A 144,179-nucleotide genomic window follows, 5' to 3' on the forward strand; every position below is an offset into this window, starting at 1 on the left:
GCTCAATGAAAACATAACAATGAGCAAAAGTTTTTTCCAAGCCTGCATGGGGATTCTGTTCGGGACCTTCACTTAGAGCTATTCTATTTTTTCACACCCTTTCTCAGAGTCAGGTGATGCATTAACACATTAAACCAGGTGCGTCAAACTCATTTTAGTTCAGGGGCCAAATACAGACCCTTTTGATCTTAAGTGGGCCACAGATTTAAGGGTAACATTAATGTGCCTTGGTTTGCACATCCACATATACAGTAAATGATTAATTGTCTAAGTATATCAGTCCCTGCAGAATCTTCACTTAAACTTACTTGATTTTGGGAATTTGGTGAAATTTCATTAAATAATTTGAGGAATTTTTTTTCAGAGTTTGGAAAAATTGTTGTTGTTTTGTATGTTTTTGTTGTGTTTTTGTAAAGTATTTTACATTTAGTGTATTTTCAATGTTGTTTTCTTCTTTTCTAACATCATTTTGTGAATTTGTCTATCATTTTTAAATAAAAATTTGCCACATTTTGGAAAAATTTAGTTCTTTCAACAATTGGACATTAAAAAACGACTGCCATCATGTGATATAGGAACTGGAAAAATGAGCTCTGCAAATATTGTGAAATCTAATTGAAATGTTGTATTTGGTCTGGCTGAGATATCTACAACTGAATTAGTTGGTAATTTATAAAATATTTCATGTTTTTTTCTGTCATTTTTACTGTCTCGAGAGGCCCATATTTGATGCTCTAAAGTGCTGGATTTGGCCCCTGGGCCATGAGTTTGACACACGTGCATTAAACAGTCAAATATTACTGCAGACTTCTGTTCTAATGAAACCATAGTGTGAGACTCTGCAGTGCTAATAGAGTCTGTTTACTAGTAGCTTCCAGTTGTGCAGGAATGCAGTGACTGAAGCATGAGCCGAAAATATAGTTGGAGTGATGTCCTTCCCCAGCTCCATGTTAAAAATATAGGTTTGCTCCAGCAATATTTGGGGTTGTGTTTACAGCAGGGGACAGGCGTTCTGAGAGGCAGGGGTGTGAATTATCCCTGACCCACTATTTCTTGTTACAATGGCTCTCCTGGTGTGTTGGAGGTGTGTGACATATTGGATTTAGTAACACAGAGGGACACTTTAGTGGCACACAATATTTGATCCACACATTGTAGGATGTCATGGTCTACTAAAGGTACAAGTCACTATTCATTATGATCTACACTAAGCAATGCTGCTTTTATTGTATGATGAATGTTTTCACTGAACTAAAGAAGGTGCTTTATGGATTTTTGACGATCATTTACTGATTAACCATGCTGCTTTGGGAGACACTACATGTACATGTATTGGGCAGAATATTATACTTTAAATATATTGTATCAAGACAGGAAAAGATTAGGCATGTAAATGTGTAAATTGATTTAAGCTTGTGTGATGCTGCTACATTGTAATGGCAGCTGAGGGTGGGTTTTAATACAAAAGACAGCGCAAAAGGTGAATTTGGATATGATAATATCACTGTTTATCACATAAGTATAATTGTGGAATGAAACTTTGTAGATTTTGCTTTTGTTGCTAAAGGTCATAGTTTAATTTTGAAAAAGTACTTGTGTCAAAAATGTAACCAAAGATATATATATAAGAATAAATGCATGGCAAATCCCTGTAACTCACTGGAGTTCCACGTCTATTTTTTTGTGTCCCGACCCAACAGTTGAGCACCTCTGATATACGTACATGCCATATTCAAGGCTCGTCCAACTCATGTGGAAAACCTTAAAGGAAAACACTTTGTAAAATGTGTCATGATTGAATATTATCATATTTCAGATAGGCAGTGGCTATCTGTACGGTTGCCTTATCAATATACCAACATTCTATCCATACACAGCGCCCCTATTTGTCCAGTTTAGGTCACGTGATAGGTCAGTTATTGGCCAGTTGAGGTTGGGTGACTAAGACTAACCCTAACCCTATTCCTAAACCTAACCCTGACCTAATCCTAAAAATTGTTGCGATATTGGGTTATAATCTAAACCTTACCCTAAGACTTATACGTACGTGTACTTTGGTAACCGTACCAATAGCACTGGGGGTTGTCCGTACGGCAACCGTACAAATAGACACTTTCTTCCATTTTACTTGCTTTCATTTACCTCTAAAGGAAAAAAAATACTTTCACAAAAGATTCTGGCTTGGCCTCATTGAATCATAATCCCATCGAGTCACCCACTTCAATTTCTCTACACTTGTCACCAGACTGGATTAACTGATTACACAACACAATGTGGACAACTATAACATCACATTACACTCCCACCTTAAAATACTTGACTCTTCAACATCCCTTCCATCGCCCCACCCCAACTCCCTCTTCCCTGTTCCATTTCCCCCTCACCAGGTGTAACTGCCCTCTCTTTTTATATTTTCCCTCTAATATTTTTTTTTCTTCTTACCATTCCTTATAGGGAGGGCTGGTGATGGTCACAATTATGCAATAAAATACATTTATTTATTTATGTATTTGAAATAACGAAATAATAAAGCAAACCGTTAAAGCTCGTGAAATGAAGTCCAAATTTAAAGCATTTGCAATATTAGGCAGACAATATAATGCTATAACTTTCTATTTATGTATTTATTTATTTAAATAATTGAAAAAAAACAAACAAAAAAAAAACTGTTGAGTCTCTTCTCGTCCGTGAGCGACCCACAGTAAAGATCCACTAAAAACCAGCAGGGTGCAGACATGAGCTTCCTGTAAAATTAATCTCCATCAAAAATAATCCATCTGATATTGAGTTTTAAAGGCTGAACTTTCCAAAGCGTGAATGCAAACAGCTCCCACTCATCCTGGAAGCACAGACCTCACCTCTCATCTGCAGGAGAAGAAGAAGAAGAAGAAAGAAAGAAAAAACCCGGAGCCACCAAACAAGATCACATCAGGGGGAATCCGCCGAGCAAAGACGCGCTTGTGCCCAGATATTTGGGGTACAGTGCGTGTACGCGCACTAGTTGTGGGTGAGTGTCTACTCTCCGGGCACAGGAACAGATGCTCACATCGTACACGACTATCAGAGTGAGAAAGGGAAGGACGGAGAGCTGGAGAACCACAGAGAAGTGTGTGTGTGAACGTGGAGAGAGAGAGTGTGTCTGTGCCTGTATGCGCAAAGCTGCCACTTTCTGCCACACAAAGTAAACAGAGAAGCGTAAAGGATTGTCCGCCCGCTGGAGAAATCCAATGGATCTATTTGTTGTGTGAATGGACGGGGATACTTATCAGTGACGGACTGAACTGGACTTCGGGTGTGTGAAGGATGGGACTTTGAACAGTGTGCAGTTCATTGTATTTTCTTTTTCTTTTCTTTTTTCTTTTCTTTTTTAATATATATATAAAATGCCAGGATTTCGCCCATCATACACTGTCCGATTGAATCCAGGCTGTCCCTTTGGAAGGACGCCAGACCTCCAGGCTCTCAAATCTGCAAGTTCAGTCCAATAAATTGTGACATTGTCTGTCAAGCCTCGGAATAAGAAATCGATATTGAAGAAAGGGGGACGCGATATTCTGTCGGAATTTTAACGATCTTGCTTCCTCACCGTCCTTATAAATATGCGATTTGCTTGGATTGCGGTGGTTTAGATTTTTTTTTTTTTTTTTTTTTTTTTTCTAAAGCTGGAGCAGCGCTCATATAGTGACTGATCATTGCTGTTGATTTTTTTGTCCATGCAAGACTCGGGGTGGAAACATGTCTGGCCACTTCTTTGAGGGGATCACTGCTGTCAGAAATGGCATTTTGGTCCAGCACTTCGGTTTTTACCTCTAAAGTGCCCCGGAAAATCTTATTCATGTTCACCCTCTCCCTCTCTGTCACCTACTTGTTCTACAGCTTGATGAGCTGCTACAACTCGCTGCAGTTTCCCCTGCAAGACAATTATGTGTACCAAGGCAGGCTGGGGACGGAGGAGACAACTTTTGTGACATTGAGGGGGAAACTTTATTCCTCCTCTCAGGGCTTCACGGAAATCTCCGAAGTAGAGAGAAGCACCTCGGTTACCTTTGTGAAGGATGATGCCGAGGCCGAGCAGAGGACAGTGGAGTGGATTAGAACCCAGGCGTCTCCCACTAAAGCCTATCAGAGCAGCGCAGCTGAGAAAAGCCGCCTGGACTTCAGCACCACGGACAGCGAACTCAGGGTGAACTGCACCTCGGATTACGGAGTGAAGAAACTCCCTCAAGCCATCATCATCGGGGTGAAAAAAGGAGGCACCAGAGCCCTGCTGGAGGCTCTCCGGGTGCACCCAGACGTCAGAGCTGTAGGAAATGAGCCTCACTTCTTTGATAGGAACTATGAGAAGGGGATGGACTGGTACAGGTGAGTTTATCACTCCTAATCCCACAGTTCCCAGTCCATGCACTGCTGGTGGAGCAATGAGGGATGTTTTTTGAAATTCAGAAATCTCAGTTCAAGTGACAGATAGATGGAATTTATTACAATACTCAAGATCCCTATTTTCACCATGACTGTATAAATTCCTTTTTTTAATTTATTTTTATTTCAATGCTTTATTATTATTATTATTAACCAGTATTATCTATACAATCACAGACAGCACAATAAACAGTTGTATCAACAGCTCAAGAGGATTGAATAAAATCATTATAATAATAATAATAATAATAATAATAATAATAATAATAATAATAATAATAATAATAATAATAATAATAATAATAACAACTATCCTATCAATTATTTCCATCCAGGCTCTTTTGAACCCTTTTTTTAATGATGTCAAAAATATCAAACTGGATCAGATCATTCAGTCATTATTCTACATTTGTTTGACTTTAATGACACTCAAGGAAAATTAATATCGAGAAGCTGTTCCTGCTGTAGACTTCCTCTCAATGAAGGACAGTGTAAATAGACACACATGGACCAGAGTGTACCAATCATCAGCCTGTCTTTCCAAAGCAGGTGTACCAAACACAGTGGATACAGCGTCAAGATTGCGCTAAATGTAAGACTGCATGACAGAAAGAGTCAAAAAAGTGCAAGCGCAAAATAATGCATACGCCCCAAACACCTCTATGATCAACACGAGGAAAAAATAGCACAGTAGCACAGTGACATTGATAAGTTGTCACAACTAAAGTCAACATTAAGCTAGAAACTTGATAAAACAGTGCTAACCTGAGACTTCCATCAGTTTGTTTTTATTTTTATTTTTATTTATTGAAACCAAATTTAAATCATCCTAATTTTATGTGCAACATATTGTGGTTTAGTTGCATTATTTTCAGCTCCGTCCACATCATTTTTCTGCATTACGTGTTGGCAACACATAACAAACCCTGTTCGCAGTCCGATGTCGGTCTTAAACGTGCCTCATTTCAGAAAGAAGCGTTACATCACACCTGAGATCTAACACATGAGTGATCATCCATCATCCAGATCATCACTCATCTGCTAAACACATGTTTTTCAGTAACTGAATATTCCAAGCTGTTAAACCATGCAGAATACATTTTTTTTAAAAAGCATTTTTATATTGTTTGAATCAACTCAGCTCTTATTTATTTAGTTATTATTGTGTTTATTCATTTATTTATTTTAGCAAGCATGTTTAATTGTATAGTTGTTTTGTGCTTCAGTTAAGATCCTGCACCTACTGTAAAGAAAATACTGAACAAATACACAAGAGTAGAAGTAACTCCTAATCAGAGCAAAGTAAAGCGTTCTCATCATTTATATATATATATATATATATATATATATATATATATATATATATATATATATATATATCAACAGTAAGCATATATGTGCCAAAAAACAAAACACATATCCCAGTAAAATAGTCATAATGCAACATTTTTTTCATTGTTATCAATTATTGAAAAACAATTAAAAACAATCCTCCAATGCTAAATGGATATATGCTTTTTTACAGTATGTATTTTGATATTGGTGAAAATGTCATCAAGTATAATTTTCTTGCCATGCATTATTTCTAATGTGACTTTTACTTTATATATATATATATATATTAAAATGCGTAGTCATCCCATTGTTCACCAGGAGTTTTCCAAATTACATTTTAACATGTTTTTATTTTATTTATTTTTTATGTATGGCCACTTCTTTACAGTATTATGTGTGCAATAGTTGGACATTCTCAGTCGCAAACCTGTTCATCACTGAAAAATCAATTGGATGGGTTATTCCTGGTCAGGCGGTCATGGCTCAGTCAGGTGTTGTCACATAATAATGTTTGACCGAGGGAATTTTCGAGTGGAGTCAATGAGCTGATGAGAATGACGCTGACTCAAAGCGCCGTCTGTTCCTCTGTAGGACGGAGCGTGTTACGCTGGTGTTTGGGTTGTGGAACATCTGCTTTCATCTCGCTGCATAGACATGGGAGCTCTCTGCTGTTCATTTAGCCTGTGTTGATGCAAGCTGTTCCATTATGCTGACGGTGAAAGGCTCATTAGACAAGATGGTGACATGCTTAAATAAATAATAATAAATGTGCTTGTGAGATTTAGGACCCTAAGTTAAATCCTTCTTGAAAGAGAATTCATTTTCTTTTGGTAGCATTGAGCCGTTTACATGATTTACTCCACAGCAGTGCTTTGAAAGAGAAAATAAAGCATGCACACAACATTTCACATAAATGGAGCGGATGCATCAGGTCTATTAGCGTTTTTTGGTTAGTTCTAATGGTCAAAGTGAATCATTATACAATTAAAAACGATCATGAGTGGAGCCATTATTTCTCAGCAATATAAAAAAATCATTTAGGCAAAGTTTGTTTGTTTCAAGCGATGCATTACACTGCCTCCCTCCCTTTTGCTGTTGATGCTTGGGCTAATGCGCTCTTAATGGAAGTGAAATTATGATCAGTTACAGATGTTTGCAACCATTTGACAATGGTAAGTTGGTAATCTCGTAAAACATGAGTCATAAATTTGAGTCCGTCCCAGTTCCACCTGCTTCATAGTTTGATGGATGTGATTAGGAAAATGGAACTGAAAGCAAAACCCAAAGACAACATGTAAGATCCTGATAAGCACTGTGTGAATAAAAGATTGTGGCAGATTATGACTCACTACTGTATATTCAGCTTCACTTGCATTTCAGCTTATTGTGCTTTAATTAAATCCTTGATCTTTGGAAATAAGCTTTGTCCAGTACAGGGTGACACCAGGCTGTCAAGAGGCCAAACAGACACTCTTTCACTCACCCTCTGTGTGTCGTGCTTATGTTTATCACTGCAGTGCCTGCAGAGGTTTTCATCATGGCTCCTCCCAAAGTCACACAAACATGTAGCTCATGTTAGGCTTGGTTTGGTTGGCTGTGCAGAGTATCAGTGAATAAATAGATGATTACATGATTTATGATTAATTGTGCTGTTACGCTATATTTTAGATAGCATAACCCCCCCAAAAAACCATAAAAACTAACAATAATACTAATTACAATTGTTAAAACAACAACAAAGGTAAATACAGAAAATACAGAACAACCATAAGTTAAAAACATGTTTAAAAAGGTGAGTTTTGATGAGTGATTTGAAAGTTGGAGGGTCGGTGCAGTATTGAATGTTCCAGAGGGAGGGGGGGCAGCTATGGCGAAGGCTCTGTCACCCAAGTTATAATAAAACCATCATAGCCACAAATGAGCCATGACGTGCGGAGGAAAACATTACTTTAAGGCCACAAAGTAAGTATAATGTGCGCTCGAAAGAGTCATTTGTGGTCCCAAAATGGTCATCACTGGTACTAGAAGTATATTTGCTATGCACGCATTATGTTGGACACTTTCTCTTTTGGTTGAGTGGTTCATGCAGTACATTCAATCATTTTTTTCTTTCTTCTTCTTCTTCTTCTTCTTCTTCTTCTTCTTCTTCTTCTTCTTCTTCTTCTTCTTCTTCTTCTTCTTCTTCTTCTTCTTCTTCTTCTTCTTCTTCTTCTTCTTCTTCTTCTTCTTCTTCTTCTTCTTCTTCTTCTTCTTCTTCTTCTTCTCATTGTAATAGGATCGATACCTGTTGAAGTGACTCAAAGTGTTTCTTATTTTACTGAGACATATTGTACATGTGTTTCCTTGTTTTGTCACAATTCTAAATTTTAAAATACAATATTAACACATAAGATTGAAAACACATAAATTCCTGTTCACAACACCCACTTTGAGTCCACTTTGCCCCAAAAAGTCTGATGTTGTGCATGCAACGCATACATGCACACAAAGCTCCACACACACTCACAAATTAACACTTTTTACGTATATATAACAATGTATTGATGCAACAAGGCATCAACGAGGGCAGTTCATCCCCCTGGTCCTCTTTGACATCATGTGCAGTTGTTGCAGCAATTAGCCACGCTAACCACCAGGAATTATATTAATATTATTAATACGTGCGTTACTTACTTTGTGGCCACAAGATAGTGATTTGTGCAATTTTATTCTTATTATTAATTTTTTTTTGTTTATATATCATGTCATGTCTGCGGCTCTTTATTTTTACTTTTACTCTGCATGATAAGTCCGCCTGTGTGTGATTGTTCCTCAAATATCTCCGCAAATCAGGCTCAGATTGGCCTGAGACTTTCAACATGGCTGCTGCTTGGTTCCCATTCAACGTTCTTGAAGTCGATGCTTCCATCTTGCAAATTTGACATCATTTGGAGCCAGAGTCTGCGCAGTAGGGTACGGCGGGAGGAGCCCTGGTAACACGCCTTGCCCATTTAGCGTACTGCCCTGTTACTTTCCCACTGGAAATTTGACCAACGTCTTGTTCAGATGATCAGATCATAGAGGTTAGTACTAGTATTCATAGCTCAAAAAAGATGGAAAAACTGAAAGTTTAATGGCGTCTCCACTTTCCTTCATGACGTAACTGCTTATGCTATTCGCAAGGAGAACTATGAAAGATCCGAGGCTGTCAATCATTGTCATATATGACGTCAAATCCCATTTTTCAATCTCAAATAACTTATTTAAAACAAACTTCAAAGAAAATTGAGCACTTGAACACAATGTAGGGTAATAATAACTAATGATCACAGCAGAGTTTAGGGTTGGGAAAAAATTATGTGACGAGTATTTTAACAGTTTGACCCACATCCCATTCATTATCATTGGGGAGGCGGAGCTTATGACCTGTGCTGCAGCCAGTCAGCAGAGGGAGCTTTAAAAGAAAAGCTTCACTTCCTCGTGAGCGTACGTCATCTTTTCTCTTTACAGTCTATGGGTTCAAGGGTGTGCAACGTTGGATTTGTGTGAACCGTAATGATACCGTTCATGAATTATTTCACAACATTGCTTTGAATGCAGCTTTGTAGTACATTGACAGGTAGTCATGGTAACTCAGGATATGTTGAAATCTGCGTAGAAACTACAGGAGTGACTGCACAAAGGGCTTTTAAAAACTACTAAGGTGGTTCTAATATCCTAAAAAAAAACACCCCGTTAATATTGACCAGCAGGTGTCCTCAGTGAGCAACATTTGTAACTTCTGTAAAATCTGTGTGTGTGTGTGTGTGTGTGTGTGTGTGTGTGTGTGTGTGTGTGTGTGTGTGTGATTCAGAATTAAATTTGCATTAGGAATTGAGTGGTTACAAAGTCTGTTTAAAGAGGATTTAACTTTTATTGTGAATTAAAAAGGAATTAAAGCTCCCATGTAAACCAACCATGAAAAAGCTACTTAACCTCCCACTTTTTTATAGCAATACATACTCTCTACGGGTACTGCACTAGTTAATAATATTAATAATATTTAGGGGCACGTCTTTAAAAAAAAAAAAAAAAAAAGCCTTATTTTTCTCCCTTATTTGGTCAAACCCAACAAAATGATTCCCCCGCCCCCTTTCCCCTATTGGTTATGGTTGCATGAAGTATTGACCCTTTGACTATGAACATGCTTAAGTTATGTTTGACTATAAATGGAGTTTATTCAATAAGTTGTGCAACCTTTTTTTTTTTTACACTGATTTAGGTAAATCTATATGCTTTTTTTTCTTAATAGAAAAAAAGCCATAATGTACCATTCCTATCAGGCTAAATGGAGACTAGTTTTTCTTTGATAACAAATAATAAGCTTCATATTTATGTGGCTGCACAGATCCATTTAAAATCACACAAAGATGATGTGATGGTGGTGGGTTTGTACTTTCTTAAATGTCCAGTATGCTGATTGGTGCTGGAGGCTTGTTTATTTGTACTCCTTAGTATCTTAACACGTAGGTTTTAGCACTACTTAGACAGGCTATCTGTTAAAAAACGCCATAATTACTGCACACACAACAACTTTCATCAATTAATTGGCTGCAGTATAACGTTGCCTCTAAGTGAAGAGGATGAGGCATCTTCACAAAGACTTGTTTTTACTGTTAACCCCAGCTTTGTGCCAGCGTTCATATGTGCTTTGATGGAGTGATAATGTGCCTCATAAATTGTGCTATTACATAGCCATTGATTTTCAGTCATCCATTTGGTTTTCTGTCTGCTGTATGGGAGCTTTCACTGCCCGGAATTTGCTAATGCTCAATCAGGAACTAGTCGTGAGTTCGACTATTTGGTGATTCCATCCTTTTTTTTTTTTTTTTTTTAAAAAAAAAAAAAGAACTGCAACGGCAATAAAATGTAAAGTTTTTTTTTTTTTTTCTCTCTGACTTCAGCAGCCGAGTTGACTGAGTGGTTAAGGTAGTGTCTCTCCACCCCAGTGTGCTAAAAAACGACTAATTTCAAGAGTGTCCGTTCGTGAATTCATTCTAGCTGAAGAGTGTGTGTGGCCGGATCAAATAATACAGCGGGGAGCATGAGGCTTCTCATCTTTGCTCGGCATTAATGTGTGCTCTAGACAGTTAGCGAAGTGGGAGCCAATATATTACTCCTTTCACACCACGTTTGAATAGCCTCTCCACGCTGAAAAAGCAGGCCATGGAGCTATTGTGTCGAGAAATCCAGTGCTCAGTAATAAAATTATAAAATACATTTCTAATTAACTGTGATTGAATGTTGAAGTGTGAATACCATTTCTGAGAAAAGGTATAATTAAAGGTAATAAAAGTCGTTTTTGCTCCATGTATTGATATTTCAGCTTCACACTTTGCTGCACTCACTGGCTTTTTGGGGGTTTAAATCTGTACTGATCCATGACCAAAACTCAATGTATCATTTCCAGATACTGTATGTCTACTATGAAACAGAAGTAAAGCTGCAAACGGAATTGTGTGAAATTCACCAAAAATCAATATGACTATAGGACACCAATGCTGGGAATAATTCATGTAATGTTTCTATGTTTTTGTTGCTCTGCTGCATGTTGTTTGTATATTCTACATTTATTTCCTTAAATAAGCCCATTACCAAAGAAAAAAAAACAAAGCCCCTCTACAAACAATAAGTCAATTACAAGTGGGTAAGAATTCAGATTGTTGTACATAATGGTACATTACATTAAAGCTGCTAGAAATGATTATTAAATTATATGTTTTTTTATCAGACAAACACAGAGGCTTCATACAATGATAAATCAGAGATTATTTACTTGGAAAAAAAATGTAAATGATTAAAATTACAACTTGAAAGTTTGCTTTAATGTGGAGTCTCTCAGATGGAAACATAAAAGTGTTTTTACTTCATTACTACTGTGTTTCCCCCCCCCCCCAAAAAAAAAAAAATATATGTATATATATATAAATAGAACATCATGGAAAAAGTTGATTTATTACAGTAATTCCATTCAAAAAGTAAAACTTGTATATTATATTCATTCATTACACACAGACTGAAAAATATAACTTATATATATATATATATATATATATATATATATATATATATATATATATATATATATATATATATATACAGTATATATATACCAGTAAATATATTTTTTGTTATATTCTGTGTTATTTTAGAGTTCAATCTTTCATCTTTCCTATATACTGTATGTTTAAAATTTGCCTTCATGGTTTATTACTTTTTTAGATGCTATACTGGTCCATGGCAGCTAATTGTAAAGGGTAGCTCATTATTATACTTTCTGCAGAGTCAGCTCTGCACAATGACACAGACAATATAGTTTCAGGTTTCTTGGAGCAGGTAGAGGTCTAAAGCATGCAGGACAGGTGCTCTCCAGGAATGGACATGTACACCCCTGGGGTGATGATGTATTTTAGTCACGCTAAAAAAAGATGAGAGCTGCTGCTTTAAGAGGATTAAATACTGTTTTACTTTCCTTTTTAATTCATAGTAAGAGATCACTATTTTGTTTTATGGATGTCAGCAGGACTTTCATGGTTTCACACTCACCCCTTCCAGTATGAAAAAAAGAAATCTATAAATTATATGTCACTCATAAATTTGCTGAGTAAAACTTAATAGGTTATAAAATCAATGTATATCCAGGAGTTCAAACACGTGGTCCCAAGAGAGGTACTAAATGTTCAGCCCATGCACATAAAATTAAATCCTACAGAAAGGACTACCAAACAGATGCTAAACACTCTTAACCAACTGCATTTAATTTTGACTCTAGGAATTGATTTACCTTAACTGAAAACATGTGAAAATAACCTGAACTTACTAATGTTTTCCTGATTTGTGGAAACTCTAACATCTCTTTAATAAATCCTGTCCGGTTAATAAAAACGCTTCCATAACCTGAAGTGCAATAAAAGCTGAGAAGACGTGACCATAAATCTTAGGAAAAGATATTCCTCTGCTCGTAAAGCCAAGTAACAATAGTGTTAAATTGCATGTAATAAAAATCCAGTTGGCACTCATTATATTCTGGAATGCAACCACATCTTTTTTATTTTTCATTTTTTTTAATATTTATTTTTTCAAACACACAAATACAGTCTTTAAAATGGAGAAGAATGATTCTGATCACTTCCAATGTCTTTTCTTTTCTATGAGCTGTGATGTGCTCAATATGACCCTACAGCTATAAAGTTTTATCTGAACCAAGGCCACTCTAAGAGTCTCATTTCTCTTTACATCACCTTATCAATGTAACACATCCTTGGTTTGCACCGTATTGTGGGCGGGTGTCATTTATTTTTCAAAAAACTAAAGTTCATCTATAAGGGCTGTTCTAGTGTAATATGTCTGAGTTAGCCTCTCGTAGACTTTGAATGTACACCGTGTAATAAAATAGAATGCTTTTATTGTCATTATACACAAGGTACGATGAAATTAAGAGAGATACGGAGAAAATAAAAAGAAAGATAGATACGTGTATTTACAAGAGGATCCACGTAGACGATAAATCAACAAATAAATAAACAGTGAGAAAAACGTTGCTTTGTGCACTGGTCGCTCTCCATCATGACAAAACTCAGTAACAGGAGGCAGGGTTGGGGTCAGTTATAATAGTAATTGCATAATTGATAAATAATTACAATTGTGGCATAATTATAACTGTAACTGTGATTTAAAAAAATCTATTGCTGTCGTACTGTAATTAAATAGGAATTGAGTTTAAATAATTGACTATGTAATTGTAATTGCCATGAAAATTCTATAAAAAATGTCAGTCATAATTTAACGCAGAACTGGGCAACCATGTTAGATTTCTATGTACAGTTCTACACATATGTAGTAAACTATTAAAATATGTTTCATATCAAGCTTTCCCACGTTTTACCATTAAAGAAACAATAAAATTGAGGCAAATACTGACACAAAAAAGGCACCCACACCAAAAATAATAAAACCAATATTTTCATTGATTAGGAAGCCTAACAAGGTAACCAATAGAAAGGAAAGAAATTAGATGATAATTGTTTTTTTAGTGTATTTTACAGTTGATTTAGGACCCGTTATCATCAGAGATGCTAACAGAAAGCTAACACAAGAGGAAGGTTAACGTTTATTATGTTGTTTATTTCAGGCCCAGTAATTGTGATTGATTGTAATTGAACTTTAGTAGAGGCGTATTTTACTGTACTTGAGTTTCTTTTATGGCTACTTGTGCTTTTTTGAGTATATTTTCTAAATAGTAGTACTTAAGTTTAAAAAGAAGTAAAGTCATTTGTTACATTTCTACACCTAACCGTTACTCAGTAATTTTTTTTATTTAATTTATTTTTTAAATGATCAACAGGCATTTTGAAACTACAAAAAAAACAATGAAATACATCACATCATAGCCGACCAACCAGATTAAACATAATGCACCGCGCCAAAACTAAATGTATTTATACTAAGAGCCTGATGATTTTATTATTTTGAATTTAATTTATTGGTGTTATTTTATTTTTAAGAAAAATTGTACATTTTGACAAACCTTTTACTTTATACAGATACCTTTGTGGAAAATAAATTAAGTTCCAATTGTGCAACATTTGGTGTCTTTCTTTTTAAGTTTATACATGAGATGTTTAGCATATGCAAGGCATAAAGAATAAACGTGGGGTGAAGGGGTGAAAGTAACTAATAACTTTTACTAGTACTATTTAATTGAGCTACATTTTACTGGTACTTGAGTATTTTTAGTAGTACTGTCTTGTACTTGAATACGATTTCAGACGAGTAACAATTCTTTTGCTTGAGTAGCATATACAGTATCAGTACTCTTTACACCTCTGAACTTTAATAATTGAGAACATAATTGTAATTGACTTTCTGAGGATGAAAATAATTATAATTTAATCGTAATTGACTTGTAATTTAACAAGGATATCTTAAACCATAATTGTAACTGAAAAATGCACTTGACTACAACTCTGACATGAGGCGTGTAATGGAGATGTGGCTCCATGGCCAAACGCAGAAGAAAAAAAAAAGTCTAAATCCAGTGGATATCCCTTGTTTAGCCCTGCTTTAGCTCTCCCAGCAGCTCCACAGACAGCTTAACCCTTGACTTCTGCCACCTGACCTGAAGCCCATCACTCCACTCATTGGGGAGATGGGGAAGAGTTCGATGGGCCAGATTCTGGGGCAGGCAGGATGCCATCCTATCCAGCTGAGCCTGCATGCTGCTGCAGTGCCTCCCTGTCTTACGCCTTCCCAACCTGGCACAATCTGCCTACGCCTGATAAGACAGTGCCAAGACTCACAAGGACGCACCGAGCTCTCCGATGCCAGCGCTGCAGTTGTGGAATTAAAGTTTTTAATTAGCAGCTATCAAGAGACTGGACCAGTTCGCCCGGGTTTTTCTTGGTCCTCGTCCTGTTTCTAATTGATGAAACTCCAAGAGGAAAAGAAAAAACCAGAGCTCCGAGGATTCAGGTACCACAGGAGCATACTGTTTATTTCCTGTCAGATAATCTCCTCAGACACAACACAGGGAGGAAAAACGACTGTGCAGATAAAAAGGTCAGACGTGCAGCAACTTCCTAATACTACGCCTTGCCTTGGCATGGCCGGTGTGTTTCATGGGTTTTCTGCTCTACTTTGTTGAATGAACAACTTGATGAAGTCATCTGCTCCATGACTAAGAGCTGACTTGTGTGACAAAAGAGCTCTCCTTTGTGATTATCAAACATGCTGCTGATTATCAAGTGTAGTGATGGAGTACCAGTGCGTGCCCGTGCAATCCAAATATTTAGAATTCATCAATTTTCCACTTCATCATACTCTCATTACACTGTTAGTGTGGAAGTGTTCATCTGTTTGGAAGTCAGATGAATTATTAAGACTTGTAAACATGAAGGGTTTTTTTTCTGTAATAAATCAGGTAACATGGACATTTCTGTAATATTAAGCAATGGATTTTATGAATAAATGGTCAAAATTCATATTTTATGTCAAAGCGCTTAATCTGGTTATTTGCCACTTGCCCTCATTCAAGGCCTACATTGCAAGAAACTTTGGGGATCTGATAGAAATTGTAAGACACCAATCTGAGCCGAATACTCCCACAGTACACTGATTTTTCCTTATTTTATTGTGATGCACTTTACTAATTAGAGAAATTCATTATGAAAAATAAATTACAATAATAAAACATATTATTATGTATAGGTTTAAAGCCTTTCTAATAAAAGATAAATACAAAAAAAATACATATTCTCTTAAAATTAGAACAAAATAGAATAGAATACACTTTTTTCCTTGCAGGAAATGAAATTCTTACAGCAGCAACAAATACATAAGCTCAACCTCGCAATCACACACTGTAGATTTATATTTATAATAGAACTATTAAAAAAAATCTGAATATATAGATTAACTTACATAATAACGCATACATATTTGCATCTATACTTATACACACATATTTATACATTATTGCACAATTAAGAGTCAATTGTTCTGCAATTAAAAATTGTGTTTATTGAAATTTTCCCCAACTCAATTTAAATTGCATTTCACAGATTAGGCTTTAAAACAACAACAGATGAACACAAACCGTACCCATAATTATACAATGTCCTCCGCGAAAGAGCTGATCTGTTTAGTTCATTTATTTCAATGTTAATGTTGATGTTGAATGTTATGATTGATGTTTTCCTTACCATCTACTGTTCTACATGAGATTCTCGGAAAAAGTGCCTTTGCTATTTCCTCTTTGCAGGGTTAAGCCAATGTTTTATTGCCTTTGCATGGTGCTCAAAATCTGCACATTCTCTCGTCTTGCTGTATCCACACTCCATTGCTTTAAAGTAGAAGTCTGTTTTACTTATGATTTGAATTTAATTCACAGTTCTTTTTTGTTTTGTTTTTTTCTCCTTTCTGTGCAACGAAGTGGCTTTGGGTTACGGTTCACAATCAAGGCTCCTATCGGCTTTTTTGTCTCCATCAAGAGAAGCTCTCTAAAACTTAGCTCAGCCAGCTTCTCTGTTGTTTCTGGGATAGAAGGAACAACTCAGACTCGTGTTTTTCTGTTCTTCAACATAAGACAGCTTGTTTGAAAATGAATGCCATAGCTTCATCTGTTAAATTATTTATGTTGGACCTAAAATAAAGTAAAAGCTGAAGTCATTTTTATGCTCAAAGGAATTCATTCCCTCCCCAAAGATTTCTTTTTCATCCAACAGAATTGCAGTGATGTGTTTTTTTTTTTTTTTTTTTTTAGTGGGAGAGAACAATCGGGATGTTTGCTAGAATGTTGGTAAAAGGCGTTTTTTGAATCTCTGCAAATAAGACTACCCTGGGACAAACACGCATGTCAATCATACTTGTCAGGATTCCAATTTCCCTTTCGACATCACCTGCAGCACTTGTGTCGCTCGCCGTCGTCATTGGCTGCGAGGGACGCAGTTTGATGACACACGCCGAGGCATTTGTTCAGTCAAAGGGAAAACCCCTGACAGCAATGGTCATGTTGCCAACATACAAGGACTCCTGGGAGTAGATTTCTAATGAGTGTCCAGGAGCTGATAGGTGTTCAGGTAATACGTTGTGCTAAAGGGTGGGGATGATGGGATGGTGCCTTTATCTCTGGCTAACCAGCACATGCAGTTTCACACTGTTTTTTCTCTTATGATTCCCTCTAACTGAATTGATTTTCTCTTACAAATTTAAATTTGAAAGAAAAATAAATGAAACAAAAGCATTTCTTGTGTAAATGTATCGTGTTTGGAGCATAATGCATCATGCTCCGCATACTTTATATTTCAGAAAAGAACCTGGAAGACGTAATTCAATTAAAGCTATGTGATAAGATGAGACTCCAGAGGTGTGAGCTAATTCCTCTGTTTACACCCGAGTCACAGTCACAAACAAAGACTAACACATTTATTGGCTCCCCGGATGTTGTTTGCTGTGATTGTCCCATCCGACACCTTTGAAGTTCATCTTTGGCTTTATGTTGTTTATTTATTCATGTTCTTTCTTTCCTGCAAATCACCATGGGGTAATCCGTTGGAATAATTTTAGCACAGTGTGAGACAATGTATGAGCTGAGTGTTAGATGAGTAAACTCAACCCAACACACTTCATACATATAGTAGCAATTATGCCTTTGAAAAAGATAATCTGTTCATAGCAAGAAGGTGAAGAAATATACTGTGGGTGTCTTTTTTTTTTTCCGTCACCAGTTTAGTCATGAACACAAGATGTTGATTTCACCAAACTCCTGTGAGACTTGGATTAAGCCAACAAAATGCAAAAGTAGGGATTATGTTAATCGGTAATTGCTGTAGAGAGGGTGATTGTCTTTCCCGGGTAATTTGGATTATTGCCATCAGAGTTTTATAAAAGAGTTGGCGTGTTCTGCTCTTTATTAATCAGGTTGTTACAGACTCGAACTCATGAAGTAAACTCTACCCTTGTGGGAACTTTGTTTTGTAATTGATTATATAATAATTTATACACATATGTACAAACACAAAAAAATAACAATACAAGATGTATACATACAGATTTGTCTTGGTTTTCTTTGTGAACAATTGGCAACGTGTTCAGTGATAGAGAGTAGAGCTGTAAATATTTAAACCTATTCTTTTTTTGGCGTTGCATGGGGGCGGTAATGTCAGGGTTAGTTAATGATGCATTGTTATAAAGGACCCAATTACAGAGGGAAAAAGAGTTCCAAAATTTTTCACAAACGAAAATCTAAATCCAAAACAAAGATGATCAAAAGGTGCAAACCAAAAAACAGAGATACTAACTAACCGACAACAGGAACAAATGAACACAAACAGGAAAAGGTAGGGCAACAACAACCCTTCTGTGTTCAAGCACAACTTAGATAGTGAGGGAAGATAATCAAGAGACAAAGTCAGTGACGTGCAGTCAGGGTAGGCAAGGTAGGCAGTGCCTACCCAAGGGTGAATTGATATTTTGATTATTTGTTTTAATTATAATATAATTATAAATTATTTGTTTTTCAATTTCGGATAGCCTACAGTAACTATTGAAAGTGTCTACATTTTGTGCTTTTCATAGCCCAAATTACTAAACATCGCTATTTCCTGGTACGGCAGAGACGCTGCGCAGTCTCACTCTGCTGTAAGGCAGGAGGAGGCCACACCCCCTCCCAAAAGCACATTGCTGCTCTGCTTCTGGCCCCACAGCGTGTTTTGATGTGTTTGCGCATGCGCAGTCAGTTCCCCAAGATGAAAACTGTTAACGTAAAAAGGCAGCTCTTTACCCTGCCTTTTGACATAACCGTGCTATGCTAAATACTATACGTACATTCGCAGTGCATTAGTGAATTGATGAAGAGACGATAAAGAAGCTTTCGTTTGAGAAAAAATTACAGCTTTTAAAAGATGGGAGGCCAACACCTGAGCTACCAGAGCTTCAGCAAAGGTAAGGTCTGAACATTGTTGGTACTTTCCACAGTGAATGGTACAAAAGGAAGGATTGGCTTTGTGGATGAGCCTCACTGAAGCTGTTCCGAGTTGTTGTTGTTGTCATTTTCTCCGTGTTTCTGTGTTTCCAACACAAACAACAAATGCGCTGTCGTGTCATGAGATACATCATGTTGGGAGAGTATGGAGGCTGCTATTGAATATTTGTTTATGTTTTTTAATGGTGTTTTACAATGTTGATTTTGTTAGATTAACACTTCCCAGCATAAACATATGGAATTGTCATTGGTGTTGACATTTGTGGTCTCGAGTTACAACGCCCTGCCGACCCAACCCTAGTGCTCACAGCACGTCACTGGACAAAGCCCACCTTTATGGAGACAAGATGGATAAGGCTGTTCTTCTCATTCTCTCTGCATTTACAAATAAACAAGATGGTTGGGTGTTGTAAACAAGAAGGGACGAGGACCCACAAACAGACACAGAGACAGATAAAGAATGAACATGTACGGCCCAAAATATAACTTAAATCTAAAACAAGACAAAGACGCAGCAAGAAAAAACCTTGACTGAAATCAAACCAAATCCACTCACCAAGTGATGATAGACCTGAGAAGAAAAAAGGAAACTCAGCCAATTCATTTGTGACAGGCAATTTGAGACGTTTTTTGTAGTTTTTTTTCACCAAGGTTATTTCTAGCAAATATTTATTATATATAATATAAATTTTGCTACATTCGTTGCACTGAAATTATTTGAAATGCAACTTGATTTAACAAATTGGGCACTTGACCACTTGCTGAGCTGATGTGACTTTGAGTTAAGATGAATCATGCAATCAGTTGAATTGCCTCTTTTTAAATATTCATACTATTTCAATATTTCCTATTTTACAATGATAGACTGTCTGTTCCATTTTGAGGGGGGATTCAGGTTCTGAATCAGGATCCAACAAAGCTTGAACCTAAATGAATTTGTATTATTTTTTAACAGAAAATTGCAAAAATGTTGGCTCCTTATTTTGTTGCAATATAATCTGTGAATACAATCACTTTTTTTCTTTCTTTTTACATTAATTTTGCTCTTGGTTATTCATTCTATGCATTTCAAGTCAACCATAATAAATCTCCCTACAGTTGCTTTCCACTCTGATCGACCAGTTACTTTCATGTCTACAAAACGGGAGGAGGCAGAACCTTAAGTATAAATTGATTTTGAATGAGCATACATTTAATATCAAACACCTGCAGGACACACTGGGTCTGCACTGTATAGCATATACACTATCCTAATTGATTTGAGTAATGAACAGGGACATGCTCTCTGTCATTTGACCCAAGGTCACACAGTCATCACAGTCTTTAGCTGTGTCCTCCTGTGTTTAAAAAGACCAACTTACCATGAAAGTGTATCTGGGCCGAGGTGAAAAGGTAGCTGCTGTAACTAATGGGTTTATTTAATTTAATTTATTACCCCGGCTGGTGCATCATGTGAAATGTGGCGGTCAGTGTAAGATTGAGGTTTCCTCATGAAAGAAAAGTGAGATTAACCTCCTTTTCCAAAGGACAGAATATGCTCTCACGTCATGCTGTATTTCTGAGCCGAGATGGCTGCATGTATAAATCTGCAGAACTAAATGAATATAGGTTTGTTGTAAATTGGTGCTCTCAAGCTTATTTTGTTCAAGCCTTCTAATCAACGTCACACTGGGGCTTTGCTCGCCGAGCTGGGAATCTGAAATAAATGAGGGCTTTGTCAACATGTCCACCATTAGCTGCTGGGAAGCAGTGCCTTTTGATACCAGCGTGTCAGCTGACAGACACTCTAGCATATTTCTCTGTGTAAACGTTTAGCATTCACCGCTATCTTCCTCATCTATTATGTATTTCTATGGATTGAAGATGGCATTCTATTTTGTTTTTTTCTCTTCCTTTTGCATATTGCAATAATTGCTTTACCCTTAATGCTATTATCCTAGCTACGTGTCCGACCATATCTGCTTCCTAACACATTGTCTCTAATTAACATTTTCCTAAATTCTGATGTAAGCAGTTGAATACAAATGAAGACACCACAGCAGCTGCTGGCCCCGTGTTTTCTTTGCTGAGAGCAAATAGCTCCTTCATGAATTAGTTTTGTTACACACCTTATTTTCTAAAAAAAACAAACATGTTTGCTTTTACTTCAGGGTTCAGGAAACTGATACGCTTTGATAATTAAGAAAGCAATATGGAGGAAATTTTACACCTTGAGTTTAAGAGTTGTCATGTTATTCCATAGTCGGTTCATGATCCTTAGTGTGACTGTGACTACGGGGACATTTTCAGTCTGACTGGACTTCTCCTCTTGTTTTACAAGTAAATTCTAACTACAACTCCTTTTTTTGAAGCAATTTGTAAAATTGAATACGTGGTAACACCTTTTACACCTGATCAAATTTATGTTTCTTCAAATCCACATTCTCCATGCTCCAATGTCTGGCTTCCTTGCCCGTTGATAATGCTAAATTAAAGTAGCTTTGTGATCTAAACACAGGCTTAAACAAGACTAATGTTCAACTGCAGGAGAAGGGTGCATCCTTGCAACAAGTTAACAGTTTGTAACAATTTGAACAACAACATATAGCTGCATTTCCATTACCCTTGGAAAATAGCGCAGTAAAAATGCGTAATGGAAAGACCAGAATTTTGAAATAACACTCAAATATTGCTAAACAATTTTTATGCTTTCATGAGGAGAAATTTAAGATGTTTCGATATTTAAATTTGTCGCAAAAGCACGATGGAAACACTTTTTCCGTAAATACACGTCACAGAAAGTGACGTACATGGTCACATGACCACAAAACATCGCACGGTACATGTAAACAAAAGAGGAGACCGTGTCATTTCTTAGCATTACACTTAAAAATGATTACTGCCACATTGGACATGAAAGAACAAAGGAATGCAGAGTGTTATAAGGAGGTTCAGAGCATCCGTCTTCCTGCACGGGATGAGATTTGACGGGGGTTATGAAGCTCCTGCCCAAAAACAAGCTTCAATGGAAACACGTCCAAAGCGCAATTATACTTTGTCGACATTTAGAAATATTGCTTTTATTTTGCAAAAATCTGTAATGGAAACCCAGCTTATGATTGGAAGGCAGTGCTTCTTGACGAGGAATAGGAAAGTAATGCTTGTGAAGTGAATGTGTGTCTCTACATTAACAGTAGGAATTCATATGTGTAAGCCTGGGATGTTCTCTGTGTGCTACTTGTGTGATGAATTTTGTAGAGTCTACATTGGCCTGTGTAATGGGCAACGCTCAGATAGCATTTGCATTCCTGATCGAGAGACGTGGCTGTAGAAGACGGATGGATGGAAATCAGAGAAACCAAAGCTCAGCTGCCCGAAACTTACCTGGTGTTTCAGGACCAACCCCCTTCCTAATTACATTAAAAAGAACAGCAGGGCCTAGAAAAATGGAATTGAAATATTTAAAACTAGTCATTTTCTTTGTTTGCTTTGTTTGCTCCTGTTAAAAACACAGCACAAAATGACACTTACTTCAGAGTACAAAATCTGAAAAATGTCAGTTGTAAAAGAAGCCTTTATTTAAAAGAAAAAAAAGGAAGAAAAAAAACAAAAAAACAAAAAAAAAAACGTTTGATTCTTGTCATTATTTTCTCAAGCAAAGCTGTGCCTGTAGAGGTGCAAGGGTAATTTATTCTAATGAACAATGAGATGGTGGGTTGCACAGACACTTTGACATCAAATAGGCAGTGCCCCCTGCTCTGTGTAAGTGCTAACCCACAGAGTCAGGCATGGCAATTCTTCTTCATGAGTTCATTGTTTTTGCCTCTTAAGGCCATTTCAAACTTTTAAAGCGTTATGTCTGAAACCGTAAGACAATGTCCACTGCATGTTCCGTCAGTTTTAAAAGCCATGACAAAAATCGTGCAGGGAAAATTAGTGGAATCATTCAACCTCCCATTGTTTTGACACTATTACAAAAGACAGGAAAAAAGTCAGGCTTTAATTTCAAACCAGTGTTTTTTTTACAAGAAATGTTACTGGAAATTTAGATGAATATATATATATATATATATTTATATGAATACTGTAGATGTATATATATATATATATTTATATGAATACTGTAGATGTTTATTTATAACGTTAACTCAAAAAAAGCAAGTTTGTTCTTTCCAAAACCCCAATCAGGATAAGCAGGTATGGATTGATAAAAAACGACGTTGAAGGAAGACTGAGAGTGCCGAATTTCTCATTGTAGAAAAGCTTAGCGTAAATGGAGAAAAATATCTTCGAATTCATTTAGCCTCGAGTCTGTGTAAATTCAATGATAATGACTGAAATATTTCTTTAGCACACACACGGCGCATTGTATTGTTTAAAATAAACATTTAAGAAATTATTATGAAAGAAGACATGACGAACACACTTGATTTAAATTCAATGAGGGTGTGTTCAAAGCGAGGCAGCAATACTTTTTTTTGAAATTATTGCTAAAAACATCAACAACTCTCACACATTGTTTTTTTGTAATTGAAAAGCTCACAATACCGTCAAATTTTTTCAATACTGTTATAATGTCAATTATGACAGATTTGTGTCAGATAATGAACTGCTCATTCCGTGCCAAAATCCCTGAAAGTAGCTGCTGTAAAACTTCTGTTTAAAAAAAGTGAACACTGGAAGCCTCTATAGTGGCTGACTTAAGACCAGTCAGCAACCTTTCTTTCATAGCCAAGATCATGGAGAAGGTGGTCTTCAACCAACTGAGTAAATTCGTAACCTTCAACAGAATATTTGATCAATTTCAGTCACGCTTTCGTTCTCATCACAGCACAGAAACTGCTCTTATCAAACTGATCAATGACATAAGGTTGAACACTGAATCTCATTCTATTGGATCTACAGTAAGTGCTGAGTTTGACACTGTGGACCTGTCATATTGTTGCACAGATTGCAACGTGGGTTGAACTAAATAGGAAAGTATTGCAATGGTTTAAGTCCTACTTGGAGAAACTCACAGATGAACAATGTCCCGTGGGGTTCCTCAGGGCTCTGTTCTTGGACCCCTTCTGTTCAGCCTTTATATGCTTCCTTTAGGTGAAATTCTACAAAGCTGTAAGGTTTATTATCAGAACTACACTATATTTATCACTGAACCTAGATGACTATATTAGCATAGAGACTTTGTTGCTGCTGCTGAGTTGAGATTCACTCTGAAGCAGATCAAAAACCCGATGTTGTGTGCAAATGTCTGCATATTGGTAGCACTTCCTCCATTTGATGAAACATCCACTTTTGTCATCCTTTCTCGTGAAGTTAACTAAACGTTTTAAGTGTTTGTGCTGCTTGGGCACCATGTTTCCTGCTGGATGCACTGATGAATGACGTTGCCACGCACATTGCGTAACTTACATCAGTTAATCACCGTTCGGTGTGACGTTATTTGAGCACACTAGAATCAATCAGGGAATTGTTTGCAAATAGTTGTGACCATGAAGCTTTAGAAAAATACATGAAATGTTGAGCTGTTAATGGGTGTCTTATAACCCATTCATAAATTTTGCGACCACTCACACTCCCATTCACCCCTATGAGCATCTAGAGACTCCAATATACATAATAGTCATGTTTTTGGATGGTGGGAGGAAACTGGAGTACCTGGAGAAAACCCAAGCAAGCACAGGGAAAACACGCAAACTCCACACAGAAAGAACCCAAGTGTCTACCCCAGGGCTTAAACTCATACCTTCTTGCTCTGAGGCGGATGCGCTAACCGCCATCCGCTTTGCGCCCTCTTGTAGCCAATAATCATCTAATATGGAGGAGGTGTTACCAAGAGGAAAAGTGAAGCCAATAAATATATATAAATACGACTTTGGCACAATGTCTGAATCTGAATGTGTATTCTGTGAAGGCTTGTGTAATCATTATGAATTACCAGACAGATCAAGTAGATGTGAGTAGGAGTGAGGCAAACGTGTGGAGGCTGCTTCGAAGGATCAGTGTTTGTGTATAGTGACAACTCGGGAGAGGTACACTACTGAGATGATGTGTTGTTTTCCTTCATGGTAAATAGTAAAAGTGTGTGTGGAAAACGTGTGAAGCAGATGGCGACTGCGTGTATAAAGTAAACGTCAAAAGTGAATGTGTCAAGTGTTCCAGTTTTTTAGAAGTAATGTTTGCATGCAAAAACACAGTTTTGAAGGGTATAAGTAGCTTCTTCTGCTTTTTGCTACTTCAATTTAAATCGAGTGTCAGCTGTTCCACTGGTATAGTTTGTTGTGTCAGCTCTAAACATTTTGGTCCCAATTTATAATCTGTTTTTTTCTCTTCCTACATGCTCTCTTTGTGCTTAAATACCCACTACTCCATCCACCCGTGTCCCTTAGTCACCATACGACTGCCAAGCACTTCAGCTGTTTTCTACTAGCTAAAGACAAGATCACTTAACTGGGTAATTTAAAGTGAACATTAGCAGTGCACGTGTTGTTGTGTGTGTTCACCATAGTGTTTTCCTACTATGTGTCAGCACTGTGATGGACTGGTAACCCTGCCCTTAGAGCAATGTTAGCTGATGGAGGTTAAAGGCCCCTGCAGCCTTTGTAAGGATAACGAGTTGATGGATTGATGGTTGAAGTCTCTGCTGATTTGTTGCAAACCTGTTTTTTTCTTTTTCATTACCTGCACAAGTGCATTATTATATGAACTCCCTTCTGTATTGATTTGATTTATCAGATGCTGTAGAGCAGGGGTGTCAAAACTAATTTTAGTTCAAGGGCCACATATGTCCCAGTTTGAAATCAAGTGGGCCAGACCAAAGAAAAAAGTATGTTTTTTTGTGAAAGAAAAAGTACAAATTCAATCAAAATAGTGAATGTTAAGCAATTGGTCAAAATTCCTTGACTTTGCAACAGATTTTCTAGAAATTTGCAAGAAACCTGTCGGATAATTTGTGAGAATTTTCCACGTTTTTGAAAATAATTGTGATTAAAATGACTGTAAATAATGTAGTTTTGCAACCTCCATCATATTTTATCTACAACTTATGATAATTTACAAAAAGTCCTATTTTGTTGTATTTTTCACTTTAAAGAAAATCTTCCTGTAGATGCTCTGATGAGCCAAATTTAACCCCCGGGCCTTGAGTTTGACATATTTGCTGTAGAGGCTTTTTATTTCAACAAATGTTGGCTAAGCTAATAATACTGCACGATGATTTAACATAAACACTGTGAAACATAAGGTTTTATTTTTTGTGCTGTAAAGGTATAGCATTAAACCAAACATATGAAGTCATCGCTAAATTGAAAACAGCAAGGGGCAGTTTTCATGTTAGCTGCAACATGTGGTCATGTCTTACATCATTTGGGGAAGAAAAAAAGGACTAGACAAGAGTTTCAATGTTTGAACCTTTTTCCCCTACATGATATAAGCCTCCGGGTGTCATTTCAGTCTCATCTAAACTAGTCTTGCGGTTTCTGTCTTCCCATTTTATTTTTTAGAGTGAGTTCATTGCTCTGCTCGGCCTCTTTATTATTGCATCCCCTAATGCCTCGATTTAATGCACTCTCAGAGGTCAGATATTATGCCAGAAACCACAGACCCTTTCTCTCAACACTGTCTCATTAATAACAGCAAATAAACCAGGCCACACAGTCATCACCTTCAATTGCATATTAGAGATGGTGGAATGTGCTCTGGAAATATATTTAGGACGCAGGTAAACATGCAAAACTTGTGTAGTTCGCATCATAATCTGAAGTCCAATGTGTGTTTGGTCTTTGTCCCCATAATAAAAAGTTGCCAAAAAGACAGGTAGACATTTGTAATGTTATTTGTCAGACTATGAAAGCCTTATTTCCATAGTTGTTGCCAACAAACACCTTTTAATTATTCATTGTATGGGGATTTCCACCCTTGTTGTCTTGAAAAGCAGATAACCTTCCTTGTGCTAGCTCTGCATTGAGCACACAGTGTCCTCTGTTGCACAGCCCGATCCTTTGCATATTTATAGGCATTTAGTTTTAAAGGGTGTTAAAGTTGTGTGTATTGTTAGTTTAACAGTCCTATTGCAGATATGTTAGGAAAGACCATGCCAAATATATAGTGAAACTAAACACTTGTGTCGGTTACAACCTGTATAATTTCGCACTACATGTCGCATTCATGTCTTATTTTCTCAAAATGCTAAGCTAACGTGCACTATATACAGTTTGCATCGACACCGCCCCATGTTGATTCTGAGCTTTATTCTGTCTGTTGTCTGTGGAGACAGGGAGGATGTTGATGTGTAGAAAAGATTGTGGTATGTTTTTTGTGTGCACAAAAATTGAAAGAAGAGGTAAATACTTCCATTTCATTGCATTATCATCAAAAGTTAAAGTGATGGAGATAAATATTCAGGTGGTCTCACACACATGCAAAGTACGACTTACACTGCTCAAACATGATCATAATGTAAAGTCTTGGTAATGTTAAACTATTATAAAGAAAAGCATCTAATAAAACAATTAGCCCAAATCCCAATCACACACACACACACACGGACACAGTTTAAATGATCAGACTCTATACACTGTTCTAAAAGCCTCTCCACATATCACAAGCATCCATTTACACTTAGATTAATGTATAAAAAGTAAAGCCTATAGCTACAGCAAAGCAGAACAACATTTATTCATCCAGAAATTGAACTTATCTTACCTTAACTTCCTACAGGCTTGCTTTCTTCTCCCTTTCATCCTTCATTTTCAAATCTCTTTCTGAACCTCCAGGTTTTATCATCCAGGTTGGTCTTCCCCCTAATACTTTTCAATTAAATCTACCATTATTTGTTCTCTTGGACTTTAGTCCTCCATCTCTCTGCCTTGTGTGTGCCAATTTTGTCAAACAAAGCGGTATCTTTAAGAATTCCATCATGTGTGAGTCGATACTGGCCTAAAAGAGCAACTCCTTAGCTTTCAGAAACTGGTAAACTGGTGGCATTTCTTCAATAGAGCAAATGCTAGTGGAGTTAAGGTCTTTTTAATTAACATGTTCCAGAGATGCATCCAGGGTCCAATTCTGGACGTTTCCATGAATTTTTCAAATACACCCAGACGGCTTGGACAGCACGTGAAAAGTAGACATGTCCGGTTAAACCTGGACGTATGGTCATCACCTATAGGTAAGTGAAGTCTGGTGAATGATGGTGTGATAATGGGGGTCTGCCACTGCGCTCCATCCTCCTTCTGATGTGAGCAAAGCGAAAAGAAATGGGAGTGCAGGAGAAAAGTGGCACGACTTACTCAGCAGAAGAACCCATCAGCAGAGACGCACACAGTAATAGCCCTTCAGTCTACTCCTTAGTGGATTCCTACTGCATGTGGCCTACCTGTTGTGAAAGTTACTCTTTAACTGAGCTAGCAGTGACTCTGTGCATTACTTAGGAGAGAAGGAGAGCAGAAAGGGGGAAAAGCGGCTAAGTGGTGCACCTTAGTGTGAGCAGTGTTTACCCATAAGCCTCAACTCAGTGACACGCGCTTTCACTCTGATTAATAAATCATTGAAGGTCTGATGTGCATCGATGGGAGAGCAGTGTCAGTTTTGATAGTTGATTAGCATTTCTGTCACTTTGCCTTACGTTTAACATAACTCCAGCTGTGCAGCTCGGTTCAAACTGCCCATAGGCCCGATGACGACAAGGCACTGCTCAAACTGACAGCTGGTCACTGCAATTCGTCGTCAAACGAGTCATTTTGACTGATATGAATATTTTAACTAGTGTTACCAAGGAAGATTTTCTGCTGCGTCATATAAAGATCATGTTTATTTAAAACAATGCATTTACTCTTCATGCACTTTTAGGAAATGAACTATTTTTGGTACATTTCAAATGTATATAAAATCAAACAGGATAGTTATAACTGCTCAGTATAAAAGTTTGTTACCATTGTACCTATCTCGAACACTGGTCACTACATTATGAGATGGTAACAGTTAAACCTTCCTTAAAGGTCCCATGTCATGCTATTTTGGGCGCCCCCATATAAAAAATAATAATAAATGTGATAAAATGTCCAATACAGATTCGATCTGGATGAAACTTGATAGTAATTCAGCAACCAACCCGGCATAACTGAGTCTAATTTCATAAAGATCGGTCAATTATGAACCAAATATAATTTTTTTTAAATTTAACCAATGATAGAGAATTGTTTTAAGCTGATACAGAATCAGTAGGCTGATGTTTCATACTCGTATCATGTCGTGGCACTAGAAACTGAATTTGAATAGTTGGTAATGAATTTGAAAGGAACAACTTGAAATTGAATTTGCTGTTTTGAAACTGAATTAATAACTTGAAATTGTATTTATCCTGTTTCATTCATATTAATGCATTCCAAAAATGCAATATTCAACATTCAGATTCACTGCACGCAATTCAATTTCACTACACGAAGACACACTTCCGGTGTGCGAGGTTGAGCAATCAATCACTGTTTCTCGGAACTCCTGTGTATGTTTATTACTATTATATTACTATAATATTTGTAATTTGCAGATTATTCGAGGACACAAAGTCATATTTTAGAACTTCAGGAACTCCACGAAGCAACTTAAGGAAGTACATGTTTTTGTCTTCAAAGCCTGCATTTGTTCAGCAGTAATGCTCGAGGTGGTGTTCGTACTAGAGAGCTTGACGTGTGTGTTTAAAAAAAAAAATAACATTCTCTGCACCATTTCATCTATCACACTTCCCTGACTGCATGTTTATTTTAGTTTATCTCGCTATGGGCTAAATGTGCCAAAATCCCTGAAGATCAGCTGTTTGTGCGAGATTCTGGTAGCAACAGTCATGACACAATAAAAGTTGCAGTCGCACGTCCTACCAGTTTTCTACTGTTTCCACGAACATGAGCTGAACCTTTTAACCCTGCCTGCATGTTTTACACTCATGCTTTATTTATATACAATATGACTCACTGATTAAAGTGAGCTGTTTGCATATCCAGTAATGTGGAAATTATGAAGTGTATATTAGGTAGCATACAGCGTGCGATTCACCTCTCCTTCTCTGGAGTATTATGCAAACAGTATGCATCTGCACTGATATGGGACTTTGCATCCTGCCTCAGCGTATGTTAACCTACACCGAACACGGTTCTCCCCATCTGTCAAACAGTACGGTTTAAAATAGAGCAGAGGACAAACACGTGTGACAACACAAATGTTAAAACATCAATATATGACATATATTATATGTCAAGGCAAACCAAATTTTGTACACAAGGCATTTCAATGTGCTTTACATGAATAAAAAGTGCAACAGAAAACATTCAAGTTATACCAAACTTTCAAAACTTTAATCCATATACCCTTCATTCTTTGGTTATTCTGTTTTAAAACCAAAAGAAAATAACAAATAAACAGTGTAGTTATTTTGTTTTAGAATTTTAAAAAAAAGTGTGATATTTAGATATTTATGGGTAAACTATGGATGAGAGCTTCATGTTTTAATCTCACCACACAGAGGGGACCCACAGATGGGGGCGGACTTTGACTCCTGGACAAATTAAGGCACATTGCTGATGAAATGGTGAATTGAAACATTATTAATACATAAAACAAAAAAAGGAACCAGAGGTGGTGTAATAGCTCTACTGGTGCTCCTCGTTTCTTGTGATCAACTTCCGTCGGTATTGACGGCTGCTGTTAGAAGCTAGCGGTATTATAACGTGAAAAAAATATTCTTTACTGCCCTCAAAAAAAGCTTTAACTGTTTTTCCAAAAGTGTCTCACAGTAGGTAGTCAGTCACCAGTTTATTTGGATACTATTTGGACCGTAACACTGTTTGGTAAAGTTGGCACGATATTCACAGATTTGGACTTCCAGCATCAATAACTTCATTAACAAAATGCCAACGACACACAAATTATGCATCTTTTTTCTGTAATTCTGTTTTGATTTTAAGTCAGTAAAACAAAATAACCACAGTTTATTTGTTATTTTGAGTTGGTTTTAAAACGGGATAACCAAAGAACGAACGGTACACAGATCAAACGCAAACAGTCACGCTTCTTGTAATGTTTTCTCCAGAGTTTTGATGACTCGTCAAATAATTCCCAATACAACTTCCTGAAATGTTTAATCCTCTTCATATATTTTACACATTGTGCTTAAACTAATTATTTAACAATTTTTACAAGAATATATAGTACAACGCTAACCTTGGAATTCAGCTATAATTTAATTGAGCTAAGGGCTCAGGTGCCCCCTTTGCATGCACACGGTTAATATGGTAATGAGACGATATGTTAATATCCACCTTTCCTCTTGTCCTCATTCATCCTGGCTGTAGTGATACCTGTCTGTGCTAATACCCGCCGCCTGCTGATAGATGCTGTCCTGCTCCGTCATTCCTAGCAGAGACACTGTCAGGTCAGAGCCAGAGGCAGGATGCACTTAACCCTTTTATGGATCTGACCTAACAAAACAGAGCCATGGGAAGCCTTTTCATTCTTTCATGTGTCGTCAGTCGTAGCACAAAACTCAAGCATGCATGTGCATATTGCCCTATTTATTCAGACAACACAGCACAGCTGTAGATAAAGCTTTGTACATATAAATGTATTCTAAGCAGAAATTAGAAGTCATTTTTTATGGCATTTCACACAAGTGGTTATAAACAATTTTATTTTATTGAGATTTTGTTGTTTTTTTTAAATCATGGATGCCCAATGCCCTCCAGTTTCTAAAGTCCATATATATGTGCCACAATGAATAATTGAATGAAAATTATATGAAACTTTGTGTTGAAGGATTCCTTTCATGTTAGAAATTGATAAATTGCCTTGTAATTTACTAGTGTTTCCCCTTGAGTTACAAATCACTCTTCTACAATGTAAATTTTTGCATTCATGTTTTCATCATAGAGTGTCATATTCCTTTGAGATTTCCCATAGGTTTTAATAGCGTGTTTACAGAGAGCAGAGGTGTAGAAACACCTTGGCTATTTGGATCCAATATCCAAAGTGTTAAAACACACTGATGTTTTATGCTAACCTCAGATGAAAATATAAGACACCTAAGACAATATAAGCACCTCTAGCGCTGATTTTCTGTTAGACAAACATAAATACCTCCACACCTTTACTGTGCTAAAAACAAATTACTTCTCTCAAATTACCGAAGCATACCTTACAAAGCTGCACTGTTGACAGTCTTTCAAAATAGTTGATGGACTGTTTTACAAGCTTGTTCACTACCTTATATTTTGTTGGATGAGTAACTCCAGAAACAAAGGCAGGCAAAACCTGTCATTCCTTCTTTAGAGAGGCCATCTGCTCTATCATTGCTAATGCATGTACTGTATTTAGATTTCTTAAAAGTTGTTTGATGCAACTAATTTCTCTTTTTAAAGGCAAGATGATTAATTCACTATTTTCCATGGCAACTAAAGAAACAAGGTCTTTGCTCAGCTATAGCCAGCTAATCAAAATCAGCTCTTGACTCTGCACACCAGATTAGAAAAAGGACAACACTCAAATCAAGGAAAGTAATGAGTCTCTCAGCTTGCAGCATTATTCAGCTCAAAAACATTCATGTAATTTACCGCAGTGTGATGCGTGGTAAATAGCATTGCATTAGGAAGGGTAAAACAGCCCTGGAATCGGTTGTATTGTTTTCCTAACTGACTTCATGCTGTCAAGTGTAAATTACTATGCCTGAATATGATTTTCACATAATTGTATGAAAAATGATGATAGGATGGCCTCTGTCAGCACAGGGATTTATGCAGATACTCAATTTTGAATATGCTTCATCTTAATGCCTGAATTGAATATGTGGTCTTAAGTCTTTAGTATTCATAGTCACTCAATATTCCTGAGTAATTTGAATATGTGCCCTTAGTTAAAGAGAAAATATTTGCTGATGCCTCACTACAAAGCCAAGATGGTTCACTTCCTTTGATACAATGGAAACTCTAGAAAATAGCTGATAACTTAAAAAAGGAGAACAAAGGTGCATGTGTGTGCACCTTTCTAATGAAGTCCTGCAATACATTATAATTTGACGCCGAGTGAAAAAACATGCAGCACTGGTTTGACTGCTCAATTTTAGTATGAGACGTACAGAGTATGCCCTAAAAACAATTTTTTATAACCGACAGGCACTAGTTTCAACCCTTAAGGTATGTGTGTGTCGCCTGCAACCACTTCTTGTACAATTCTTTTGATTTTGACGCACCGACTCTAATCGATACGCCTGTTGGTACCACAGTTTTTCTTGGTTTATTTTCTACAGTCTAACAAGTGGTACAACACCTTTTTGTTGTGGGTGGTGAAAGTATTTTCTGTTAAGTAACAACATGGCAGAACATTTCCAGCTGAGACAATAACACAAGATTAAAGCTGTGATCACTGTGGGGCCAGTTAACAAAGCTCTACTACAATTACTTGTTTTATATAGAGGAATTCCATTAAACAATACCATGAATTAAGTGGGAAAAGTAGCAGAAAAGGCATACAATTAAATTTAAATATCTTTGGCAGTGTAATCAAGATTTTGATTCAGGGACGCACAATGGTATAGTGGTTAGTGCATCCACCCCACAGCAAGATTGTGCTGGTTTCATTTCCTGGGAGAGACACGGGTCCTTTCTGTGTGGAGTTTGCAGGTTCTCTCCAAGTGAATGTAAGTGTGAATAGTTGTCGGTCTGTTTGTGTGTGTGTGTGTTGCCCTGCAATGAACTGGCATCCTGTCCAGGTTCTACCACTGCCTTGCGCCCAATGACAGCTGGATATAGGCACCGGCAGACTCCCGCGACCCTCAAATGGAGATAGTGGATCACAAAATTGATAGATTATGCATGGATTGATGGGTGGCAATTTTCTGTTTTCTTTTTATTGATAAAACAAGATCACTCAGAGAGCGCAAACCATCGCCAAGCACCAAATATCCTCTTAGCCGATATCGGCAGTTATCTGATCAGTGATCCTGATCATGGGATAACCATGAAGTTGGTCAAAATATATTGGCACCCCCCTTTTTTTTGGAAAAATCGTGATAAAATGCGCAATCAAGATAAAACTCAGTAATGTAATTGAGGGAGTAACCCATCATAAATGAGTCAATAAGACAACGTGATGATAAAGTTTAAGGGTTTGGTAAAATGGACAGGATGCTTTACTTTATATTGTCATCCATTCAGATACTTCATCTACAAAAAAACAACTATACTTTATACTTTTTCAAAAGGCTTCCCATAGGCTGTCATTGGCCATTTAGCAAACAACAGTTCTTGGCGAGTTAGGTTAAAAAATTCACCTCATGTCCCACTCATTCCTGCATTCTCACTGTGGAGCCCATTACCCGTGACGCGAGGAGCCTGGTTGTCTGTGTGTTTGGCCCCTTGGGCAAGCTGACTATCATCTTAGGATTGTTGCTTTTCATATTTTTTTTCAGATCTCATTCGATATTAAGAGCTTTCTGGGGCATGACCTTTGCTTTAAGGCCTTTGCTTTGCATTACATTGGACAGAGTAAATCTTCTTTGTCTTCCATCAAAAGGACACTGAATCAAATTATAACGGCTACTTAAAGAACTGGTGGTGGGATGAAAAAAAAAAAAAAAATGCTCTTGGGTATGTCCTCTTGGTGTAGCTTCTGTCTGCATGATAATTATATCTTCTGTCCTTGCCTTAGACAGGGAGATGGATCTATACAATACAAACACCTAAATTGCTGCTGTATTCATGGAGACCGGTCTGTGAAGTCAGTCAGCCGGAGATGAAAGACCCAAGCTTTCAAATCTTGTCATCTTTACAACAAAGACACATCACACAGCAACACACAAGCCCAGAGTAGGTGGCAAACCTGACAGCCATTCTGTGTAACGAAAACTCTTCAGATATTGAGCACACAATGATCCCTTTATTACTTTTAGTGGTGGTGAAGCTCTACATCCTTGCTGGATTGGTATTAAACATATTTGGCACAGATTTACAGAGCGTATGTGTGGTTTATTCAGCTATTATAGGGTACCTGTATTGAATTGTAATTGTAAGATTTATTGAAAGATCATTTAAAACAGTAGAGGTTTAGAAAAGTTATTTTCTTAAAAAGTCCTTGTAGAGCAGCCAGGAGGGGAAAAAAAAAAAAAAAAACAGGTGATCAGGGAGACACGTAATTTCCGTTTAGGGATGAGAATTTATTCCATTATCGATACTGCTTATTGTTTCGATTCCTTATCGATTTTCTTATCGATTTTCATTGGGTGAGGGAATAAAATAATACAAATTGATTTGTTTGCTTCAGCTCTTTATTATCTTATCTTTGTCTCTTTAATTTCCTGCAGGGATATCAGCTCTCTTTTAATCCACCAGGTAAGGCAGTTATAGATTGTTTTCACTGGATAATAATCAGTATTAGGAACTTTACTTTAAATAAGTAATTAGTTATAGTTACTCACTACTTGTTCCAAAAAGTAACCGAGTTAGTAATTGAATTACTCTATCATAAAAGTAACTCATTACCAAGGTAAGTAACTATTTGCGTTACTGTTAAAAAAGAAGTTGCTCTATGTCAAATAATTCAGATTTTTTAGATGCGTGTGTCGTTGTGAGGTGCTTCATTAAATTTGAGTTGCTTACAACGAATGTCGACAAAGTCTTCTCTCCTGGATATAATGAACACTTCACAATCACGTTCTTGCCTTTGACCACAATTAATTTAAAGTAGTGTTTGTAGTAGTCACCTTAAAAATGCCAACTTTTCATCGGACTGCTCCACGCTCGCCATCTCTGCTGCTTCATCCAATCTGTAGTAATTGTGTGTAGCGCGTGTACTGGCACATGTGTAAAAACACTGGCTCTGATTGGCTACCATGAAACATGACTCCGCCTTAGTCGATCATAATCGCTCACCTTGTTTTTAACCTACTTCTTCACTACAGCTATGTATGAAGCCAGGGGTGCTTTGGATAACAGTTTATTCAATCAACGCATGTAACGCACCGCATTTAACATTCAGTAACGTCAACGGCGTTGTAATGGCGTAAAAAGTAATTCGTTAGATTACCCCGTTACTGAAAAAAAAAAACGCTGTAACCTAACGGCTTTATTTTAAATGCTGTTATTCCAAACACTGATAATAATATATACATTATATGACACTTTGGCTACAAACATTTGAGGATATTTACAGTGCTCCTTTTCAAGTTGAACAACTTGATCCAAAACTAATTCAGACATAAAACAGATAATTCTTCTGTGAAAAAAAAAGAACATATAAACCAAAAGTACAATTGCACTTATCAACTGTGGTAGATTAACAATTTTTGTTCAGACAAATAAGTATGTTTGCCTTGTCAGGAGGGATACGAGATCGTTCTGGACTTAGGGTGTCTCCAGCTGTGGAGAACACCCATCCAGATGGTGTCGAGGATTCTTGGACACAGAGATATTTCTCAGATAAAGCTGACACCATTGGCAATGTGTCCCTCTTCATTCACTACCAGAGGGTGGCGCTGTCTTTGGTTGGGATGGGAGGAATGCTTCTGTATAGTTTAACTTCTTCATCCACTCTTTGGACTATGTAGGGCCACATAAAATCCACATTAACAAAATCGACCAATGAAAACGGAATTCACTGTTGAACGCGGAAATGGACAGAATTGGCATGAAGCGCTGTCAACGGAACGTTTTTTTTTAATGAGAAAAAGTTTCCGGGGGGACTGCTCATCAGGTGCACCGCCCGCCCCCTCCCGTCCTGGCCGCTTCAAAGAGGCTTTAAACACCGCCTAAACTGCTAAAAAACTATGCAAATCACTGACTCCTAAATACGGAGCCTAATTCTGTGGCTTAAACAACACGCTACTTGCGTGTGACGTCATCACGTATTTGTGGCATAAGAGGAAGCTATACGTGTAATTGACAGGCAAGCAAACAAACGATTCCTAGGAATTGGATTACTGGGAACCGGTTCTCAGAAAGAGCCGGTTTTCAATTCCCATCCCTAGACACCAGTAGTTATGTCAAAGCCATTTCAATTAGCGCTGCAGGTGGCTCTGCTGACACACACTTCTCTTTGTTGATTTTACTGCTCTAAATTGATTAAATTTTCTCCCAGACACGTTCCTTGGTAAGTCTACTCTCCCATATTTCTGGTGATGTGTAGCGTGATCTCTGTTGTGTCTCTTATGTAAATTGTGCAGCCGACTGCCGGCTGTGGCTGCTCTCTATAGCTCATAATAACACGTCAAAAGTACCTCCAACACACATCCTTCTGTTGTCCTTAGTAATAAATAAAATTGTATTAAAAATGTGAATAAAAGCACTAAAAAAACATAAACAAAGAGGCAAAACAAAGAAATCAAGTGGGACCTAATGTAAACACTGCACTGGAATCAATGACTTTACATCATTTCCGGCCGAACATGGCTGCTACCCATTGATTGTATGTTAAGGTATAAAACTGTTATTTTACAAAAAAAAAAAAAAAATCACATTTAATGTGTAGATACTGTGTTTATTAGTAACACTTGAGTAGTACTAGCAACCCGTTTACTCACCAATGTTCTTTAAGATAGCTTTTATAGTTTTGATCGCTCATGATTACTTTATCTGAACATCAATGTGTAGAAATGGGTTGCAATGACACTGAATAAGAAGACAAAATTAAATTAAAACCTGTCATAAAAACATATCAGCTCAGCAAAAACAGAAAAAAATAAAAAATCTTGATAAGATTGGAAGGTGTTCCCCATCAATGAATAAATAATTAATGAGGGTAAAGAGAAGAACAAATACAAATGACTGTTTTTTAATGTTTTTTTCTTAAAGGGATCCGCCACTATTTATTTATTTTTTTTTACAAATGTGGCCTTAAACCTTTGATATGTCTGTATTAGAAGATTTATGCCATTTCAAAGGTTTTAGGCCACATTTGTAAAAACAGTGGAGGATCCCTTTAAAGGTGGGCATTAGAGACCGACCAAACCAAGCAGGCTGCATAACTATGTTGCACAATTGCCTGTAAAAAGGTTGTAGTTTTAGTTTTTAAGGGGCAAATACCCACACCAGCATCGCAAAAAGATGAAATCAGTCAGATCAAAGCCTGATAAAACAATGCCAGCATGGGTCTGAAATTGTAAAAGGATGGTTTTCTCAACGATTAGTAGGTTTCCGCTTTTTACACTGAACTTTCAGTTGTGGATGTTTTGTAGCGTTGACTGGCACTGTGTCACACTAGCAATATAATGTTAGGGCCAGCAGCTGTTTGTGTTTCAGTCTACAACAGGTGTACAAGCACTACTCTACTGCATTAATCCATCAATGTGGGAAAAAGCTACATTTAGCAATTTATGGCACCATTTTAAAGAGCTAATCTCACATTGGACACTTTGATAAGTCTGTTTGGTTACGCCACAATGTTGTAGTCGAGGGTTTAAGTGCACAGTTTAGTTTTTTGTCCAAAATATTGTGTACATTTACCCCATTGGTTTGTGACCTTGAATTCAATTAATCAGTCAATTTAGTTCAATAAATTAAAACAAACCATTTTTCTTTTTTTTTTTTTTTTTTTTTTTTAGAAATTAAAAGAATATTTCTAAAGTCATTACGATCATCACCACCATTACCTTTCCCATACAAGTAATGGTCTGCACTTGTCATGCTGGTAGGACATGAGAAAAGACAATACTGGTTATTTGCACTCCCCCATCCAGAGGTTATGTCTGGCAGAACTGATTAAATACCACTGGAGCTTTGGTCCAAGTGGCTTGATGGTGCAGTACTGTATGTGGGTGAACATGGTCCCATGGTATTCACACCTGCCTTTAGTGAATAATGAAATTAGCAACACATCCCACGTTTGCAATCTTTTCTTCCTCTCCAGTTTCCTTTGTCAGTGAGTGTGCAGCTGAAATTTCTAATCAGACTGGGAAGTTTGTCACTTGAGATTCAGCTTTTTTGATTCTGACATTTTGGGCTAAGATGCTGCATAACAGAACATTTCTTTTATATACAGAACAATGGAGGATGAGAAGGGAAGTGCAATGATTAAAATGTTTGCAATGAAAGGCAAACTGAAGAATTGAAATGATCAGTCAATGTAATTGAGGGCTAAGTGTTTTTTGTCTGTCTAGCAGTGTTGAATTACTGTGTTAGATTATGTTAGACTCAGAAAATCATTATCACGATTAACTTAGCTCAGAATAACAAAAAAGGGTTTTATTATTCTTTGAAAAATGCGAGCATTGTTTGTCCTAAACATGTAATTAGAGGAAACAAAGCAATTGGCATTGTATTCCATTAAAATCATCATACAACATATTGCATTCCAGTTATTGAACAATAGAATGCTCAAGCCTGATTATTTGTTTTACAATGTCCAAGTCTGCCAAATGTCTGCACAACAATTACTGTACATATAGGGTGTAATGATAGTGATGATCATGAATTCCAGGTAGTAGCGATGTTGGACAAAGTTCATATAAAGCAAACACAATATGTTGCTAGTTGAAACTGACATAAGAGAACAATGCTCCAATCGTTGATACATGGAAAAAAACAACTTGTTGCCTGAAGGTAATAAAATTGGCAAAATCATTTCCATCCAAAGTAAATATGTCACTTTACCTGGAAAAAAAAAAAAATTAAAAAAATTGTTGTCAAATTACATCAACATGATATATTATGATTATGGTTCAGGCCAACTAGATTTGTGAGTATTATTGAACTTGTATATTAGAATTCCATAGGGTAGTTAGAACTAAAAAAAATAATGTATTAATATTGAAACACTTATTATTATTATTATTATTATTATTATTATTATTATTATTATTATTATTATTATTATTATTTTTTTTTTTTTTTTTTTTTTTTTACACTTTTCCTATTTCTTTACAGTTAAATTCTTCACTTCACATACATTTCTCCTCTTAGATTTGTTACCTTGACAGGATTCCTCTTAAAGCAGAACTAAGTAACTTGCGCTTCGCGCTCCCCCTAAAGGTCCCTTTGGTTAAGTCACTGTCGTAAACACTCCGCACCCTCAAGATGGTAGTAACCGATCACTGAAAAATCCTAATACAACAGTGACACTAAGGGTGCTTTCACACATATTGTCCCATGTGACCATGTGAACAGTATGAGGAAGAGAGACAAGTAAAATAAATGAATGATGTGGGAGTAATACGGGAGGGAGTGTGGAAATGTGTGATGTGTTTGTGTGCTGGATGAATAGAGAGCTAGATGGATGGATATTTGTGTGTGTGCTGCCTGATAGAGCACTGGGTTGCAGGTGTGTGTGCGAGCCTGTTGCCACGACAACTGTGTGTGTGATTGCTGTCTGCTGCTGCTGAGCTGTCACTGCATTGAGTTGCTCCGTTTCTCGGACAAATGTCTTCTCTGCCTTTTTTTTTGCTGGCTCCGCCATGATATAAGTTTGAGAAAAGTGAATTTGTATACAACCGTGTGCAGCCACAGGGCTGGTCATAATCTAGCATTAGTTTGTATTGGGCTGCCATAAAGCAGTACGTCTTGCCATCGGTTCCGCGGCAGGGAAAGTTGCAAGTGCAGTTTTCTGGCCAAATAGAGTATTACCTTCACAGGAACTATGAGAAGGATTTATTAAGATAAAAAAGTGACTTAGTTCTGCTTTAAGGAAATTGGACGAATGGTGCCACCTAAGGTATATGCAGTCTTCTGTTCACTGGTCTACTCGTTTAACTACTACCCAACTGGTCCATTGCTTTCACTGCTAACTCACTAACAAGCAAGATATATGGGACGATTTGAAAAAAAAAAAAAAAAAAAGAATAGATAAGAACATTTATAGAGAGCAAACCTCTGCCAAGCAAATTTTCTGACTATTCACAGTTATTAAATAATTAGAATTAATTAGGTCTCAGTAAATTAAAAAAAAAAAAAAAAAACACTATTTTTGTAAATGTTAAATTGTTGATAATGTTCATGTTAAAAACAGTTTACCTTCCAAACAAAACATAAAGCGCTACTACCTAAACAATGGCTGATGTAACAGACAGCTTGGTTGTTGTTGTTTTGTTTTCTTTGAGTGTGTGTTTGGACTATGGGAGAAAACCAGAACAAACCACTGGGTTTGAATCCAGAACTGTTTAGCTTTGTGGTAAATGTGCTAACCACCCTGCTGTGTTTTTAATTTGTAATTTAAAACCTATTTTTCAGACAGAAGACACTGTATATAAATACATACAGTACTTTATATGGTATTCTATAATAAAAAAGCAATGTTCTGCACACTAATTAAAAAGGTTATCTTCCTTAAGGGGCTGCTGCAAGTAGTTTCTTCCAAACCAGCACTATTAAAGTCCATCCCATTTACAGGAAGGTACAGTGGGGGTGGGGGCTTTGCCTAGTTTCAGCCTCTCTACGTTTGCACAGCCTCAGAGCCCCTGGGGTTTCCCAAAGATGCCACACTGTGCTTAGTCCATGACTCTATAGCCAGAGTAAGAAAGGCACAGCAGATTCTCTCTCATTTCGGGCACTCAGCACATCGGGATCATAATGCCTTGAGTGCTTGCCTGTGCAACATGACATCACTCAGCACAGCAACTCTCCATTTCTACTTTTCCCACCAATAACCAAGCTAACAAGAATAGACTGACTGAGAGAATACGGTGAAAGAGGGGCTTTGATGGTGGCGGGGGAGGAAAAAGAAAGAAAAAAGCTGGCCTGGAGCAAAGCGCGCCAGAAAGCTTTCTGTGGTACACACTAATCTGGCCACCCACTAGTTCTGACCCATGTATAGTCAGTGCATGAGCAGCACGCTCCAGGACAGGCCCACCCTTCCATCACTGTCACATCCTGTACTAATGAGTGTCAGAAGCCACAAGGTCAATGACAACGCTGAATTGCCTGTTGATAACATGGCCAGTAGGGATTGTAGCGGAGGACCTGAATAGAAAGCCTCTGATCTAGGACAGATCTTCTTATCATAAATAACTCTTTATTTCCTCTAAACTAATATCAAAAACACAATATTCACTAGGTACAGGGAGGAAAATTGGTTGTATTGATAATAGATGAACATTTGATTTGATTTGATTTGATTTATTTATTTTGATCATGTAAATGTAAAATAAAATAAAATAAATAAACATCAATATATTTTTTTTCTAGATGTACTAACTTAAACTTTAACAAAATCTCATTTACTAACACTTTGAAAGCTATAATGTGGCTAAAAAAAAATCCAAGTAATATTATACTTACACAGAAACCATGAAATAATTGGTTTTTACATTAGCCTACCTTCTTTACAAATAATGTACCATATCCTGCAACTTTTTTTTTCTAAATAACAAGCGAGTACCTCTGGTAATGAATTATCAACATACCTCTGAACTATTAGCTATCAATTGTTGTTACTTATCATATACACTGCAAATCTTGTAAATAATTAAACATTGCTGTAATAAATAAATACCTCCATAACTATTATTTGCTAACAAATTATATATATATATATATATATATTGCAAAGAATCAAAGGTTGATAAGGGGGTGAGACCTAACAAGTTTGCTTCTTTTTTAACTGATCTTTGTACATTTTTCTCCTTGATTTTGTATATATTTTTTTTCTTTTTGAAGTTTTGTTCAAAATAAATAAATGAATTCTAAAAATGTTATCTAAATCCAAGATACACTAAACAAAGCAACTGGCCTCATCACTACGCATGCAACACGTCCATCGCATATGAAAGGGAACCTTACTGTTGGTGAGACTGCACCAGCAGCACTATACAAACCCATGTTTATCATTCTCTTCAGAGGCGCTTTTATCAGTCTGACTGACGGAACAAGTGATTTACGAGTTAAATGGTCCTTCAGTGATTTCATATGCCATTCACATAGGTAAGCGATAACAGCTCCCAAAACTAATTCACAAGCACTTATGCAGCTGTTGCTGTAGAAAGAGGGTATGTCTAAAATCATCCAACTTTTAGGATGCAATTATGGAGCAGTTTGCTTTCTGTAACCTGAGATGCTTTAACTAGAGCTGTGTGAGAATTACATAAAGGGGACGTGTTGTTTTTGTGCTCACTGATGTCGTTTTCTATATCGCAACTCCTCTCATTAGTTGTGTTAATGTAATGTGTTTTTCAGCCTATACAATGCTCATAGAGTTCACAAGTACAACTTATTCCAGGTCTTTTTTTTAATCTATTGTGTATCAAACTCTTTCAGAGGCTACATTCCAGAGGATAAAAGCAGTAAAAAAAATATGAAGCCGTACTTTTCCTCACACTTTGTGGAGCACAGAAGATGTTTTTTGTCCCATTGTATAGACACACACTGTATCATTTTGTATCAGGCTTGCCTCTTGTTCTCCTCCAACATGGAGCTGTTGATGACTTTAATCTTGCCGAGATGAGAACCACATCTGAGAGAATGCTGAAGCTCAGCCATTCAAAGAATCAGTCAGGAGGAAAGGATGACTTCGCAGTTCACTTCCAGAGGATTGTTGCTTTGTAATCATAGGGATTGGCTTGATGACTTTATTTTGGCAAGACATCAGATATTGGCAGTTCACGGCGAGAGTGACATCATCTGTAATCAATTAGGTCATCAGGTGTCAGGCGGAGACGGCCAATGGAGAGGCTGCCTGTCCGTCAGGGAGCGTGACAGACGCCCTAAGCTACACGACTAGCTCCATTAACAGAGACCATGCATCTGAATACACAAAAAGGTTGTTCAGATTTGCAGGTACGTTGCTGTTGTTGGTTACTATGGGTGGGAATGGCAAGGCACCTCACCAGGATCGATATTAAGGTTCTCTTACTGGTTTTTAAGTGTCTTAATGGTCTTGGGCGTTCTTACTTTTCAGAACTACTTTTACCCGATGAACCTTCTCGAACTCTGAGGCCATTCTGGCCTTTTAATAATCCCTACAGTCAGGACACACACGGTGAGGCAGTTTTATGGCCCCCGTCTGTGGAACAGTCTGCTGGAGAACCTCAGGGTTGCAGAGAACGTTCATGTTTTTAAGAACAGGCTCAAGACCCACCTTTTCAAATTAGCTTTTAACAAATTATTTATTTATTTGAGGATTGTTATCTTTCATGTTTTTATTGTTATCCTTTTTGGTTTTTATATTTTTAGTAGTTTTAAGATTGTTATCTTCTATGTTGTTTTTATAGATTAAGGATTGTTATCTTTTATGTTGTTCTTACAGTTCTTACAATTTTAGGATTGCTATGTTTTATGTTGTTTCTATAGTTTTAGGATTTTTTCGTGACACATGACACGTTAAGAAGCAACAGTTCTATGATATTCAATATATTGCAAGAAAAAACACTGTCTGTTTGTCTCAAAGATTAAAAATAGCGGCAACACTGTGAGGTGGATAATTTCCTGGATAATTTATGAAAATTCAGTGTCAGTTTCACAGAATTTAACACAGACTGAGATGCACTGAATAAAATGTGCATAATGTCAAAGTTTAGTGCCTTTGATAAGTCAGACAAACCAGCAGGATCTTCTGTTTTATGTATTTTTAAATAAATAATTACACTTTTATTTCCCCCCTCACTCAGATCTAACACAAAGGCGGAGTTTGAGAATCTTGCCGGGGGGAGCTAAAGAAAAAATAAAATAAATATAGACCGTCTCGAGATTTGCACCAACTACAATGTGTGTAACATATGCAACAATGCAAAAATTATTAGTAACGTAATTGATAATGCTGACTTTCTGCTTCACTTCCATACATGAACTACTGGGAGCAGTGTCACTTCACCATTTACATTGTGAAGAAGAACCAACCTGAAGTATCAAAAGTTTGGGACCATTTCACTGAAAACTTTATGCTACATACCTGAGGTAGACAACAAATGAATTCATAAATAATTTGTACAGTCACTGTGTTTTATGATACTTAAAATATTTGTATATTATGTACATTGACAACCCCCATCCACCTGCATCTTTTTTGCAAAAAACAAAACAAAAAGGTCCATAGTTTTTGAGAAGATTACAGGTAGTGTCAACCTACAATGACAAATGCAGACATTTGAAAAAACAATTGCCGTATCGATTGTTTTTGTCCCACTCCAATTATTACCTTTTGAGGATATTTGTTACATAAAATATTATTAATTAATATTATATATTTTATTTAGCTGGTAATTCTTATTGATATTTTAAAAAGAGCATTACTAAAGTTCGACCAACAAAATCATATCCAGGAAATAAAAACAACAACAATATAATTTCAAAATCAGTCACCAATTTGGGGTTGAGAAAATAGATTGAGTTCACAATACGTTACAATATTCTGGGGAAGGAAAAAAGGTTGCATTTTTAGCATTTCATGTCATAGAGAGCAAAATCTCTAACATTTTGAGAAAACACAACCTTTTCTTGAATGATTTGACCACTGAATGTGTGAACGGTTATGAATCACACTTGGGCTACTAACTAGTATGAACCCCTGTTGTTAGAAATAAAGCTCAATATTGATTTCAAGGCTGGTAGTGTTTCTAAGCCCATTGACATGCAACGTTTCTATCTGCTCAATTTGCAATACGTTTACTCATCCTATACAGTAGTCCCTCACTATAACGCGGTTCACCTTTCGCTGCTTCTGTGTTTTGCTGATTTTTTTACAGTGCAACTTTGTATGCATTTTTTTACAACATATTAACACGCATTGTGTTCTGTGTTCTGATTGGCTAATGCTGCGTTCACAGCGAATGCGTCTTCTGCGGCACCGAACGCATCTGCTGCACAAAACATTCCGCATGTGTCGCAGGATCAAAAAATGGCCCCATTTGCTTCATATGCACGTTTGAAATGAAGCACTGCCCACCAGCGACACATCCAACTCGGTGAGTTTCACTGCCTGCTGAAGTGAGGAGCTGCACTCCTTTTTCTCCTCTCATAAACATAAACCACCAGTGAAAAAAGCTGGTGTGATTAACGGTTAATGCTATCCTAGCTCAGTGCCGACTATCAAAGATGAAAACTACAGAGAGAACTTTTACCTGCTACTACCACCTCCTCGCTGATTCTCCTCCACGCCTAATCCTTCCTAGTGCGGTCCCGGTTATAAAGGCCGTGTCATACAGCTCCAGGTGGTCACACACAACTTCTACTCCATGGTTGAAGGGGTGAACAGCCCGGTGTCCGTGTTAACGGCCTGACGTCATCGTCAACAAAGACTCTGAATGCGTTCGGCATCAATGTCTGATCACTAGCAGTGTGACTCTGAAGTGCTGCATGTTTGAAAACAGGTTTATGTTTTAAAATCGACAAAAGTTTGAACTTTGAGAGTGTTTAAACAAGAGAGAAATGTGAGAAAATGTTAATTTCCAGTCTGAGAAAAGTGTATAAAGTGTGTGGTGAGGGGTTTAAAACGTATAACAATGGTAAAAAATAAAGCTGACTACTTCCCGGATTTCGCCTATTGCGGGTTATTTTTAGAACGTAACCCCAGCGATAAACGAGGGACGACTGTAACACTGTGTCCAATACAGGCTAAGGAAGATTATTGAGACATTTTGTCATCACACAGAAAAAAGCCAATATATGATGGGATAGGAAGTCTCTGGGAACCCCACCAAATGTGTTTCCATCCTGATTCATCCTAATCATGCCGACGTGATTAAAAATGTGTGAAGAAAATCTGTCACCTCCTATAGAGTCTCAAATAAACAATTTTAGAGGTAAATGTTTGGACAACTTTAGAAAGACTGAGGCAGATTCCACCTGTTTTCCATTGTGTGCTCATGAATCGACTCTTTGATGGAGAAACGTCCTTTTAAAATCTATTGTCTGTCTATGTGCCATCTGTGCTGATGAGAAAAGTTGATTCTTGTGTCAGCATTGATGCTCTTCTGAAAGTTAACTTTTGTTTTTTCAAACTCAACACTTTGCTGGATTAAAATTTAAAGTCAGAGTGAGATACATTGGCATCAAACCTGAATTTATGTTTTTGAATGCCAAAGGAAAGCACAATCACCAGCTACCACAGTGCTCAGGTGTGTCTTTTGTTGTGTGTTGTCGCCAGCCAATGAAAAACGCATACACATGCAGAGCTACAGGGGATTACTAATCGCAACCCAGCAATGCCTCATTCCAAGCATGGAAAAATAAACAATAAAATGGGCATCTTTGAATTTGTTGGCATTTGAAAGTAAGGGACCCAAAACAAATGTGCAATAAGGTGATGTGTTACTTTATCTGTTGTGGATTTCTATCATAAGGAAGGCCAGATACACCATCGGAGCAAAGGTGATGGTCAGATTGCTTTTTATTTGGCTCAGCTTGGCAGACAATATTAAAAATATTGCATTTCAAAATAAAAGCATTATTGTATAGAAGCCCATTTCCACCACTAACAAAATAAAAAATCACTATGGAAAGTCATATCTATGAGAAAGTAAGTCATTGTCATGAGATAGTAAGTCAGAATTATGAGAAAGAAAATCATATTTATGATAATTTTTTTAATGAGAATAAGAAACATACAAAAATGTGAGAGAATCATTCTGCAATAAAGAATAATATTTTCTATGTACCATGTGTTGAATTCTAAGAACTGAATAAAAAGCCAAAATATGAGTTTCAAATGAATTATTATTCAAAGTGTCATTAAGAATGTTAACAGTCAGTGTCGGTAGACTGCTGCAAATGCTCAGTTTGTATCTCATAATTTTGACTTTCGATTTCATAATTTTCACTGTCTCTCTGAACATTCTGATTTTACTAACTCATAATTATGACTCTCTCTCATAATTATGAATTTACTAACTCATAATTATGGCAATCTCTGAAAATTATGACTTCACTAGCTCATAATTATGACTTCTATCTCATATTTATGACTTTCTAACACATATTAATGACTTTACTAACTCATAATTATGACTTTACTAACTCATAATTATGACTTTCTAACTCATAATTATGACACTGTCTGAAAATTATGACTTTACTAACTAATAATTATGACAATCTCTGAAAATGATGACTTTACTAACTCATAATTATGACTTCTGTCTCATAATTATGACTTTACGAACTCATAATTGTGACTTTCTATCTTGAAATTCTGACTTTCTATCTTGAAATTCTGACTTTACTAACTCATAATTATGACTTACTAACTCATAATTATAACTCTCTCCAAAAATTATGTCTTTACTAACTCATAATTATGACTTCTATCACATAATTATGACTTTCTATCGCACAATTATGACTTTACTAACTCACGATTATTACTTCTATCTCATTATTATGACTTTCTATCACATAATTATGACTTTACAAACTCATATTATGACTTGTCGTGGTGATCTTTTTAATGGCGGAAAAGTACGGTATCTGTAAAAGCTCACAGCACAACACAAACGCCCTGAGAGCTCACGACACAACACAGAATAACAAACGCCACAACGCAACACAAAACAAAAGCGCACACAAATCCACAACATAACATGAAAGCTCACAACACAAAGAAGTGACGGAAAGGATCGGGCACTGACACCAACGCATCAAAGTCACTCTACTTTGTGGATTTTTTTTTCATGTACCTCTGTTCATAGACATTTATAATAAAAGGCTTTATCATATGATATCCATGCCTCCGTTATCGTCACTCTTCTTCGTGGAGTTTTACCGAACTGCTTTCGTGTTGTGTACAGAGCGTTCGTGTTGTGTTGTGGCGTTTGTATTTGTGTGCGCTTTTGTTTTGCGTTGCATTGTGGCGTTCGTCATTCTGCGTTGTGTTGTGAGCTTTCACGGCTTCCATACTACTGCCACGACTAAACAGCAAACACGCACTTATCTCAATGCTATGCCTGCAGACTGTTTTGTAATCATTGCTAACTAATGTAGGAATAGGAGTCATTAAAATTTAATAGACATGAAACAAGATATTATTATTGCCTTCTGTCCCACTGGAGAGAAAACCTATAATGAGAATGTGACCTTCACAAATGTGATCATATCTGCCATTGCACATGTTATTGCAAAGACAAAAAAAGTAATAAATTCACCTCTAAAGTAAGTTTTGAGATGTGCAATCTTTAAAAACTGCAGGGTTTTAGCAACAACTGGCAAAAGTCAACGGACACAGATTACAATAAGTAATAAACGTGTCATAGTGTTGAATACACTCACAATATTATAGATTTTTCAACCTCTGTTAATCATTTTCAGCCTTTCCAATCTTATTCTTTACAGTGCACTGCTGTTACCATGCTGTTAAATCTTGACAACAGCAAGGCTTGTAGCAGAGTTGGTTGATTATTCATTTGCACATTTATTATAGACACACCATTTGATGTGGTGGATTTATATTTTAAAAATGATGATTTTATGGTTGATTTAGAGTTTACAGATCTTTTTTTTTTTTAGAACATCTAGAAGTCAAATAAGCGAATTCAACATAAAACATATAACACCTGATATGTCATCAATAAAGTATATGTTGGTCATTTCTGTCCAAAAACATATTTGTTGCAGATATAATGGCCAAACAAAATTTTAGTGTCACATTAAGTGTTCCCAGCTATAGAATACATGCACATGTATGCTTCCTCATATCTCTTTAGCTTATAGACAGCTGTCTGCACCACTTGCAGCAAGAGCCACCACTGAGACCCTCAAGCTAAGACGCTACATGAATAATAAACCCTGTCATTTAGATCACTTTTGGTGTACAAGTACATCCATAATACTCCTGTGAGAAAAAAAAAAGAATATATATATATATATATATATATATATATATATATATATATATATATATATATATATATATATATATATATGCTGGTAGTGACATAAAACATTCAAAAAGGCTCCACAAAGTTAGGTTTTCATCCCTAATAATTTAACTTGTTGGGTTTTCATTGAAAAAAAAAAACTCACTAATAATTGATTATAAATTGTGAACACATTAAAAAGCAGAGATAAAATGGAGCTTCAGGTAGCAGCATGGGGCTTCTCAGTTATCTTAGTGTGTGAATGGAATTTGTGCAATCTCTGCCTTCATGCATACAAATAGAAGCAACGCAGGGCATTATCCTGCCAAAGGTCCAGAAATACTAATTACCTGCTGTTTACTGGGCTTTATACACGCCACCTCCCTCAATGAAATCAATAATTACACACGAGGCAGAGGGAATGCATTCATCCTGATAACTATTAGCATGAAACTGGATGAAGTTCATTAGCAATTCCGCGGGCAGTGTGTAATATCCAATATCAGAGACACAAGCTTTTTTTTTTTGCCTTTGTCTTCCCCTCTCTCTCTCTCTCTCTGTCTCTCTCTCTCTCTTTCTCTGAAAAGAAGGTACACAATTACAAGCTATTCTGTTTCAGTGCAGTAAGTCGTGTTATTGTTTTTATTGTCTCTGTCTGAGAGTAAAATGTAAAAACATCTTCACGCTATTTTTTTTTTTTTTCCTTTTGCACATGCAACTCTGTCTGGTTACAACTGGTTATATGTCGTTGTTTTTTAATGCTATTAAAAGTAGAAGCAATTAAAGGTCGGTTTTAACCCTCCCATTATCCTCCAATATTACTAATACATTTTACCCTTAGGGTCAATCTGCCTCCAGAAAATGATTTTCAGAAAATTGTCTACCAAGTTTTTGTTGTCAGGCACAATACATACATAACCTTTTGATAATGAAACCTTGACCTGTTCTCTAGCGCCACCATTAAACTTTTGAATTAGAATCTATTTATCTTGAATAGTTTTCATCCATATCTCCTCAAATTTATTGAGCACAATTGTATGAATTGTACCCATCAATTTAGGAAAAGTCATGAAATATGGAGCACTCTTATGTTTTGATTGATGAACATTTAATGAGGTCAAATTGACCCCAAGGATAATAGGAGGATTAAGTAAAAGTTTTTAACACTTACCTTGGATAAACATTCAAACATTAATGATATTTTAATGTAACGTCACCTTTTCTTTAAAATGTAATATTTCTTTTTTTTTTAATTTCAGCCATTGACTTCTTATTATATACCTCCGCCAAGGAGGGAATATTATCGCCATTGTTTATTTATTTATGTGTTTGTGTGGACGCAGGATTATGTCATAAGTAATGGATTTAGACATCATGCCATCAAAGATTCTATTACATTTTAGAGGAGATCCAGATCAATACACTGATTCTGGATCAGTTTCAAAAAGGAAAAAAAAATCCTAATCTTTCATCATTGGCAAAATTTCATGAATGTATATCTCAATTCATCTTTATGAAATTTGACTCAGTTACTTCGTCGTCACGGTCTGAGTTTACCTCCGTACTGAAACTCCTGAGACACGTGTCCATTCACTTTGAAAACAAAACTAAACAAAAATGAATTAATTTGTATTAACAATAATTCATTTTTCGGTAGTGCTCATGTGCATATACAGTATGCGCATATACAATCTCAGTACGATGTGAAATCAGACCATGACACCGGGTTGGTTGCTCAATTACCTCCACTAAATTTAATCTGGATCGGATTCAATCTGATTGCGCATTTAATTGCATTTTTTTTTTTTTTTTTTTAAACTGAAGGGCTCATGAATTTTCTTAATATAGGCCTACATTTTTTTCAAGTCTTTCAAGTGTGAATGATTAGGATTAATGATCTAGATAACTGTCAATAACTGGCCAAGAGGATCTTTGGCACTTTAAAAATATCAATTATTTGGATAATAGTTTGAAGTTCCATACTCTGTAAATATTGTACATGAATATCTTAATTTCTTTTAGGGTAGCCTTTTATTATTCTGTGGCTCCAACATTGCAATGTATCAATATTTCCCTATAGCAACAAAATGGGAAGGACCTCACATAGGGCCATTCAAGCATACAGAATAAATAAAAAGAAGAGTATATGGCAACACATAGAAAAGCTTTTTCTTCTGTTAACCAAACAGTAAGTTAGGCTTTTTACCTAATAATCTCTGTCACAGAATGCTAAACTCTTCTATTTTTGCATTTTCCTTTTAAAATGCAAAGTCATCCGAAACTTATTTTTAGCCAGCAGACTTGTTCATCATCTAGGTTAACTTTGCACTATAGACAGGAACCCCAATTTGTTGCTTGCATAACTGTAGTCTTTTAATTACTTTGTGGAAGCACATTTACATTTAATAAATATGTATATTATACTGCATCTTATTAAATTCTGTCAACATATCTTATCAATTTGAATAATTATATGCACACGCTGCTCATTAAACCAAATAAACTGTAAGGCATAATTGAAAAGGCCGCACAAACACATTTCAAAACATTAGAAAACAATATGCTAATATTTTCAGACATGCAAGCAGCGCTGCTCTAAGGATGACACTGATAATTCATCCATCAGCCAATCAACTGGTTTGACAGAGCCTCAGTCTTGGATGACAGGGCAGATATTAGTAGTGGTCAGACAAGGAATTGAACATCTCAAAATAGTGCTAAAGCCTCACAGAAGCCAGGGTCATTACAAAAATAAAACATCAATAAACTATGTGTAACAAGAGAAGTAATATTACAAGGTAAATGATTTAGATTTGTAATCTGAGTGAAATAAAACAGTTTTGGACACATTTCAAATATAGCACTATTGGGTTTGAGCAGTATTTGCTCTTGATGTAACAGAATATTTGACAGTAACCTCAGCCTGTAAATTGTCTGTGTCAAAACTTACCTGTGGGAGGAATAGGTGGTAGTCTTACTGTAAGGATGTATTATAAAGCTTGTAAAGTTGAAAAAAAAGATGAAGAAAAATGTGGTTTGGACATATTTTTATGTCATGACTAGTTCCAGAGTTAATGTAGCTGTTTGATGTTAATTATACAAAGAAAACCTTATGAATACTAGATGCTTGATATCATTTATTTTTTAAATAGTAGATTTTTTTAAATAATTACAGAACCTTCAGTTCTTTAAAATGGTAACTATTGTGAGTGCTTGACAAAAACAAGTTCTCATTTCACTTGTTTTTTGGCCTTGGAAAAGCAGATATTCATACATTAGTTTTCCAGTCATCTCACAATGAAGCTTCATTTTCTAATGCCTTAAAGCTGATATTCTGAGTTTCTGAGAGGACATCTCGATGTCCCGCCCTCAACAGCTCTACTTCCTCCCCCGCCTCTGCTAATCTACCAGAAGCTACGCCTCTACGTTTGGGCAAACGCATTAGAGTCATAACTTTTGATTAAAACATGTTTATTACCTGTCCATGAGCAATGTCGCCAAATCCTGGTCCGTTCAGAATCCTTTTAAAAGCAGCACGTCCCTCCCCCTTTGAAAAGCAGCTCCGAGATAAATCCTGTTCCGGTCGCAAAGACGTTTATCCACAAGCTTTGTACCCGGACTGTTTCTTTTGTCTTTTAGTAAAAGCTTTATACGTTGGCAATTGTGGAATGGGTAGCTTTGGATTTTCGGAGCGCTCGTCCATGACGCTCTGCTGCTCAGAGTGATGCTACGTTCACACAAGATTACATACAAAGTCAATGGATAGATGTGTCCCAGATGCAAATTCCATGTGCGCCGGTGTAATATGATCTGCACGTCAAGTGCGTTGGCCGTGCGAGCACGCTCGCAATTTTACGCATATCCACACATTCGCAAGAGTTTGAAAAAACTGAACTCATGCGAGTGTTTTGCATGATGAAAGCCAATCAGAGTCTTTGTTGACGATGACGTCAGGCCGTCAACACGGACACCGTTCACCCATTCAACCATGGAGTAGAAGCTGTGTGTGACCACCTGGAGCTGTATGACACGGCCTTTATAACCGGGACGGACTAGGAAGGATTTGATGTGGAGGAGAATCAGTGAGGAGGTGGTAGTAGCAGGTAAAAGTTCTCTCTGTAGTTTTCATCTTTGAAAGTCAGCGCTGAGCTAGGATAGCATTAGCCACTAATCACACCAGCTTTTTTCACTGGTGGTTTATGTTTGAGAGGAGAAAAAGGAGTCCAGCTCATCACTCACCGAGTTGGATGTGTCGCTGGTGGGCGGTGCTTCGCTTCATTCGTGTGTATGAAGCGAATGGGGTCATTTTTTGATCCTGGGGACCCTGCAGTACGTTTCGTGCGCCAAATGCGTCCGATGCCGCAAAAGACTCAATCGGTGTGAACGCAGCATGATACCTGTTTGAGAGGCGCAGCCTCTTTTCCGTGCACAGTTTACGCAGCACATGCATTCACTTTGATTGACACTTCTCACTCCAGAAAGTCAAAGCCTATTGGCTGGGCGCACTCAGCAATCATTTCATTTGTATTTCTATAGGACGAAGGAGGAATTTATATACATTAATGGATATGAATAACCACCGGCAGTAGACCATAGTAAAAGACATTGCATTTCAAATGAATCATACATAAACAGATTTCTCAGAAACTCCGGATATCAGCTTTAAAGAACATAATTGTTTTTGTCCTGCTTCCATATTTTGAGTTTAAATTAAAGTAAAATGTCATGTTATTCCTGCATCCCCACCATTCTGTTCCTCCTGAGAAAACTGTATTTCAAGTAAGTGACATCACATTTAGCACATCCAAATACTCTATTTCTACTTTATGTCATAGAAAAGTGTTTTTGTTTTACGGAAAGGTTAAAGACAGTTTCACACCGTGGATAATTTGACCTCTCCTCATTTCCTGAGATCTCTCTGATTTTCAGTGAATTGGCTACACCACCATTTATGTGAAGCGTTAAACGTGGAGAACATCAGCATGTGTCAAGAGCTGTGTGAAGAAACTTAATTAATCGCAAGTAAGGTTTTTTCACCTCTTTATCAGCCATTGAAGAGATATCAGTGAACTGTCCCTAATAGGTGAAAAATTCAGAAGAATGTAAGCCTCTCTTTGATAAATAGTACTGTTGTATTTATACACTTCCAAGACAAGATGATATTGCATTTTTGGGTTTCCTAGCTTTAATTGGCATGTAGGAAGTTTAATATTAAGTGCCTACATTTTATATTTTTGCTGCATCAATTGCTCTTTGTAGCTAAAAATTAAGGTAGATGAATAGAAATAATTTGATGTACATTGATGTATGTGTTGCTTACTCAAGTATTGCTAAGAATAAACAGTACGTCACTTCCTGTCTAGACATGTGCAATGATATCTTTGGATGAATTGTTTACTGTCAAACATGTCTATTTCTTCCTTAAACTTGGGATTTCTTTTGTTTCAAGGCTGCAAAGCGTTCATTGTGGAAAAAAGATCTATTCCTAATTGCTGTCAGGCACCATGTAGCTTTACTTTGAAAGTCTGTGACATTCAGGATCATGGTGTTAAATGAAACGCACTTCTCTTTTTATTTGCCTCACGCCACCACATTACACAAATTATGACTGAATTGTTCTCAAGTTGATTTTAATGGCCGTTTGGTTTGACCATGAATAACCTTTGAGCGTGCTTGTTGGTGTCTGGCGGGATCCTTGATGAGAGTTGGAGAGTGTCTGAAAGTATAGAGTGATGCTAAGGTGCACAGCGCTCATCCAACAGCATGTCAACCAAAGTTAAGAGCACAAAACAGATTTTTTTTTTTTTTTTTTGAGGGGAAAAGACAACATACAGTAGAGTCAAGGTGGAAAAATAGGATCCAGTCATTCATCATCACTTTGTTGTTCTCTTTAAATTCCAGGCAGATTAATGGTAGAAGGAACTCAGAATGTTGTTTTGACAACAGTGTTTGCAGTTATTCAATGATCACCTGTTCCTATACAAATGTAAATAATCTCTCATAACCTGGTCTCGCCTTCTGTACTTGTTTATTCTGTAAATGACCAGTTTCTGCCCCAGTTAATGCAGGGAGCTATGCAGAGAAAACTTCTGTGAACAGTCATTTAAACCTACAGCTAAAATCTACGTAAAAAAAAAAAAAAAAAAATGACAGAATGTGAATAAAAACAACTTTTTTTTTTTTTTTTTATTGGGAAATTTTTCCGGAAACTGCTCATTAGGTGCACTGCTTTCCCCACTTCCCACTCCAGATATCAGCTTTAACCATTACGTTTTGGAATGTTGTCATCAGGATTATTCAAATTAGGTTAGTTTAAATTAAATTGATCAAAACTTCAGTAAACCATTAATCAATTGGAGCAGTTAGAATATTCAATACCATTGTATCTTACTCATTATTTTAAAATACATTTTTATTTTTGACACACATTTAAATTATGGTTTTCTTTTTTTTTTTGTATTCATTTTGTTTCCTCACAGGAGTTAAAAAAATATATGTATTATCAGAAAAAATCAATTAATATTTCTACAAAAAAAAAATAATAATGCGGTAAACATAATTTGGAAAAAAAATAAATTGATTTTATAGAGCCCTAAAATTGTAATTGGCACAAAAGGAACTCGAACCCATGTCCCTATTACTGACACTAACAGATGCCAAATGGTTGACAATACATTAATTGTCAGCAGACTTTGGTAATTATTGTCCAAATTATTAGACACTGAAGTAATGATGAAGGGTGGGCTGCACCTCGGACAGTGACAGGCTTAAAAAATTCAATTGTGTGGCTGAAAACATGTGTTAAGCTCCCCTGATTGTAGAAAACAGAGATCTTGAGTCAAAACAAGTTTTACTACATTTTCCTTGTAAACGAAAAGGGAAAATTCTCACAGTTAGTTACAATCTGATGAAATGGGGGGGATCTCTTCTCTGGACTATATACACTTTGGATGCTACGTATGTGTTCACACAACATGGATATTAATCGTAAACAGATAAACACCTCACGTCAGAATGGCTAACGCAGGAGCCTTCTAAGAAGATAGCAGTCATGGGAACTGAACAATCAAAATGAGACACAGTTTGTGTCAAACTGACCAGGCCGATCATTAAGGAGTTTCTAAAATATATTTGGGTCAAATAATGTAATAATGTAAATAAAGTAAAAGTTGTTCAATTTTAATACATCTATTCTGTTTAATAGCATTATTTAATTTATATATTTGTTTATTTATTTTTTCACCTAGTCTGCAATTCATGTGTTATTTTTGCAATTACATAAATTAATTTATTTCACTGCATAATTTTGACCATCACCAGCACTCCCTAAGGAAGAGTAAGAAAAACTTTATTAAAGTGAGGATATAAAAACAGAGGACAGTGTTACACCTAGGTGAGGGGGAAGGGAACAAGGAAGAGGGAGTCAGGGTAGGACAATGGTAGGGGTAAGGAAGAGTCTAATAGCATTATTTTAAAGCTGCTGGAGATCAAACATTTTTTTTTTTTTTTTTATCAAATAAAGACGTCATGTAGGCCAAACTGATCAATAAATAGAAGATAAATTGCTCAAAAAACAAGACATATAAAGCTAAAATTGCCGCCCAAAGGTTTTCATCTCCATTTTGAACACACTATTATTGACAAGCCCGGAAAAGTTTCATGCATTGCATTTTGGGATCTGGAGACCCAGTACATTTTGGGCATTTTGGGATGTGGAGAGCGATTATACTGTCCTAATGTTGGTGTAACACTTGTGTAACGCTGAGCATTATCAATAATGAGCACATATTATGTCAAAAAAAACAAACAAACAAAAAGAGATGTTTCTTATATTCTGAGGCATCCAGCAGCATCTCTTCATTCATTATCAAACCAGCTTTACTTCTCTGATCGCATTATAACCTGAGCACATATCAGGACAGATGTGCCACCATTACCAGCACAAACTTATGACCTTAAGTGTTTTCATGCCATTGGCCATCTAGTGGATCAGACTAAAGCTTTGAGCAGACTTGAGCTTTTAGCACCTTTTTACCCTGGGGTGGATTGCTTACAAGAGCCAAGCGCTTTTTAAAGGCTCTATGTTTTTTTTCTACAAATACGGCCTTTTTTGTATATATATATATTTCTTAGTTGTGTGAAAGTGTATGAATGTCCCCTGTCAAAAAACAACTGAAACATCACAAATAGAATAAATAAAACCACTGGTCTGCACCATGCCCAACCTTTTTGAGGTGATATGGCTGTATTACTTTCAGCCTTACGAAGTATGACAGTTTAGCGCCATGTGCTGACAGGCCTGTTTACTCTCAGACATGATTTGAGCAGCAGCTGAAATTGTTTGCTTGCTCAGTTCTGTTCTGTTTTGATCCATTAAGCCTCCCTGTCCCATTTAGATTTGCTGCAAATCTAAATTCCAGTTTGTTAAGGAGTTAGCCCAATCAGGGGTTTTTCCAATGTGTCACTAAGTCGACAAATGCTCTAAAACGTTCTCCAATTGATTTTGATATAGTTTGGCGTGGAGGTTAGCAGCTAATTAAAATCATAGGGTAACCACCTCCCTGATGACAAAAGCATTTTACTATCATCATCACAAGAGGCCATGAGAAAGATCCCTGGGAGCCCAAGTCTTGACTGCTCAAATTTCCTTTTCTCCTCAGGCTTTAGTTACAGACAAGTTGTCCACCTTGAACTCATGACTCTATCATTAGAAGGTCAGAAGCACACCAAAAGAGGCTGATTGTGCAGCCAACTCTCAACAGGAATCATTCCGTCTTGTTTTCAGCACAGTGGGATGCTTTCAGAGTGCTACTCACAAAATATAACTTGAAATGTGCATGGAAAGCAGCAAGTTATTTACTCAGCCAGCCCGCTGCCAACACACATACAAAAAAGAAGGACTGGGTTAGGATGCATCTTATTGTGTGTGTGTGTGTGTGTGTGTGTGTGTGTGTGTGTGTGTGTGTGTGTGTGTGTGTGTGTGTGTGTGTGTGTGTGTGTGTGTGTGTGTGTGTGTGCGTGCGTGCGTGTTTGCACTGTGCATCAGAAATGTAGAAATATTTTCACTTGTCCTTTGAAATTTTAAACATACTTTATTTTTGTATAGTGCTCAGACACTACACTTTTGTAAGAATAATTCATAGTTGTTACTATATACTAGGGGTTGAACAGACTAGTTGATGAGTGTTGTCTCGCGACTCTGTCCACGTGACGTCGACTAGTCGCAGTCGCAGACTTTTGCCCAAGATGGTGGCGCAATACAGCAAACAAGGGTCCTCGTACCCCTGCACGGCAAGGCAGCACAACATCAAGCATTTCTCCTCAAACTGCTGCTGGTAGGCAGATACTACGGCTCATATACATGCTAACGTTAGCTGTAGTGGCAACATGTCTGTGTATCAAGCAGATCTGGAAAACATCAGCAGCGCAGGATGGAGGCTCCGTTAGCAGGGAAAGACTGCTGTTGTGCCAAAATCTGTGACTCAAAAAAATCTGTGTGTGGAGGTGGTGACAGTTCCAAACCGTGTTGCTTCTCGGGGGACATTTACTCCCCCTTAAACACGTTTGTAATTCTTCTCCAGTCTGCATTTACTTCACCTACCAGAATGTCATAAGGGGGAGTAAATAGCTCCTTAATAACTACAAAGAGGTTTGTGCAGTTGACGTAGCACTCTTCTTCTCTACCACCGAGAAATCGCAGCGGTCACTGATTTTTTTGGGTCACAGACTTTGGCACAACAACAGCGTCGGTGAAGGAAGCCGAAGCTACCGTAAAAACAGCCCAAACAAAGTCTAAACGCCCAGCTCTGAGGAAGCCTCGGGGCTTAACAGTTACTGTAGACTCACGGTAGGCAAAGTAGCAGTGTTCCTGGGTTTACTTAGCTTCTATAGCATGTCCCCTGTCCCGGGGCTGGCGGTGTCCACCGAGAGGCTACAGGGGGTTAGAACTGTCGTCACCAGCAGTCACAGATTTTTTTGGGTCACAGATTTTGGCACAACACCGGCACTCGGCTGCCTCTCGCCTCGACTAGTTTGCACATAAAGTCGACCTTTAAAATTATTAAGTCGTTCCCCTAGGGGTACGTAACGGCACTGCAGGTGGTACTTGAAAGAGAGAGAGAGTGGAAAATGAACAGTGTCAATTCTTGTCACAGGTGTTTCCTAAGCAAAATGTTGTAGTTGGACAAATGGGATACTTGTGTTCAGAAATAAGAGAAAGGGGGTACTTGAGCCAAAAAAGTTTGAGAACCACTGTGCTATACCATACTTTTCCCACAGCCTGCGTTCATATCAAAAATCGATGATCTCGTGTTGTTTACTCCTCTGTGTAACAGAGCCACAATGATTCTCATAAAAGAAGAGATAACTCCTTCTACCTTTGTGGGAGCCCAAGGGAAGAAGTTGTTTGGAAGGACTCCACTTTGGGGCCCCCTAGTGGCTCATGTAGCCCTATGCAAATGCATAGTCCGCCTATAGCTAGAAACGCCTATAATAGGTATTGTTGTGCGAAACACTGCACAATGCCACTGCTCATACTCAATTATCTTTGCATGTTGTGACACAGTGTTAAGTGGTTTAAACTACAAACTTAATGGTGCTAATCTTCTGTACTACATTAATATTTCAATAAAATTAGCACTTCTCGTTCACAGAGAGGTGTTTATTTTTTATTTGGGGGAAGGAGGCATAAACAGCCTAGAGATCTATTTGCCATTCAGGAAATGTTGCCTTTTGTTTCTCATTAATTTTTCATACATGTGTTCTATGGTTTCAGGCATTTTTTATTTTTTTTCAAGAAACAAACATTCCAAAAAAGTATCAGAATGAAGTTTTGCAGACGAAAATGATCTATAGGAAGAAAAAAAAGTGACCAAACTCCTCGAGCCAGGTTCAACCTAAATCCTGCTTTTCGCTCAATCTTCTCCGACAGTGGTTGTGCTCGTGTTTTTGTTTTATTTTTCAAATCCTATTTCCATATTTTCAAAACCTTCCCCTCAGTCTGTCCCTGCTGTGAAACATTGATGATACCTGCAGTGGGCATGGATGCCCACATGGGAGGACAGTCGGCGACCTCGGGGGATTTCTGGCACTTGGCTCTGGAGATGGGATGCTGAAGGAGGAGCAGCTCGGCCGTTTCTACCCTGCTTTGAGACGGACCCACTTTGCCTCTGACTGCTGATGAATTCCTTCTCTTCTTACCGGTCCCAGTTGCGCCTTTGATCACAAATGTCTATTTTTACAGTTATTCATTGTCTCCAAGAACTAAAAACTAATAGGACCCATGAAGACACCACTATTTAACAGGATGGATATACGGAAAGGATGAGGTTTTATTTCATCTGTCAGAGCTCAGGATTTTCTTAGATGTTTGACACTCGCCTTGTAAATTAGTGATAATATTTTCATCTGCATTTCCTGTCTCTGACTGCCTTCACTGCTGGTTTGAAACCAAACAGACAGCACATCACGAATAAATGAAAGAGACAGGCATGCAAACACAACACAGCTTATTTAGGATTTCCGGCACATTTAGAAATCACAGCTTTGGTTCATAGCATTCTGAATTCTGCCGATTGCCTCATTTTATGTACCTGGCATGAAACCATATGGCTGTGTGTTCTACGGTGTTTAGCAGAGAATGCACTGACTGTTTGTTCTCCAAAGCCCAATGCAGCCTCAAATTTTTTAGGAAAAGCGTTTAGTCATACCTCATTTAGCTTGAGGACACCCAACACCCTCAATTACTTTGTCTTTTACAAATCATTCATTTTGATAATGTTTACCGTCTGCCACATTCTTCAATAAAATAATTATAGCTCACAAAGCACTGCACCCTTCCTGTGAACCGATGATCACGTGTGATTTTCCTGTGGAGGATTTGTTTTCCGAACAGACTGTCGAAGCGACACATCTCTGCTGTCTTCTCACACGTGTGCTGATAAACAGTGAGTTAGACGTCCAAATAAAGCTGTGTTAGCCCCACAGTTACACTGACGCAGTATACACAAATCAGTGTGGTCAAGTATGGCATTAGTTTCCTAAATTCCCTGATTTTGCAGAGCTTTAAAGGATTACGGGAGCAGGGAGTACACAGCTCAGCGCAGCACGGACAGATTTTGCATTTGTTTTTTTTCATTGATATTTTGAGCCTATAATAAAGCTGTGGCTGCTTTTCAATCTCTGTTAATCTAATGTGCTTAGATTATCACCAGTCATAAACTAAAAATAGAGTATTTGGAGGAAAACAATAATTCAAACTGTGTAAATTTCCCTCTGCTATCTGCTTCTGGAAACATATTATTCAAGATTTAAAATCCTGACAGTTAGTGTGTCAGACAATTACTAAATATTAGTAATTTTGGCTAAACCTGCCAAACATCATGCCTTTACTCAGCAGCCTGACAAACATATTTTACTTAATTTCAATCAAAATTTCCATCATATTCATGCTTCAAAGTAAACAGTTTACTTTTTTCACCTTAATAAATCCTTCTTGTAGTCCCTGTGAGGGTAATGCAAGTGTTTATGGTGTGATCTCTCCCTGCTGTCTCTGGCCAGAAAACTGCACTTTCAACTTTCCTTGCCTCCGACCCGATTGGCAAGACATACTGCTTTATGGCAACCCAATACAAATTAATGCTAGATTATGACCAGCCCTGTGGCTTCACACAGTTGTCTACAAATTCACTTTTCTCAAACTTATATCATGGCGGAGCCAGCAAAAAAAAGGCAGAGAAGACCTTTGTCTGAGGAACGGAGCAACTCCATGTAGGGACAGCTCAGCAGCAACACACACACTGCCGTCACGGCAACAGGCACGCACACACACTTACAACCCAGCGCTCCATCAGGCAGCACACACACAAATATCTATCTATCTATCTATCTATCTATCTATCTATCTATCTATCTATCTATCTATCTATCTATCTATCTATCTATCTATCTATCTATCTATCTATCTATCTATCTATCTATCTATCTATCTATCTATCTATCGATCCACTCATCACAACAGACATTTCCACACTCCCTTCCGTAATACTCTCATATCATTCATTTATTTTACATGTCTTTCTTCCTCACATGGTCACATGGGACAATATTTGTGAAAGCACCCTTAGTGTCACTGTTGTATTAGGATTTTTCAGTGATCGGTTGCTACCGTCTTGGGAGAGCAAAGGTGCGCCTGTACACTAGCCGTGGGGTGGAGCAGGCAGCGGGGGGTGCAGAGTTATTATGACAGTGACATAACCAACAGGGTCATTTAGGGGTTAGCGCTAAGCGCAAGTTACTTAGTTCTGCTTTAAATCATTTAAACCTAGGCCTTTGCAGGGTTGTTAGGAAAAAAGAAAAAAAAATAGAAGGATCCTGCACAGTCGGAATCATAATAGTTTATAATTAAATTTTTTGAATAAGTGCCTTATCTAAAGTTTAGTTACAGGGAAATGTATACTGGTTTGCCCAAGTCTGGTCCCGGAGAGCCTCTGTCTCATGTTTTAGATGCTAACCTAGTCCATCACAGATGATTGCAAAAAGGATCTTGTTATGAGGCGTTCCGTACAGATGCATAATGGCACTATTGTTTGATTTAGGTGTGTTGGAGCCACAGTCAGACATCTAAAACATGCATGGGTGGAGCTCTTAAGGACAGGACTCAAGCACCCCTGATTAAGAGAAAAGTAATCTCCATTTACCCAATTCATTATTTTTAAATCAATAGGGAAAACTGATGACTATTTTTTATTGTTGTTATTTGTTGCAAAAAGTCACTTGACATGTCGGGGGAAATAAATCATTGCTGTCCCAAAATAATCTAGTAGGTTTTTTTGGACTTATTAGTAGAGGGTGGATATAGATCAATGCCAATAAAAGTTAAACTAAGACTGAATTTATATTTCCCATTAGCAAATCTAATGTGGAATGCATATATCAAATAAACAACTAATTACACTATTTGAATTAACTTTGATATGTTTGACATAACATATATTACTATGCCTTAAAAAAAAGTTCCATAAACTGTTTTGCGAAACCCAGTGAAGATAGACTTTAGTTAGCCTGAATGGTCAATCTTGGGAATATTGATTGAAATATGAAATTTAAAATAGAAATCTTATATCTGCTGCATTCTCGTGTGCTTTTGTCATCTTCCTTTTTTTTCCATTGTCTTTTTTTTTTTTTTTTTACAGTAAACACTTTGCCTTTCTACCATGGCTTTCTTTTGGTTACCATAGAAACTCTGCTGCACAGTGGCTAACTAATCCCTTACCCTACTGTTGAATACAAAGCTTGGACAGGTTTCTTTTATATACATGGGATGGGAATGACATGGCAAAAGATCCCCCTTATGTTCTATTAAAAACATGTCCAGCATGTGAGCAAGCACTTGGAAATATTTAAATTGAGTAATGTATTGAATATATATTTAGAATTTAGGACATAAAATCATTTTGAACTCAAAGCACAAAGGCCGTTGTGTACCCTCATGAGTCTTGTTCTGGGAGGAGGACTGAATTGTTTGTGAAATGATGCCAATGCCGAGCTCTGCCCAGGATGTACAGTACATTTTGTCCCTTAGACTAGCAGGTGGCCTGTCCAATGGTCACTGAAAAAGATCTCAGGACAAACAAAAGCTTTTTCATTTTTTTATATATATATTGTTCAAGCTTATGAGGGCTGCGGAAGGAGCATGCGGGAGAAGGAGGTCTTTCTAGCTCAAATCTTGCTAGCTTTCCAACATTGCAGACCGCACCTTTAAAGAGCAGCTACAATAGTTTTAGTACAATAATTTGTCTGTGTAGGAAAACTACTTTGTCAAAACTACAGTTTTATGCAAGCAGCCCTAAAATGTTGTTATTTGAGTTCAAAAAGTTCCTGTTGATTGTTGAAAACTATCTAATTTTTAAAATTAGCAAATTTATTCAACACAGGATTTGTTTTTGTTTTTTTCCAGTAGCTATTATCATCATCAGTTAACAATTGATTGTCTAATTATTGTGTTTCTGGAAATAGTATTATAACAGTGAAACACTAAAAGAGTCTATTTTCTTCTTTGTTGTTTGTTATGTATCTATCCTGCAGGACATTGTATCCATATTCAGGAAGTAGCAGCCTCAGTATCAAGGTGGATCCTTTTTAATATATCTAGTATTCGAGGTGCTTTTGTAGAATAGATACCACCAGATAGAAAATTGACAAAAGATGAATGTAGAATGGAAAGTATTGTAAATTTAAAAGACATTATGTCTATATGTAAAAATGGCTCATTGAGAAAAAGAAAACATGTTGTTTTTAAAAAAAAAAAAAAAACCACTGTTAGGATTACTTTTACTAAAAGCAGGATTACTATTGCACCAACACATCATCAGCAGGGTAAAACAAACCTGTCTCATGATGGTCTAAATTCTAAAACATACATAAGCTCTGTTGGAAGGTCTTGACACTCAGCCAAATTTTTTTTTTCCACAGTTTATGTGAGGATATTTATTGTATTCCAGGTAGCTGTATTGACATAGTGACAGAGAGGGTAATACAGTATTGTTGCTCTCAAAGGAATACATTGTTTTGGTTGAATAAACTTTGACTTTGTGTCTCAATTGCCCTGTGAACGAGCCTTTACTTGGTCAAACACACAGTTTTAGAGGAGTAGACAAACATACATATTTAATGATATTGTTTCATTTCTGACTCTGTTGTTTTCTCTCCCGAGTGCCGTTCTGGCTCTCGTACTGCATAAGCAGCATTAGATACTCCAAATGCAAGTGTAATTTTTTTCGAGGTGCAACTTGTGAAACTTGTGCATTATATTATAACTCTTTAAACTCCAGCTACTGAACAACTATACTTTCCTCACAAAGCTAATACAAAGCAGCATTAATAGTTCTGCATCTGGGAAGCTGAATGCTATAGGCTGAGGATTAATGTTGCATCCTTTATTGTTTCATAGCCACTATAATACATAAATTCTGATATGGCAAAGTGAACTTCAGCCTTTAAAAAGAAAAGCCTTTGGAGTTTCAAAAGAGTAATTTTTTGCCTGGAGCAATCCTGCATAATATACCTACACAGTCATGCAAGAAAGTACATCATTCCCAAAAAGCAGGTGACATTTTGCACCAACTTTAAAGCTATTACACTACCAAGACGCACAAGAGGTGAACCCTGTGTTTTAACAGTAACTCAGCAGTTTCAGCAAAATGTCTACTGAGGTTTGAAATGAGTGAAAGTATCTAAGTCAGAGTCAGGGTACATTTGATTCTCAATGGTCTGTTTTTTTTAAGTGTCCTTTCCATTATATCCAACTGGTTATGGTCTCAAAATGGAAAACCCTCTGTTTTAACGATCCCTGGATGATTCTTTGTTCTCATATGACACAAACTCTTTGTCATTAGCGTAATAACGCACAAATCACAGAAACAGTGCTAGCTTTCACCTGCATAAATAAGAACAGTATATAACTGATTTTTGTGTGAGATGTACATTAACAACACATTCTATTTCAATATACTGAACACACTTTTCATAACCTTTGTTTAATAAGATCGGCAGCAAGTCCCATTACATAACAAAAAAAAACAAAAAAAAAAGTTCTATTACAACAGCATGGAGTTTAAGAGACTTACAGTATAATTTACTACCTCATTAACTATCACATTGTTTTCAATGTGCTACAAATATCTGCATTAATCAAACAAAGACAACATGTTCCATTTCAACAGTTTGAAGGGTGGATTCACAAAGATCTGAAATAAAGGGTGGCAATGCAGTTGCTTCCCTAAATCCTTTAGCGACGGAGTTTCCTCACCTGCTGTGTGGAATGCACTAAGATTGCAGCAATCATTAATGCACGAGTAGAACTGGTGCAGACGGCCCCTATTTAAATGAGCGTTTTGCTCGTTTAATGTGGAGACGTTTCCATTTCCGCTGTATTTTCTGTCAACTGCGCGTGTTTGCACCTCCTTCTCAGTTGTACTATTTTTTCGTTCTAAAACAATCAACGCAAACAGTTCCAGATTTTATGAATCACATTGCGTCCCCTGCATTAATTTATTTGCATTTCCTCCTCCAATATTTTTGCTCCCCCTGGAAGATCCGCCTCCTATGCTTATTTATTAGAGGGAAACACGCTAAATGGAATGAGGGCGCATTCTGACACGCTGAAGACGTGCAGTCCTAATTTCCTGGGCTTTGTACTCCTTATTAGCGTGTGGAGTGACGTTTGCACACGTTTCAAAAACACTAAACCTTTTTTGAATCCGCCCCTGAGTGTATAAATACATGTACAAACCTGACTACGTGTACTAATACATTTTGCACTTAGTATACAACTCCAAGCCTGTATGTGTCTGTTAAAAACACAAATACGCTTGTGCAATATACTTAGCCTTTGATAGTTTAACCCTAATGAGTAGGCAATCTGGGCGGATTATGCAAAAATAGCGGAAGGACTTGAAGAAAATTTAGCACATGCAATGTGATTCACCAAACATGCAACTGATTTGCAGGGACTATTTTTTTGCATTTGTTTTTCACATTTGACAGGCAGGTGTTAACTGTATTTTTTAATGTACACACCAAATATAGCGTTTCTTATTTGGCATCTTAGTAAATAAGTACCATGATGTATCAACAATGCTGAAAAAACAGGAAAACAAAACAAAACAAACCCTTCTAATTTTATTATTATTATTATTATTATTATTATTATTATTATTATTATTATTATTGGTGCAGCCATTTTAATCAATGAATCAATCAGTCAGTCAATCTTTTCATACAAAGGAATGCAGCTCAAAGTGCTTTACAAGCCATTGTTTTTTTGTGAATTTGTTATAAACAGTAAAAGACACATGTCCCACAATACATTTTCTAAACAGTTTCTTAATTGAAAATGTGTCTTTGTGTGGATGTTGTTAGGCTATAACAGGAGAAATTATTAATATTTGTCGAGAGTGTATTCCTTTTAGCAGTGCTTCCACAGGTCAATTTTAATGATAATACTAGAGAATTCACACTTCTTTATTTTTTTCCACCTGTAAAGGCCAGAGGTAGGCAGTTTAAAGGTTATTAACAATATATTAAATTAGGGTCATAACAGGTCAGCTGACAATCTGATGCACATTGTCCAGAAGTGCAGCGAGCGTAGTATCAAAATAAAGACACACTGCTTGTTCATGTGGTTCTTGTTGGGTTTTTTCTGTCTTATTATGAATTCTATATTTTGATAAGTGCATTGAGATGACTTTGTTGTAATTTGCGCTACACAAATAAAGTTGAATTGAATTGAATTGTAAGGCTGTAAAACCCACAGACCAGATTTGTTGGAACAAATTGGTGTCAAATGCACGTCTTTATCCTCACATTGCTTCAATCAATCAGCTCAGTCTAAAAAGTCTAAAATCACTCTGTGCTGTATTTCAGTTTTTAGCCCTGATCCTTTCCTGCATGTTGGATGGCATTTAACCACCATTTTCCTCATATCTTTATTCATAAGTTTCCACCAGGCCACCCTATTATTAAAACACACAACCTGTGCCCCGGTGTGGATAATAGCATCACCTCCACCTTCGTACAATGTTTGAAATAATGTGAGGGAATGACAGACATTTAGACAAATATTTAAAAACAACAAGCACCAGAAGAAGAATAAATAAGGGAGGGACTGCTTAAAAAAAAAAAAAGCCTTTTTATTTTGTTTGTCTCACTCGCCTGTGTAATGAGGCAGATTGACAATAATGCCATGTCAGAATTGTTTGACAACAACATGAGAGTTGGAGTTTTTCTTTGAGTCTAATATCTCAGCAGGAATAAAATGCTTTAATTACATAAGTGTTATGCAAAATACTAAGAGGATAAGAGAATGTCTAATGGATACTGCCAGCAAAAAACCCCACTGTAATTTGTTCAGCACTTTTCAGCTCTTCTTTTCTATGTTATGGTTACTTAAAAAAAACAAAAAAAGGTGAGTGTGAGTATTAATGGTTAATGGTTAATCAATGGTATAAAGTACTACAAAGCTCATGAACATCTAAAATGCTCATGGGTTTGTTTAAAGTGTCCAGTATGTGAAACTAAAATGGTAGAAAGTGATGATCAAACCTAAAAATATCACCATATTTGACCAAGAAATGCTTGAATAATAATAATAATAATAATAATAATAATAATAATAATAATAATAATAATAATAATAATAATAATAATAATAATAGGCTCCTGACACGCCCAACGCACGCAAGTATAGCAAAACCGCATATTCTATGAATGAAGGCAGGCTGAAGGAAAGCAGGCTGTGATGTAATTTGTGATGTTTCCTGCTTTGAAGTTACCTTTGTGTGTTTACAGTAAATATCAAACTTCCAAATGATTTGAACACCTGAAATGAAAACAATAAAATGCCATTGATTTAAGTGTCAGAACAGCTGTTAATCATTTTGCATTTCAAGCCTGAGCCTCTGGGGTGGTATTAAAGAAGAGCAACGTTCAGTGTTAGTACAGCTTGGTTAATCGAAACAAAGTAGTTACTATAACAGCTGTGTAAGTCTGATGATTGAACACAAATCAAGTATATAGGCCACATTAATGTTTTTGCAATGTTGTTGTATGGTATTGCTTACACCAGCTAATTGCAATGTTGGTTTACTTAAAAGGAAAAGAAACGCTATGACAATTTAATAGGAAATATGCATTACAGTCTGCAGTGTTGGCTGATGATAAAGTGCTGGAGTGAGCATTGAGAGAAAGATCGTAAGAGTTCAGATTCCATTTTTTTTATTATTATTATTATTATTATTATTATTATTATTATTATTATTATTATTATTATTATTATTATTATTATTTTAATTATTATTATTATTATTATTATTATTGTATTTTAATAAAAAAAAATATTACTTATTTTGTAGTGTGGAGCATTAGAAAAGGCTTGATCAAGTGATGTTACTCAAACAGAGAACAATAGTCAGCAACAGTAGGTATGAGAAAAACTGACCTATTTATTATTAACCAATGGGTTACATTCATTTTAATCTTCAACATCATATCTACAGTGTTCTACAATTAAATTAAAAAAAATAAACAAATAAATAAACAAATGAAACAAAAATTGGAAATTTGAATCCGATATTCGTTTTCAGGCTGATATCTGATATTTATATTGGATCAGGACACTCGTAGTTTCATTGTCTTTCTTTTGTTCTGGACTGGTGGCCTGTAAATTGTGTAACCCAGCTTCTTGTGACCACAATCCAAATTAATTTAGGCAATGCTATTAATCAAACCCACACCCTTAACCCTCCTTTAGATTCTGAGCAGATTAGATTTGTTGTGCATGTCATCCACATGGGATGCTTTAAACCACGATTACCTGTGAGAGCGTTGAGGTAGTGGTTTGTTTTTAAGTGTTCCCAGCTGGTAAAGAGGCCAATTCCTCCTCAAGACATGTTCTTTTATTTGTTTTCCGTTCACTCTGTTACTACATTCATTTAAGCGCTGAAGTAAACATCGAAATTATTCTTTAATTTAAAAAGAAAATCACAACAGCGTGAAAGACAAAACTTGTTAGCGTTAGCTCATATTAGCAGTCAGGCTGAAGCTACAGATGTTAGGAAAAGCATTGGATTTAAAATTACTCAAATTTATATGCAAATATAGTTCTGTCATTGTCTTAAACTACGTGTGAGAGCATGGCACTTGACAATTATGCATCTTAACTTGAAGCTATATGTGTGTAGCAGGGCTCAGAGAAAAGCACAATGCTAATTCTAAGGCTTATATAGACTTTGTGTGAGGATTCCATATTCTAATAGCAAAGAAGCTTATCAAACTGCATGTTAAATAAGGGTGTGTGTATTTATATATATATATTTTTTTTTTTTGCCAGGAAAGCACCTCCACATTACCTTTATACTAGGTTATTTTTCACCCTGGGATCCTGGCTCATTATTCAAATAGCAGTTTTTACATTCCAGTGGTGATCCATCAGATTTGCAATGAACATCTGCTTGGTGAATATCAGGAAAATATTCTGGCTACACTGTACGACGGTGTAAATTGTCATCTAAACAACTAAAGTGTCTGCCTTTATTACTAGCTTGTTGGGAAAATCAGTAGTCAAGTGTAGCATAACAAATTTAACCTTTAGGGATTGCAAACATAATTATTTTTGAATAATGTCAAAGTAATTAGATAAATTAAGAAGACCAAGCTTCACTGCTTGGATTTTCCTTTTTCAACGTATAAACCTGTGCTGAACCTCCTACCAGTGACATTCCACTTAAAATATATATGTATACATTTTTTTTTCTTCTTTTTTTTTTTTTTTTTTTATCTTGAGAAAAGGAAGTCACACAGACCACTTTTCTCTCGGGAAGCACTTAAGCAACATGAATAATTACAAGCTTTTGTTGTATTTGCATGAAAATGCAGTCATGAGATTGGTTTTGCTTGTCACAAGCTGCCTATTAAGCCATCAGGACTCCAGAGCTACTCAAAGTTAAACGTGTTCCATATCATTCTGAAAATTCTGAATTCCATCCGAAGAAAACGCCTATAGAGAAGGCCTTTGTTTATCTCTGTGGAATTACATCAGCTAAAGGGATGCAGTCACATTATTGACATGGTAGTTCAAATTTCAAAGAAGATAAAAAAAAAACATATCCCACTATTTTAATAATCAATTCCACGCCTTCCTGCAGATTCCATAGCTCTGAATTATAGACAGCTAATGTGAATTGGTCATATTCTGCTGATGTTTCTTTCTTTCTTTTTTTTATAGATTGTTCGTCCACTGGAAAATAAATATTTAGAAATGTGACCACACGAACAACCAAGTAGAGGATTAATCGAGGAGAAAATTCTTCCTGACAGGCTTTTAACTGCTTTGCACAGATATATGAACTGTCCACTAAAAACATTAATAACTCCGCACTCATTTCGATTCATCTGAGATTATCCCTGGTGAAACCACTCTGAGATCCATCATCTCCTTAAAATACAAGTGGTTGGTGAAGCCAACAGCTGATATTTCCATTTCAAACCCTGAAAAATAAATCCCAGTGAGAAAGATGACAGTGGCACATTATATTAATTATGCCACCATCTGCTCCAGAGAAGCAGTTGGAAGTGAGGAAATTAAATGCAGATGTAGGAAAACAACCAGACGCAGCAGCATAATCTATATGACGACTGACAAAAGAACATTTCACACATGTGGCCGGGCTGTGTCGTAGACCGTTCAAAATATGCTTCATTACAGAAAGCCATATGCCATTTTTGACCATGTCCTTATATTAAAACCAGGATAGGAATGTAAAAAGCTACTCCTTTATGGCTGATTTTTCCCTTCTGAACCCATTACAGATTATTTTCAATGATATGGTCTCTGTAGAGTTTAAATGTGTGTTAAACCTTTTCTTTTCTGCATTTTGGAAGTTTTAAGTCGTGAAAGTTAAAAATGCCAGAAGCATTGGACACGGTTGCTTTCACTAGTTGACATCTAAATTCAAAATAAGCCGTAACTAGTTAACTACCTGCATGGTACTTGGTAACATGGACCCACCATGATGCACTTTGAAGTGAACATGCTACATTTCCATAGGAAACATGTTAGTGATTGAGTGTAAATGAAGCAGGTGGGATAAGAACCATTGGATGTCATGTGATATTTTGGAATGGGGAGCCAATGGGAAGCCTCAGTGCATGCTCCTCCTAGTGAACATTTCAGCCTTATACTGGATGCACTAGTTAACAAGAGACCTTGATTCATGATTGACTATAGTTAACATGGCAGAGTTTCTGCAGTTCACTAGTGAACTAATAGGGCTGAGAGAAGAAATCAAGGCAAAGCATAAGCATAGCTTGTGGGGAAGGGTATTGAATGGAATATTGCCCCCCCTAGTGGTCTCAATTTTAAATTTTCCCAAATTTATTCGAAAAAAATCTAAAATAGTTTTTTGCTGCCTTAAATGTACATATTACTGTTAGTTTCATGTCACAGATGATTGCTCTACCTCAGATGTGTAGTATATGTTTTCAGTGAAAAGGTCCCAAACGTTGGAGACTTTAGGTTGGTTCTTCTTCTGTTGCACAATTCTTCTTCACAATGTAAATAGTGAAGCGATACTGCGCTTAATAATAATAATAATAATAATAATAATAATAATAATAATAATAATAATATAAAATTAAAAACACCACTTTTTGTATATACTGTATTTCAACAAGAATGCTGCTAATCAGGCACTTTACCAACCAGTTCTAACAGATCAGTTCACAGTTATCCTCTGCTGCTTTAATAAAAGGTAGAAGTCTGAAAACAAATGCTGTGTTTAAAAAAAAAAAAAATACAAATTCATCAGTGGTCAATGTCTACTCCTTTTGCAGATCCCTTTCATTCACATGTACAACCTGTGCTAATGTTGGGGAGACACAAGAATTTGTGTGGTTGGCTGCAATAGCAAAATTTTGTCTTTTTTTTTTTTTTTTTTTTTTTCTTCTTTGTGCTACATACACCCAAAGGCTGGGAAATGACCTACTCTAGCACAGAAAGCACATGGTGTTAGGCAGCCCGCAGCTCATTTTGAAGCAGGTGGTGTACAACTTTAGACAAGCTCTTATAGAGCACAGTTAAAGACAAGCTGGAATTCTGAGCTGCAAACACAACTTTAAATTAAAATGCAATGAATATCAGTCTAGACTGAATTCAGCCACATATTGAAACCTTAAAGAAATCTGTTTATGTTGGCCATTAGACAGCTGCCAAGCCAACTGCCCAATTACTTTTGTACTTTGTAAAGTTAGGGATGAGAAATAAAAAAAGGCATTTTAAGGTGATCTTAAAGTTTAGGTTATACCTTCAGAGTACAAATTGGGATTTTAAAGTAATATTGATTGTTTAATTTTAAATCCATGAGGTTGTGACCTCGCTCTGTGGCAAACACTTAGCGATGCTGCCGCTGAGTGTGGAAAAAGGTAAAATTATTGCTGGTGCTCAGTGTCAGTTTTGTTCCTGAATTGCAAAATAAAATAAATAAAACATTTTAATCCGATTTTCATTTTCAGGCTGATATCGGACCGATATCCGATATTGATAAGGAATCAGGACGCCTCTAGTAATAACTATGTAATAATAGAATAACACTTACTGTAGGCCTATTAGTCAATAAAAAATGTAAAGATCCAATTGTTTAAAAAATGGTTTTACCATTATGCAAAATAATCAATTTATGCATTTCTTTTACAAGAAACATGCCAATCTGTTGCGAAAAGATGGCCTTACATGTTGTGTCAACCTAAAAGGACAAATGCAGACATATAAAGAAAAAAAAAATGGATAGGTGTTGATTATGCATGAAGTAGTAATGGTTTCTTTTTTTTAGACTTTAAGACATTGCTCTTTCATGATTTCTTGACAGATTTTTTGCCCTATTTTACACTCTCCAAATGAGGCAGATGAAACAAAACTGCCATCTTCTTGGCATCAGCTTGTAAAGAAAAAAAAATGGTGTGCCTGTTAATTACTGCTAAATGAAATACCTGCTGGATTTTCTTGCCCTCCTTTTCTGTTTCTCACAATGGAGCCTCATTTACACTAAATATCTGACTGGTAGATATAATCCCATCCCTCTCTTTGCTTCAGCATATTGGAATGAGATGATAAAGTCACTGGAGAAGGCCTTTGGCAAAGTTGTTTTAAGATTTCCAAAAGCATTTACTGCTTTAACTGATTCTCATTTAAGAGATTATGAAGTGACATTGTTTTACAAAGGCTTGCTGAGCTACCATTGGAGGATTAAAGGGTTCCTGTATTGAATTTTAGTTTGCAAGCTTAATCAAAAGCTTATTTATTTTTCCTGAGGTTTAGGCAGATTTTTGTTTTTTTTTTTAAGTCCTTGTAGAACCGCCATTTTGCTTACCTTAACTTTGCTGGTGGCTTTACCGACGCCTTTTTCGAGCAGATTTTCTTCCTCTAAAACACTTTAATATCCTCCCAGACTTAGAAACTCACAAAAACAACTTCAGACACAACAGAAGTAGCTCCAACGCACATCTTTGGGCTGTCCATAGTAATAACTGAAACAATATTTGAAAAATTGTAGAGAAGACCATTACGAAAACCTAAATCCCATTGGTATGTGAGTGTAAATGTGAATGACCTGAAATTTTAAAGCGTTAGCAACTACGTTAGTGCTTATATAGGCACTTTTATCAAGTCCACTTACCATTTACCAAACAAACAAGGAAATCAGAGAAATATATAAGTATAAGCCCTTTTAATCACTGCCAAACATGGCTGCTCTCTATGGATTGTGTTTTCTTGTAAAAAGTAATAATAATAATAATAATAATTGTGCAAAAAAAAAAAGTTGCTTTTTTTTAAATACATATGCACATTTTTTTTTTTTTTTTTTTTGTCGGTAATACACTAAACAAATTTCATGCTACATACGTTTCCACTACGGGTTCCCTTTAAAGGCTGACCTGCAAAAGAAGAATTTACAAAGAGCGCTTGGTTGCAGTCTCTGAATAAAGTGCAAGCTTTTCAGAATTCTGCTATTGCTAGATCATAGTGCTTGTAAGTGTATGACTCAGTGAGCAATTGATTTATTGTATAACTGGACATTACCCTGTGTCTGGTTCAATCTATGAGTGAGCGGATTGATACGCAAATTACCTTTTCTGAATACAACAGAGCAGCAGTTATTTCAAGGATTTGTCATTGTGTCATTTAAGTTTTTTGGCTTTTATTGCCAGGTTAAGGACAGTTTTCCGAGTTTTCACTCCTATAGTTTGGAGAGTTAGCTCGCAGAAGTGCCCAACTCGTGATCAACCAAGACAGAGTCCCTCCCTGAATCACTTCTCTGCGGAATCTCACCACCTGCTAACCATTCACTCACCAAAGTCATCTTCGAGGTCCCAAACAAGACTGTTTTCCTTGGATAATAGACTAGTTAAACACTCATAGTGGGTAATGATGTATGGAAAGCGAGTTGAATACAAGAAAAAATACATCTACTGCCAACTCACAGATGTATTTCCATCTGTTTGATTGTGTTTAAGTCGCTAAGGCATTTGAATGTTGTCAAACACAGTGCTGAATGTGCACAATCCTTGCTGCAGGAAAACTCCACTCCAAAACATCATTAATGCAATTTAATTGGACCAAATCATCTGATCTCAGCGCTTGATTGAATTCTGACATAAGTTGCAGTGTGCTGGAGAAAATTATTTAAAAGTGTGCTACTCATCTTGTATGAATAATTTGCTTAAAGTTAGTTGAACTTTTTTCCGATAAAAGCTTTTATAAGGACCGACATAATTGATGAGGGATTTCGGTACCATTGATGTTTTTTGCTTCTTACAATATGAATATTCAAGTATCAGTATTAGGTATTTGGTAAAAATATTTGAACAATACTGTAAAAAATGGTATTAAGACTTTAAAAAGTATTACCCATTTTAAAAAAAAATTACGGGCTCACTTCTTTTTTATTCCTCAAAAATATGTTTACAAATTAAAGAAAAGTTATTAAACTTTGTGCCTGTCTGTCAGCAGGTCACCCAAAATTAAACCAAATAATACACCTTTTCACGTGATGTGAGCACTTGACTTAGCAACGCGCATCGCCTTTTTAAGAAGGGTAAACATTTGCTCGATACGTTCATATCGGTGCTTGGCCTTTGGCTCTAATCTGCTGAAATATTTGTACAACATTAAGTAAAACCTTTGTGTTGTCCGCGGTAAATAGTGTAAATAGCAGTTGTCAGGCAATGAGGAATGAGGCTAAAGGGATGTCTATCACTGTAGCAAAACCGATATAAAGTGATTTTTTCATCATACCTCCCTTTTAAGAAAACGCTTATAAAAGTAAATAGGAAATAAGATAACAATGTATTTCCACATGCACGTCTAGGCCAGTGTGGTGCACAGTAGAGTTTTTATGTTAGATAATTGCATTGGCAGAAATGAGATAAACATTCAAGCTGTGGCACTTATCTGTCCAGAAGTTGTAAAAACCCCTGGCCAAAAACCAAATCACCCCCAAGACTATCACACCAAGACCCAAAGTAAACACGGCAATACAAAACAAATTGGTCCATTTGACCACTTGAGTTTCTTTCTTCCTCTTGGTGAGCAGGGAGAGGTAGAGGTTCTCTTTTACTTGTCAGCGTGCTGCTGTAGCTTCCATTGCACACGTTAGTTTGCATTGTGCTGTATGCACAGCCGTGCATTCTGCCTGGTGCTCAGCTGCTCACAGTCATAAGGGTCATTAAGTTTGAAGAGTTCTCTGATAGTGAAGGTAGAGTTAATCATGGTGGATTAATGTCTAACTGATGCATTGCTCTGTGAACATTGTTAGCAAGTGATATGGTGTGACTGAATCTCTGACTCTTTTTTGGGTGCGATTGTCTATATGTAGCGGGGAAACTCTGTAGTTATGTTTTATTTCTGTCGTTATAATGTTGGAAAAAATGTGACTCTGCCATACTCAGCTGGTTTACAGGAGCAATAAAGTCTGACTGCTTTGCCTAAGAAGTTAATCACGGGCTATAATCTGAAATTTATTGGCCTCTTGACAATGCTACACCCCAAACTCCATGCATCTAAATCTGTGGAATACAAACACAAAAACAGATCTTATGTTCAACAAATCATTGTGGTGCTTAGAAAACACAACATTTTCCCTTAAATTACCAGAAATAGGAAAAACATTTTTAAATCAGTCCTTTTTAAATAATACATGATGTATTTGAAAAAAAAGTTTTATCTTTCCATAAATTCATTTTCAGACCGATTTCAGGGCCATGGGGATAAAGTAATATATCACATTTATTTATTTATTTTTAATGTAAACTTAAGTCATCCTGCAAAAAAAGTCAGAAATGTCACTTATGTTTCAATAACATCATTTTTTTCCTTTAATGAGATAATTTCTCTTGATAACTGACATTTATAATAAAATGAAACCTAACCATTAACTTTATTTCATTTATACAAAAGAAAGCTACGTTAAGGTTTAAAATACGATTAAAGATAAAATATGTTTTGACCTTTTTAAGGATATGCATCATTTTATGGTAACTGGCCTCATTGCTTTCTTAATAAATCAAAATAACAAATCATATGATGGCAACACCAGAATAAATAAGCCTTTGGAGATTATTGCTAAATATCTGGGTCTGACCAATATTTTACACATTTCTCTTTAAGCTCTCCCTTTGGCAGCATAGATTTACAAGCTAATCTGTATATCTCTGAAACATTATCCTGCATTTGTTGCGTGTCTTTATGGCGGATAGACTCACTACCTCTGCTGGGGAGATTAAGGGTGTGTACACGGGTTTGCTAGAAGTGCTTAAGCAAACTGCTCAAAAAGCTGAAGGCTATTCAAGGATTACATCCTCATATCTCCTCCCATCTCATGTATTGAAAACCAGTGAGACGTTCAATGACTTGCGACAGCCATTTCACAGCTGAAGGCTTGTCTGTACATTTTTTCCTGTCCTAAAAAGATGGTGTTCTGTGGGTTTGGAGTTGGACTGGCAGAACTAACACTAAATAGTGAGATTGTTTTCCTGTGTTCAACTAAAGTTATAGTTGCTAGTCCTTGAGTGAGTGGGTGGAAGTGCATTATCCTTTGATCCTAGAAAAAAAAAAAAAACTATAAAATATGCATGACAAAAACCAGAAAACTTGCGATGATACAAAGCAAGGCCTCAGTGAAGCGAGACAGGGAATGAAGTGGTTATGCAGAAGGTGTTTTCATGCTTTTCCTGCTGACAGCACGGTGAACCCACCTAGACTGCCAACGCGGCCCTCTTCAAAGAGGACTCTCCCTAATCCCTTTTCTAATCCCCCCAGTCTTTCGCAGGTATGAGACTCAAGACACAAATGCAACCCGTTGAGATTAAGGTGTTAGATTAAATCAAGCAGTGATTAAATAACCAACCATTATATGACTGTAGCAAATTAATTTCCCCAGTGTCATGTCTGATGGGTTACACCGAGTCTATCTATGGAGCCAGCTGTGAACGACTGCGATTTGATACAGTCGAGGAACTAGGACTCAGGAAAGAATAGCAAACATAAGGGACAGAGTAAATGTCATTCTAAATGCAAAAAAAAGACAAGACAAGCTAACAGGAATTTAAAGCAGCCATTGGATGCATTAGCATTCCTCAAATTACAGAAGCAGCTTTTAACCAAACAAAAGAGCGAACATTTAAGCGCCTCTGTGAGTAAACACAGTAATTCTTTCAATAAAGTACCATTTCTGCGCTTGTACCAATCTGCAATTACAAATACAACTGTCACGCATCAGATTTGAATAGCATATACGTGTGGTATTCAGAGAGCTTGTGTCATATGAAACAGGCTTAATGCTCTTGGAATTGGCCACGCTGGTGTTTACATGCTAAGCAAGTGGGATATCCGTCATGAAAATCATCTTTTTCTGAGAAAAAACATGTATGATCGTGCAAGATCAATATCTTTTTATCGGCTCAAATAGCAGCTATACCACTTTAGCTTTTTACCCCTCCCAACAGTCACATTGAATTAAGCGATCTCTGCCAGCTAAAGCACAATTTGGATTAGCAATGGAGCAGCTTATGCCTTGTCTGCATGATTATAACATTCTTAGCAGGCCGTTTTCCTGCATCCAGATGTTACAACACACACACAGATCTCTGCCTATGGCTAAAACCACCACAAATGGAGATCACAGGGACATAAAATCACGCACCGTCCAACACTATATCTGTAATGGTGATGTATTTTCTCAAGAAACTTAATGATAAAAGTCTCCTTGTCCCTAAAGATGTTCTGAGAAGTCATTTTAGCTGCAAAATATTTCAAGTCATAAAGTTGCACATGCTAAAATAAACAGCATTTAGCAACAAACCCTGTTTACAAGACATATGTGAATTGTTTTTTTTGGCCAGTTAAATATAAAATCTATTTGTTGAATCTAAATGCTAAATATCAAATTTAAAATAACATGCTGAATTTTCAATCTAAATGTTTGATCTAAATCTTAGATGTTAAGTGCAAATGTTAAATGTAAATCTAAATGTTAAATGTAAACCTAAGCCTAATCGGTGAATTTGCATATTAGCTAAATTGTTAGTTTCACTCGTGACATTTAGAATTAACATTTAGATTTACATTTAACATTTACTGTAGATTTAGATTTAAGTTTAACATTAAAGATTTAGATTCAAATCTGACATTTAGATTTAGATTTAATATTTAACATTTGGATTTAGCTTTAGATTTAACATTTACATTATGCTTTTACGAGAAAAAAATATCATAAATGTTACAAATGTTGCTGTAAATCTGGTCAAAAGTAACGTAAAATTTTTTTATTTTTAAACATGGTTTGTTGCTAAATGGTAGAAAAAGTTGCTGTTTATTTTAGCATGCGCAACTTTTCAATCGGCGCCCCATAATTAATTAACTGGCTGATTGAGCAATTCATTTCCGATCTATGAATCTTGCTGTGGGAAGAGAAGGGATATAATGCAGGTTTATAAGATTGTTCGTAAATAAGGAAGAAAGAAAGAAAATATGTAAAACGAAACAAAAAAACCCAAAACAAAACTGTGTGACTGTATGGGCACGCAGTGACTGACATAAGTGGAGGGGCAGAAGAGCACAACTTACACACATGGGAGAATAGGGCTCTATGTGCATGATTGTACACATCTGAAGAACACATAATACATTTAAGACCTTTTCAGGATCTCATCATCTCAGTGTTCCCAAACATTATAGAGGACAGCACCTCAACCTGACCCAATGGCAAGCCTGCCTTGTCCTCAAAGTTCAAGTTAACCCTAGTTAACTAGTTAAAAGTTAAGCATGTAATAAATATTAATGCAAAAAATACATAGGCAGAAAATATGCCATTAAATATTATTGCAATAATGTGGAAGAGGAATCATTTTTAAAAGTTTTAAACACGTCTGTGGCCATTTGACCACAGGTTTCACTGAGAGCACTGTGATCCTTGTCATTACCTTACAATACCCTCGCTTCCACTATTATCATTACTAACAGCATGCTCACTAAAGAGAAAGCACATGGATATACATTTTAATCAGCCCCACTCTCTGACTGCAAACTTTTTGTTTATGGCTTCACTGCTTACTAAAAAGTACCTCTGCTGCGACTTTAATTGAAAAGCTTCCAACATTAAAGCGAAAGCCTGCCAGGAGCGCACGGAGGCAGCAACACCTTTCCACCAGACTGCTGCAGGGCAGCCCGCAGCTCAATGAATGCAGAATATCTAAGAGGCAATGAGATAAATATTGTGGTTTTCAAAGCACAGTGCTCAGAACCCCTCGGATAATCCTACACGTTTTCATCTTCGTTCATTCTATCTGGATAACCTCCGGCCAACTTTTGGAGTTTTAAAACTGAAAACAGTCACTTTCTTCCACTTTCATAGCAGCGCTCTTGTGTTAAATAGATATTTCAACTTTTATTGTACAATTTCAGTTTGAAGTTTTATAATAGATGACAAAACAAACAACAAAACGGTATGAATATTTTAAGTTAGTGAAGTTTTCTTGGTAAAAAAGATAATCTGAGCAAATGCTCGATTTTATTGTTTGTATTGATTTTTATCCTACTCTGGAGTTAAATGTATTTCTAAATGTATCCTTATATGTATGAAATAGTGTCCATTTTTTATTTATTCATCTATTTTAAATGTTTTTCTCTGAGCTTGACTGAAAAATACTTTAATTACGTCACTTATCCCATGTGGTAACACCTTCTAGTTCTCGCTGTTATAATTAAAAAAAAAGAAAAGAAAAAAAAAACGTTAAATTGTAAGTGAGTCACCTTCTTAGTGATAGTGCTAACTGTATCTATGCTAAACAAGTTCTGATGAACTACGGCCTGGCCCACGTGACGTCTCCGTGTCAAGTAACACTTCCCTTGTTCCAGAAAATTCAGTGAAATGATTCGGTTCCACCGAGTAAAACAAATGAAATTGTGCAACGTGAAATAGTAATGTACGTTGAATTGCCTTTGAAACGATATATCACACGACTATGTTCCCATGAATTTAGAACTTACGGGAAAAAGGGTGTGGGCCTCCGTCCCAAAAAGGGACTCCGAGAGGCTCTTGACATCGGCTCATAGAAAATCCATGTCAAATTGCAGCCCGATTTAATGAGCATTAACGGAGGAGTAGTCATTTGTAAAATGGACCCCCTGGTGCCCGATTCATATATTGGTATGTGTCAATGATTCAGTACCACCTACTGTTGCAATATTTGACTCACAAATAAATAAAAAAAAGACTTTAATGGCAATTGTCGAAAAAAAGGGGCTGGAGCCCCGGGCCCCTTGGGCCCCTAATCGAATTGTGCGAGGCACAATCATAATCTACGTTGAATTACCTTTGAAACGATATGTCACATGTCTATGTTCCCATAAATTTGAAAATTACCGGAAATTTCAGCCCGATCCGTTCACGAATAACAGAGGAGAAGAAGAAAGTGAGTGTTGCTTTGAGTCCGGTTGCCCAGCCTAATAAAAAGCAAACATGTAGCATTAATGAACAGTAATTTAAACTAAAACTCATTGTAAAAACAAATTGTATCATTGTGATGATTTCTGTCATACATTCAGGTGTGTAGCATATTATTGGAAAAACCTTGATTCCAAGAAAAAAATTGATTTTGGGTAATTTTGTAAACCACATGCTAATGGAAGAAAGAGATGTAAAAGTCTCAGAGAAAGTAACAGCAGCTATTCATTGAAACCCTTATTCATTCACACCACAACATACTGGTGGAGATAAGCTACATTTATAGCCACATCAGTATTGTACTATCTGACTTTTCCCCTTCGTCATGTTCATATAGAGCAATGTAAAGGAATAATAATTAAAAAGAATCAATCTACTGACTTAAACTTTAATTACAGTGTATGCTGTTCTTTCTACTTTAAACCACCACTAGTATTTTAGCCTTTTAATTTGTGTTACTTAATACGGTAACAAATACAGTAATTATACAAAAATCTTTAAAAAATTAAGTATTCCATTAATGGAAATTATTCTAAGTACATTTTTCTATTTACCAGATGTGTTACTCATTCGTAATTTCATATCAAAGCTTTTTCACAAAATAGCCAATTAAAAAAAAAATAATAAAAAAAAAACACAATAATCAATTACACACCTCAAACTCATTAGCAGACGATGATCCAACATGCTGTTAAAAAACCATTAGGAACAGGCTCCTGGTGATTCCTAAATTAGCCCCGATATTCCCTCCTGATGATGTCAACTGCACCGTGTTTCTGCTTTTCCTGTTCTCCCTCTCTTCACTAAATAGCATCACCAATTGCACATGTCAATATTTCACAGATCATATAATAAAATGAGCCGACCCATCCCAGATGAGCTGCCACAGACCTGCCATCACTCTGCAGGTTTTAGTTCTGGAGATAAACATTCACCGGGTGGTGAAATATCTGACACAGTGATAATAGGTCGAGATTATTGCATCTTCGTGGCTGTTTGGAGACATTTTAAATGCAGCCACGAAAGAACAGTGCATATCCTTAAGCTCGGTTCGGAAGAAAAACACATTTTCTGATAAAAGTTGATGTGTGGACATGTAGCACGCCCGGAGCCACAACAGTTTTTAAATGATAACGACACCTGCGCTGACAACGTGAGCATGCTACACAGCAGTGACACATTACATCTGAGCTGCAGCACATTGAAAATGAAATAAATAAATAAAATACATCTTTACAAAGCACATTCATAAACATAATGTTGCATAGCCTGAAGGCAGCCCACATCACACACACGCTAGCAAGCTGTCACACTCGCTGACGACATAAACGCATGTACTCCTCAACACGAGGGTGAAAATCACTTAAGTTTGTCACATTTAGCTGCCCACTAGTCGCTGCTGAGCAAACATTTTGAGCTCATTATGCTTTAAAATCATATTTCAACACCCTTTCAATTGCAGTGCAATCTAAAAAAAAATAGGATCAATACACATTTTAATGCTTCTCTATGTCAGTGTGTTTCAGCTGAAATGGCCATTATTGCACGGGGTCAAACACGAGTCATCAGAAAGCATTCCAAGAGATGGAGATAGTGTTCTAGTGGGAATACAGAAAAATTACAAATCAATGCCATTTTTATCCAGTTATTGAGTCACCACTCTGCTTTATTAAGTTGCATCAATGATTTGTTTGGCAATATAAGACGGCACATGAAGCATAGCTACAGTGTACGCCCACGTTACTACAGTATTATATCCAATGGATGCAAATCAAAAAGACGTTCACACATTATTGTTAGAACTTTGAAAATGTTCTGTTTCATTTATTATGGCTTTACATTTCCGCACTGTAGGCTAGCAGCAGCTAGCAGAAGCTAGCATCACTACTACGTATGAACCATTAACCCGAGGTATTCCCTTAAACTTCTATTCTTAACACTCATTAAAAGTAAATATTTCATCAGCTTTGCTTCATTATGGTTTTGCATATTAGGCCTGGAGTCCCAAACAGAAGCATGCCAATATGCAATAACTAGTGCTATTTAGCATTTAGCTGCAGCAATGAGTCAAACACAAGGAGACAGAGAGCTGCAAGGCTGAAGTGCTGCCAGGGTTTGTCTTGAATAAACTGCAATAATTGAATAAAATATTAACAAGGACCTCATAACACCCAGTGACGGTTTGGAAAATGAAGCATTTCAAAACACGGCATGTCAATTGAGAACAACTCTTCATCTATTTACTGTGTCGCTCCTAATTAAGTAAAGTAAGTAAAACTGGAGCCTGTCCCAGTTCAAAGGTATAGTTTTTGGGGGTATTTTATATCCTAGTTGACAATTTTAGGTTTTGGAAGACCATGAATGTATTTATTTTTTGATAGTATTTTTGCTTTGCTTCTTTTTAAACCCATCCACTTGTACTCTCTATCTAAAAAATAGACATGAGCAAGCTTCTCCCACACCCTTGTTTCCTGTGGGCGACAGGTTAAGTGGGGTTTCTGAAACTTATCCCAGCTGGCTCAAAGAGGGCACACCATGGATGAGACCCCCGTCCATCACTATGCCAACATAAAAAGACAGACAGACTGGTCTCTGTATATGTAAAGGTATACCAAGGGTGAACGTGTCCTCATTCAAAGTGAGAACTGGTTCTCTACTTATTCAACTGCACTGTACACCTGCACTGTAAATGCCAATAAACACATTTGAAGCACTTTTTTATACCTTTATACAATCTATGGGAAGCAGCCGTGTTTGGCTGGATGTGACGTCAAGTAATTGATGATGGTGCAGCGTGATTATAACATTTTCTTCTTTATTTATGTTTTTGATGTGCTTTTCTCCACATGTTTCTTAATATAGTTTTATATATTTTTACGAACAACACAAGCATGTGTATTGAAGGTGCTTTGGACGAGTATGAAGCTCTTGGTTCACTGTTTACGAGCCGCAAAGGAGATCGCGTTGCGTGACTGAGGCAGAAAGAGACTGGACTGGACATTGTAGCAATTTAGAGCAGGAAAGCTCACCAGATAAGTACCCATCGCAGAGCCAGCGGTAGTGCTAAATGCTACAGCCCAGCTAGCAGCATCGGAGGTCAGCAAAATGTCGGGCAGCATGTATCCGTGGCAACCAGGGTATTTTTTTTGCCTGTGACTGCTCTGCAAATACTGCTCCTGGAGCAGTTGAGACACGCCCAGTCTATTAGGGCTGTAGTCAACCAAGGAAATGGTTGGTCAACCAAGACTATGGCACACGGACAATGAATGAGCAGGTGCAAAGGAGGACGAGGAGAAAGAAAAAAAAAAGACAAATATTTTGTTTTGGTGTTATGTTGTGCCGATTTGCTTTTAAACACAGACCATTTATGATATGAACATTATTCAAGCTTTGACCAGAACCCGACAACAAAGCAAAAGTGAAACCTCCAGGTCCGACAAACATTAGGTGTTTATATCCATGCCCTACCTGTTTTTTCCTCATACAAATGATATAGTGACGTTTGTTTTAGTGGTAAGCCTGCTTTTATTAATAAACTGTTTATGTCAACATCAGATCAGTGCAGTGTCATCAGTGGATCTACTGTATTCACATAATCCACGTATCAAATATCAGGATAATCCATGTTCTTGTGCAGGAAAAGGATTGATTTAATAGTGGATGCTTGAGCTTCTAGCCTGTCTTAATTTGTTCCCTCGCTGCTCTCTGATCTGTTCTGCTCTGAGGACAGAGCAACACTTATTTTTTTATTTTTTTTACAGCGCAGCACGCACTCACACAGCTGTTGCTCGACATAAAATCATGTTTAGGCATTAACTAAATTATATTTGATATTTAATCCTTATCACCTATATATAGTGCATTGCATTTTTTTATCTTTTTTTTTTAACGGGATTGAAACTGATACCACTGCTGGTCAATCAATGAAAATCTTGGTCGACCACAACGGCATCGACCAATTAGTCGACTAAGCGACCACAGTTGGCAGACCTACAGTCTATACTATAGAATCTCCAATGAACAATCTATGCTATGTTAACTTGCTACGCATTACTTAATGCACCTCTCTATTCACTCTTCTCTCAATCCACCCACAGGTGCTAGTTTTTATAAAAGGGGCGGGGCTAACAGTGCTTGTTTGTGACACAAGATAGTCCCAAAGCGTCACATGATCTTGTTCTCAGCCAATAGCAAAAATCAATAGTAACAGCCAGGTTTCAACCCATAGAGGGCAGTCACTCTGACATTTTACAACAAAATATGCCAAATTGAAATAGTTTGACTAAAATGTTGACCAGGATCAATCAACAGCACTACTTCATACCCAAATACATTACTGTGAGGTAACAAGGCAAAGAATGCAGAGGAGCCCACTTCAGTACTTTAAATGGTTGGAAATGACATTTGGTCATTTTCATGTACACACGTAAACACACAAGCGCACAGACACACACACGCACAACTTCTGGCACTAGGTGTCCATTGGGAGCGACTTTGGATTCAATGTCTTGCCGCTAGGCACTTTGACATACAGACCCATTCTGAAATCGTTCTGCCAAAATTCCCAACGGTACCCCAAAAATCAAAGCCATTTTATGTTCTGTTCCTCCATATTTTGTTCTCTTAAAGTGTTTTGGTTATGTTGGGTTTTGTTTTTTATTTGTTGCCCACCTTGGAGCTTTTATTTATTTATTTGTTAATTTGATGTGAACATCACAATTACATTAGTTACCCAGGTGTATTGTTTTAACTGTGTTAGTACTGTACATGTTCTTATTTTCAGTTGTGCAAGATTTACATTTGATGTACATAAGTAGTCAATGATTTGTAGGGGCTTATTCAGAACTACTTTAAATAGAAATCAGGAGCTGACAACGGCCTAGTTGTATAAAGCAAAATGAACCAGTAAAAGCCCAGGGTGACATTTCCCAACAATTTTATGGCAGCAAATGCATTTTCTCCCCCTTTTTTTTTTTTTTTTCACTATTACAAAAAAAATTGCCATTCTAACAGGGTTGGATGCAGTAAATTTTTTCTGACATTCATCTTGACATTTAGCAAGCTACCTTAAACTTATCTAAGAGGAGAAAGCTGTCAAAGTTCCATCTGTATAACTGGATATATGCGCTAATGTCTAGTGCAGAAAATAGACAGTTAGTGCAGCTTTTTCTTTTATGGTGTCAGACTGACCTACGGCGCTGTGATGAATGAAAAACGCAGAAAAATACTGGCAGGTTAAGTTTTTTTTACAGTGCACCATGACACCTACAGGGATACCACACACTCATACTAAGGAAACAATATATGCAGCACATCCAGAAATACAACACATCCTGTAAAAATAATGAAATCAGACACTAACGCAGTTTAATTTGCTGACTTTAATAGTCCGTTTTATTCCATCTGTGTCTGTTATCGCTCTGATGAAAGTCAGAAGTGTATATATTTCAACCCACTTGTTTATCCACACCATACTTATTGCCCTTCAGTGTCTACACGCTTATCTGGAAGCATATAACTTTGGATTTATACACACAAATGGCAGAAATAATCCCATTTTCTTTCTGCAAGGAAGTAATAAAATGTGGATTTGAAGCTCTTATCCTCTTTTCATATTTCCACAACTGCACAATTTGTGTAAAATGCTTCAACTGTCAACCTGGCACCATTTTTTCCCCAATGTGAGGAAATCTGTCATGTTCAAACTGTCATATGAATTGGTTCTGCTTTACTGGGCCAAATCTGCAACATTTCCAGAATGTAAATTTTAGCCTTTGACTCAGATTTATTCAGGTGTGGACTTTCAATTAGAGCTGCCCGTTGTCTGCTTCCATTGAGCGATACAGGATTTGATGAGATTTTTTACATTGAATGATGGTGGAAGCTGAAGAAATTGTTCAAAAGAAACCTCTTTGTACTGTTTAAATTGAGTAAATGTAATTGAAATTAAAAAAAGTAATTATTAATCAGATTTTTCGGCTGTTATCTTTTAAAATATGATGTTTGATCAATTGTGATGAGTGTCAGGAGAAAAGCATGCCTGTTTACAGCTGCATCAGTGAAGGGGAAAGCCCACATAAGCTTGTTTTTAGTGTGTAAACATCAATAGCAGAATATTCAGATTAATTTAGTGACTGTAGCTGAAGTGCTACCACAAGCTCATCCAAAGGCAAACAACGTAGTAAAGAACAATACAAGCAAAATAATCTGCTATATTGGAGCAACAATAAGCCATAAATCAGATTTGTTGTACTAACTGTATGTGTTTCTTTAGATTTTTTTTATTATTATTATTATTATTATTATTATTATTATTATTATTATTATTATTATTATTATTATTATTCATTCATTTTTGCCAGTAATATAAAACTAAATAGGAGAGTAAGAATAATATATACATCTTTGGAGTCTTTGATCTCTGGGAGCTCAAAAAGTCATTTTACAAAGACAAAATTTCCAGCTCTTCGTCTTCATCATTTTAACTAATGATGCAGGGTTGGACATAATTCCAGACATCCTTATCATCTTCCTCAGTGCCACACTTTACTTCATGATGTTTTATGTTCAAACAGAATATGAACACAGCTTTGGATGTCAGCTCTGCAGTCAGGTGATTTGTCTGGAGAAAAGTGTATGGTTTTGCCCACTGTTGAAAGTCTAGTCATTGCGGGAGCAGGGAATAAGCTTTTGATCAAGACCAGCTGTCACTCGTGTCCTCGACTATTTTTGCTGAAGCGTACAATACTGAAAAAGCCCAGGGATACTTAGCGTCTTTACTGTATAAATACAGTGTTTTATGAACTAGAACGTGTTTATCTGTAACTGAAAAGTTAAAGGTGTGGGAGGTAATTATGTTTTTAATCCATATTGTAGGTCTCAGATCAATAAATTGATGATCATTTGCTCACCATGCATGTTCTCACACTATACGGACCGACACTCTGACACGATTGGACTGCTCACGCTGTACGTTCATACACGACACGTCGGGATCTTATTTCCGGAAATGCAACATACAAAATTAGAAGAACTCTGAAGCGTCGCCATTAAAACAGACGAAAAAGAAAAATCCGGAAGTGGAGAGACGCTCGCAAATCATCATCAAAAGAGCTTTAAAAAAGTAAAGGTGGTGATGTGATGGACCAGGAACTGGCTGGGTACTACACTCCGTCAATTTTGCAGTGGTCCTACGGTGTTCACGCAAGCGCAGTGTGAGAGTTTGAGGCAAGCCGGTCCATGGCACTGCTTCATCAGTGCGATACCCCCACGAGGAGCGACTGAATTTCAAACATGTTTGATTTCCTTACGACCATACAATTGCTGATCAATCGGGAGCTGGTCGTGAGATGTTAATCACTTCTCGTGACCCATGTATACTACACAATGCATGACACACAATTTAGCTGAGACTCGCACAATCCCACAAAATAGACGCACAAGTCAAAAATCAGCTCAAAATGGGCCAAAAATTGCACAGTGTATGCCCGCCTTTACTGGGATTTCTTGTGTTTGCCCCCAAAAACTGTGCCAAAGTGACTTCCCGACACGTTTCTGGTGTTTTCACAGTCTGAAAAATGTGGCAAATTGATGGCAAATGTTTGTTTTTTTGGGTCTAGAAGGAAACAAACTAGAACAAAAATGGTGTATAGCAAAACATTGTCCTCCTTATGTGATGAAAAAACACAAGAAATCACAGTAAGAATGAAGTAGAAACATTGTATGCATTGTCTACGGGACTTTTCTGATAATGTCAACAAACAAACTTTTGTGCATCAAATGATGTTCCATTTAGGCCTACACTATGTGTTTATCTGATATTAAAATAAAAAAAAAAAAAAACACGCCTATTCCCAGCAGCTTCAAGAAAAATTAGATAATTCCATTAAAAATGCAATAAGACACAAAAACCAAAACAGTAGACAATAATGTGTAATAAGAACAAAATCTGTTCTGATTAGGAAGTAGCGCTTCTCTGCCCCCCCACCGAGCCACCCAATTCCTCACAAAAAGCATTTTCAAACATTAAACATGAAACACACGATAAATGGAGCAGAGTAAATGCTGTGTGGGAAATTGCAACCTGTGTTGAGACAAAAACCACCTCCTTTGCACAGAGATGCTGGTTTGATGTTAAGGTCATGACAGCAACAAAAAGTTTTCTGCTTCTGCTACAAGGCCACCAAGTAGGTCTAACATGTTTACTAGTGTCACTTTTTATTAGGAAAACTTTCAAACACTTGCCTTCTTTTCAGGCCCCACATCAAGTTGAAAGAAAATTAAATTTCCTGAAAATTAAAAAGACTAACTTTAAAGGCTGATTCATCGCACTGGCATCAATAAAAGATTAAAAGGCTAAAAACTGCTATGGGGAATTAGGAAGGTGAGTTAACCTTGGTTTTATAAGCCAACTTACAACAATATTTGTTTTCTTGATTTCTTAAAGGCTTAATACAGTCTTTACAGGGTTTATTTTTTAATCTTTTTTTTTATTCTTTTAATCTCACATTTGTTTGACTTTTTTCATATTTTTTCAATGATTTAATCTCACAATCTACAAAAAAACATAGCCTCTGTTATTTCCTGAGCCTCATCTGACCACTTACAGACACAGCACGCTATTCTTCCTGAAGTTTGCACCTCAAACAGCAATGCCTCCCACTCAACCACACACCCACCTGGACCTCTTGCTCCTGCCTTTGTGCTAGTTTTGATATACATGCCAAACATGTGAGCATCCACTTGTTGAGAGGCTGAGCGCTGAATGACTCATTTAACCATTTTTTTTCCCCTGCTTTGTAGTGAATCCGTGTCTTTGTTCCTTGTCCTGTAATAATCACAAACATGTCATTCAGGGTGAAATAATTGGATTATTCATTGCCAACCGACCGCAGTATCTCTCACTTCAAATGTCCTGACTGACTGTTGCTGATGAATGGGCCCTTACACACCGCTCTGATATTGTAATTTACCTCGGAGACAAAATGTAACACCACAGTCATGTATTCCCCTTTCTTTTGTGTGCCTAAACATGTAGCTAAGGTTTTCAATACAAAACTGCCGAATCAAAGCAGATTTTGGTCCAATGCCCTTGTACAAATTATTTTCCGTATCAAAAGCAATCCACACACATCACTAAAATAATCTGAGAGCTCTGTTCCGAATGAGTGGACTCTTAGTGTAATTGATGTATGGACACAGCGTAGTGGAAGTCCAGAGGATTCACACTATGCAGTAAGATGTGATCAATCCAAATGAGAGAGTGTGGGAGATTTGACAGAACCGATCAATCGATGAATTGAATACTTTATCATGTTCCAGTTTTGTTTGATAGTTTATTTCAAAGTGACTTAAACATTTCTTTTTTTTTTTTTTTTTTTTTTTTTTATCAGATACATTTATAGTGTTAGGTCAATAAATCAAAGATTATTTGCTCGGAAAAGTTGTAAAAGTTGAAAATTGACGCTCAAAAGTTTGATAGTTGAATGTCTCGCGGAGTGAAGTGATATAACAGGGAATACCAGGAACAAACTAGAACAAAAAATGTATATCCCTATGATCTCTTTGTCTGGCAAAGAAACACAATAAATCACTGAAAGAATAAAAGAAAAAAAACCTCTCCATCTCCAGGACTCCACATCCCACAATGCAATGTGAAAAACTCTTTCGACAATATCAATTTGAGCGGTATTGATCTATGATACCCTGAAACAGCATGTGTGACTCACAATCACAATAGCCGCTTAAATAGCCATGTATTTTACTGTAATGTACAGTTTTTTGGCTGAAAACCAACAGTGTAGATAGCAAAAGACAATCGCTAGTGATCAGCAGTTGTGTAGTGTCAGCGTCTATAGACACGCCTACTCATGCATATGTATGAAGGCCCCAAAACAGCCTGTTAATAGAAGCGGGATAAAACTCTGCAAAACAGGCGAGTTTGGGAAAAATAAACCTCAAATCTAGTTTTGGGGGTTTTTAGAACAAATGGAGATGAGTGAAAAATAGCATATTGGACCTTTAAGAGTTTTTAAGTATGAACCACCTTTACTGTAGTTTCACACTCAAATTTGCAATGTAAATAAAGCTTTGGATATGTGTTTAAAGGAATAAATATAAATGTTATGTGTTATGTTCTCAGTGTGAACCAGTAAACAGCAGATGTAGTCAAAAGCCTCTTTAGCACTAAAGATTTATTAGCAACCCACCTGAATGACCTGTGTGGATCTGAGCAGCTGATGTGGAACAGAGAGGTGAGAGTTAACCGTTTGCTCTTGTTTACGCTGCTGCACACGGCGACAAGTCCAGGGAAATCATTTGCCATGCTCAAGGAAATTAGCTTGTTTATCAGCATTGTGATTCTCCTCCTCACCATCCCCTTGACATTTTAGATGTACATGATCCATGACTGATTCCCAATCAAAACCACAATAACAAAATACATGGCTTGTGCAGTTTCCATCATTTTATATTTAATTGTGGGATTAGCATGCAGTTTGATTTGGTAAAAGGGCTGGGTTCATGCGTGCATTCACAGAAATAACCTTGAACAGTGAACATGTGTCATGTCAATTGGATATGCCCCAAAGAATGCCAGGCTGTAGTCTAACAAGGCTCCACTTATAGCCCATATTGTCAAACATTGGCTCTTTCAAGGAGATTCCTTGAGCTTGACTTTACTCTGCTTTGTGATATTTCATCCAGACTTTGGAGTTCAACAACAAAATGAGCAAAAGTCCTTGAAAGGTAAAAAAAAAAAAAGTCTGTAGCCATTCATTACTTTAAAAAGGGGGAAGTGATGAAAAATAATGAAAAGTAATACTCTACCAAGTCACTATGCTTTCTGTAGATATGTTTAATATCCCATTACAGAACCATGAACTAACCACAGTTCAATGCTGTCAAGAGACAAACGTAATCCAGAGGGAAATTACCCATCAGGAAGGCAATACTGTTACTGAGATGCAATTACCCGGCCACTTGTGAGACTTTCAGCCTGCTATACATGGGTGCATGTGAGCAAGGGTGGTCGATATGTGCATAGCAGCTCTTATGTTTAGCAGAGTAAATTGGATTCTTTGCTGAAGAATGGTTAATTTAGAATATGTCCAAGATGCAAGTGATTGATGTGACTATTGTGTTTACAACAGTAGGTTGTGGTGCAGGCCAAATCGAATGGAGGGGAAAAAGCAAGCAAGAAGATGGAAATAGCTTTAATGCAAGAATTATGGAGCGTTTCCTAACTCTGTGTGGAATGATTCAGTTGGCTGCTAACACATTCATTTTCAGGTGAACATTGCTTAATTTGGAGGGGAAAGGTGTGCAGCACAGTGATCCTGTGTGCATTCTTGTTTGGACTTATATCCAGAGGATTTATTGTACCATATTAGTACCTGTGTTGTTTTTTTACAGCAAATTATGATGTAGTTTTAGTCAAATTTAGTCATCAGACTATTTCAGTTGTGGTCTAGTTTTAGTCAATTTTGTGCCAATAAGATTGCCTAAACATGTTTCTGATGTAATCAATTAAAATAAAAAACAAAATAGTTAATGCATTTTAAAAGATTAAATTACCATTTATCAACAAAATATGGTATGGTATTGATGTTTGTAAATGTAAAAGACCACATGAGCTGTCTTATACAATCAGCTTACTTCCTATTGGATCCCTTACCGGCTTGTTTCGCCTTCCATGTGTCAAAAACAGTTTTGTTTTACATTCCAAAAAATAAATTTTGATTCGATTTCACCCCAGTTGAACATTATATTTTTGTTTTTATTAGTTGGCAAAAATAGCAATATATTTTGTTATACTTTTTGTTCACACGCATTTTTAATTTGTCATAGTATTGTATTGTACTTTGAAAACTATGACGAAAACATCTATTCAAAAAATGTACACTGTTTAATAATAATAATAATAATAATAATAATAATGCATTGGTTTTTTATAGTGCTTTATCATAGACACTGAAAGCGCTTTACAAAAATAAGGCATTATTTTTTCACTCCACTCTTAGTGGTGGTAAGCTACTATTGTAGCCACAGCTACCCTGGGGCAGACTGACGGAATCGAGGCTGCCATAGAGCGCCATCGGCCCTTCCAACCACCACCAACACTCACTCACACACTACATTCATATTAGGCAATGTAGGTGAAGTGTCTTGCCCAAGGACACAATGACAGATACCACTAGAGTGACTGTCCCCCTCTGTGGCACCTGGAATTCTCAGTGGTTTCCCATCCAACTACTAACCAGGCCCAGACCTGTTTAGCTTCCGATCTAATGAGATCAGGCAATGACAGGCTGGTATGGTATAGCACAGTTGCCTATAAACAAAGAAAACAGTGTTGAATAAAATGCAAACACTTGATAAGAATTGATTGCAATGCTTAGTTACCTATAGAAAAATATGCACATATAATTTTGTCAAACGTTATGAGGGTTTGGAAAAATGTCCTTTTTAGGGTACATTTTTCATGTTTCACCCTAATTTCTTAAGGAATCACTGCTGCTTTCAATGAGCAGCCCCCTGTAGGTCACAAAGAGAAAAGGAGCTGTTTGCACCCATTGCTTGGGAAGCTCATGTGAATTAGAAATAAAGCTGCCTGCACAGAGTGTGAGCCTAGCATGCATAATAAATGTATGACAAAACAATACCCCAGGCACCCGAGTATTAATGATATGCAGTGAACTCATTATTAAAGTTCCAAAACAGCTCCTGGAGTAACACAGATGGAGTCAATTAAGCAATGAGCATACTTGCTCGGTTGCCGTTTCATCTTCCTTCTTTTATCTTTTGCATATTACTCAATGGGTGTAATTAGCTGTATGTTTCTCCTCGCAACACAATGTCCAGTGATAATACCAGTTATTTTCACTTGTAATTTCAAATAATGTACCGCTTAATAAATGTACCAATTTTCTCTCGTGCTGTGTCCTTGGGTATTGCAGTGTGAGAGGTGCAGAGGATGATAGCACACTAAGCTGCTTGTTCTTTTCTCTTCTTTTTCTGTTTCCAGAGACCTGATGCCTTCAACGCTGGAGGGCCAGATCACAATGGAAAAAACACCCAGCTACTTTGTGACTAACCATGCCCCGAAGCGCATCCACTCCATGGCCAGGGACATCAAGCTTATTATTGTAGTACGTAATCCTGTCACGAGAGCCATTTCAGACTATACACAGACTTTGTCCAAGAAGCCTGAGATTCCTACTTTCGAGGTGCTGGCTTTTAAGAACCGGACGCTGGGTCTTATAGATGCCTCATGGAGCGCATTACGCATAGGAATATATGCTCTCCATCTGGAGAGCTGGATGCAGTATTTCCCCCTCTCCCAAATGCACTTTGTCAGCGGGGAGAGACTCATTGTGGATCCTGCGGGTGAGATGGCCAAAGTGCAGGACTTCTTGGGACTCAAGCGTATCGTCACAGACAAACACTTTTACTTTAACAAAACTAAAGGATTTCCCTGTCTGAAAAAGCCAGAGGACAGCAGCACTCCCAGATGCCTCGGCAAATCTAAAGGGAGAACTCATCCGAAAATTGACCCGGACGTAATCCGCCGACTGCACAAGTTCTACAAACCCTTTAACATGATGTTCTACCAAATGACTGGCCAGAACTTTTGAGTGGGAGCTGGAGGGAGACATTGAAACCCGCAGCTCTCAGGACTAGCATGGCACGGCTAAGCCACACCACCAGCCTTCTCACGGAAAAACTCTTTAATGTCGCTTCAACTTCAGAATGCGTGCTTTTAGAGCACCAATCTAATCATGGCCAACGCAGTGTCTGTATCATAAGCAAGAGTTTACTGACATGATTTTTTTTTTGGTTACGAAAGATCATTATTGTACATACTAAACATAAAATATATTTATATTTGTCCAAAGCAGATGATTTATTTCTTTTGATTTGAAATCTTAGCACTGACTTAAAAGAATACAAAAAAATAAATCATGTTGAATATGGCAATGCATGCGATGAGTTAAGTGTCCTTATCTCATTAGCCCTAAGGGTAAATTCTTACCATTTTGTCTATTTTTACTTTCCCTGCCTTTTGTTGCCCTCACACTCACTCACAAACACTTAACACAAGAAATATTCTATTTCAAAGTCCTCTGTGTATTTTTTCCTCCAACATTGTTTCTGCTGCTTTTAAAACAAACCACTAGAAACCGGACTATGATTCTTGACATATGCTCATCTTCTTGGTTGTCTATATGCTGGGTGGAGAGGTTCCTTTTAAGTTTACCAAAGTGTAATTTACTCAGTGTCACTGTTTGGGTTTTACCTCGCTCATTAAATGCACACATATTCAATAACAGGTCTAATGTACAGTGGACATCAGCCAATAATTGGATTGTTTGAGTGCACAGTATAACATTAGCATACTGATAGCTGTGCACTCTAAAGAGTACCGTGTAGGTTGGTTTTAGGACAATTATACAACAAAAAAACATCCACAACATGTCTAATTATGCACCAAAAAAGTTAACTATCCGTAACCAAAACCAACTCTTGAAAATATGGCCGTTGACTATCGCAGCCCCACCCCATATGTCTCTGGACTCCTCCCCCTATTGCATTGATAGAAGCCAATGAGTTTGAAGAAAAACACAGGAGCAGAAGTTTGTTACCAAGCATCTGCTGCAGCACAGTCTTCTGTCATCAGGGATTAATGATGTGTTAAATAAACTGCTGCTGCCGGAACAATGTCAATGTCAGAGAGACTTTGCTGTTAAGAAGAAAAAAAAAAACTATATACGTGCCCAGGTAACATATTAAGCCATTATTGTATATGTGCTCAGAGAGACGGTATCTGCTGTGGGATGGTTGTATCAAACATTACAGGGTTTTATCTGTAAAATGCAACAACATATCATCAAAGAACTTCATGTTTTATATGTCATCCTTTTCTTTTTTGCATATCCTGCTGTTTGTCTGTTGTCTCTGGACTTTTCATCAATTGAGACAATCAATACAGTCAATGAGTCAATAAATACAGTCTGCTACACATCACTGGTTGCTACAGCTATGATGCATTGCTCTGTTAATCCTTCCTGGTCTTGTGCCGTGGATGGTTGGATTGGTTCACTCTCTGCAGACCCTCTGTGCTGCCCTGGGGAGCAGATACTTACACAGAGCAATTGATTCAATCACAGAAAGTCCTATAGTGCCCTTTGCAGCACCAGTTTTCCCTTTCAGCCCTTTGTGTGCACCCATTCTTCAGCGTTCTCAGGACAATCTCTGTGCACATTTCCCTCTATCCTTTTCTTTGCTCTCTTTCCCACCACTCTCTCCACACACTTGTCATCCTCCGAGCTGAGGCGGAGTAGTCGGAAGCTGTTGCACAAAGGTGCAGCACTCTGTGTAATGATAACTGAACTGCAAGTGTGACATGCTAATCATACTTTTTTAGAAAAGCCTTTATCATTATTTATTAATTCACAATTCTCTGCAAGCTTCACAACACACATATAATCCGCCTTCCCGAGCAGACAGACCCTCCTACTCAGTGTCGGAATGCTTCAAACAAATCCCACTGAAGACACCCGACAGTCTTATTGGGACAGATGAAGACTCCATTTATTTTTAAAGAAAATGTACTCACGTTAATTTGAATTTCTAGGATTGCATGCTTGAGGGAATTTATCTCTAAAGAGGAAATCTGAATCCGACCTCTTACACACACTCACATTTTTCTGTTGGTACTTCTTGCTTTTTTTAGGCACAGATAGAGATCTGTGGCACCTCCTTTGAGAATTAGCAAACTTTAAAGACAGAGTTAACTGCCCTTCATCTGCTCCTCCCAGTAGGGGTCATGCAGTGTTTTTGGGGTTTACTAGTGTTCCCAGCCTCAAGTATAGAGGTGTGGGACGATACACAGCTTCACCTGCTCATTGAACCTTCATTGCTTTAGTGCCATAGATGGCTGCCACTGCATCTCCCTGCTCAGGATCTTTCTACAATAATACTCTATGTGACAACGATACAGTTCCCTGGGAGAATTCCGGGCTCAAGACTGTCCTGTTCCACACCACGCCTGCCATTGTGTGCCGAAGTTGTCATCCGAGGACGAAGGAAAATGGCATCCCACCTCCGCTTACTCTCCATAATTGAATGATACCACTCGACGTGAATTGATGCGGACCCATGAACGAGCTTAACCTGCTCTTTGACGTTCTAAAGGCATGTGGGAAATCAGTATTCATCTCTGGTCCTCTTCCTACACTAAATAAAGGTATAGAACGCTTTAGTGGTCTCCTACACTAGCAGAACTTCTTACAATTATGCTGTGAACTCCATAATTTCACGTTTTTTGATAACTTCAACCTTTTTTGGAAATCGGCTGATCATTAGGTTCTAAAGTTTTGTTGTTTCTGAAAACATTTTTATTCATTAATTTAGTTTTCTACATTATTAAATGTTTGTGCAGCAGACAGAGAAGTCCATCTGTCTCCAATTTAACTTCCTCAAATGTCATTGTGTGCTTTTGTGCACTCGCGTCTCCACATTTAAATTGGGCGGTCTCCACAACTTCTGCACATGCACTAATCCTAGTGAATTCCTTGCAGCAGGTAAGAAAACTGCATCAACCAAAAGATTAGGGATGCAACTGGTTTACCACCTTTTATTTCAGATCTTAGTAAATCTGCCCCTCAGTTTGCTGGTCTTCTAGAAGTTTCTAAAATGTCTAGAAGTAGAACAGGAGGCTGAGCATTCAGCGACCAGGCTCCTCTCCTTTGGAACCAGCTCCCAGTCTTAGTACAGGAGGCTGCTACTCTACTGCTTACACACCATTTACACTGATGTCCACCCCATATTCATGATCATTCCACTGTATTGTTGTATCATGTTTTTCTGCAGTCAGGGCCTTCTCCTCGCCCTTCTCTCCCTTTTCTGTTTCAGGTGTCTTGAAGCTGGTGTTGACTCTTCCTGATCTGTGGTTCACTGCTCAACTAGTCTGGGACACTCTAAAGGTCTAGCTCTCCATCCTCTTCTGTTCCTCCTCCTGTCCACTAACCCCAACCAGTTGAGACAAATGGCTGCCACCTCTGAACCTTGATCTGCTGGAGATTTTTTCCTGTTAAAAGGGAGTTGTTTTTTCCCACTCTCGCTAAAGCTTGTTCATGTGGATCTTGTTGGTTTTTTTTTTCTTTTTCATCATGAATTTCATATTTTGATCGCACTTTGAGATGATAGTTGTAATTTGTGCTATATAAATAAAGTTGAATTGAATTGAATAAAGTTAATTTCACATTTGTAAGCAATAGTGGCAGTGGCCATGGTTACATGATGTTTTTTAAATTTGGAATTAGTTATTCAGAATTAAAGTGTTCTGCTGTGTGTTTTCATGTAAATAGTATTTCCAAAATGAGGTTTACATGGAAAACAGGTTTATTCTGCTTTATTCAATTCCACTTTAGGTCTGGGGGTTGGGAAGGATTCTGATTGGACAGGGGGCAAACATGACATATTCACATCTATCGGGAAAAAACACACAACAAACCTTTTTTTGTCAGTTCCCAGGTAGAAGACCACATGAGAAGTGTTTTTGCTTTTATTTTGATTGTAGTTTTGAATACAGCAGCTTGACAATAACACACGGTTTCACTTTGATTAGCGGGGCAGGAGAAGGAAATATGGTGGTGATTGGTGATATTACAGCCTTTACATGCAGTACAGTCCCACATTAACTCCGTCTCCGGGGTTTAGTATCGCCTGTCCAGTGAAGCATGTTCCGTTTACCAATGTCCATTAGTGTGTGTAATAAGTCTGTGGGAATGTCCACATGTTTACTGGCTGATTACGTGCAGAATGACCAGAATTACCTTATAGTGGAATTAAACATTTACAAGATTGAGGAATAATTTAATTTGGAATTAGGTGTTTACAAAGTCAGTTTAAAGAGTGTTTCACTCTTGCACATACATTGGTCTACAATGCACTGATATGCCTTGGACTGGGATAAAACTCATACTGATCTTAATCTTAGACACGTTGATCCCAAATATCTGTTTTAGGTATTACCACTCACTCCTTCCCTCTGTTCACAGCCACCACGATTATACCTAAGCTTCACACTTGTCACCAGACTGGCTTGGTTACACAACACAAGAAGCACAATATGCACAACTACAACTTCACATCTTACTCTAACTTTAAAATAATCAAGTCTTCCCCACCCTTTTCATTTCCTACCTTGAGTCTCTCCTCCCTGCTCCCTTCCCCCTCACCTAGGTGTTACACCGCCCACTTTTTTTATATCCTCCAATAATAAAGTGTTTTTTATCCTTCCTTAGCGACGGTTGGTGATGGTCACAATTATGCAATACAATAAATCAATTTATTTAATTGCAATAACAAAAATGTGCATTGCTGTCTTAAAAAGATGGCACTTCATGTAGTCTAGACCTTTGATAGCATGTACAGACAAAAAGAAAAAAGAAGAGGATTTTACTTTCATTCTGACTTAAAGGGGAATTAAAGCTCCCATGTCAACATGACTAGTTTGGAGAAAATGAAGGAATGATTCACATTCTGATCAAACCACTTTGATGCATGTATATGATTTTTCTTAGCCTCATAATAGGTGTCATTTTCCCTTTATTTAAGGGAAAAATCATCATCTATGAAGGAATGCACTCGTTTCTCATATTTATAGTTGTGCAACTCAGAAATCTGTTTGCAGACCAGTTTGATTGAAGGACTTCAAGTAGAGGGATCATGATGCTGACAGCAGGCTAGAGCTGCAGCTGCACTGATGCATGCATTGAACCGAACTGTTGAGGTGAAGGGAGAGTTAAGTTGCAAGACAAAGCTCTCTGTTTACCAATCAATCAATGTCCCTGACTTGACTTAAGGTCATGACCAGAGTCAGATGCTGCTAACAAATTGCACAATGAGCTTGCTGCTGCTCATTTACATCAAGAGGTGTCAGTTGAGGTGGTTTGGGCATCTGGTAAGGCTGACCCCTGGTTGCCTTTCTTTGGCAGTGTACCAGGCACAGCCAACTGGGACGAGAATCCAAGGTTGGCCCAGGAGTTGCTAAAGGGATGATATCCCTCAGCTGGCTAAAGGACAACACAGGATCCCTGAAAATGAACAGGGGGTAGCGCTCCATTCAACAGGTATGGAGATGGATGGAGGAGTATTTACTGTAAGTTGTAAAAATTGGCATTTATTGAATTTCAATGTTATTTGATTTTTACACATGCAACACATTTATTAATTCTAAATACTTGCAAATACTACTTAGCCATTAAAATATTGATTTTTAAAAATTATTAGATTAGTGATAGAGATCGGCAATATTGTCTGCTGACAGACGTTATTGGTGATGTTTGCCATAAAATGTAATATCGGTGATATCGGTTCACATTGGTACGGTTTTCCTCACCGATATAAAAAAGATAAAAAAATAAATAAATAAAAAAAATATTGTTGCTGTCAACATGTTTAAAACAAATGTGATTTTTTTTCATGACTAAAGTTCAATAAATATGATTATTTTGAACCAATGATGTTTGTTTGTGGAATACATTCATTAGTTAAGTGAGGCTTAACTTGTGATTTCCATGGACCGATATACAATGTGGCCTAAAACTAGGTTTGGGGGAGGGGTCTATGTATATATTGGAAATCATATATGTATTTTCTAACCAACAAACACAATGCACGACTTTTGTCTGCATTGAAATTTTACCGAGGTGGTAAAGCACTTATTGAAATTACCAACCACTGCTCCAACATCTTATTTTACATATTAAGCAGAATCCCTCCTCTGCTCTCTTACAATCAAAATTCTTGTTTATAATTTTCCTCTACTTTTTATTATCTTTAGGTGAGTTCAGGCATTTGTAATTGATGATGATCATGGCAGGGACAACCTGCATTATGGTAACTAATTACACAAATTTCCAACTCAGAAGCATAAATCTCATTTTCTACAGCATTACTCCACATTTCAATTTTATATTCATTCCAGAGGAACTCCACAGCAACAGGGTAAAAAAAAAACCCCAGAAAATGCTAATGCTTGCAATTTTACTAGATTCTCATACTATTGTGTCAAGACATCATCAAGAGTAGTAGATATTTTATGTAACACATCTTCCAAATTAAAAACTTCCTATTTTGTCTCCTTTAAGGAAAAAAAAAGCTTGCAAAGCCTAATTTGACCTGTGATGGGCCACTCAAATACAATCCTGTCTGACAATATGACTTTGCAATAGATTTGTATAATCTTAAAATATGTCAATGGCAGGATTTGATTTAAGGCACCAAAAATATGTGTCAGCTTCTGGTTTTCCCTGTGGTTATAAATCCTGTCTTTAATGAGGATGAGCTGTCTAAAGTGACATAAAATATTAGATCTATGACGTGAACAATTTTCTCTTCTATTCAAATTTTTTGTCTCGTTAGACAATTAATGTTATCCAATTCATATTTAGATGTTGGAATACTCATTGTTGGAAGGTTTGAAGAATCCAATAGTAAAAAACAAAACAAAAAAGCAACAAAAAAAAACACTTTATATCAATGTACTGCTGCCATTTAGTCATAAGTTAATATGACCTAAAAATTGCTTATAAATACCAAAGAAGACAAACCATTAGCAGTACATTATAACCACGTACCACTTTAATTAGAAAAAAATATTCACATCAGTAATAAACTGCATATACAGTATGGTTGTAAAGACAATGATAGGTTTAATCAGTTTTGTCTCAAATACAGAGCTGATTCTGCCACTTCAGCTTTACCATTTATTCATGGTGTAGATTTAGATCTTGGATCGATGCAGAGCCGTGTAAAGACCGTGTGACCCAGAGAACAACTTCATTCTAATCAGAGAGTAATTAGAGAGAGTTGGCTGAGAGCAGCTGAACAGTGGTCACACACAGTGGTGCCGCCAGCCGGAATCCTGTACGCACTGTGCGTACAATTTTTGTGTGGGGAAATGTTTTTAAAAATCCTACCTCCCTTCCAAATTAAAACAGAAACAGAAAAGTAACCTCTTTTACCGGTATATTTTGTGAACGCTTTTAGCGACTGTTTTCTAATTAAAGATATGGTGACAAGTGTATAGACTTTATCTTGTGTTAGTGGATATTTTTCTGGTGTTTTATAGACTCTGACAAATGCATGTATCATTGTAGTTCGGGCCCGTCGCTATGGACGGGCCTGACACAAAATAGGATAATAGCTATTTTTTGTTATTGTAAGTTTGCATTTATTATTATAATCATTAAAAATATGAAGAAACATTAGTGTTTAAATCTACAAGGCAACAGCCGAGTCGAAAAGGAAGTGACGTCAATTTATTTAGCGCGTATGTTTGAAATCGATCTACTGACCGGCATATATTTGACCTAATAGACTACTACAAGCTGAAAATATGGACTTGTACACAGGTACGCCTGCTGATGCTGATCCAGTGACCGGTACTGGCCCAAGCAAGAGGAAACGGACGGTGTGCAAGAACCTCCGTGACTATACAATTAAGGCAAGCCACAAGGTGAAATAGACAGTGTTATTTTTTTTTTTTTTTTTTTTATAGACAGTGTTATTAATGCGGTGCAAGGTGAGATGGATGCGCGTTTTGGAGAACGCAGCACCGCTCATTGGAGCACCGACAGCTCTGAACCCAGAGGTTGAGGATAATTTCCTGGATCCATCAAAGCTAACCCCTCTACTCAGATTGGCTGGAAACAACGGGTTTGAAACTGCATTTACTGTAATGTGGCTTGTGAATTCCTGATGAGGAAGATGAATGACGTCCCAGTTCCCCACAAAAATGAAAAATGGACAATTGCCAACGTCCTCACCACATTTCAATATTCACTTCAGCCAACTGCCTTTCTCAAACTTTATAGAGCATCGACAATCACCTGTGAAAATTTGTTTTCAACACTTAAAAGTGTGTTCACATAAGGCCCAGCTGATTCAGTTTGCTTTTGAAAAGGAGCTTGTTCTAGTTTACCTCTAAGTGGAAGGAAATGTTGATGAGGAGGTTCAATGCATAGAAACACTACTCAAAGTAGGTGTGTGTGTGTGTGCTGTGATGGACTGGCATCGTTCCAGGGGTAAACTGGACAAAAACTGCAACATCCATCGTAGTATAAAATGTGGTTTTTGTTCAATTTTTAAGCCAATTGTTAAAAACACAGGCAATCCAGGCGGTGCCACTGGTCACACAGGCAACCATTAATGTAGTAGTTGTAAGAGCACCGACCTGAAGACGTCCTCTCTTCATGGAGTTATTTTGAAAAAGTGGATAAACAGTTGAGGAGTTGTTCTCACCTAAGTCACACACATTATCGTTGATTTGCCATTTCCTCATTGTGCCTTCTGGATTTTGCTTTTAGTCAATGTACGGTATAATAATAATAATAATAATAATAATAATAATAATAATAATAATAATAATAATAATAACTAGAACTGCAAGCAGTTATGAAAGGGGGCCAAGCCTTCCCGCGCGACTCGGCCCCCATGTTCCGCGGAGCCCGTGGAAGTACGTCACGAAGGATGACGGGCTTGTGGCGAGCGTCAGGACACAGGCCTACGTGCCATTTGCTATGAACAGCTGGATGTGAAGTTTTGGAAGATGTGATTTAAAGTGTGAAAGTTTCAGGCCAAAATGCGTTTGCACCCATTTTAGCGCCACCTAGTGGTGCACTTTTTGGTATGGGTGATCTGTGTGCTATTTTATGGTTACCCTGTAAATTTCACATCCCTCAACATAATACTTCAGCTGAAATAAAGGTTTGTTTATTTATATATTATGTAGTAATAAGACACGCCCACTTTAACCAATCGCGATTCACTTTGAGATACAGTCCCAGGAGCGTCCCAAGGTCATACCCACCAAATTTGGTAAAAATCGGTCTTGTCATTTATGAGATATACATTTCCCATATTTGCAGCGCCCCCGAGTGGCGTAAATTTGTAAAATTTTGCTTACACCCTTACAGTCACATGCCAACCAAGGATCTCAGATTTGGTGTTGTTAGCATTTATTTTGACCGAGATATGCAACAGTTATGCATTTTCATAGCTAGCTAGAAAAATTTACTCAGTAATTATTTGCGCATATTTTGAGCCAACAAAATTATTTTATCAGCTTTAGATCAAGTTCAACTGAAGACTCTACGTGCCAAGTTTCATGCCGATTAGACAAAACCCCAAGGAGTAATTTGAAAAAGTAGGTTTTTGATATGTCGTGACTTACAAAGAGCAATGTGCTGTGGGAGTGGGCGTGGCCTATGTTAGAAGATGCAACTTTATGTAGGGAACATGTGGATATGAAGTTTTTAAAGATGTGAATTAAATTGTGAAAGTTAAAGGCCAAAATGTGTTTGCAATTATAGCGCCACTTAGTGGCGCAATTTTTGGTATGGGTGGTCTGTGTGGTCTTCTATATCTACCCTGTAAATTTCACTGCCCTCAACATAATAAATCAGCAGAAATAAATGTTTGTTTATTTATGTGTTATGTCATTAGCCACGCCCACTTTGACCAATCGTGAATAACTTTGAGTTATCGCCTCAGGAGGGACCCAAGATCATACCCTCCAAATTTGGTAACAATTGGTTGTGCCAATTAAGAGATATAAATATTCATTATTTGTAGCGCCCCCTAGTGGTATACATCATTCAAATTTGGTGCATACCCTCACAGTCACATGCCAACTAAGGATCTCAGATTTGGTGTTTTTAGCATTTATTTTGACCGAGATATGCGCAGTTTGTTTTTATAGCTAGCTAGAAAACTTTACTCGTTAATAATTTGCTCATAATTTACCCGAACAAACTCATTTTGATAACTGTATATCACGTCCAGCTGAAGACTCTATGTGCCAAGTTTCACGCTGATTGGACAAAACCCCAAAGAGGATTTCGAAAAAGTAGGTTTTCCAGTTTTTGCAATTTTGCTCCGAGAAAAGTTAGGCGGAAATGGGCGTGGCCTAGCCCAGGTGATTCAGTGCTATTCAAGGAATCTGTGGATATGAAGGTTTTAAATTTGCAACAAACGGTGTGGGAGTTCTTGGCCAAAACGTATTTACCTTTGTTATAGCGCCACCTGCTGGCGGATATTTGTGAATTTTTGCATCCAAGGTCCCCTGGGGGTTTTGGACCCAACCACCAAAGGGCACCGACCTACCTTGCAGCACCACTTTTACCAACGAAACTATAAAAGGTAACAATAATAATAATAATAATAATAATCGGAACGATTACAATGGGGTTCCTAGTACCGCTGGACCTAGGAACCGCGTATGCTTACATACGCGGTTCCCTGGCCCCGCGGGCTTGGCCCCCTAATAATAATAATAATAATATAAAGAAGAGAAACAATGTATTTTTTCATTGTTACAAACACTTTCCATGCTATAGCTATAGCATATTCCCTTCGTGTCCTGGTACTGTTTGATCGAACACTAAACCTGCCCCACCCTGTCAATATCTACAGTACTTGGCCCCAAGTGTGACACATTCACAATTGAAGATGATCAACAAAGAGATCCAAAGTTTCCCAAAAGGAAACCATCCCCAAGTCAGTACTGAAGCTTCAGACCTGCACACCAAAGGCACTAAGCTTTTTTAAGGTAGTTTTTTTTAGTATACAGGAAGTGGAGACTTATAAAACCACAATGAAGTGAATGTGTATATTTTTATTCTAAGAGAAGGTTCTTCTCCGTGTGCCTCTATTGATTTTTACTTACAGCATTTCTAATGTCTTCCTACACAATGTATGATTAGCTTTTTGTGACAAGGCCACAAGTGAATATTTGTGTTTGTCACTTTCTTTGTTGACTCTGTGAAATACTTGCATTTTTTTTTAAAAGAGACAATATTTTTCAATTCAATTCAACTTTATCTATTTAGCGCAAATTACAACAAAGTCATCTCAGTGCGCTTAACAAAATATAAACCCCATAGTAAGAAAAAACCCAACAAGATCCACATGAACAGTGGGAAGAAATATAGGAAGAAATCTCTAGCAGAACCAGGTTGAGAGGTGGCAGCCATCCACTTTGACTGGTTGGGGTTAGTGGATAGAAGGGCAAACAGAATAGGATAGAAGGCTAGACGATTCGAGTGTCCCAGACTAGTTGAGCCGCAAACTATTGATCGGGAACTGCCAGCTCCAGCATCAAGACACCTGAAACAGAAAAGAGAGAGAAGGGCGGGGAGAAGACACGGACTGCAGAAAATAATGTACACTGTTAGCAGGTCTGCCCGCATAGTTTTGGGCTTCATTTTTAGTGGTTAGGTTAACGTCAAAACGTCTTGCGGCGTCTGCCATGGTCTGAAATGCTACCACTACAGACAAGACTTCGTCTTTTACTGGGCACACGTAATGATGTAAGCGATCATTACAGACGAGACCCTGTCCGCTTTAAATTAACGCTATTATACGGTATGTGCTTTAGCAAATAAGTAGGTTTTGAGTTTTGAGGTGTTGACCATTACGTGTAAAGAGCGGTGTGCAGTGACAAAATTGCATTGTTGACAAGGTCATCTATTGTCTCTGTCGTAAGAAATTGATAGTTACTCTCTGTTGTGATATCATATGGATCAGAGGTGAGCAGTGATGGAGCTAAATCTTTAAATCTAGCTACAGCTAAGTTTAAGCAGGCTGATATTCTGAATTCAAAGGATAACAAAAAGTAATTGAAAGAATTTTGAGGATATATTGTCAGGTGATCAATATGTAATTCAAATGTTAGAACATGGTCCAGGGCATGATTAAGATAAAGAGTTGGTTTGTTTACAATTTGTGTAAAGCCGATTTAATCTAATAATGAGGTAAATAATTTGTTTAGGCTGTTGTTTTCATCATCCACATGAATGTTAAAGTCACCTACTATGATAGTTTTATCAGTGCTCAGCACCAGATCAGTGAGAAAGTCAGCGAATTCAGAGAGAAACTCTGAATATGGACCAGGAGGACGGTAAACTATAACCAGTAAGTTGTTTTTTTTCTTTTTTCTTTTTTAGATTACAAATTTTAAGAGAAAGGCTTTCGAATGAACTGTGGTTAAGTTTGGTTTTTGGGGTGACTAATAAGCTGAGTGAAAAACTGCTGCCACTCCCCCTCCCCGACCGCCCTCACAAGGAATATGGTGGTTATCATAGCTGGGAGGGCATGCTTCATTAAGAGCAACAAAATCTTCATTACTGAGCCAAGTCTCAGTGAGAAATAATAGACCTAGTTGATGGTCAGTTATAAGATCACTCACTAAGAGAGACTTAGACGAAAGCGATCTGATATTTTATAGTCCACATTTAATACTTTTCTCATTGTTTTGTGTTTTGCTTGTAGTTTTAATTTTGATTAGATTTTTATGGTTAACTCCTCGACAGTGGGTTTTAGTTTGCACTGCATGTTGCTCTGTACTGCACAGCACAGTGATTATGGGGTATAAGTGCCCTGTGCTTTGAATAAGGGGCTTGTCTACGGAAGTGTCTATAACTGCCTGTTCATTCACAGCTAGTCATGCGCGTGTAGAGTTGTGAATCACAGACTGTAAATTGGATTTTAGCATTTGCACTCCATGTAATTTAGGATGCACACCATGTTTTTTTAATAGATCGGCACATTTTCAAAGTAGATCAAAGTTATCAGTAAACGTGAAATTATGGAGTTTGCAGCAGGATTTTAAGAAGTGATGCTGCTGTGGAAGGCAGCTAAATCATTCTATACCTCTATTTAATGTAGGAAAAGGACCAGAGATGAATGCTGATTTGATGAGAGCAAGGTTTTTGAATCTTTGAGCATACCATACATGAAATGTATCTAAGATAACAGAGAAAGAGGATATGTCTGTGGACCAATAGAACATTTTATTAAGACACGTGCAGAGGGTATAATTTCTAGCATCCCCTTAAAGGATGTTCTTCACTTGCACTCACAACTGTACCCTACTCTACATTGGCAAATGGTATTTATTTCACCTGTCTATCTGAAATATTTCCCCCTAACATGCGAACACGGAACATGGATAGATAACAATGATCAGATCAACATAAGACTGTTGTTGAGTCGTTCAGAACGGCTTCACCTATTTGTATAAACTGTGCGATCTGGTGTTATCAATTCATTTTCACACTAACAAATGTGGGTATAAAGCTAACCAACACAGTAGCCTTCAAAGAGAGAAAAAAAAAAAAAAAACATATTTGAATTATGTAAAACCTCAAGTTACTTCCAAGGGTGTATACACAATTAGTGCTACTAAAGAAGAGATTAGCCTATTTGCCTCAAGCCATGCATTAGCATTACTTTACATTTTCAAAAAGAAATACCTTCATTAAAAACAAAAAGCAATGTCATTAGTTCACTGCAGGTTTTAACATTTTGTAGGGACTCTGGTAAAGACTTTTGACTATTTAGCTTGTGCATTTTCTATGTTTCACAGAATATGATCAAGCACTTAATACTTATTTTTGTCTCATCAACAACTCTGTAGCAATTCTTATAGGTATAACAGTATTTACATTAATAGATGACTTAAACGACTGTTAAAATTTGTCATCTTTCCTCTTTACATCTGTTGAACAACATTACACTACATTCACATTATGATAGCTAATGTAACATTAAAGAACCTTGTTTGTTTGTAATTAAAGGAGACAGAGTGTGAATTTCAGGTATATTTCAAAGTGTTTATCAGATTGATGATCTTGGGAAAACTAATCCTCAGGCAGGTAATAATGTAACATTTTTGGAGCTGAAGCAGATTAAACTAGATTGGCCAACTTTGAAGTGCTGCTCAAATGAAGAACTGCAACATGAATCAAGCTACCTCTAGAGTCTGTTCTAAGTACTGCCGTACTCCCAGCCAATTAATAAGCCAGCACCGAGTTCTGCAGTGGCAATATTTCCTGCATATGAATCACTCCTTATAATGGTAGGACCTCCTGATAGTTTAAGTCTTTTACTATTATGAAAACAATGTGGGCAAGAAAAGACTTTAGCAAACAGATAACTTTGAAAAGCAAAGAAACCTTTTCAGAGTCCGAAACGTGTTGATTCAGTTTCTAATTACTTTCTCTGAAGGGTAAATGTATCCCACAGCCCAACCAAAACATCTGTTTTAAAATATGTGTGGTAAACATGTGTACCTAGATTTTGCAATACAGCATATAAATGGTAAATGGACACTAAAGTAGTCCCAAAGCGCTTTACATATCATTCACCAATTCACACGCCAATGAGACAGAGCTGCCATGCAAGGCGCTAGTCGACCACTGGGAGCAACTTAGAGTTCCGTGTCTTGCCCAAGGACACTTCGACACATAGACAGGTGATCGAACCCCCAACCTCTCAATTAGAAGACGACCCCCCATGAAAGTATTTTGGGACTAACCCCTAAAAGATGAGCTACCAACACCAATGTCACCTTAGGGCCAGAGAAAAACATTACCACTCAGATAGTAAGTTCCCACTAACCTCAAAGATACATTTTGGGCTAAACCTCAGCTGCAATGAACCACTTTCTATCAAGGTCACTTTCATCCAGGCCTGACTCAGAAAGGAAGAATGGGTCAACACAGACCGTCTGGTCAAGAGCTTACCCAACAGATGCATTATTTTTCTAATCAATGCCTCCGTACCTTAGAATGTCCTACTTTGAAAGAAGACTAATTTTGTTATCAATCCAAGCAGGTAATGATCTCATTAATTCACTGTTGATTCATTTTCGGCTGAGTGGATATTAACCTTTTGCCAGTAATCATTAATATTCTCTGGGAGAGGTGTGGTGTGTTGTGATTGGAGCTGGAAAAACTAAACAATTAAAAGGCTGGCAGTGTTGCAGGTCGTTCACGATATCCAGCTTACTTTGTACATTAAAATGATCAATGTATTGATCTTTCCACAACCAGACTTAAGAAAATGCTCCTCTGTTTAATTACACAGCACAAGTTTGTCCCCAAAGTGACATGATGGATGGTTAATGCAGCAATGTTGGCTTTCTGAGTCCAACTGTAACAGTGAAATCATAGCATAGGGCAGAGTGGGGCAGTAGGTAGCAGTGTTTTCTCACAGCAAAAAAGGTATTTGAAGGTTTGAAGGTGATATAAATAACGCCCACTCAATAGTATCAGGTTATCTTATTTTAATCAAACCAGAGGCATAAGTCTTATCACAGACAGTCAGTCCCTTCAGGATCTTGGAGGTCACATACTTTTGACTCTGCGGCAAACTTAAAAATCACTATTGAGGGTTTAAAAATTGCATGGAACAAAGATCTGATCTTTAAAAAAAACAAAAAAAAACTGCAATTGTAGTCATTGTATAGTAAAATATTATTCATGAGCTAATGCAGCAACACTTAAAAAAAGTGTTTTTTTTTTAATTGTTTTTTTTTTTTTTTTTTTAATAAACAGGTTTATTATTTAAACAGGATTAAAAAAACAGAACTAAAAATATGAAATATATAAAATCACTGAAAGGCTGTTGTCTTTCTTTATTTTCCTCAATCGACAGAATCGGCTGCCCGACGGCTCTTAACTGGGCCATGACTTAGTGTATAAAGAAAGTCTGCTGCAGAGAGAATCTGTCAACATCCCTGCTTTGCTATAATGATGCCTAAGGGTTTGGAAACAGTTACAAACAAGCTGACACATTGTTACATAGCTGCACTGACACATTTGGTCAACCGTAATTAGCATAGTGTCACTGTGGTGTGGTGCAGCGGTCTAGTGGTTAATGAAGCAAGCTTGTAATCAAAGGGTTACCGGTTTGAATCTCACCTGGGCTATCACTGTGGGATGTTGAGGAAGTCCCTTAACCCTAACTGCTCCCCAGTCACTGATCCACAGGGATGGGTTCAATGCAGAAAACTAATTTTATATATGTAGCTCTACATATTCAATTCATGTTCAGACAATGTTGTTAAATAATAATTTTTGGTGGTTTAATGCAGTGGTTCTCAAATGTTTTTGGCTCTAGTTCCCCCTTTCTCTTATTTCTGAATCCAAGTACCCCCTTTGCCAACAACAACATTGTGCTTAGAAAACTATTTAAAAACAAATATAGAACGGACAAGTGATAACACACATTTTAAAAAATCTCATTTTGTAAAAAGGTGGAAAGAAGCAGAATTTAGGTCAGTGGATTGTGATCCCATTTTGATATCAAGAATTTATGGTGACCCCAAAAACATTTTTTTTTTTTTTCTAGAAATAGTTTTTGATCATGTTTGAACTCAAACACTTGTTCTTTTTTTTTTTTTTTTTAAAAACTGCATTTTAATTGAACTAGATTTATATTTCACAAAGTGAATAGAAATACAGTTGTTTAAGATTGTGTTGTTGTTGTGGAACAGGGAGGAGAGACACAAGGTAGGAAATGGAGAGGGTGCGAAAGAGTTGATTATTTTAAAGTGAAAATTAGATGTGAAATTGTAGTTGTGCATATTGTGTTGTGTAATCAAGCCAGTCTGGTGACAAGTGTGATGATCAGTGACGTGCCGTCAGGGTAGGCAAAGTAGGCAGTGCCTACCCAAGGGTGAATTGATGTTTTGATTATTTAATTATATATATATTTTTTTTTATTATAAATTATTTATTTTTCCATTTCCAATAGCCTACAGTGCTTATAAGTTTGAAAGTGTCTGCATTTTGTGCGTTTCATAGCCCAAATTACTAAACAGCGCTATTTCCTGGAACAGCTGCACAGTCTTTTTTTTTTTTTTTTCGCTCCGCTGTAAGGCAGAGGGAGGCCACGCCCCCTCCCAAAGGCACGTCGCTCTTCTGCCTCCATTCCCATCGCGTGATTTTACGTGTTTGCGCATGCGCAGTCAGGTCCCCAATATGACATCCATTTAAGCGTAAAGGCAGCGTAGAGAGCTGCCTTTGCACGTAACTGCGCTATGCTAAATGCTATACGTAAGTTCACAGCACATTAGTGAATAGATGACACGTGACTGCTGCTGCTACGTTCTTTAACTAGTGGGCGGGATAACACTACAGTCAGGATGACAGCGCTAGAGATGATAGAGAAACTTTGTTTTGAGGAAAAACGACAGCTTTTAAAAGATGGAGACCAACACCTGAGATACCAGACCTTCAGCAAAGGTAAGGTCAGAACATGTTTCATACTTTACACAGTGAATGGTACAAAAGGAAGGATTGGCTTTGTGGATGCTCCTCACTGAGGCTGTTCTAAGTTGTCATTTTCTCTGTGTTTCCAACACAAACAACAGATGTGCTGCCGTGTCATAAGATATATCTTGTTGGGCGAGTATGGAGGCTATATTAAATAATTGTTTATGTTTCTTTAATGGTGTTTATGATGTTGATTTTGTTAGATGGCTAAATACTTGTTCATGTGGATCTTATTGGGTTTTTTCTTTCTTATTATGAATTTTATATTTTGATAAGTGCATTTGTTGGAAATTGCTTTATACAAATAAAATTGATTTGAATTGAATTAACACTTGGCAGCCACTGCCCCCCACATACACACCCGAGAAGGCCCCAAGGAGCCAAGGACCCAGCGCTGGGTCAACTGCAGTCAATTTTGACCCCTTGAATAAACTAAAAAGTTCATATAAAACTACATAATAAAAAGATTTGTAACATATCAGATAAAAAATCCTCTATAAAGAAAAAAAAAAACAAAACATAATTTTAAGCTTTTGTGGGCGGAAGATTCCTTAATGGGAGTAAAATTCTCCATCAGAAGAGAGAATTAAGCCATTTTAGTATCATAGGTAAATTGCTCTTAAGGTTCTCAGTGACCTTTTTTGACAGGCTTTAAACTTTGGTTTGATTTAGGAGTTCAGCGTTATAGCTATTTAGCTCATCTATAAAGCATATGCCTGTTATTATGTTGTTTTTCTTCCTGTCATCCAAAAAGTCAACTTGTGTTTTTCAAACTGCACTTTGCTCAGTTATTAAAACTTTAGGAGGCTGCATACTCTGCAAGTGGAAAGTCAGGCACAAGTGGATGTAATTACAGTTGCCAGAGTCACAAAAGAGAGCTTCCTCACACCCTGCTGCCATCAAAACCCAAAGCTGTACATCTTTCTGACATCCCTGTTTGCTCCATAAAGAACCTCAGAGCCCATAAGCAGGTAAATCTCACCCTGCACTGTTTATTTTTGCTTTTCCCTCAGCCTGATGTGCACTGCTGTGATTTATATTAACTACACATTTTACTTTCACAGACTTTTCACTTGTGCCATTCTTGAGTTTATACAGGCTTCCACATTACAGCAGCACACTGATTCATTTTTACTGAGTCTTGTTAAAGGAAGCTACAACTATCACAGGGGCCCATAAATCCTGCACCAAAAAGGAAGATTTATAAAACCTAGACAACAAGTGAGTAACTGAATATATGCTGCAGCTCAGTGTGTTGTTCTTAAGTTTCATATGAAGATCTATATACTTTGACACAACAACACCAACAAAAAATACAGTTTAATTTATGCATGAGCTGAAACTCAAACCGTTAAGGGCTTTAAGAAATCAGCTCAAAGTGTTTGGGAGGATGATGCATGTTACATGAGTTGTAGCACACTTTTTTAATGTATTATCAATAAATTAAAAAAAAATGTGCACACAAACAAAAACATATTAAAAGTACTTTCTTAGACACTTGTATTTCTTACGGTACATACTATCTATTTAGTGTGAGTAAACAGTGTTCTGTGGGTTGACAGCGTTTTGTTAAAAAAAGAGAGTGAGAACTGTTTTCTATTTGAGCCAGAGAGAGATACGGCTTGTAAGGACAGTGAGTCATCATATTCTAGTAATTCAGAGGAGAGAAGGAAAATGCAACCTGAGATACGTGGATCACCCAGTCCCAAAGTAGGCTGTGCCCCATCATGAGAATGTACTGTTGGATAAAGCATGAACTCATCATAGCTGATTGCTTGGAAGTCTGCATTACTTCTGTACAAACCGTCCCTGGAAATTCCGTTCATTGACGAGATGATCTGCTGTATATCCGAGGACCAGCACCTGATGGGGATCTGAAAATATTAAATATCTCTAGAACACACATGTAAGGTTTTTTCCTACCTTCTTCCGATTCTTTTGTTGAACAGCTCGAGAACATATGAAATGAGTTGTTATATGTCTCAGAGTAATTTATTTTAGTTATAGTCACAAGTAAAGTTTTAGCAGGACTTTTTTGTTCCTGACACCAAGCACACATGTGGTGGCTAGAAATGAGCAAGTGTGTCCAGAGATTTGGGAGTTCTACATGTATCTTCTAGGGCTGCTGGGATGGGCCCCGGACAAGATGTGAAGCTGGCGCAAGACGTGATTGGTCGACTTAATTACAAGGCAGTTTAGCCCTGCCCTGTGGCTTTAAGGGTCATGTAAATACATTGTGTAAGTGTTGACCCAGGCTGTTTCTAAAGCAACGGAAACCTCTGTAAAGACAAAGCAATAGACTTTAACAAAGGAACAAAGAATATCTCTCTTCTCATGATAGTGTCGTATCTGCATGAAAATACATGGGAGGCTTGTGGCCTCCTAAAATACCTAAACATCAGAGTTCACACACAATTGATTTATAAAGAAATCAAGACATACAGTATATTTCACACAGAATAATTAGAATAGATGAGACACTGTTAATCAGACTAAACAAAGATGGTGCATCACTACCAGCCTATAAAGGAGTATTTAATTGCACCTGTGGAGGCTTCACGAGGACTCATTACAAACGATATCAACTGAACTGATCTTTTGATAGAGCTCGCAATTAAAGTGCATAAAATGTGTGTCTGCAGCCCGCTGGTTGGTGCGCAAAGATGAGCTTCACCTTTCAGCTGGGAGGTAAAGCTTTGCTTGGACACGCCATCTGTCTGGTAAAAATATGCAGATGTTTATGCACGTGAATTGTGAACACTTGGTTTGCCTTGCTGTCCTCATACTGCAAGGTGATTCAAAGTCTCTGTCTACACCATGCCTGATTTTTCGAGACACGCCTTCAATAATGCAGGAAGAATAACACTACTCTGAGAATACATGCGCTGTAATCAAAACACATCGCAAAGCTGTGCTTTAGGTGATGGACAAAGAGGCCAATATCTCTCTATTTTGTGAGATAATTCACCTTTGATGTCATATATGCACTACTTAGATGAAATGTGTTCTCTGCTTTTAACCCTGTGGGCATCCACAGCGTAGCACCCAGGGGCCAGTCAGGGTTAAGGTCCCATAGTGGTTTCAAAGCAGATGGATTGTTCATGACAGCTCAGTGACATAAAGTGCTAATCAGTCATTAAAATGTCCACATCTACCTGTGCATTATCTGGCACGAGCTTGTGGTTTATAGAGTAAAACTGAATATATATATAGTCTATTGTTTAAAAACTATATTATTTTTCAGATATTTGAACAACATAGTCCTACCTTATGCAACAACATTTCCCAGTTAATATTGACTGTGCGTGTTCCATTTTGTCAAAATTGATTGTTTTACTAAGGTAGATTAGTCCATATAGTTTCCTAGGACATAATAAACAGCACAAGTAATGAGCAGGCAGATAGATAAAGCATTCAGACAGCTGCATAAAGTAACTGAAAATAAATCAAAGTCAGTTACAATAAAAGGGAAGATCACAAAGTTTGACGGGGGAGCTGACAGCCACACCTATTCATAAATGTCACATCACTCACTCCTCCATCTGCTTATGACTCCACTTTACACCTTTCATCGTCGTGGAGTTCAATTGTTATTAAATGATAAACAATGCACTTTTGCAGCAGTGCTGCTTCTGTCAGCCTGAAGATAAAGTTTCCAGGAGAATGTCTGTTTCCACAAGTGACGGGTATAAATCTCTGGGAGCACAAAAAGACTCTCAGTTCAGAATGCAAATGAGAAGCGAAACATGACTTTGGACCTAAAGTGAAAAAAGGCAATAAAAAAGAAACTTTAATTCTTTAACGGAAAGTTAATCATTCTAATCCTGGCTTTCCTCACAAAATTTGAATTCAAGTGTGTTTATTGGGAAAGAAAAAACCTCAAGCAGCTTGGGTTCTGTTCCTCACCTGTTTTCCTCCAAACCCTTGGACCTTGATTCCCGAATGACAGGCACATTTTACTTTCATCAGAAAAGAGGACCACAGACCACTGGCCAACAGTCCAGTCCTTCTTCTCCTCTTTTTTTTCTGCAAAAACTGAAAAGTAAATGGTGATTTCTTCACAGTACTCTAATTTTTTGAAATCCTGTTTTTGTGGGTTTTATGAGCTGGAAGCCCAAATTATGTCAAAAAAAACAAATAAAAACTTTAAATTGTTTAAATTGTGGGCCCTGAATCTATAATCTTTGAAAGTTGAACTTTTTGAATGGAATTATTGAAATTAAACAACTTTTCCATGATATTCTAATTTTTTGGAAAGGGTCTGTATATTGGTATCGGTTAATATTGTAAAATCCTGAAGATAGTGTTGAACAATATCGGATATTGGCTGAAAACTAATTTTGAACATTCCAAGGAAATAAAAAAAATTGAGTGTAAAAAAAAAAAAAAGCCTTTGAAAGCAACATTTTCTTTGCACGTTTTAATAATATAAAAAAATTAGACTGATTGTGGATCTGATTGTTTAGATTTGTTGCTTTAGAAGGGATTTTATTCCACTTTGTATAGGTTTGCTGTCGGTGATACAATAAGCCGCCATCTCTGCTTTATTTCATTTATTTTTTTACCTTGTTTTGCACATGCTGTCAAAGGTCAAAGTGCAATCTTTTTAAGACAGCAATGCATTTTTTATTATTACATATAAATGAATGATTTTTTTATTGCATAATTGTGACCATCACCAGCCCTCCTTAATGAAGGGTAAGAAATATTTTATTAAAGGAAAGATGTGGCAGTGTTACACCTAGGTGGGGGGGTGGGGGGAGGGTTGGTGGGGGGGCAGGGAGGAGAGACTCAAGGTGGGAAATGGAAAGGGTGGAGAAGAGTTGATTATTTTAAAGTGTGAGTGAGATGTGAAGTTGTAGTTGTGTACATTTTGCCTATTGTGTTATATACTCAAGCCAGTCTGGTGACAAGTGTGAAGCTTAGGTATAATGGTGGCGGCTGTGGACAGAGGGAAGGAGTGAGTGTAATACCTAAAGCAGGTATTTGGGATCAACGTGTCTAAGGTGAAGCCCAGTACGAGTTTTATCCCACAGCCCAAGGCATATCAGTGCATCGTAGACCAATGTATGTGCAAGAACTGCTACTGCAAACCCAAGGGCTGCCCCGGAACCAAAGATGCAGCCAGGCCAGCAGAAAGAGCGGGGGCCAGGGACCCCCAGACCCCACGGCCGAGCAACCGCCCGGACGCCCCCAAGATCCCAAGCCGAGAGGCAGCCACCCACCGCCATCTCTACTTTATAAAGATAGTTGTTATCACTAGTATAACATATAATTAGAATACAGGAAAGGATTGATCTGCAGACAGGAAAACCACTACAGGCCGAGGGTTGAAATGCACATCCCACCACCACTGCTTGCATGGACTGAATTCCATTGAAATCCAACACAGCCATAGGAGAAACACATAAACTCCAGATGTGAGGCAAGAATCGAACTCATTTTAGACGTAACGCATGCCGACCATGAGCTTTTACCAAGCCTTTTCCTTAAGCTGCATGAACACTCAGTGACATTCAAACACCAATCTGCTGCCAGCTGATTAGGTTAACCTTTCTAAAACAAATATAGCTAGATTAATTTCAACAACCGTGCAACGCAGCTCTTCATTTATCACGGCTCTTTTTCCAATAATTTTCTCTTCAGTTAAAGCTTTTTGCACTTTCACAATATTTAGGGCACTCTTTGGTGCTGCAGATATTTTTACTTTTTTCATGGACTATTTCTGAATTTAGACAAATGTTTTTTGTTTTTTTTTATATATATATCACAAAGTCACTATAAACAAAGCTTCAATTTTGCATGTGTTTGTTTATTTGTATTGTTGGAATACATTTTTGACGTCTTGCCCTCATTTTTGGGTTCAGTTTCAGCTCTGACTGATTCCTGCACAATGAATACCGTTTGATTGTTCAATTGTTGCCCTACGATACAAACAATGGCTCTGATTAATTCTTCTAGAGGGTGGGAACTTGTCAATATGCTGTATATGAGTCTTTTGCAACCACTGCATGGCGAAGCTGATAATGTATTAATAATGGGGTCCGAGTCATGTCAGGCTTCTGCCTCAAGCAGTTCAACTCCTCCAAAAGAAAAACTGTGGACCCAGTGAAAAATATGGTTGGTGCATGGAAACGGCACGAGTTGGAAATACATTCCAGAGAAAGCGTTGGACTGGTTTTTTTTTTTTCTTGTTTGGTTTAAAAAACAAAAATGACAGAAGAAAAGAAAATTAAAAAAAAAATAAAGAATGAAAAGCAATTGGCAATTCAGGAATATGTTTGGAGTGATTAGATTCAGAGACAAACTCTGAGATATACATGGATAAAGTGTTCTGAAATAACAAACACCTGAGTCTATGTGCTTGCCTTTACATAAATCCTATTGAGAACAAGGTTGGAGGAGGTTTATTGTAATGAAGCTTCTTGGGATTACACAAACAGCAAGCCTCCCTGCCATTCTCTGGGTGCTGTCAAACATGAAGCAATATGCAAATAATTTTAACAAAGACGACCACCTCCTGTCCACGATGAAGCATCATGCATTTTAAAACAAAAGCTGTATATCAAAGAGGTTGCTTCTATCGCCATGAAATATTTAGAGATGTACACAAACATGGTAATTAAAAAAAAAAAAGAATAATATATAAAAAAATTAAAAAAAACAGCTCAAGTGAATGAAAGGAAGAGAAAAGTACAGGTACTGTAATTCTTATTAAAGAAAAGCCTTGAAACAAGTTGTTTCTTGCTGAAAGCTGTTTGAACATTGCACTTCAATTGACATAGGAAGAAAAACTTATCATTTAATTGAATGGGAAATTGACAGTGGCAGAAATTGACAGCAGCAGAAATCACAGCGGATACCGAGATGTGGAAAATGGATGAATCAAATAGAAAAAAAAGGAGCACTGGTCCGGTGTTGTTTTAAAATCCACTGTGCGGCTGAAGGAGAAAATTAGAGCATATTCACAATAGTGCCGCTGTGTTTTTGCCTTTCAATTATCATTTCAATGTCTTCAAAATTTGCTTTTCATAGTTTGCAAGGCTCAAAAATAGAAGTACAGTATGAGGACAGTGTGTTTACCATTTTAATGATTTACAAACTTCAGGCAAGGCTAATCACCCTCTAAAATGAGGGCAGATGCACTCGGGAAAAAAAAAAAAAAAAGTCTGTCTGCAGTGCACTGAATGTAACACGCCGTTAAGTGTGAATGTCCAAAAGCATTTGCAGTGTTGTGAGTTGAATCAAGTCGAAGCCCCGAGGGCATGCTCAAACAAACTGAAACATTTCCAAAACCATTTCAGTAATGGGAAAATGAAGAATTCTTCAACACCCCACCTTGGAATGGAATTTTATTTATCAACCTGTTCCTCTGAACTAGAAAAAATAGCAAGTTGATATGCAAACACATGGACCCTTTAGCTCCCACGATGTCAAATGATAACCGTCTTTTTTTTCTTTTTTACGCTGCACTGAACAGCTCATTATTATCCTCCTGTTCTTCTGCCCACGCTGTAAACAAACACACCTTCTCCAACATTGAGCCAACATGAATGTTCTCACCTTTTCAGTTTTTGTCTTTTTCGTCAAACTGACTCAAACACGGACAGTCTTTTTCATTTTGCTCTTTTTGCACTTTCTGCACATAATTAAAGTGTGCAGTTGTCCTTTTTTATATGTATAGTTATATTTATATTGTCCTTAATAGATGAAGCTTGTATAATAAATGTTGTTTGTATATCTGGAGCTGTAACGGAAATAATTTTCCCCTTAGATTATTAAAGTATTTCTGATTCTGATTCTGATTAACACCAACACACAGGCAGGTTTCTCTGAATCTGCGTCTAGTTCTGTGCAGCCAGGAATTTTCGGTCACACCACCAGTGAACACACCTCCATCACACAGTATGGTTTTGCAGATTTCCGTCATCACAGCAAATATTAAGTGTCAACAGCTCTCATGCAGAAATGATTTTATGATAACTTCTCAGCATGTAACAACTGCTCATACCACATTAACCTCTCAATATGAAGAACTGACGAGACCTAAATGTTCCTTTGTCACAACGGGGCACCATTGTATTTCTATGAAGGTTTTATTTTAATAGTTCCTATTAAATGTGTGGAAATCTTATTTTCAGAGTGTTTGAAAAGTTGAAAATATAAAAAAGCAGTTTTTTAATATAAGCTCATAAAACACAAAAAACTGAACATTACTTAGGTCATTACTAAGGTTGTGCATCATCCCAAGTGTCAGGTTTCTATTAGATTACAGTTCTCTCATACCTTATTGTGGTGCCTCATGAGTATAAAATCATTTATATATAAAATATTAACACCAATATGTTTGTAAAATAATTGTTACTTTAACTCGAGCACTCGGGGCAATTTCACTAAGATCTGAAATATATGATGGTAATTCCAGGTGCGTCCCTAAATCCTTTGGTGACGCATTTTCCTCACCTGCTGCAAGGAATTCACTAAGACTGCAGCAATGATTAGCGTGCGTGCAGAAGTGGGGGAGACATTGACATTTGAGGAAGTTAAATTTGAGGCAGATTGACTTCTCTGTCTGCTGCACAACCATTTAATAATGTAGAAAACAAAATAAACAAAAATGTTTTTTTTTTTTTTTTTTGTTTTAAACAACTTAATGATCTTTTTTCCCACTAATTTAATGTGGCTGCTCTGTCAGGTCCTGTAACTTTGCTCTGATCAGTTCATGGAAAATAGGCAGATTTGGACAGAAATCATCCTATTGATCTGCCATTGATCCGAGTTAATGCAGCATCACAGTCTGTCAATCAGTCTGCACCATTTGAAGATGATTTACTGACCATCATCCAGCAGGTCTGAGCAGCGCTGTGTGACACACATTCTCATATGTGAACATTGCGCCATCACTGCGTAAATTACGTATCTGAGATCAGCTGATTCTGGCTTGACATCAAAGCGACACAAGAGTTTGAAGGTCAAAACATGGAAAGAAAGACACAGAAGCTCACTGGAGCTGTGTGTCCAAAGCGAAATCGATGGAGGTCCATGCACAGCAACCCTCTGGCTCTGCACGGTAGCGGACACACACATACCGGACTCCGCTGTTCAACTGTTCTCTCCCTCACACACACTGTACTCACACTTTATTTTCTCATTCAGTGGATATTAATATTGACTATTGTTTTATTTGAATTATGTTCTTATACTAGAAAGATTAACTGTAGCCTTTTTTCCATCTCAGCTGTGATTTGTGTAAACATTTACTGCAGCGGATCTCTACGTGTGTGTTTGCACCTGCTTGTCATTCGTACTATTTCCCGGTGCTAAAACAATCACTGCAAACAGTTATAGATTTGATGAATTGCATTTCGCAAACTGCATTAATTTATTTGCATGTCCTCCTCCCATTTTTGTGCTCACCTTGAGAGCTCCGCCTACTATACATATTCATCATATACTCCTGATTTCCTGGAGTTTGTAATTGGCACGTGAAGTGGCTTTTGCACACGTTTTAATACCCCTAAACCTTTAGCGAATCCGCCCCTCAGTGCGCAAACCTACGTCAAGCGCCATATCCTCTTTGCAGATATTTGCAGTTATCTGGATCAGTGACCCTGATCATGGCACCATGATCATTCACATTGTACTGTAAATGATTGTAGGAAATGTTTCTCTCCATTAATAATTATACATTCGGTCCAAATGTATGGGAAACCCCATTTTCCCAAAGGATTCTGATGAAATTTGCAATCCAGATCCAATCCGGATAAAACTCAAAGAGGGTAATTGAGGAACCAACTCGAAAAAACTGAGTCAAATTCCAAAAAGATTGGTCAATTATGAACCAAGATGTAATTTTTTAAAACATTGCCAATAATGAGTGATAGGGATTTTTTGATCGTTCAAACTGATACAGAATCGGTGTATTGTTTCTGAACACTTCCAAAATCTGTAACGGAATCTTCCATGTCATAAGGTTTATTGTTGGTTAAAATGTTGTCACAATCTGTACTAAAGTACTTTTGACATAATCCAGCTAACAGACAAAAAAAAAATAATCAAAAATGAATGCTGGTAAAAAGTAGGACCTCCTTGGCAGAGGCAATTACCATACCATCAACCCCCCCACAAGACTAAGAAACTATTATCCGGACAAGGTCAGTGGCTTTAACAAATAAACAGTGGGATTAAACAAGCCAACCGTTTACTTATAATTTCACCAGCTCTTAGATTTTACCATTAATGGGACCAAAATCACAAGTAGCTCACTTTAATGCTCATTCTCAGGTCTGCTGGCACTTGACTAGTCAGATTGCTTTTCTTTTGGGTTTGTTTTTCTGCTTTTCCTGCTGTTTTTTTAATTTACCACAATTTTAGTTTTACACATACCTTATGCCACCAAATTTGGCAGAAACCTTCATCCTAAGCATGTTAACATTAGTGTTGCCATGCTGTAATAATGACAGGAAGCTGAAATCAGTTATGAGCTTCGACTGAATCCATGCAGAATTGCCAGAGGCTGCATCGCAAAGAAAGATTAAATTCACAAAGAGAACATGAACACCAAGAGGGAAAGTACGAAAATAAAATCATCAGGTTTTGGATAACTAATAACATGAAAATATATTAATTTCATGGGGTGGTCATGCTTTATCTAAAAAATATATCTACATTTGCATGCACGCGTCTGATGCTTTTTGCTTGTGTGAGAGAGAGAACCAACGGAGGAGATAACGTCCCACACACACACACACACACACACACGGTATTTATAATAAAAATATACTAAATGTGTAAAATAAAAACAATATTTATACAAAAAATACACAAAATTATACAAAAAGGCTCCAAAAACATACAAAATGGCTCCACAAAACATACATTACAACCACAAAAATATGAAAATGACGCAAAATACCCAAAACTAAAAAAATACACAAATGACTCCAGAATCATACTACAATGGCAACAAAAAACAATAAGTATACAAAAAATGCACAAAAAACACAACAGAAAGATACAAAATCCCACATAATGACTCCAAAAAACATACATTACAGAAAAATACTCTAAACAAAAAATAAAAATGAGTAAGAAAACAAATACATTTATCTTGCGCATGTTCCATAGAATTAAACCAGGGAAATTACTTTACACCCACAAATAAACCCCTTAATAACACTACAGAGTACAGAGTATGTACGCCTCTTTGCACATCCATCCTTCAAACACATACTCATTTGGCCATAATTGACAACTCTACTTAAGCTCCTCCCACTATATGAATACTTCCGACGGGCAATGTACTAGTCTATACTAATATGAAATATGGTTGATGATAAACCAAATATCTCCCTTTGGCCAGAAACACATTGAAAAAGGTTTCAGGGGGGATACCAACATGCTTTAAAGGAAAAAACAAAACAAAACAAAAAACAAGATGAATATCTTAAAGTGAGTTATAGAGAAAACGTCTTATTTTATTTAAAAAATTTACGTGTAAAAAAAAGTCTTCTGCATTAAGAAATATCACTAAACAAATATGTTTAATACATTATTATTATTATTATTATTATTATTATTATTATTATTATTATTATTATTATTATTAATAATAATAATAAAATTTAACCACCAATTTGTGGCACGAAATGCAAAAAACTTGAGAAGCTTCAATTCAAATTCCATTTATTTTTCATGAGCATGAGTGTCAATGCTTTTCAAATGCAGATGATTTACTGTCCAGTGCTTACAGAACCATGTTTGCATTGAAATAAGAGTTGGTTTCCTTCTGTATGTCTTACATAGAGCAACCCAAGGTTATACTGAGTGACGGAGGGTGTCTTGTGGTCTAATTTCTATGACGGGAATGTTCTTTTGCTGATAACATAACCTGCTGCTAGAGTGCTATGGATGACGAGGTCAAAAGGAGGTGGCGGCAGAGTCTTAATTAAAAGTCACTGGTGATACAACCCAAATTCAGCCTGTCTAATCATTTCTTTACTGACAAAGAATCATTGCATTAGATGTCAGAGTGGATCAATATACTGACAGGGTGAGATAACCTCATTCCCATGTCTGACTCCAAACCTGTGCATTGACTGCAAACCTTAAGCAACAAGAAGGATGAGGTCAAAGATTTGTTCAAATCAGCACCTTCATTCCTGCAGCTAAGACAGGAGGAATCACTCTTCGTTTGTTAAGGCAGGCTGTACCAGCGAGGCATCATTAAATTCCTTCTCACTGCTTATTGTGCATAATTCATATTCAGGCGTTGAAATATGAATGTTGCTGTGTTGCAGAAACTCTTGCAAGACCGAGCCACAGGATGAGGGCAAGATTCAAAACCCCCAAAAGGAAAATCGACTCTTTGGGACAACTCCTGCAGCAAAATCAATTTTGAACAGTATCCAGAGAAACGCAGGGGACCGACAAACAGTGAAGGCCATTTAATTGGCTGTCGTGTAAAAAAAAAAAAAAAAAAACTCATTTGGGGACTGATTTCTAAAACAGTTGAAATCAGTGACAAGCATGGTTGATATATTTATACATTAAATGTGCAGCTGTTCTTTATAAAGACACATTTAAAGTAGTAAAGTATTAAAGCCATTTGGGATGTTGATTGGACCAGCTGTTGTGAATACATGTTGTCATGATTAGACTTTACCAAAGCCTTTATGTCTCTGAAACTGAAAGCAGGATTCTAAAAACTAATAAACATGAATATTTTTACATTTAAAATTTCTGATCTTATCCTGGCACTTAACTTGGTCTCGACCAGGTTAGCTGTTCACCGTAAGCACGACCCCTCAGACAAATAAACAAAAAGAAATAACTTATTTAAAAAAATAAATAAATTAAAAAAAAATATAAAATATATATATATATATATATATATATATATATAGATATATAGATAGATAGATAGATAGATAGATATATCCATACACAGTGTGTCCGCAAAACACAACCTATTCTAATAAAACCTATTTAATAAAATAATACACTATAAAACACCTACAGATATAGTATAGTGCAAATGTCAAACTGAAATTAAATGAACAACAATGGTGCAAAATCCAAAATCAATTCAAAACAGTGCAATCAAAAAGGAAGTTTGTACTTTCCTGTTTGGTTTTACTCGTCACTAAAACCTTAAAACCAATGAACAGAACGTGCAAATAATAGAACAAGAATTAGTACATATGCAAAAAGGCAATGCAATGTTGTGGTTACATTGCAAGCAACAGCCTTGCAAACATTAAACTTGTATTTTAAGTTATTAGTTAGGGTAAAGTGATTGTAAAGAGTGTGTTTCATGTTTTAGAATTTGTGTTATTATTATTTTCTTTTTGGGGGGTGCAATTTCGCACCAGCAGATAGCGGCCAAGCCAGCCGCTTGTGTTGCCTGGCTCAAGGCCGGCCCCGACTGTAAATTACCATGGTGATTTACTCCGGTAAGAAGTTCATTCAATTAATTTCAATTCAACTTTATTTATATAGCGCAATTTACAACAAAGTCATCTCAATGCGCTTAGTTAGGTTAACCAATGTCATAATACAGCACACACGGAATAAATGCTGGAAATTATCACAGTAAGAGGACATTTCTTCGTAGTACAGTTTTCTGGTTAGGTTTATATTTCAGAGCTTTAAATAAGTCCCATTTACAAATAGCTTAGTGTTGCATTCAGGGTCTGTTTAAACCTCCCTTTTTTATTTTATTTTTCAAAGACTCCAAGATATTTCTGCTTTAATACATTATTTCAAACACCAATATGTTAATTTCAATAAAATACATTGTTTATATTTGATCAGATAAATAAAACAAATTTATTGGGTATTAGTCCAACCTTGTTTTATTTTTTTATTTTGTAGTAGATTGCAGCTTTAGTGCATTAGTAGAGAATGTGTAGGTCACTTAGCAGCAGCCTTGAAAGCAGGTTGCTCTCTGGCAGGAGTTTAGTATTAATGGTTGGAAGCACAGGTTGCTGTGTTTGATCTTATCTCTCGTCTCTCATTTTACCTTTCCTGTCACAACGCTGTGTACAGAAAGCTTGTAATGAATCATATAGCAGAAGTCTAACAGCAGGGTAATTAAAACATAATGAATGCACCAGCATTTTGCCCACAATGTCAGAAAAAACTAACAAAAAAACAGGTTGAAAATCACTGCGGCTCATCCCGGGAGTGCACTATTCTAGAGGGTATAAAAAACAGCCAGCACCTACCGCTTGAATAGAGTCATCTGCACTGTCGTCTGTCAAAGCAGCCTTTTTTTTGTTATCTATGTGTTATGTGACGTGTGGGGAAGGTGTTTTTTTTTTTTTTTTTTTGCTTTAAATTCCATCTGTTCCTTGCAGAATCCAGGTATTAATGGTAAAATTGCCAAGTGGTGAGCAGATCTCACACAAGGACACAAAGCAATATGATCAAGAACAGCACAGCCTACAATATTGGCAAACACATTTTGTTTTAATAAATGCTATGCCTGGTAGACTTACAGGTTACAGATGTAATAAATGTTGAAACAACTATGGGAAGCCCGAGGTCCTAAAAATACATTTAGAAAACTCTATACTATTTCTGCAATTCTTAATAACCCAGAATCAGAAACACCACCGCCTATGGACTAATGAGGGCACCGCTGTTGAATAGTGAGAATCATTCAGGCCTCGGATTGTTGACATTTGTTCTTCTTCTTAAAAATTTTAAAGTTTAAATCTTAAATATATTTTGATTGAATATATGGAATGAAAGTTTAAATACATATATACAGTACAAGATTGAAATAATATAGTAGTCTGAAAAACTAAAAATAAAAGTTTGAGTATATATAACAAAAGTCTGACTACATATATATGTAAGTTTGCATGTACATGTATATATATATATATATATATATATATATATATATATATATATATATATATATATATATATATTGTCATTTTGTGTATTTCTGTTTTTGTATTCCATTGTCAACTTGTACTTTTTTTTGTTTTTTTTATGTATTTGTTGTACTTTTATGCATTTTCCTGTCAAATAGTCAAGTTTCTTTTTGTCATTTTGAGTATTTTTGGTTTTCGTTTTTCCAGTCATTTCAGTTGTTGTTCTGTTGTGTATTTTTTGTTCTTTTTGTGTGTTTTCAGACTTATTTTGTGCATTTACTTTGGGGCCACACAAAATTAGAAAAATTGGGCCACATGTCATGTAGTCCCCCGTACGGCCAGTTGCTAATGTTTGATATGTAAGTATACTCGAGCCATTGTGAAACTGTGTGATATCAGAAAAATAAAGAATGCTCTGTTTAATGGTTCCAAAAACTAAAACCAATTCTGCTTCCATGACCTGCATGCAGGGAAAATTTAATGGACCAATCACCCTGGCTCCTTTTTTTTTTCAGTACAGGGAGTACAACTGTTGCTTCCATTAGTATTGGCTACATTCCTTGGAAAAAAATGACATTATTAACCACGTCAGAAAATATCACTGCATGCACATATGTTCCCATGAATTTGTCCAATAGAGTTGAAAGCACAGTTATTACCCTAAAGTACAGTCATTGCCATGCATTGGTCACATCGAGCTACTGCTGTGAAATTGAACGTTTTCCTTAGCATTGGGGACATAGTGTGCTTTTCATGTTAAAGTCTCATTGATTTCATCCGTTAGTGAAAAATGTTCGTTATAATCACAGCTGTTTCCTTGGTTTCAATCTTTTCTAATATACAGCTGTCATTTTCTTTTCATGCTAGAGAGCCCTGGGTGTCCGTTTGCAGTATAGGCGGCAAATAGCTATAGTGTCTATATTATATAGCCCTAACCCTAACCCTAAACTATATTTTTGTTTTTAAAATATATATAAAATGCTGTTTTTAATATAATAGAGTTATAAATTAAAGCCCTTGTGTGCAGTGGTAGGAATTTATATGCAGTATGGGCAATTATAAGCAGCTTAAGATAGATAGATACAAAAAAAAAAAAAAACAGGGGTGCAGACCTACAGAACTCAGGTTTTATTCCAACCTGAAGCCCAATTGGTATCCAACTTATTTTTAGCTCCCATGATTCCTTGCATGAATTATAAACGCAACCTCTGCAGGTTAGTCACTGAACTGGAACCGTAGTTACTCAGATTGACATGTGGAGCTACAAATTTGAGCTTTGTCTAGATACAAGTAAAATCCTCTGTTACAGCCAAACAGTTTGAAGAACTTTAAATAACCAATTTAATAAGAGCAAGGTAAATCTATGCTCCATTCATTATTCTGCAGAATTATGTATATATATATATATATATATATATATATATATATACTGTATATACAGTGAAGAAAATAAGTATTTGAACACCCTGCTATTTTGCAAGTTCTCCCACTTAGAAATCATGGAGGGGTCTGGAATTTTCATGGAAGGTGCATGTCCACTGTATGAGAGATAACCTAAAAAGAAAAATCCAGAAATCACAATCTATGATTTTTTAACAATGTATTTGTGTGATACAGCTGAAAATAAGTATTTGAACACCTGTCTATCAGCTAGAATTCTGACCCTCAAAGACCGGTTAGTCCGCCTTTAAAAGTCCTCCTCCACTCCACTGTATTATCCTGAATCAGATGCACCTGTGTGAGGTCGTTAGCTGCATAAAGACACCTGTCCACCCCATACAATCAGTAAGACCCAAACAGTCAGCATGGCTAAGAGCAAAGAGCTGTCCAAAGACACCAGAGACAAAATTGTACAACTCCACAAGGCTGGAAAGGGCTACGGAGAAATTGCAAAGCAGCTTGGTGAAAAAAGGTCCACTGTTGGAGCCATCATTAGAAAATGGAAAAAGCTAAACTTGACGGACAATCTCAATCGGAGTGGAGCCCCATGCAAGATATCACCTCGTGGGGTCTCAATGATGCTAAAAAAGGTGAGGAATCAGCCCAGACCCCTCCATGATTTCTAAGTGGGAGAACTTGCAAAATAGCAGGGTGTTCAAATACGTATTTTCTTCACTGTATATATATATATATGTATGTTATTGTGTGTTTGTCTGTTTTTTCAAGAGAGCAAATAACATCTGGTGATATTTAAAGAATGACATTGCTTAGACTATCAAGTCCGCATCATAAAATAAACTGCTTTACACATTTGAACATGTTTCTATCAAAGTACAAATCACAGATTAGAGTTTTAAAAACATCTACTTGAAAGAGCTGTTCATTTTTGATGATATCATTTGTCACTGCTGAACTTTGAATCTGCTCCGTTGATGAACAAATGTAAATGATCAAATTGACGTTGATGTGATGTACAGAATGATTTAGATTACCGTCCTTGAGTATAGATGGATCAATGCAATACTATAATGAATGTAATCACAACAATGTTTCAAATTAGTTGGAAAAACATCACTTCCACATTATTAGTTTGGCATCTGAAACAGTTATGACAAAACGAGTGCACATGCACAGAAATACTCATATCCAATATATAATATATTCAAATAGTATATTCTTATAGTTTTAAGTACTAGAATTATCAAAAAGCTGGCACAAGTATAAGTTAAACAACAATTTATATTAGATTTTATTTTTTTAGGTATTTTCCTGCATAGAAATATTAAGGAGTTCTGCTAAATACTATAATTTCCTCCACCAAGGAGGTAATATTTTCGCGGTCCTTTGTTAGCATGATTACGTCGGAAGTACTGAGCGGATTGTATTAAAATTTTAACTGACGATAGACCTCACACCATGGAAGATTCTATTACATTTTGGAGGTGATCCAGATCAATTAATGATTCTGAAACAGTTAAAAAAATAATAATAATTTAAATCTGCATCTCTCATTATTGGCAAAATTTCAAAGATTTATATCTTGGTTCATAATTGACTAATATTGATTAATTGACTACTGTTTGGTTATGTTATGATGGGTTTATTCCTCAATCACCCGACCGAGTTTCATCCGGATCAGATCTGGATTAAGCAATTCAGTAAAAACACATTTTAATTGGGGTACCCTTTCATTTGGACCTACTATATTGTTATCAGTGGGGGTGCCCTTAAAGTGTGAATTATCAGGATCAGGATCAGAGATCAGTTATCTGGCAAAAAGGATATTTGACAGTCGGTGAAGGTTAGCGCTCTCCAAGTGCTCTATCTATGGGCTAATAAATCACCCTCTCAGATATTTGGGATCACCCGATTAAAGTCACCAAGTTACACAATGTTTGTTTTTTATTTGCAGGCCCAGAGTGTTGAACTAGATTCTTGGTTAGCAAATTAAATTCAATTATTTTTCCATGTAGTATTGAGTTGGTAGTCAGTTTTGGAGTTTTCCCTGTGTGTGTTCTGTGGGTTTAGGTTCCGCTCATTGGTTTCTAATCACTCCCTGTTCTTTCATACAACATGGATGTAGCCGGTACACAGTCACACACAACAACTGCTAATTTGCTGGTTTTATTATACAGTTCATGTAACAGTTTTGGTCTGAGCTACTCCTCGCAGTAGCTAGGATAGAGTCTAAACTGCAGTCTGTCTCTTGCAGACTGGTAGCTCTCCTCTTTTAGTTCTCTTAGATTATATAAAACAGGTGTGATTAATGACAATGCACTGTACCTGTGATTAATCACCCACACAGGGGCTGAGTCCGAATAATCCCTCCTATCTCCTTTCCTATCCACTTTTCCTTAACCCCGTGACATCATCCACGGGGTTAAGGAAACATATTTGGAGAGGAGTTAGGAAAAGGTGATCACGTTTGTTTTGACCGAAGCACTTCCACTAGGTGATGTAATAATCTATTTGGACGCAGCCAGGGTCCCTCTCTGAATCACCTCCATCCTGTTCCACACTGTATGCTAACACATGCACCTATCACTACAGAAGTTAGTAAATGCACCAATTTTATTTGGCATAAAATCCCCCTCAGTCACAACCGCCTTCCTCCGCCAACATGTGTTTAAACAGAGATAGTAAACTAAGTGAAGTAAAGTCTGGTTTTAAATGGCAACTTTACTGAACTTGTGTCCAACATGTTTTGTTCATTTAGTGGAAGTAGGTTTTCTGCCACTCTTTGTGGTGCCAGATGCAGCCTATTATTTCTTGCCAGAAAACCCTCAAAAACCTGAAAAACTAAAACAAAAAACAAACAACAATTTAGTGTTTTACTAAATAACTTGAGGGTGGTGGGGAGGTTGTGCAATCATTTAAATTTTACTCCGTCATATTGCTGTGACCCAACATTCAGATATTATTTTATTTAACAATATAAAGCTGTGAAGGTTCTTTAATTTATTTATTTTTTATGGAAGGATCCCTGACCGCTAAGATTTCTAGCTGCAGTGACTGCATTTTGTTTCGGTTTACACCGATGAAGGTTTGAATGAGGAATTTAACATCACAGACATGATTCAGAAATTCCATATGGTGCAATAATGTAAGTCTCTATTTGTACGGTTGCCGTAAAGACAACCCCCGGTGATATTTGGTACGTTCATCGAAGTACACGTACATAGCGTTTTAGGATTAGGGTTAGGATTAGGGTTAGGTTATAACCCTATATCGCAACTATTTTTAGGGTTAGGATTAAGGTTAGAGTGTATTTACGGTTAGGTTTAGTCTTAATCACGTGACCTAAACTGGCCAATGAGGGGCGCTGCATACGGATAGAATGTTGGTATATTGATACGGCAACCGTACGGATAGCCACTGCCTACAATAATGCATCAATGCACTTTTGGTTCTTGCCACATGATATACACACATATGTTACACATATTATTGGTTCTCCTATACTCTATTTGTTTACCATTGCACTTAAAATCATGCACTCTTCATCTATATGCAGTATTTATTTAATTATCTTTTTTGAAAGCAACTTAGAAATGAGGTATTTAGTGTAGCAACAGCTTAAGCATGTAGCGTTACTTTTGCTTTGTATTGTCTGACTTTAATAGAAAATCCTTTGACTAGCATTGACTGAAGCATACTGGGGCACAATGATGGAGGAGCGACCTTGTTTTGGACAATATTTCATACACCTGTGGGAAAATGTCCATGGCTCAAATAGTGTTTCAACTGGCCTGTAAACAGCAGAATTAATTGTGTATATATATATATATAATAAAAAGTGCAAAAGCGTATCAAAAAGTGGTGTGCGCGTGTGACTAGTTAATTTCCAGGGTGTTTGAATTTAATAAAAACTGATCCGACACCTGCTGGGGAGACACAGATAATAAGGCACACCGCAGTGAGTTGGTTGATTATTCTGCTTCATATCTGCAGTGAATGGCTGGGACTAGTTACTGGTGCTTTGGAGCAGCTTAAACATACAAGTGTGTGCAGCAGTCTGCAGGAAGCAGACCATGCATAAACAAGCACAGCAGTATCAGTGCAAAGTGTTGGATTGAGTTTTTATGTTTCGAGAAACATTTTTTTTTGGCATTCCGTTGTACATGGAAGTTCTCTTTGGTTAAAGGCAGAGGTGAAAGTAATGGATTACAAGTACTCATGTTACAGTAATTGGGTTGATTTTATGGATACTTGTACTTTTTGGTGTATATTTCTAAATCAGTCATTTTGCTTCTACTTAAGTACAATTTAAAAGAAGTAAGGTAATTTGTTACATTTTTACACCCAACCGTTATTGAGAAAAAAGTTTTTTTTTTTTTTTTTTTTTTTTTTCAATTTAATTGAATTAATTGGTGTTATTTTATTTTTTTTAAATAATTGGACATTTTGACAAACCTTTCATTCTATACACATGCCCTCATGGAAAATACATTAATTTTCAGTTGTGCATTTTTCAGTTTATACATGAGATGTTTACTGTATGCAAGGGAACCGTGACAAGATTTATTATCAAAAATAAATGTGGGGGGTGAAAGTAACTAGTAACTTTTACTTTGAGCACTATTTAATTGAGCTACTTTTTATTTGTACTTGAGTATTTTATTTAAGTAACAGTACTTGTACTTGAGTAGGAAATATCAGAACTCTTTACACCTCTGGTTAATGGCAATAAAGAAGAGGCCTCTGACAGATGTTTGTATGCTCATGCTGACAGAACTCTTACCTGAGGCTGAGCGTTACTGTGACAATCATCATATCATCACCTTATGAACCAGTAGAGTAACAACAGACCACTAGTGGTCCACAAACTGCACCCCAGCTGACTGATGATCAAATAACCAACATTAACACTAGAATAAAAATAAACATTTAAATTGCATTAAATAACAGTAAATGTAAATGTAATGATGATTTTAGTTTCTTCAATAAATAAACAGAACAGAAAATAAAAGTGCAATATATTTGACATATTGATAAGTGAGTCTGGTTTGTGACACTGCAATGCATTACTGAGTTTTATTTATATATATATATATATATATATATATATGTGTGTGTGTGTGTGTGTTTTCAACAGCAACAGTATTCTTGAAAAACTAAATTTGGTTAGTTGAATTCTAAAAAAAAAAAAATTAATGACCGTGACCAAATGCGGGTCCCAGGGCGAGACCAGTTAAGAACAAGAACAAATGTGTGCTATGTACTGATGAACTATGTTGCACTTCTATGCATTTTTTTGTCTATTAACACAGTTGTTGATGGAGCTACGACGGTTCTCTGTGCTTGGTAAGGAACATTCTAACATTTATCATCGGTTTTTGATTTGATTTACTTTTACAGAGTCTAGCTTGTGTTGTTCTTGTGCCCTGTGGGTCTGCTCTACTTCCCTGCTGACAGGAGTGGGTGATGCCATTCTGTCCTGACTCTGCAGCAATGCTTGGATGTTGTTTTTATTTCACACACACACACACACACCACACACACAAACACACACACACACCCACACACCCCCACACACACACACACACACACACACACACACACACACACCCTGCTCTGCACCACTGATTTTTCTTAAATACAGCTTTAGACAGGACAACTAAAGCCAAAGATGAAAAAAATTCTATCCCGGGAGGGTAAGTGTTTTAAATGTGCCTTTTTTACAATAGTAATTTAATCACTAGTGTATACAAAAATCATTAGAACACACAAAAAGAGCACATCTACCCCTCCCTGTGTGGTTTGTAACACGACACTGGGAAAGCTTAGCAGAAAATGCTAATTATGTAGAATAGATCAGTTAGAGGAGTTGCACACAAACAACATTAGCTGTCACAGCCAACATGTAATGCTGAATGCAAATGGGGACGGTCATTATTTTTAAATTGCAGCAGTTTTTTTTTTTTCCTAGAGTAAACAGGATACAATGATCATTACAGTCAATAGAGTATCAAGGGAATAAAAATGGGGAAAAATTCATATTAAATATGGAGGATAAGGTGGTTTTTTTTGTTCTTCTTTAATTATTATTGTTTTCTTAACTAATTCCTAAAAATACTCCTCACATAACAATTGGTGTTTTTATCCTTTTTAGCTGTTTTTTTTTTTTTTTTTTTGCTTGGTCAATAGCATTCTCTAGGGACCACTATTTGTTGGTTTTGTATTCACTGCTGAAGCTGTTTAAGAGCTAATGATCAACAAGTCCCGTTTTAATGAACAGTAAAGCAGCTATTAGATACATTATTCACATAATGAGCCCATGAGCGATGGAAAAATAATGAGGACCATGGTGTACAACTGGAATTGTACTAAAACTAAATAAAACATTACAAACACAGCAAAACCTATAGCAAATGCATGGACGAACAATTGTAGTCCTATTGGTAAGAATGTACCAATACAATCATTAACATACTGTCGTGTTCATTGATCCTCAATAAATAATTGGAAGATTCACTTTATGAAAATAGATAGCCAAATGATTGTGCTCTGATTTCAACAATGTAGATACTCTGAGGGTAAAATCCAGGGGAACAGATCACAAACAATAATACAGTTATGGTGAATTATTGTTTTTAACATTAAATCTAAGCTTTGGTTTAGGTTAGACAGTGATGACGATGGATTTGTTAAGTTGTTTTTTTAATCATGGATTGATGTTACACCCTTTGTTATTTAATCTTTAATCTTTTATTTATTTTTTTATTTTTAGGGAATTTGTGTTGGCTCATTAAGAATTGGGTCCTGTTTTTGGTTTTGTTCATAATGCTGATTTTGCTGTGAGACTTGTTTCCAATAAATGGATTAGCTGGAGTTCTGTCAGACTCAGTCGGCCTGCTTATTATTCATATGAAACTGGCGATTCAGTGGCACAGTGGGTTGTCTAGCTGCCATTTGATATTACAAGTCATGAATCCCCCTCCTTTTTTTATTTGCCATTTTTTCTTCGTAGGCAGATACATGTAGGTTCCACTTTTGTCCGTATTTTTTACTTTTTGTATTTTAATTACCTTATACGTCAGTGTAAAAATTACTCCCTCTCTATCTTTATAGGTCTGACTTCCTTGTTTATTTTTTTTACCTGTCCCCAGTCTTGTCCCTGCTCAGGTGAAGCTCTTTATCCTGATTACCTTCCTTCACTATTAAAGGTAAGGTAGGCGATTTTCAAAAGCTAGCATGATTTTGAATGTAGCTTCCCCGATGGCTCCGCCTTTATCCCCTCCCCCCGTCCCCTCTGTGCTCCGTGTCACTCACATGCATGAGCACAGCTGCTGCAGAAGAGGAGCTCAGCTCATCGCTTGTATTGTGAAAAATAACGGTTTGTTTTTGTCCATTGGTCAGTTATTACAGGTTTACAGCTGCTACAGATGACAGATTTTCTTCGTTCCTTTTTCCGAGCACATAAGATCTTGATTTCTGTCAGGACGTGAAAAAAATTTCAACCAAAAACTTAAAGTGTATCTGGAGAAAATCGCATATACCCTAGCTTTAAGGTTGTTTTTAAACACCTAAACGCCTACTTGTTCATCTTAGGCTTGTTCGAAATAATGCATCATATGTAAGATTGTAATATGTGGTTTTTTTATGGTATTTTTCTTTATTGATTGTGTTACGCAGTTCTCTCCTGCAAGCATTTTTTTTTACCTCTGCACCATGGACCCAAACTCCATCTTCACTTTAAAAACCTGTGAAACCTGACGATGAAAAGTACGATTGTACAACTAAACTATAGACCAATATGGAAAATAGAGCCAACTCCAAAAACCTTGAGGTGAAAAATGCTTAACAGATAAAATTGACACAGACGAGGCTTACAAACTAAACAAAGCTACGGACAAAGCCTCAACAAACTTACCCACACTCAAAAGAAATGATGGCCTCCGGTAAAAGCCTTCTGCTCACAGGACACTTTGTTCTTCTTGTCAAGTCAACAACAATGTATGTTTTGAAATTTAAAAAAAAAAAAAAAATCCACAAAAACTTAGCACAGCTCAACCACCGAGACGCATTGTACAAAAAACTTAGAGAGGATAGCAGAGGGACGCTTTTTAGGTAATTGTGAGGAAAATATGCATATTCCTAGCCATGATGCAATTGTGAAAGAGTTTAAAATTGTTGTCAAGAGTGCTGTTGTTCCAGTTTAAATGGTGATTATTGTTTAAATAATCCTAAGTAGTCACTAAGGAGGGAAAGATTTTCAAACCATTTGCCCAGAGTGAAGAAACCACAACACAATTCTTTATTCTGATGTTCACTGTTATTGTATGCCATTCGTTAATATGCTACAACTATTGTTTTGTTTTGGTTTTGTGTACCAATCACTCAGTTTTTAATGCTTCTTGCTACACAAAGTCCTGCTATTATGGTACAGCAATAAATAACAAAGTGAGGCTGAAAAACATGGTATTGTTTTCTCTGTCTTTGGAGAGGAAACCACATTATTGCATCCTGGAAAGTATACAGTAGACTTTATATATCCAGAGAAAGTTGATGAGGAGTTGGGATCATGTGTGGTAGGAGGAGAGCAACCACTGCTGGAGGGGAATTATAGTCACTCACTAAAATGCTTCTCCCACAGACATGGTGCAGAAACAGGGAATAAATTCAAAACTCCTGAAACACCACAGCAAAAACAGAACACAGCTGCAGCCAAAATTCAGCATGTAATAGAATATTTAATTCTATGAGTATGAGACAACAATTAAACCACTGCCAAGACAAACAAAAGAAGGAGATCAAATTGTAATTTGAGTCAGACTTTTAGAATAAATCTTAATCTGTTATTGTTGAACCTATTGAGGAAACGGTTTCAAATAACAGCATTGGTGTGGTGTATTACATTTTCATTCAATTAAAGTTAAAAGAATAAAACCTCAAGTTTCAAGGGGTTAAATGTCAAACAACAAAACAAAAGAAAAATGAAAAAAACAATGTTTATTGAGGAGACAGAAACTAGAGTGGCTGGTATTCAGTGAAGCGTAGCACAGCACTGACCTGATTCAAGGTCAATGCCCCATGTTGTGATGGTTTGAGAGACAGAAATAGAATAAGGAAAATGAATAAAAGACATGCTTGGTTTTCTAAATAGATATTAAGTATTGTCACTTCACTTATAGAAAAACTGTTGTACTTGATTTAAAATCGGGGGGAGACCGTGGCTCAGTGTATGTATGTAGAGTGGGTTGTCCAGTGACCGAAGGGTTGGGGGTTCAATACCGCTCTACGAGTCATTGGTCGTTGTGTCCTTGAGCAAGTCACTTTACCCACATTGCCTTGTATGAGTGAGAATGAATTGTGCATGAATGTTGGTGGTGGTCAGAGGGGCCGTAGGCGCGAAATGGCTGCCATGCCTCTGTCAGTCTGCCCCAGGGCCAGCTGTGGCTTACATTGTAGCTTACCACCACCGGTATGACTGTGTGAGTGACTGGTCTGTGAATGAATAATGGTTTGAGTCTCCTCGAAGAAAGCGCTATATAAATCCAAGCCATTATTATTATAAAAATGGAGAGCTGGGTAGAAGAAAATAACATGAAAGAGATTAAGGAGAACATACAAAGGTTTTGGCAACATATGGCAAACAATTGTGGAAGCACTTGTGCACTTTAAAACATCAGAATCCAACGCTTGCTTAAAAAAGTGAATCAAATGAAGGGGATACTTTGAAATGTGTTTGTTTTTTGTTTTACGATGCCACAGTCAGGAAATATGTCTTTGTTCCTAATGCTAATTGCTGATGGAGGCTTCACGTAGTTCCAGTATTGTCTGCCTCCACAGCTTAATCTCCAACTCTCTTGTAGTTGACGCTATCCTCAGCTTCGGGGGTTAACTACCTTTGCTTCACAGAAATCATTGAGTATGACAGCTGCAACATTTATTTTGCCAATCACTCAAAAACGACATACAGCTTATAATCGATCTGCTCCAGTCTCACACGCTCCCTCCCTCCGCACACTGAGGGCCACACACCCACACACACACACACACACACTGACAACAAATGTTATGTTCACAGTCACAAGGCTGCATTTAGGTCCCGAAACATCGTTTCGTTTGATTTTACATGAATCTGTATCAGATAGTACTTAAGGAATTTGGTCGGTACCTAAAAACTACCTGATTTCTAATGATCGGATTGGTGATCGGTGATCGTTTTTTTAAACTCGGTGATCGGCCCAAAAATCATGATTGTGTAAAGGCTAGGAAAACACTTCCAAGCATCCGTCTACAGGACTCCACATCCTACAATGGAATGCACAAAACAAGCATGTGATAAACCTGATTAGCCTTTAAAAATAAAGTCAACGTAGGCAATACCCTTAAATATGATGTTTACAAGTCAAAAGTATTTAGCTGCCTTTAAATAATTATTTATCTGGCCTCCTATTATGAACGCTATTGCCTATCAATCATCACAAATGAGTATGGTCTTGGGTTCCGATCACCAGGGACAGAGTACTTGCAATCAGTCTCTTTATAGACACAAGGAGTATTCTATATACTGTTGGGTGGCAAATTAGTTTAAGCCAAAAAACTCAAATCAAATTCTACAGAATCTTTGGCAGCGACGAAAAAGCCTGTCAACTCTGCCAAGCACACTGGCAGGAAGCCATAGTAGTCATTTTCACATTATTTTCACCTTTTGAGGTATATTTAGAGGGAGGAATACTCTTTTCCTGCAAAAGACAGTTTGAGACTCACTTTCTCTAATTGTTCCAAATTCCAAGGTTCACGGCAGCAGTGCTTGAGTCACAGTCTTAAAAATCATATCAGAAGCATACAGTGACCTCCAGAATTTTGTTTTTTTTTTAACTCCAGCAGTTTGTACCACTTGTACCAAAATGTAGCCTTTCTTATCAGATATTAAGCTGCAGAGGAAAAAAAAGCAGAGGTGGTAAATGGTGAATGGACTTGATTTATATAGCTTTCATACAGAATTACCGTTCTTTGTGCAGCTTTAAATGACGAATGAAGTTAGAAGTTGTTGCTTCTCCCTCCGCGATCCTTGAAGCGCATGTTTTGCATACTACAACTCGTTTTTTATTGCCTCATAATGTTTGTAGGTACTGTACTGTAAAATTTTGTCGCCGATGCTTTGATTGACTGTTCTTCTTCGTCCTGTTGTCCTGCAATTTGATTGGTTGAATGCTGTCTTAAAAACCACGTGCGCCTTATTACGGAAACACACACGTGGCTAGAGTGGTTTTACGGCAACATGTTTGGGTTTTTGGGTAAAGTAGCTAGTCCTTCCAAGTCACAAGGCTTAAATCCAAGTAAAGTCACAAGTCCAAGTCCAGTCGCAAGTTTCTTTACATTTTGTCAAGTCTAAAGTCATCAAATTCACCAAGTCATGTGACTCGAGTCCACACCTCTGGTAAACAGTACAGATATATCCTACTAAAGTAGAAGTCGTAATTGAAATTGTACTCAAGTAAAATTACAAGTAAGTCATAGAAAAAATACTCAAGTACAAGTAAAAAGTAGCTCAATTAAATAGTACTCAAATTAAAACTTACTAGTTACTTTCACCCCCCACATTTATTTTTAGTAATAGATATTGCCACGGTTCCCTTGCATACAGTAAACATAATGGGTAAATAACTAAAAAAAAAAATCCACAAAAGCATTTGTATAAAAAAAAAAAGGTTTTTTCGAAATGTACAATTCTTTTCTTTTTTTTTTTTCTTTGTAAAAAAACTGAAAAAAATTAAATTCTAAAGAAAAAAAAATTCTCAGGCTCTAAGTATGGCTAAATTTATACATTTATGAACTGATAAAAAAACTGGCATTCAATGCTTTTTTGGTGCTGTGCATTGAGTTTATTCTGATTGGTTAACTACGATGTGATGCATTTTTTTTGGTTTCACAATGTCTGCTGATCATTTTAAAACAAAAAAATAATAATTTACTCAGTTGCAGTTGAGCATAGAAATGTAATTAATTACTTTATGCACAAGAAAAATTACTAATTTCAAAAAAGTACAAGTACCCATAAAAGCAATTCAATTACAGTAATGAGTACTTCAAATCTGCTACTTTCACCTCTGCGGACTTGGCATGTTAATTATTGATTGTTTTAAAATGACCAATGATAAAATCCTCCATCTGTGGACAATGGTGGGCCATCAAAACCAATAAACTAATCTTTGTTGAACCACTAACTAATGAGACATTGTATGTGTAAAATGCACTTTAATAATTCTTGTAATAGTGCAAGATGGCTCCTAAAAGGTTGTTTCAGAAAAGTTAAGAGTTACAAAGATTTTCAAGCAATAAATAGTGAGCTATTATGTCAAAATGTCCTTTACATTATAAACACATTTTCTGGGGGTAGTTTGTAGTGTGTTTTACGCTCACTCTCATGAAAAAACAGTTTTTCTATATAATTAATTTTTCATGATGGCGCCCTTAGCATTTGCCTATATTGCCAATATAAGGCCATATAAAATATGTTGTATTTTTTCCAAATTTTATTTAATTTTTTCTGTAATTCTGTGTTTTCCACTTAAATTTTTAAAAATTCCTTCAATTATTTATTTATTTTTTTAAATATTAATCATTTTTTTCAGAAAATATTAGTTTTTAACTCCTCTGAGGAAACAAAATAAATAACAATAAATACAAAAAACCCCATAAATGGACAAACTCTCCAACTGATCGGTGTATAAGCTTAAATTCTGGTGAGAAAGGGCTTCTGCAGGAAGTTAAGCTGGCGAGGAGGATGTCGTTTCTAAAAAGTCCTTAAACGGAGTGGTATGGACTCTGCTAGCGGAAATCAAACTAAGTCCTGCACGGAAGGAAGACAGCAGAAGGTGAGTCCAGGCCTCCAGCAGAGGAGAATGATGAAGAGGTGTCTGCTGAAAAAGAGCCCCAAACAGCAGCCGAACAGGCTCCAGCAGTAGAAGTGATCAGGACGAGGAAGAAGAGAGCACAAGGAAGATAAGGAGGAAAAAAATCCAGTGTTAAAGAACAATTGTGATCCAGATCCAGAGACCGGTCCAGATCCAGATGAAGAGACTGGTCCACATGTAAGGAAAGAGACCGAGATTGCTGTAGCAGAATGGGATGACCATTTTAATTGCTGAAGCAATCCAAATGTGGATCACCGGAAGCGGGGTCGATCCACCTCTCCTCGACATGACAGGGAGCTCACTTGAACCAGCGAACCACCGGTTAGGAAGAAAAAAGAGGAGCATGATTCGATCTTGACAAGAACGGGCAAAGCTTACATCCCTCCCGCTAAGCTACGCATGATGCAGCAGCAAATCACTGACAAGACCAGCCTGGCCTACCAGAGGATGAGCTGGGAAGCCCTGAAGAAGTCCAACGATCTGATCAACAAAGTCAACGTGTCTACAATTCTGATAATCATCCAGGGGCTGCTGCAGGAGAACAATGTAAGAGGGAGGGGTCTGCTGGCTCGCTCGGTGCTGCACGCTCAGGCTGCATCTCCTATCTTCACCCACGTTTACTCTGCTCTGGTCTCCATCAACTCAAACTTCCCTCAGATCGGAGAGCTGATCTTCAAATTACCGTTGCAACCTCAGGCAACAATGTTTGACAGCCTCAAAGTTTGTGGCTTATCTCATCAACCAGAACATGGCCCGTGAGGTTTTGTGTCTGCAGATGCTCACGCTGTTGTTGGAGCAACCAAGAGACGACAGTGTGTGAAGGCAGTGACAAAGATGAGAACAATGAAGATGAAAATGAGGGGGAAGGAGAAGATGAGAAGGTGACCATCTTAGATAGGACAGAAGTGAACCTGGTTGCATTCAGAAGAACCACCTACCTTACTATACAGTCCAGCTTGGACTTGGAAGAGCATGCTCACAAACTGATTAAGATGGACTTTCCAGAAAGACAGACGAAAGAGCTGTGTAACATGATCCTGGACTGCTGTGCTCAACAGAGTACCTCAACAGACGTTTTTTGGTCTCCTGGCCGGAAAGTTCTGCCTGCTAAAGAAGGAGTACCTGGAGAGTTTTGAGGCCATATTTTCCAAACATTACGACACAGAATGGAGACCAACAAACTGATAAACGTAGCTTAATTATTCGCACACCTGCTCTGTACAGACTCTGTGCCCTGGAGTGTTTTGGAATGCATCCGCATGAGCGAAGAAACCAAAATCCCATCCAGCAGAGTCTTTCTAAAGATCCTCTTCCAGGAGCTCCTTGCATA

At 37.0% G+C, this 144,179-nt stretch overlaps 1 protein-coding gene and 1 pseudogene across 1 annotated transcript; both read left to right on the forward strand.

The window, feature by feature from the left end:
- Window positions 1-2,837: 2,837 nt before the first annotated feature.
- On the forward strand, window positions 2,838-97,555 carry hs3st4 (heparan sulfate (glucosamine) 3-O-sulfotransferase 4). Its single transcript, XM_028456010.1, has 2 exons — window positions 2,838-4,362; window positions 95,550-97,555. The coding sequence occupies exons 1-2, from the start codon at window positions 3,776-3,778 to the stop codon at window positions 96,157-96,159; spliced, it is 1,197 nt and encodes a 398-aa protein (XP_028311811.1). The 5' UTR covers window positions 2,838-3,775; the 3' UTR covers window positions 96,160-97,555.
- Window positions 97,556-142,753: 45,198 nt separating this feature from the next.
- The window catches only part of LOC114468264 (pre-mRNA-splicing factor CWC22 homolog), a 2,076-nt pseudogene continuing 650 nt past the window's right edge, over window positions 142,754-144,179 (forward strand).

The sequence above is a fragment of the Gouania willdenowi genome, chromosome 8 (genome assembly GCF_900634775.1).
Source record: "Gouania willdenowi chromosome 8, fGouWil2.1, whole genome shotgun sequence".
Taxonomy (NCBI): Eukaryota; Metazoa; Chordata; class Actinopteri; order Blenniiformes; family Gobiesocidae; genus Gouania; species Gouania willdenowi.

Excerpts from the sequence above, each read along its gene's own strand:
- hs3st4 (XM_028456010.1), top strand. The coding sequence starts at position 3,776 with ATGGCATTTTGGTCCAGCACTTCGGTTTTTACCTCTAAAGTGCCCCGG. Across the intron at positions 4,363-95,549 it reads AAGGGGATGGACTGGTACAG|AGACCTGATGCCTTCAACGC; the intron begins GTGAGTTTATCA and ends TTCTGTTTCCAG.